This window comes from Carettochelys insculpta, chromosome 3 (assembly GCF_033958435.1).
Source record: "Carettochelys insculpta isolate YL-2023 chromosome 3, ASM3395843v1, whole genome shotgun sequence".
In the NCBI taxonomy this organism is placed as follows: domain Eukaryota; kingdom Metazoa; phylum Chordata; order Testudines; family Carettochelyidae; genus Carettochelys; species Carettochelys insculpta.
The window spans coordinates 140,652,235-140,796,413 of NC_134139.1; the positions used below are offsets into that span (position 1 = coordinate 140,652,235).

General features: G+C 46.3%; 2 protein-coding genes and 1 long non-coding RNA gene across 3 annotated transcripts; 1 reads left to right on the forward strand and 2 right to left on the reverse strand.

Annotated features, from left to right (window-relative positions):
• Nucleotides 1-2,190: 2,190 nt before the first annotated feature.
• LOC142010496 (uncharacterized) lies at nucleotides 2,191-44,876 on the reverse strand. The gene is made up of 3 exons (XR_012644814.1): nucleotides 44,840-44,876; nucleotides 27,648-27,818; nucleotides 2,191-2,303 (listed from the first exon to the last, which is right to left on the reverse strand). It is a non-coding gene; the product is annotated as an uncharacterized LOC142010496 (long non-coding RNA).
• Nucleotides 44,877-45,785: 909 nt separating this feature from the next.
• On the forward strand, nucleotides 45,786-72,405 carry LOC142010495 (gamma-aminobutyric acid receptor subunit rho-1). The gene is made up of 8 exons (XM_074988849.1): nucleotides 45,786-45,819; nucleotides 55,011-55,078; nucleotides 57,974-58,197; nucleotides 65,040-65,122; nucleotides 65,875-66,015; nucleotides 68,455-68,607; nucleotides 70,989-71,185; nucleotides 71,806-72,405. The coding sequence occupies exons 1-8, from the start codon at nucleotides 45,801-45,803 to the stop codon at nucleotides 72,091-72,093; spliced, it is 1,173 nt and encodes a 390-aa protein (XP_074844950.1). The 5' UTR covers nucleotides 45,786-45,800; the 3' UTR covers nucleotides 72,094-72,405.
• Nucleotides 72,406-98,784: 26,379 nt separating this feature from the next.
• Nucleotides 98,785-133,871, reverse strand: PM20D2 (peptidase M20 domain containing 2). The gene is made up of 7 exons (XM_074990893.1): nucleotides 133,181-133,871; nucleotides 132,305-132,453; nucleotides 123,126-123,268; nucleotides 120,698-120,852; nucleotides 111,080-111,215; nucleotides 107,923-108,030; nucleotides 98,785-102,093 (listed from the first exon to the last, which is right to left on the reverse strand). Exons 1-7 carry the CDS (start codon nucleotides 133,688-133,690, stop codon nucleotides 101,894-101,896), a joined length of 1,401 nt encoding a protein of 466 aa, XP_074846994.1. The 5' UTR covers nucleotides 133,691-133,871; the 3' UTR covers nucleotides 98,785-101,893.
• Nucleotides 133,872-144,179: the final 10,308 nt, after the last annotated feature.

The following is a 144,179-nucleotide window of genomic DNA, read 5'->3' on the forward strand; positions in this document are numbered from 1 at the left end:
AGTCAACCTAAGATGGGAGTGCAACTCCAGGTACAAGAACAACATTGTTGGAATCACTGAACCTGAGGTCGATTTTCTCTGCTGTCTTCACAATGGGAGATTGATGTGAAAAAACCCTTGCTCCATCAACTTCCCTTACTCATCATGACTATGAGGTTTACCAAGGTCGACGGGGAGACCTTACATGTGCAGTTGAGTGCACCCCCACCAGACATGCTAATTCAAACCCAAGAAGATTGACCTCCGGAGCATCAATCTCCCTGTAAGTATAAATGTGCTCTCAGTGGACATGGAGAGCAATTGATCACCCTCTGCATAACAGCTCTTAGCATATTGGCAGACTTATCATCAGGTCTCCCCCCTCAGCCTTCTTTTCTCAAGGCCAGACGTGCCCAGTTTTTTAACCTCTCTTCACACAAGTCAGGATTTTTATCATTTTTGGTTGGTTTCCTCTGGACTTTCCCCTCTTTTGCTATTTGCTAAAGTGTGGCACTCAGATCTGGACACAGTATTCCAGCAAAGGCCTTACCAAGGCCAAGTAGACTGGGACAGTTACCCCCCTTGTCTTACATAGGATACTCCTGTTAATGATTTTTGCAGTTGCACCATACTGTTGGCCTCATTCAATATATGATTCACTATAACGTCCAGATCTTTTTTCAGTAGTACCACCATATAGCCAGTTATTCCCCATTTTACAGTTGTGGATCTAACTTTTTCTTTCCTTTCCGTTTGCTATATTAATCACTTTCATCTGGTCACCTTTAACTCTTTGTAATGAAAGCTGAAGCAAAATAGGCATTAAACACTTTGGCCTTCTTTATGGCATCAGCCCTTGGCTCTCCTTCCCCGCCAAGTAGAGGTCCTACACTTTTGTTTGTTTTTCCTCTTAATATATTTAAAGAAACTTTTTAATGTCTTTATGTCCCTCACTTGGTATAATCCATTTTTGTGCCTTATGCTCTCTGATTTTGTCCTGCAGCAAAGCTCTAGACATACCCTAGGGGTCCTATGCAACTAGGTGGTCATTGTATGCCTCAGAGGCTCACTGAGGCTCTGCATTTTCTAGGGAGAAGTGATTGGGGGTGAATCACATCCATAATCCTGGCCTCCTTTTCCAAGAGCAGACTTTATGTGGTGTGGGAAGGTTTGGGGGGAAATCCAGATCCACCCACTCCTCTGGGGTTTTGGCCCAGGGTCACAAGGTAGCAATAACTGACAGGGTTCCCCCCCTGCATACAACAGCTTTTTCCCTCAGCCATGTCCCCAGACACTTCGCTAGTACCTGAGCAGATCTTCCCTCCTTCAGCACCAACCCACTTTCTTCAGCTTCCTAGGGATGCACTACTTCCTCCTCTTCTGTTCCCTCGAGGGGAAACTTTCTAATGTAGCCTGGAAGGCCTTAGTTGGGTGCAGATACCTGATTAGCCTGCTGCTTCCGGCTCACTGTTAATTAGCCTCAGATGCCTGCCTACTTCGGTCACCTGGTAGCAGTCTCTGGCATTTTATTCAGGAAGCAGGAAACCCATTCACCCAGCTCCAGGTATGACTGTCCTCCGCCACACTACTGTAGCTAGTTGCCGTGGGTCTGTCACTGTCCCCATATGCTCGTGCTGTTCCTTTGTGCTCAGCAGCAATTTGTCCACGTGTGCAATTTTTATTGGATTTTTTTTGCTACTTCCTGATGGCGTCATATTCACCTTTTCCTGTTCTTCCAGTCTTTCCTTGTCATTGGGACAGTTTGCTTTTATGCCTTTAATACAGTCTCCTTGAGAAACTGACCTCTCCTCAAAACTCCCTTCTCACTTCAATTTGTGCAGTAAACAATCCATTTAGGGATTTAGACTGGCTTAGAGGCATGTGTACTAATACTTTGTCTCTATTTTATTTTTATTCTTCAATAAGTAGGCCTGGATCATAAATGTTTTGGCACTTTTCTGCCCTCTGGTTTGGGGCTGCCATACTTTGTTAAGATCTTATTAGCTGTTATTAGTGAGTTCTTGAGTGCCCCAAAATGTCCTAGGCGCCCATAATACATGTAAAGACCCTACCTCTGCCTAGAAAAGCATGCGAGCCTGATCTGATACGACACGACAAGTGAGCAGCACAAAGAGATGAGAGAGAGGGAAGGATGCCAATAATAAATCTCACATGGTTACTTGAGGCCAGCTGGTGTGAATTGGCATAGCTCTAAAATTGATGTGGATATGTGCCAGCTCAGGCTTTTGTCCTTCGTATGTCAAAGTGAAGTCCTCCTGTTAGAGTGTTCTCATCTCTCCCCTTCTCTGTGCATCTGCCGATCCCTGCAAAACACGAAGAAAGCAGAACTAATCTCAAAATCTGCCACCAGGCTATGGGTGTTTCCCTCTTTGTACCTGCCAAAAATATTGTCTTCCTTCCCCTTCATCCTGCACTAAAAAAAAAAAAAAACAGTACAAACACGGCAGTTATATTTCCCCATCTGTCTTCCCCCTAATAATATCCATGGAAAGCTCTGTTTCAAACTGTACAAAGCACAAAGCTGTTGCTATCCAAAACAACAACTGTGGAGGCCCACAGTGGATTTCACTACACGCCATCTGTTCCAAAATATACTGTGATGTCTGAGCAAAATCCCTCACTGGGGAATGTTTTGTACCATCAACAACTATGTATTAGTCAAGATTCCTTTGTAGCTTAACGCCATTCCCTGCCCTCCCACAGAACACAGGGCAGAGAATGACATCACAAAGTGAATGTAGCCGAACAACTCCCCAAAGTTTACAAGTAGAGGGATCAAAGGGTGAGAGATGAACCATGATTCTAAATTGAGTCTAATTAAAAAAAAAGACAATATTTCATTCAAAGGATAGATCACATTATACAGGCATATGCATACCAGTCTGCAAGCCACTGTTGCTTCATAAAGAACTAGAACTAGAGTAAGCCAATATTATTTACAGAATTATTACAGAATTACAGAAAAGATTACTGAAATAGAGTAAGCCAAGTTTCCTGGCCGTATAATTTCAATTAGCCTATGTCTACATTACAGTGGTCCTTCACAGGAATTTCTTCCAGAAGAGATCTTCCGAAAAAACTTCTTTCGAAATAGCACATCCACGCACAAAAAAGCAGATTGAAAGATCGATCTGCTCTTTCAATAGAGAGCATCTACACAGCCCTTGCTCTTTCGAAAGAATGAGCCAGAGATCAAAAACTCCAGCACCATGAGGACTGCTCTTTTGGAAGAACAGCCTGCAGAGTGTCTACACAACTTTTTTTTCAAAAGTGTCTTTCTCAAGAAGGCCCTTCCTGAAACAGAGGGGAAGAGTGTTCTTGAAAGGAGTGCCACATTCTTTTGATTTACTTTGAAAAGGGCATTTTTTTGTGTGTAGATGCTCCATTGGATGTTTCAAAAAAGTTCCTTAAAAATATTTCAAAAGAAATTGTAGTGTATATGTGGCCTTAGGGCTGTTCCTCCAGTTATAGTAAATAGCTGTTCAATTTCATGTTGAATTCATTAAATTATTTTGGTTGGAAACCCAAAAATTGAAGAATAAATCTGCATTCTTAAAATGCTGAGATGAAATGTTTTAATGTTTCTATTTGAAATGACTTGTCCTGTCAAATTTTTGTTCGCATTTTGTTTAAGGATTTAACCTAAAATACCCGAAAACTGAGGTTAACTTTTTCTTCAGTTTTTCAGAGCTATCTGTAACCTGAAAGATCATCATGCTTCTGATAGTTCTAGTCAGAGTCAGATGCAGATGAAGTGATGTATCCATCAAGGTTTTCATAAAAGTCTCTAAAGTTCCAAGGGATGATACTCATTGGAAAATATCTGTATTAATGGCTGCTTTTAAGAGTGACTGCCACAAGCTGTAAATTGTGCCTCAGGTAACAGTACCAACTCTTCCATGGCCAGCAACTGAAATCTACTGTCTTTCACCTCACTACAGCCTGCTCTTCCATTGCCCGAATGTGATTTTTTGTTAATTTCTTCAATTGTGATAATCTTGTCAGATAAAATAGGAGGATAGGAATTGCCAGGCTGTCTCTGTGGAGGGTTCATTATTACAGTATAATCCAGTATAAAGAGAACTGGACTGAGACTCAGAAAACCTGGATTCTATTCTCTGTTGTTGATCTACTGTGTCACTTTGCTTCTCTGTGCCTCAGTTTCCCCTCCTGTCCTGACTTTTCAGGATAGTCTTTGGCTTTGTGTTTGTACAGCGCCTGTCATCCCTGATAACGATATTCCTATCTGTCACCATGGCCAGTACCACCTGCTGCTTATGAAAGTGCAAGCCACATAATAGACAGTTATGGAATAGAGTGTCCATAGGGGAGCCTGTTCCGCTAAGAGGTTTGCTTATGCTCTGGAGTGTGGAAATTTGTATCTCCTGTATTTCATCATCTTACTCAATGTAACTGAGGATGTTATTATAACAGGATGTGTTTACACTAGCAAGGGTCAGCCTCATTAAGTTTCTTCTGTATGTCAGTGATAAACAGCTCCATGTCTAGCTCCAGGGACCATGTGTGTTCCATGTCAGCTCTGGAACAATTTCTGAGACAGAGTGATACTATCGTCAGATACCTCATTCTGAGCCCTGCTAAACCGGACGTCTTAGATATACTCACTTTCCCTTCATGTATCAGGTTGATGTGATTCACTCAGGAAGAGTTAAGTCAGGTTAAGAATCTTGGCGTTACTTTCAACTGCTCACTTTCCAGGGAAAATCCTTTGTTGGGTGTGACACAATTTACATTTTCTACATCCTTATTTATTCAGTGGCAATGTTACAACAATTGCACATAACCTCACGATTACAGGACTCAGATATTATTATATTCCCTTTTGGTGTTGCTTCTCCATCACTTGCAGCTTCTTCGTAAGGTTCTAGAACATTTGCTCCCAGCACCTGCTGTCCACCACAGTAAAGCCACGATCACCCACTACCCACCTCAGACTTGATGATGGGGTATTAGAAAGTGTTTGACATATAAGCAGTGGCAATCAGTGACAGGGGCTCCGCGGAGAGGGGGAGACACTGGCCATGTGCCCCTCCTCAGACCCTCCCCCCCACAAGTGCTCCTCCCTTTCCCTGCACCTTCCTGCCCTGGCTTTGCCCGCTCCTCATCTCTGCTCTGCCTCCACCTCCAGCTGCCACTCCTGGTGAGTGCAGGACTGGTCCCACTCCTCAGAGTGGTGTAGTGGGACCCGGGAACAGCATGAGCTAGAGCAAGGCTCTAATCCGCCATTGTTCTCAGGTCACGCCACCCCACTCTGAGAGGGGAGCAGGACCAGGCCACTTTCCAGCCATACAACTCCAGGGGAGGTGCGGGACCACCCCTGCACTCAATGGAAGCACCGTGCCACTTCTGGTGAGTGCAGAAAGTGCATGTGACCCTGCTTGTACTCGCAAAAGTCACCCCGGCGTATGAGCACAGATTATTATCATGATGAGATATAAGGAGGAAACCTGTAAGGCAGCCACACCCTGCGCCATTAGGGGCTTTGAAAACTGCTAGGGCCCGCCCAACAATTTATGGGACGCCGAGGCAAAGCACACTGGATGGGTCAAACATGAGGTAAGTATTTCGGATCACGTTATGATGGATAAAGATAAATTAATCCATGGGCTGGCAACTGCTAGTTGCCTGGGAACCAGTGGTTACAAACTGGTTACAGTCAGCGTGGACAAAAACAGACCATTCCAGCCACTTACAGACATACTTGATGTGATATGATTTGTGAATGTTTACAGCTGCCGCTACAGTGCATATGGCTAAGAGACCAGGCATGTCAGGCAGCCTTGCATCCACCCCAGTCACAGTCTGCTGAGGCTCTAATCTCTCCACAGGGTTGCCAACCCTCCTGCTTGGGCAGGGAGTCTCCTGGAATAAGCATCAGTCTCCTGGTGACTACTGAAAGCAATCTGGGAGACTTTAATTGGCCGCTAAAAGTCCATTTGGTGGCTCAGTGGGGCTAAGGCAGCTTCCTACATGCCCGGGCTCCATATGACTCCCAGAAGTGGCCAGCACATCCAGTTCCTTGGGGCAGGAGTTGCCAGAGGGTCGCTGTGCACTGTCCCTGCCCCAGGTGCTGACCCCACGGCTTCCACCGGCCAACGCTCCCCACCAGTGGAAACTAGGGGGTGGTGCATGGAGACAGGGCAGATTGTCTGGCCACATGGCTGCACCTGAACCTGGGAGCTGGAGGGACATGCCAGGTGTTTCCAGGAGCTGTCCAAGTGCTGTCTGGCCAGAGGCTGTACCCCTCATCCCTTCCCACAGCCTTGAGCCTCATTCCACATGCTGTACCTCTTGGCCCCAGCCCTAAGGCCACTTCTGCAGCTCAAACACTCATCCCCAGACCCACCCCAGTGCCTGTGCCTCCAGCTGGAGGCCTCACTCTCCCACACCTCAACCTCCTGCCCCAGCCTGGAGCCTTCTCCCACACTCCAAACCTTCAGCCTCACCCCAGAGCTCATGCCCTCTTCCACAGACCAGTTCCCTGCTCTAGCCCAGTGCAAGTGAATGAGGACAGGGGAGAGCAAGCAATGGAAGGAGTGGGGATGGAGTGAGCAGGGGATGGGGTCTCAGAGAAGGGGCAGGGCGAGAGTGCTCAGTTTTGTACAATTAGAAAGGTGGCAAACCTGTACCTGCTGTCAGGATAGGATCAAATAGATATTCAATAGATCACAGAAGGTCCCTGCAAAGAGGGGAAAGGAAGACAGGCAAGCAAGGCATTTAGCTGAGCCCAAACAGCTGAAAAGCTGCACAAAACTAGCAGCAGAGCAAGCGGAGAAGAGGCCTGAATGTGCAGGGAAAATAGTTATGGGGAGTCCAGGCTTCAACAGGGGGTGAGAGCAGGAACGTAAGGGACACTGAGGTGAAGACCAGGCCCACTGCAGCATCAGTTTGTTTCCTTTAAAGGGTCACACCATCTTATTCAACACATGTCCAATCTTTTGGGTTTGGTGGAATTTTCATATTTGACTTCCTGTCTAGGAAGGAGCCCAAAGAAAAAGTGTTTGTGAGGGTGGAATATAATGTGTAGTAAGACAGCGTTGACTATGGCTGACCCAGCCTCTATCCAAATACCATCCTAGCAGAATCTGGCTTCCATCATTCACAGGGTAAGCAGATTCCAGAGGCTCTACCAAGCTTCCAGTGTAGATCAGCAATCAAAGTAGAAACACTCAATGGTACCTGCAGCAGAGGGTATTACACTTTCCAGAAGACTCACAACTGCTCAGATGAAACAGAGTGATACCGTGCAACAACTAGATACACATTTCATGCCATGCTACAATATGATTTCTTCAGCAGGCACAATTTCACTTATTAAAGCAAGAGAAGGATAAAGCAGCAAATACTTTCATAATAACCCTGTACAACCTAATCCAACATTGTGGCTACAGAGACATGAATGGAAAATTTAATCAGAGATGCAGCAGAGCAGAGGAACAGCCAGCTGTCAGAAAAGTTTCAGAATGACCCAAACCTCACACTAGAAGTAGCTAAGAACGTAGTCCTCCAGAACCAATGCATGAAGCAACAGACTCTTCTCAGGAATAACTAAGGAATGTTTCACTCCAAAAGCCAGAGATATAGGAAGGAAAATACCCCGGGATGCGGAAACAATACACACCACACTAGTTCAAATACAAAAGAAAACAGAGAAGGCTATAGTAATATAGAGAAAGAGCAAAGAAATACAAGAGCATGAAAGAAAGCCACCTAACAGCAAATGCTTTTTGTCCAGCAAAGATAAATCAGTCTGCGGACTGGAAACTAGTCATTGTCATGGGAACAGTGATCATGACCTAGTTTCATTCAATAGGGGCAAACAGAATGCTCCAACCAGTTACATACCTACTTGGTGTGGTATTAGTTGTCCATGTTTAAAGCTGCCACCAAGATGTACACATCCACATGCAGAAAAAGTCTAAAAAGATGGCATTATACACCAGTCTGCTGGTCTAAACGTACGGTAGCTATTGATTTTCAAGAAGAGGAGCCAAAAGGTACATATTGTACAACTCAGAGCAATAGATGACCAAAGAGAACCACCATGGATTACCATAATCTCCATAAGAAAATAGAGAATAGAGTTAAAGGTGGAGTCCATAGATTTCAAGGTCAGAAGGGACCATTGTGATAATCCAGTTGAACGTCCTCTATAACTCAGGTGATAGAACTTCCCCCAAATAATTCCTAGAGCAGACCTTTTAGAAAAAACACTCACTCTTGCGTGCGCATTGGATGAAGGCCCATCTGGGGAAGGCAGGCCCCAGCCCTGGCCCTTCTGCCCAAGACCCCACCCCTTCCATCACCCCATGCTCAGCAGAGCCAAGCCCAGCTCCCACCACAGGTTACTGCTCCTAGCCTCTGAGCCCTTAGTTCTCTGTGTAAGAGGGTAGCATGGTCCCACCCTTCCTGGCTGGCCACACTCCTGGTGGCTGGAGAGCCAGACAGCTCTGGCCCTCCCTGGGTGGCCAAACAGCTGAGACTCTGGCCCCCACCCCACCCCTTCCTGGACAGCCAGACAGCCCTAGTCCAGCTTCCCCTGGCCAGCTGGGGAGCTGGGCTGCTGCACCATGGCCCCAGCCTCCCCAAGCGGCTAGGAAGTATAGGTAATTCTGGGAAAGCAATGCCTTCCCTTGACTACATTGCCCACTGCCCATGCACTCTTGATGTATAAACAGTCTGTTATGGAAAACCCATGATACTTGGTAAATTGTTCCAGTGGCTAATTATTCTTACAGTTAAAAATTTCTCTCTTACGTCCTTCCTGAATTTGTCTAGCTTCAACTTCCACCTATTGGATTGTGTTATAACTTTGTTTGCTAGACTGAAGAGCTCACTGTCAAAGATATGTTCCCCATTTAAGTACTTATAGATTGTAATCAACCACCCTCTTAACCTTTGAATCTATCACTATAAGACACATTTTCTTACCCTTTAATCATTCTTGTGGCTGGGCTCTAATCCTCTCCAATTTATCAACATGTTTCTTGAATTGTGGGCACCACAACTGGACACAGTAGTCTAGCAGTAGTCACGCTAGTGCTGAATACTGAACTAAAATAACCTTTCTAGTCCTTCTAAAAATCCCCTGTGTGTGTACCCAGAATAGAATTAACCCTTTGGCCATAGTATCACACTGGGTGCTCATGTACAGTATATAGATACACCATATAGATCATAGACTTGAAGGCCAGAAGGACTATCATGATGACCTAATCTGACCTCCCACATGTCACAGAATCTCTTTCTCCCACTCGTGTTATAGACCCATAACCTCTGGCTGTGTTACTGAAGTCCTCAGTTCATGCTTTAAAGACCTCATGGTACTGAGAATACACAATTTACTCTAGTGCGAATCAGCAAATGACCACACCGCAGAGGAAGACAAAATCCCCCAGGATTTCTGTCAAACTGACTTGGTGGAGAATTCCTTCCCACGCCCAGCTTGACCCTGAGAAAGTGGGCAAGAGTCACCAGGCTGGCAGACACTAGGGAAAGAATTTGCTGTGGAAAGTTAGATCCATTCTCCTCTAGGTTCTTATCTCCAGCTGTTGGAAATATTTTCTTGTAGCAGTTGCAGATGGAACCTATGCTGCTGCAGACAATCTCTTCATACCATTCCTTCCATACATTTATCAGCCACAGTGCTAAAAACAGTTAGGTATTTTGCCTCCACTACTCCTTTTGAAAGGATGTTCTAGGACTTCACTCCTCTGATTGTCATGAACCTTCATCTAATTTCAAACACAAACTTATTGGTAGCTAATTTATATCCATTTGTTCTTCTGACAACATTTGTTCTTAACTCACATAACTCCTCTCACTCCTGGTTTTTCCCTCTGCTGTGTTTATGGAGAGCAATTACTTCTTCCCTTTATTTTGTTTGTCTAACTAAACCAAGCTCCTTAATTCTCCTCTTGTAAGGTAGATTCCCTATTCTGCTGATCATCCTAGTAGCTCTTCTATGCCACTGTTCCAGTTTGAATTCATGTTTGTTAGACGTGGGAGGACAGAATTGCACATAGTATTCCAGATGAGATCTCACCAGTGCTTTGTACAGTGGTACTTATATTTCCCTATCCCCTCTAGAAATACTTTTCCTGAGACATCCTATGATTGCATTAGCCTTTTCCCAGACATATCACTTTGACAACTCAGTCATCCTGTGATTTCTATCAATGAACAAGATTTTCTTCTCTTCCGTTACTTCCAATTGAGATTTCACCATCTTATAGCAAAAACTCTAGTTGTTAGTCCCTATGTGTATGACACTGCCCTATTAAATTTCATCCCATTTCTACTACTCTAGTTTTCAAGGATGTCGTGGTTTTGTATGATATTCTAGTCCTCTGCCATGATGGAAATACCTTCCAAATTTGGCTCATCTGCAAAATTTATTATCATGCTTCCAGTTTCTGTGCCAAGGTCATTAATAAAAATGTTAAATAAGATTGGTCCCAAGACTAATCATTGAGGAACTCCACTAGTGCATCCCTCCAGCCTGGTAGCTCATCTTTCATAATGACCCACTGTTGTCCCCTCTTTTAATCAATTCCTTATTCACCTTTCAGCTCATGTATTAGTCCTCATCTTCTCCAATTTAACTGATAATGTCCCATGTGGAACTGTATCAAGTGTTTTATTGAAATCCAGGTAGATTAAGTCCACTACATTTCTTTTGCCTAGAAAAATCAGTTATCTTGTCAAATAAATAGCATTGATCTGGTGTGATCGACCTTTGCTAAAACTATGTTGTATTTTATCCCAATTCCCATTTACCTCTGTTTCTTCATGTAGGGGACACCCAATGAAATTAATAGGCAGCAGGTTTAAAACCAACAAGAGGAAGCATTTCTTCACCCAATGCACAGTTAACCTATGAAACTCCCTGCCAAAGGATGTTGTGAAGTTCAGGACTCAACCAGGATTCAAAAAAGAGCTAGATAAATGCATGGAGGAAGACTCGTCAATGGTTCTTAGCTAAGATAGACAGGAATAGTATCCATAGTCTCTATTTGTCAGAAGCTGGGAAAGAGTTACGGGATGGATCACTTGGCAATTGCCTGTTCCATTCATTTCTTCTGGGTCGCCTGTCATTGGCCACTGTTGTGGGACAGGATCCTGGGCTAGATGGATCTTTGGTCTGACCCAGTATGGCTGTTCTTTTGTTCCTACTTCTTTAATTACGCTTTCAATTTTTTAAAAAAGATCTTGTATACAATGTAGGTGAAACTATCAGGTCTATCAGTTCCCAGATCACTTTTTGCTCCTGTCTTAAATATAGGTACTATATTTATAGTTCTCCGCTGACAGCATACATTGTGTCTGTTCTTGCTTGTGGCTGGTGACGCAGGTCTGGCTAGATGATCGAATGGCACCTTGTGACCATAAACTCTGTGTACAGACTGAGACGTTCAATAGAGCTAAGACAACATTAGCCAACATTAGCCAACTGTGATAATTTGTACTAAACGAGCATCAACTCCCAGTATTTTAAGAGGGATCTTCCTGAGGAGAAGCTGGTGATTAGCTGTCCAGGTATACAGTGGAAATTCTCTGTATAAGGTCCTTGTTAAAAAAAAGAAGTATTGGTAAGGGCTGTGGAAGAAATGGAGGACTAGGGCAAAGCTGACATCAGTGGCAGAATGCAAGGGATAGTAGCAATGTGATAAGAGATAAGGGGTAGATTAGCACAGAACTTCATAAGGCCATGAAGCCAGGAGGTTAAGCTTCAAGCAGTTGATAATGGGGAACCAATGGACTACTCCAAAGAGAAGGATAAGGTTGCTGGTTCAGCAAGTACAGAAATGCAGGCAACTGCTATTTCTAACTTTAATTAACACCAGTGACAATTTCATTACTTGCTAAAGACCAAGAACATTTTTTCCTCTAGTTCATGGAAATCCCCCTGTTGCTTTCTTCATCCTCCATCATTCTCAAGTCTTCTTTCCCAGGCAAGTGACAATCAATCACGATCTCTTATCAATCTCCAGCTGCAGACAGAATAAGTGACTCACCCTGTGGACATCTTTGTCTCTGTATTTGGATGTTTTCCTTAGATCCTACCTAGGTCCAAACAGCTTGGCTGTACAGTGTGCAGTGTGACACATGTTCTGTCAGCACTTCATCACCACACATTGCAAGCGCAAATCAAAATAATGAAATAAAAGATCAAGCACGTTTCTTTAAAGCTAGATGGAAATCATGATGATCAGCTGCTGGAAGCAAACAGAAATAGATGTTTAATAAAGACTACCAGATTGGGCATCACAGGTACACTTAAATCAACGGAGGAAGAACTCTTTGATCAGCTAGAATACCCTGGGTCACCAGAGATATATATGCCATTTCCCAAAATACTTGCAAGGTTTTGTTTTAAACCAGTTTACACAATAGCCTGTTTGAGCAAAAACACTTGTTCTGTATGAATACGTGAATTCTACACTGTTCCAAAATCCCTACCATCTGACGTAGAGGGATTTATAGGTTTAGTGGAAATTGCTTTCCCCACTGTCCAGATTAAATACTGTAGGATGATTTTTTTTGTATGAGTAAACATCCTTCCAAGAACGAGGAGACTGATAATGTCTTAAAAAGAGAAACAGACTCTATATTTTGGTTTTCTCCTGGTGTGGACTATTTCTGGATATAGAACATCAGAGTATCATATTGACTGTCCATAAAATGCAGTTTAGCATCTTTTTGCTGTTGTGGGGATGGGTTTTGGCTACCGACTGCAGAGCTCACCGGCAAGGAAAAGAAATACATGAGGTATATAAGAAGGGCAGGTGAGTGTCCTTGTAAATTCAGTTATATATAGTTTGGGCAAATGCAACGTTGCAGATAACTATATGATTCCTAATAGGGTCATCTGGAGTGTGTATATTCAGCATATTCAGGATTATCTGACCAACAAATAATGTACTCAGCTTTTTCTTTTTCCTCCAATGACTAGTAGTTTTACAATTTCTGCTTCCCAAAGTAGTAGTATCAACAACCTGGTTTAATGTGACATTTGCTTGTTCTTCATTACATCAGCTTTGAGGAAGGAAAGGAGAAGGAGCTGATTGTTTATTGCAATAAAATGCTCGGGTATTTGTAAGAGGGAATACAAAAGTTTTTAGTTCTAACATTTCTGGAGACTACAAGGATGTAATCATTTATTCCTGTGAACAAGATAGCAGGCTGAATAACTTGCAGATCTATTGCCCAGGTGCTTTTTGTCCCGTCCTGTCATATAGGGCCATTTAGGAGTTTGTGGTTAGAGAAAATTGTCCTGATATTAGAGTAGATTTGTACTGAATTTTGGAGTTCTCATATTCTATTTTGTAAAAAATGGTGAGGTCTAGTAAGAATAATTATATAACATCCCCTGTATATGAAAGTAGACAAGCACCAGGGGATACTGCTGGAGAAATACAATTCTCTGTGTTTGCTTAGCTGGTACGTTGGCTTATGTCTTCTAACCAGTCAGTGTTTACTGTTTAAAATTATGTCTACTGAAGCTATTCAACACAGATTACAGTGAAAGGAAACAATCTCAATCATTGTTTGATTTTGCTCATTAGCAGCTATGAATCGTCATCTGCGCTATCTTAATTAACATGAAAAAAGTAGTAATGAACTGTTAATAGAGATGCCATTGTGTCTGCAGAAAGAATTCAAGTCATCTCTGTAAACATCAGTATTAGGAAGAAATGATCAGAGAATAATATATGGCTCCTACGTGTCTTCATATAAGTGCCCTTTTCTGCTACCCTGTTGCAGAACAATTGCAGGATTAGGATCTGTGACTCAAAGCTCCATCTTGTAAAGTATGGAATGGGTGATGCCAGATAGGGGGAAATAAAACTGGGAAAATGGATGCAATGACCCTGTTCACTAATGGATCCAAATGGATACATTGCCAGGGATACCCAGACAGGGCCATCCTTTTTTGTTTTCATTTAAGGTCGTAAAAATGGCAGAGGTCATCTACCACACTGCCAAGTAAACTGGCAGCTTTAGCAGGCTGAACAAAAACACAGTGTACAAGATGTATAAACCTGCCCGTGCCCATAAATACAGTTATAATTAGCATCTTTATTAGAAAATTAGCACCGAGCACTTATTCAGGGAAATAATAAACTATAGTGAGGGGAGACAGTAAGAGGTTCATGCCAAAGGGAGAATGACACATTCAGGTAGCATCTGCAACTTAGCAGACAGTCCATTTGTGCCTTGGGTGGTTTCATTGCCCCTCCAGGAGCTCTGAAGAACTGAGAGTCCATCTGAGGTGGCACTGCTGCTGGCTGACATGGAGGGGAACACACCCTGGACCCAACCTCCATGCACAAATTGGGATGGTTACTTCTGCTATTGGCCAGGGCTGGCAGTAGACTCTCTGGTGCCCAGGGGAGAACGGAAGGCGTGCGCCCCCACCCGCTGCCCTGACCTGTTCACACCTTGGATTTCTGCAGTGTGTTGGGCCCATTGGGTGGGGCCCCATGCGTTGGTCCTGCTTGGTACCTTCTAACACCAGTCCTGCTGGGGCCAATAGCCTCAAGCAGGCCATGCAAATAGAGAAGTGCGAGGCCTGGAGCTGTGCCCAGTCTTTTCTTTGTGGTACAAAATGGAGGGGGAGGGGAAAGATGTCTGGCACCATTCTCTCCCATGCACTGTCTGCTCTGACCTAAGGAGTCCAAGACAGGAAGGAATAAGGAAATTGCTCTCTGTGGTTGCTGCTCTATGGGAAGCTTTCAAAGAGCACATACACAGAGCATTGATGTGGCCCATATACACCAATGTCCATCAATTTGTTATACAGAATCAGCTTCTGGGAGTGTAGCAGTTACACCAGCCTCTTGACGTTACACTAAAACACGTGCCAAAGAGGAAAAGTGATACAGGAGCCATCAGTAGATCATACACTGTGCCAGAACCAGCTCAGAGGGCTCCTTCAGAGGGGGAGAAATGCAGCCCAAACAGGCTGAAGAACATGCTGAATACGAGCAGGGCAATTACAAGCAGCTGGGAGGGAGCTAGCCCAGCTACACTGGGGCCAGCTGACTCCGCTACTGGCTTGATAAGAGGCCTTTAAAAACCCTCCACAGGTCGGGGGGAGGGGATGGTGGGGGCACTGGTGTGGGAAAGACAGATTTAGAGAGCTTAAACTGAGAGCAAGACAGACCAGCTTCATGTCAGGACAGCAGAGGAGGGAGCCTCTGGAGTGGTGGCTGGACTCCTTGCCCTGGGGACTTGTTGCAAGCCCCAGGGCTCTCTGCTTTTCCTAGAAGTTGCTTTAGGACTAGCCCTCAATTTTTCTGTTACCCCCAGTTCAAACAAGTCAGATTGGAAATTAGCTATTACCAATACATTCAATGGTGTTATGCTCATACAGAGGAGGCCACGTTAAATCACAGAACCAAGTGGGCACTCTGTGGTTATGTAAAATGCAAAACTCTCTGTAACGTTTCATTAAAAACACACACCAAACCTATGCTCTGCAGTGGTATGTCTCTTCAAGGAGATTGTATTGTAACTGGAGACTCTTAGCTCCCATCTTGTGTAGACTCATTCGGGGTGTGTGCGTGGCAGGCTTCTCCAGCCTTTGATAATAGAAGAGCATTCAACAGTACTGGTGGGTGTATCTGGATTTAGCTCAGGGGTTCTGAAACTTTTTTAGGGGACAGAAGAACACATCTTGATAGACAGTGTCTTATGAACCCATCACCTCTTTGGTGCTCTTCAACTAAATTACTAATTTCACTCCATAGGCAAGTTTAAAAATAAATGATTATTCTATCACCTTCACATTACACGCAAAAACCACCTTGCTCTTCCCTGTAGGAGACACACTCACCATCAGAGAAGCCCTGTCAAGGCTGGATGTGGCAGTGCAGGATCTCAGCTATCACCTTGTGTTGACATCTGCTCCAGTCCTGCAGCTGTAGGCTTCTCATGACTCAGCCATCCAGCCAGGCCACTTGAAAGTCTCACCCCTCAGAAGTAACCAAAAGTTCAACAAGCAACAGCTCCAACTCAACTGTCCTTCCTCCCATGGTTGCCAGCGTGTTTGTATCACTTTTCCCAGAGACTGATGGGAGGGTCTGGGTTTCCCTTCTCTGATCTCTGGCCCAGGGACACACTAACATTCCCTCTGTGGCCAAAAAAGGTAAGCAGCTTGCAGACTAAATGACCCATATTTAACCTTTTGAGACAAGTTAGAAAAGTATTGGAGTAGCCATGCTAGTCTGGTACAGCAAAAACAATGAGAAGTTCTGTGGCACCTCAAAGGCTAACACATTTATTTGGGCATTACCTTTCCTGGGCTGGAGCCAACTTCATCTGATGCATGAAGTGGAGACTTCAGTTTGTCGGGGATATATGAAGTTTCCACTTCATGCATCTGCCTAAGTGAGCTCCAAACCATAAAAGTTGCTGCTCAAATGAATTTGTTAGTCTCTAAGGTGCCACATGACTTCTTGTTGTTTTAGAAAAGTAAGTAAATGGTAATTAGGCTAGATCTTTGAAATATAAACCTGCCTTGCTAGAAAATTAGAAGTAATACTACTTGTATGTGTTTACTTTTATCTTGTTAGATGTGAGCCGTGTAAATAAGCTATTCCTGTCTATTGCTATAGCCATTGATTCAGAGATCAAAGGGCATATTAACATTTAGATGACTCTCGAGCGAGATAATACCATTGTGTATATGATCTCAGGACTGTAGTCACATCTGTATGTATGCTGATCTAGTTAATCAATACACTCTCTCTCTAAGTACATTTTAGTTTAGTTAATAGGAATTGACTGTAAGCATGTATTTGAGTAAGATCTGAAATAATTATTAACCTGAGAAGTGACATGTCCAATCCTTTGGAATTGATGGAATTTTCATATTTGATTTCCTGTCTAGGAGGGAGCCCAAAGGCTGAGTTGCTTTTAAGGGAATTGTGTCTTGGTTTGTGTGTACGCAGTAAGATATTGTAGAACCTGTTTGGTTGCTAGCTGGTTGGATCTCAGAATTGAAAATAAGCACCAGTTTTGGGGATTGTCTGCCCTAATTAAGCAATCTCAGTGTAATTTTCTCCCCCTCTCGGGGTCCCAGTTACATCTTCGGATTCCAAGGTCTTACAAGTCAAGTCCCCCATTCTTCAGGACCAACTCATACAATTTCTCCCTGGAGTTCTCCAAGGCAGACGTTCAAATGTAAATCATTTCTACCCTTCCTAGGGCTGCGATTTAGTCCTCCATAAGTCTCTGATATTCTGTTCCTCAGCTGAGCATCAAAATCCTAGTACTGCCTCCCTGGAGTCTTAACTTTGCGGTAGGTCTCAAAATGGGGGAAATTCCCTTCCTGTGCCTTTTCTAGTTCTCCTCACACTTACAGGCCCATTCTCAGAAAACAGAAACAAACTAACTCCCTTTTTTTAACCCTCTCTTCTTGCTTTAGGAATACCTCAATTGCTTTCCAGTAGACCTGCTAAATTGACCTATTGAACACCTTTCCAGGTACCCACAGGCATGGTAATTTAGTTCCCAAGCTTTCATTCACCCTCTCCGTATCACTGTGGGATGTAAATCCCATCACCTTCTCCTGTTTGTTTGGTTTTTTTCCTTATAATTTAGCATTGTTGCTTATGCAATTAATTCCTAACTACAAAAACAGAAAAAGTAGAGGAAAAATATGGGTCCACTAAGACATGTGCATATTATTATACCCAGCACACAAAGTTTACTAGCCTCTATTCTCGGACTATCCATGCACATGGGATCCACTGTCCTAAATGAATTTCTGTTTAGTTATTTCTTTTACCTCTGCAACTGCTCATTTTTTATCGCTAAGACTGAATGTTGTTGCTTCTAAGAAGCTGCCAGCCCTGGAGATCTCAGCAGTCAATTCACTAAACTGGTATCAGATGGGTAGCAACAGTACAAGCTTCTTAGCGCTGCCCTGTCAGCAGGTGTGTATGGAACCAGGTCAAGGGGTGAAAGGTTATATAAAGGGCTCCATCCACTGCTCGAGCTCCTCTCTGTAGCTAGGTCTGAGAATTAGCTTTTGCCCCACAGAGCAAGTGTCAATGGTTGTTCAACCTATGTTCCCTCTCTCCTCATGACCCAAAGTGCTTCCTTTGTGACTCACCCCTCCTATCAGGTCACTGCACATATCCAGGGTATCAAAGTCCACTGGACAAGCTAGCCATGTGCCAGCTCAGGCGGTCTTCCTTTCCACTTCTAAGTCAGGTATCATTTCCCAAGGGCTGGTAGGAAAACCCCAGCCCATTTTCCACTCGAGGTTCTATCCCAGCAGACTTATGACTAGAAACCCAGTTATACTCGGTCTCGGTTGCTCTTTTCACGGTCCTTGCTATCCTTCTTCACTAGTCTGGGTTTGCCACAAGAGCTTCTTCTATTCTTTGTGGCTACTTCTCCTCTCTCAGCCCCTTGGCAAACTCCATAACCCACAGCAGGATCCCAGGAATTTGCCACCCTTTCCCAGCGGCCTTCTTCTTAACTCAATTTGGCTATGTCTACACTAGAGCAATCTGCCAACAGATATTACTGTCAGAACATATTGTCCAATAAAACTTCTGTGAACAGATCACAGACATACATGAATGCATATCACTCAGTTCATCTGCTCTGTCAAGACAGTGGCCGGACTGCCCAGACGTGCTCTCAACAGAAAAGCCATCTGGAACCACAGCAGCCAGGGCTGCCCGGTGTCCTGTAATCCCTGTCTGTCACCAGAGGGGCCCTCCAGAACATCTTCATGTTTTTTTTGTTGACTGATTCTGTCCAGAAAGGTGTTCTGCCTCATGAGGGAGAGGCAGAAAGCTGGTGATAAAAGTGCTGAGTTCTGTCGACATACTGTTGACAGAAAGCATTTTTTAGTGTGAATACTCCATGAGTTTTGTTGGCAAAACTCTCTAGTGTAAAAGTTCCCTTTTTATCTAGGCAATTCTGACCAACCTCTTCAAGCCCTGTGTTTATACTTCTCCATTCAGATCTAGGACAGTGATCACCAGCTTGTACTATATTTCTTCTCTATTCCTCAAATTAAGGAGAGGCGACTGGAGCGTGCAACAGTCAGATAATCATTTTTGTATCCAACAGCATGGAACACAATGAAATGTTTTAATGCTAAATGATGTGAACGTTCAATTAAGTTTTGAATTTTTTTTTCAACTGGGAAATATAAAAAATACTGTACATTGTCTTCTTTTTAAAAAGGTGCAATATGTTATGAAGCTTATAGCTACCATACATGTTTAGCTTTGAAAATGAGAGTTTCTTCACAGTGTAATCAAGTACATAACAGTAAGCTACAGATAGGGGCAAAATGAATGGAAGAAGAGAATGCAACCATAACAGAAAGCAAAAACGCTATTCTATATTTATAACTATTCATCCTAAGGTGCATACACATCACTGAGACACATTTCATACTTCAAGCCGAGGACAGCTGAAGCAGAACAAGCATTTGAATCACCCTTGTGATAGTGCGGTAAGATCAGACAATGTTGCATTTTGACCTTGAGTTGAAATGTCATTTTACCTTTTGAATTGTATTACAATGCCATAACAAATAATTTTTATTAGTGGTTTTAGAAACATTTAAATAGCCCTCTTTACCTAAAGGAGTATGCAAGTTGAGGGGAATATATGGTGGCAGCACAGAAGATTGTATAATTCATCCACTGTGAATAAAAGCGGCATTTTATTATTAACGCTGTAAATGAATACTAAAATGTTGCAAACTGCTTGACTCTTGCTCCTCCTGTTATTGTCTAATCCAGGCACGTCCAACCCACGCCCTGCGGGCTGCATGCAGCCCTGGACAGCTAGTAATGCAGCCCCACAAAATCGTAAACTTTTAACATTATTATGTGATTTATATACATTAACTATATTATATATTTTATATGCGGTCCAAGACAATTCCTCTTCACTCAGTGCGGCCCAGGCAAGCCAAAAGGTTGGACACCCATGGTCTAATCCAAGCTTTTAAGCTATTGAGTGGTCTTGCTTTCACCTTACATTTTAAGCCTTTAATACAGCCATTAGCCTATCTATTGTACTATTCATTCAACCCCTTTCTTTTAACAGGACAGAATGAATCTCACTCTGCATGTAATTAGAGATGTATACCTCTCTGACTATTTTTGAAGCACCAAAATTAATTCCATCTCACAAATATCTTATTCATCATCAACAACCATGGGCTCCACACCTGTTGGCGTCCGAAGCCTCCCTCACTATTTCCTTCCACCTTCCTTCCTTCCATCTTCCCCGTCCAGTGCAGAGCGGCTTAGTTTCTGTAGACTAGCTCTGCACCAATCTCCTATATCATCTACCCATTCTCTGCAGGATCTGCCTCTCCTGTTCAAACTGTTCATTAATTCGAATACCAGGGTCTTGATTTTTCGTTCATCGTTCATTCTGCAGATATCCCCGAATAGCTGTAACTTCTGTTGTATAATCTTCTGCAGTAGGTTCTCTTTCGGCTGTATCTTCCTATATAATTTCTCACTGGTGACCTTCTGCATCCATCCTGTTCTCAGGATCTTTCTATAACAACTCCTCTCGAATGCCAATATTTTTCTCTTTGAATTTTTCGTTATCACCCATGTCTCACATTTATACAACATGCTGCTGAATACACACATTTTCAAGATGCTCAGCTTTGGTCCTAAGCTAATTGATTTGCTTTTCCAGATCTTATCCATTGACTTCAAACTCGCTCTTGCTTTTGCTATTCTAGTCACTATTTCCTTATTACAGTCTAGATCATACGTTATGTTGCTTCCCAGACATACGAGCTTCTCTATGTTCTCTAGCTTGATCCCGTCTCCACTGATCTTTCTTCCTATTTCCTTATCTCCAAATACCATTTTTGTTTTTGTTTTATCAATGTAATCAGTCCATACTGCTTCCCTTCCTCATTTAGCACCTGCACCATTCTCGCATCATCTTCTTCAGTGATAACTACATCATCCATGAACCTCAAGTTGTTGATTCTCATCCCATGCACAGATATCCTTTCTACCTCTTCCCTGATCTTGTCCACTACTCTCTCTAAGTGCGTGATGAAGATACTCAGTGATATCAGACACGGACAAAGAAAAGAAAGAGGTGAGAAACTACTAGAGTTTGCTGTGCAACATGAGATTCCAACAAAAGGACTGTAGGAAGTGGACATGGTGATTGAATGATGGGAAATCCAAAAGCGTGATAGATATGATCTTGATAAGAAGAAGATGGGTAACCTCAGTACAGCAGTGCTGAACTTTCGAAGGAGCAGATATAGACTAAATCTTTTATTACTGTAATTTAAATCCATGGCTTTTTTTCCCCCCAAGGATGATTCAATTTAAAAACAATCCTGTTCCTAAAACTATAGGAAAGCCTGTGCTTTGTTTAGGGGGAAAGAATACCCCAAAATTAAGTTGGTGCATGGATAGTGTGTATACATTGTTTTTGTTCTTTATAATATATCTCACTTTGTCTGCTTCTTTTCCCTACTTTCCTTGTATCTGTTTCTCTTTCTGATTTCTCGCTCAATTTTTCACCCTCTCAGATATTTGTTCCTGTCTGATTTTAGTCTGTCTTACAAGTGGTATGAGACCTCAGTGTTTGAGTTCTAGTTAAATTCCGCAAGCCATAATGGAATAATAATAGTGTTCCAAAGTGGGCAAAACAGGCTTACCAGCCTGTCTTTACTTACATTGTCACTTAGTGTCTTCTTAATGCTTTCTTTTCATGATTTTTAAGGGGAGATGGTCATCAACACAGTTAAAATTATATTTTCAGAAATGTTGAAATATAACATAGGGCCGGTGAATGAAATGTATGGGATCAGAACCACATTTACAAACCTCATCTCTTTGCCACCACCCCTATTTACTCTGATAATTTGCCCCAAAAAGGTATAAACACTGTGGCCACTTCTACATGAAGCTGTACTCCTGGCAGTGCCATGCTAAAGGGCAGTCGTGCAACTGCAAATGGCTGCTCATTATCATAATTGCACATTTAATTTGCATAGCTGTGCAAGATTTCACTCTTGGCAGAGGGGGTTGCCAGCGGTAAAGAACCTGTGTGGATATGCCTCTGCCAGCTAAATGCTCTTCTGTTGCCTGTTTCTTACCCCTGAAAAAATCACCACAGTCTTTGATTCTAATGTTTCAAGTCTTCTGCCTACTTCAAGACCCTTGAGGTATACCCTCAGTCTCATTCTCTCCACCCCTCTCTAGTGCCCTCCTCCTCCATTTTCTTAGTGTTGGCCTCTCCCAGTTCTCTGGCTGTTTTCCCTCCACTTTCAAGCACTCTTTTAACCTCTGTTCTGGACTAACCCACCCTTCAAGTTTACATCTCTCTCTGGTGGCTGCCTCACTTCCCATTTACTTCCAAGCTCCTTGAGCCTGATGTCACCTCATACTCTCTCGCCAGCTCCCTCCTTAATCTCCTGCAGTCTGACTTCTTCCCTCAGCCTGCCATTGATGTTATACCACCAAAATCATTCATTGATGGTGGGATAACCAGACCAAGGCAGATTAGACAGAGAACTAGGCCCATCAGCTTATCTTTAGACAGCTGTCTGCTTTCCAAGCAAATCAAATCATGAGGCACTTGAAGGAGCTCTCAAGTTTTCACCTGTCTAAATAAGAAGGCTCTTCTCAAAGAATTACACATATTTTAATGCCTGAAATATATGGACCACTCCCTGCTCAAAGCCCAAGCCTATGCTACACCAACAAATACTCTAGTGTAGATGCTGCTTTGCCATGAAAGAGTTATTTGTACAGTTTGTGTTGGTTTCCCAAAGGATGTACTGGCAAAAGCACTTTGTTGACGTAATGGTGCCTATCCTAGGGCTTAATGCTACACTTCTTTTATCTGCACTAATATATCGGCAAAGCCTCCCAAATGCATACGTGACCTCGGAGATTTGGCTGGAAAGTCTGTGGTACAGAGAACTGAAATTTTGTTGCCTAAATCTCCAGTAGGTTTGTCAACTTTCCGACCAAACAAAACTGAAAGCCCTTTCCCCAGTTGGCTCACTCCATCCCTCCCCTGCCCTTCCATCACATGCTGTCCCTCACCCTCACTCACGTGTTCGTTTTCACAGGCTGGGAAGGGTCCCTTTCTGACTGGGTGTTCACTTCTCGTCTAACACCCTGACTACTAGACCATTCTTCCAATTAGGAATCAATGTTTTGGCTTAGGTGCCCCATTGCTCACACCCAATAGCTAGAAACTAAGCTGCAAGTCTTCAAGCCTATGGCAGCACAAGTAGCTGGGGAGACTAGCAGGCATACCCTTGACATGACCTCTCCAGGAAGTGCATAGGCTGGGGTAAGAGCTTACAAACAACAGGATATGTTGCCCTTCCTCAACACTAGCATCTCAGTGCTGACACACATAGTGGCACGGATGAACTCAGCCCCACACTGCACAGGGGTGGTCACCCACTTCACAACACTCATTAATTTGGTCCCTTTGCACAAGGGTGCTGCTTCCCAGAGACCGTGCCTGCCCACAGAAATGTGGAACAAGGTTTGTCCCATAGAGAATGAGTGAAGATCCTTTCCCAGTCAAAAGCAGACAAAAAGTCAGAGTGGGCGTATGATGCGGGGTGCTGGGGGTACACTAGAGCGCTGAGGCATTGTGAGGGATAGCAGGGCTGTATGTCGCATATGCTGTTTAGTCTTTACTGAGGAATTCTGGACTAGGATTGTGGGATTCATTTATAGGCATGGAACTTTTATAATAAATGAACCCCACAGAATCATATAATATTAGAACTGGAAGGAACTTTGAGAGGTCATCAGTCCAGGCTTCTGCACTCATGGCAGGGCTAAGTACCATCTAGACCATCTTTGTCAAGAGATCTCTTAAATATCTCCAATGATGGAGATTCCCCACCCTCCTTAGACAACTTATTCCAGTGCTTACTCACCCTAAGAGTTAGGAAGTTTTTCTTAATGTCCAACCCAAATCTCCCTCGATGCAAGTGTAGTATTTAAGCACATTGGTTCTTGTCTTACCATCAGAGGTCAGGACAATATTTTTTTCTCCTTCCTCCTTGTAGCAACCTTTTAGGAAGCTGAAAGCTGTTATCATGTGCCCCTCTCAATCTTCTCTTTTCTAGACTAAACCAACCTAATTCTTTCAATCTTCCCTCAGTGGTCATGTTCTCTAGACTTTTAATATTTTTTGTTGCATTTCTCCAGACCTTCTTCATATTATCCATATCTTTCCTGAAATGTGCTGCTCAGAAGCAGACACAGTACTCCAGCTGAGGCCTAATCAGTGCAAAGTAGAGAAGGAGAATTACTTCTTGTGTCTTGCTTGTGGCATTCCGCTTAATGCATCCCAGAATCACATTTATTTTTTTTTGCAACTGTGTCACACTCTTGACTTCTATTTAGTTTGTGGTCCCCTATGATCCTCAAATTCCTTTCTTCAGTGCTCCTTCCTAGACAGTCATTGCCCATTTTGTTTGTGTGCTACTGAGTGTTCCTTCCTAAGTGGAGTACTTTGCATTTGTCCTTATTGAATTTCATCCTGTTTACCTCAGACCATTTCTCCAGTTTGTGTAGCTCATTCTGAATTATAAACCTATCTGCCAAAGCACTAGCAATCTGGTATCATCCACATAAGCATATTTTCTCTATCATTATCTAAATCGTGGATGGAGACATTGAATAGAGCTGGTCCCAAAACTGGTCCCTGCAGAATCCCACAGATTATATTCCTCCATCAGAACTGTGAACCACTGATAACAGCCCTTGGGAATGGTTTTCCAACGAGTTATGCACCCACGTTATAGTAGTCCCATCTAGGTTGTATCTCCCTAGTTTACTTATAAAAATGTCATGTGAGACCATATCAAATGTTTTTTTAAATCTAGGTATACCACACCTACCATTTTCTCCTTACCCACAAGGCTTGGTATCCTAGCAAAGAAAGCTATGAGGCTGGTTTGACATGATTTGTTCTTGACAAACCCTTGCTGACTGTTTATCACTTTATTATCTTCCAGATGTTTGCAAACGTAATCCTTAATTATTTGCTCCATTATCTTTCCTGGCACAGAAGTTAAGTAGACTGATTTGTAGTTTCCTTGGTTGACTTTATTTCTCTTTTTATAGTTGGAGTATATATTTGACCTTTTCTCTTCTGCAATCTCTCTTCCTCCTCCCCCACCTGCATCTTCCATGACTTTTCAAAGATGATAAATAATGACTCACATAACTCCTCCTCTCTGGCACACAGCTTAGCTTTACATTAACAAGTTCTTCACCACTGTGGCCTAGGCCTCACCCTAGGCCTGTGATACATGGGCTTATGTTTTCAGGCCCTCGTTTCCAAGGCAGAAAACAGGTATTTGTGTCAGAATGGCCTATGAAATTATCCAATCAGGAAACAGGAGAAGTCTCATGTGACATAACTGCCCAATTAAAAACAGCTCAGTGATCACTGATTGCCTGTACTTGTAGAGATCTCTCAGATCAGCCCAGAGTTTTAAAAAAAAAAGTCAAATTGTTTGTTGATTGTCTAATTCCACCTTTCAAAACTATCTTGTTTCAATCATCAGTGGGAGTTTGACTGAGGATAGGAATTATAATACTCTACTCCAATACATCAATCGTTTGGGATTTTGCACTTTCCACTACAGTACTTACCTTAGGCCAAATCCTGTAATACAAGTTACTGGACACTTAATCATCAATTAAAACAGTGGATATGCTGGGAGTTAGAACACCGGGGTCTTATGCAAGGCTGTGCCTCTGACTTTTTGCAGGATGCTTGGCAAATAATGTAATATCTCTGTAAGATGGAAGAAATTAGGACGGGCAACCTAGAGAACGTTTACCATTCAAAAGTACTTAGTGCCTTTCCTCCACGAAGCATGAAGTAGGACAATATTGTGACTGAGGTATTCATGGCCTACCAGTAAGGATCTTAGAAGCTAAGGTTCTCACTGACCACCTTTGAGTCAATAGGTGCTTTAAATGCTTAGCAGAAGTTGCAAAACCAGCTTCAAAAGAGAGGTCTGTGCCTCGCTCCTAGAGCCATGGAAAAAAAAACATGCAGCCGAGAAGAATTTGGAGCCAACAGAAGGTTTCACAAGTTTCAAGCTTAGGAGCTGAGGGAGGACAGCCATCAAAGATAGCCTGAATTTTGCTGTCATATGGGTCCCTGGAGAGAAACACTAGCAATGGAGCCATGATTTGGCATAGGGTAGGAAGTGCCTAGTCTAAGAATGTGGTATGGATTGTGTGGGAGCAGTTCTGACCCTACCGCTATTCAGGGAAACAAAATGTGTGTATGTTGTACATAAGTGCTGTACTAAGGCCATACCCTGATTTAGTGCTATCAATTTCTTGTCCAAGTGGAAATCCATTCTGTGAAGCTCTAATGTGGGCTACCACTTGTACAATACTATTATTACAATGAAAGTTTTGACAGTAATTCTCAAGGAATAAATGGAGGATTTGAATGTCTCTACTTAAAGAGTGCATTCAGTAGAAATACACTATAGTAGTTCTGGCTGAAGATTTTCCTTAAATACATTTTATTTCTTTAAAAAAACTTCAAAATTAAGATTTTTTGGGGGAATTGATTTTTTAAAAAATCCTTCTATTGTCAAGCTGTGGGGAAATGTCAACTCTTGACCATTCTCAACCACCCCCCTCCCCTGAGGGAAAAATAGTTACTCATTGTGTTGTTTCATTAGAGAGACTCTATCAGTTTAAGTCATGTGTGCATTTGCTGTGGTAATGCTTAGTTACGAAGCTGACTCAAAGAGTGAAAGATTCTGTCAGATTAACTTTTTCAGCATTTAACATTCAAATGTTCAGAGCCAATACCTCCTACTTTCAGAAAAATAGATACAAAATAAAACCGAGGGTATGTCTACACTTCCCGGGTTGAAAGGTCAATCTCCCAGAGTTTGATTTTGTGCATCTGATAAAGACATGTGAAATCAATCTCTCTGGGGTCTGCGGTTGACCACCTGTACTCCTGCTCTCGCAAGGAGTAAGGAAAGGTGATGGGAGAAATGCTCCTGTTGACCTCCCTCAGTGAGGACAGACCTTGCAGCAATTGTCATAGCTAGAATTGCATATCTGCAGTCAACTGCAGGGTCTAGTGTAGACAAAGTCAGATGTGTGCAGTTGGAAAAGTTTAAACAGTGAGGTGTGCTTGGTTGTTCTCCAGCTCGCAAAAGTTTGAAAACAGAGTGTGAGTGAGGTGAGGTGAAGTAGATATTTTCACACGTTTTTTAAACCTTCCTATGAGAACATATGAAGTTTTTCTCATGACAATTCTCACAGAAAAATTCTCATTTTCCACAATCCCTGCAGTACTGCCAAAATTTTAAATGCTAACTTGGATGTTCCCTCATGTCCCCTCTCAGTCACTCTTGGTGGCCCTCCCTGCTTCCCCTCTGCCCTCAGATACCAGTTGCCTATGTATAGTGCCATAAAAAATTCAAACCAGCCCAAATTTGCAGTTTGCTATAAATCAGTGATTCTTTTTAGATAGAATAGGTCACCTATAGTATTTAAACAAAATCTATCTTTGTTAGGGTATTACCTTGGTTAGCATGTTAGTACACTTATGAAAGACTGTACCTGCACTGGCAGAAACAAATGGAGGGCTTATGAAATGAAGCTGCCAAAGTGAAGCATCATTTTGTTGTTCATTAAGCTTGGATTTATGTGCTCAAAGGTCTGATTGCTTGCTTTGTCCCACCAAGCATGATAATTTAGAAGATTCTTATGCGGAGCATGGTACTGCATAACCTGCAAAGAAGAAAGAAATTATTAAATATCACATCAGAACTTCTCCATGTCAGGTTCACCAGAATGCACTGTGTATCGTTCACTACAGGGAATCACTGAAGTGCATAAAATCTGAGGAGGACAGCTGGCTCAGCAGAGACAACCTTATCTGCTAGGCTTGCACAGTGGGTTTGGTAGGATATTAACAAGGGTCAGAGAGCCTAGTCGAGTTAGAATAGATCTCTGCTGAGTTGGAGGGGATGACAAGTCTGTGTAGGACTGGCTTTGTAATTCTTATTCTGATCACTCTCCAAACAGACCCTTAAATCTAAGCTCTTGGCTGAAAGAATGATATTAAATGATGGGTCAAGTCTGCCTGGAAATAACACCTATCATGACAGCTTGGGGAGCTTGGTTCTAATATACTTCTCTTAACACTTTTTGAGGATTTAAAGGGACTTCGATGCAGTGAAGGCACTGTGAAGTTTCACACGCAAGCCGGCACTTAGAAGTTTCACACTTTGAAGTTGCCGCAGGGGAGATTCTGACTAGCGAAGAGCTGCATAGACACTGCAGCACTTCATTAGTGATCTCCCAACACCCTAATTACCGTGCCCCCTCTGAAGTGGGGGGCTAGTCTTGACACAGCCTATATGTCTTAAGTACAAGTGAGTTACGCAATATTTTCTGTCCATGTGGCGTTTAAGAAATACATGGGGGTCTTGGCAAATGGAGAGGAAGGGAACATTGTGTGACCAAACAGACCTCCAGACTTGCCAGCTGAGTCCACTCATGTTCAGAAGCTGTTAAGTAATAGGGGCTGGTGGAGAACTGCAGGATCCTGGAACTGGTCAGAGGGCCTAGAGGCTTTTAGGCACACAGGCTCAAATTCAGGAGTGAGTCTAAGGGAGCAATAGGCAAGTGAGTGAACCGCAGGGGAGGCCTGACTTCATTGCAGTGGGCCACAAGATTTGTCATAACCAAGACAGTCTCCTGGGCGAGGGTAGTCTTACTCACTGTGCTTGTGCAGCTAGACCTGGGGGGGTGTCCTGCGTGAACTGTGGCAGCACTTTGACTGGATGCAAAGGCAGCACATGGCTGTCACAGTCACTGTTGTGTGCAATCTGCACACACTTCACTTCACGTGCCCTTGCTCTACATGTGTGTCACTTTACCAATACCAGTAGGACCTAAACTCATAGACCAGTGGTGGGCAGCCTGTGGCCCAAGGTCTTGTCTACACACAAATTGCATCAGTTTCACTCAGGCCTGGACTACTCACAGAGCTCTACCTGTAAATTATAAGTTCAACAAACCCAGTATAAGACTGTTCACACAGAAACACTAAATAACTTTAACATCACCTCACTAGTTAAATCAGTGCAACTTCTAGGTTTAGTCCAAGCCCAAGTTACTGTACTTCATAATTACTCCAGCCTAGCAGTGTCCACTTACTGAGCAACCCTCTTGGCCAGGAGTCACGTCACAGGTACCCACAGTGTATTACTCCTCTCTTATTGGTGGTTGAAGCTCACAGCATCCCTTTCTGGGGCTGATTCAATGGCAAAGATCATACATACTTCAGTGTGCTTAATCACAAAGTGAGCCAAACAATCCAATGAGTCCCCCACATAAAGTCCAAAATCTTGTTCAAACTTAGCTCTGACTTTTCAGCCACACCCAGAGCTCTTTCTCTGTCTCTCTGCTTCTCACAAAGCTGCTAGTCCCCAGCCAGTCCTGGCTGGAGCTTCGCCCTTGAGCCAGGCTTTTGTACTCTTTCCCAGACTGACACAAGCCCAAACCTGCCAGCTTTCTTTAATTTTAAGAGGACCTGATTCTCCATAGCGGAGACTCCTCTCACACTCAAGGCTAGCTTAGCCCCAGGCTCACCAGCTCATGGGCTACCATCCTGTTACACAACTGCATCATTGTGTACTAAGTATGTGCAGCTGTAGACTCACAGCAGCCTAACAAGGTGTAACTTGCACCACTTTGCACATCAATTCTTGTTGGGCTCACTGACGTAATTAGCTAATTTTATGCCTGTGGCAAGAACATAAAATTGTGCCCCCTCATATTTATACATTTGTAGTAGTTATTTTGTAGAAACAGGGAAAGTAATAAATAAATAAATAATAAATGTAACAAAACACGTTTATTCGTTATCCTTATGAGGGCCTCACACCTTCCAAGGACCTGAAGACACCAGCTGTATAAAATTTGTCTGGAAATTAAAGAGTAGGTGCAAAACGTGCCAAGGCAGATGCAACTGAAGAGAACATCTTGCCTGCCAGGAGAGACGGGCAGGGCAGGAGGCACACTAAGGACCAAATTTGCTGGCTGGCATGGATAACAATTGCAGAGAAAATGCATTATCTGGATGGGGAGACAGCACACTGTACACAGTGCCTATCAGAATGACCCTGCCATGAGTAGTTATGGGACAGATAAGTTGTCTGAGGGATTCACACAAGGAAGAAATTGAGCTCTGTTCCCAGGTGGCCCCCTGGGGAGGAGTGTAAGAATGTTATCTGAGTGTAGGCTTGAGTGAGGGAGGCATGGCCTTCCCCAGAGCCTGGAGCAGGGTCTGCAACCAAAATAGTGAGAAGAGCCATTTTTTTCAAATTCAATTACAAAATCAATATATGAAGAGCCTCAATGCATGGGAATACGAGACAGTCCTTTGTAAATAACCTCAAACTGCACTTGTGTCAGTCTCTCCTTTCTTGAGGGAGGATGTGCTGGTAGCTCAGCCATCCAGGTGTTGCCTCATCCTCCCTCACTCCCAAAGAACACCCTATCAAGGAGATATACATCTCACAGAGTTGGAAGGGACCTTGAAAGGTCATCAGGTCCAGCCCCCTGCACTCCCAGCAGGGTCTATCACCATCCACAACACACTTTTTTTTTAATCTACCCTGTCCCAGAACCTTGAAAGGCCCCATCAAGGACTGAACTCACAACAAGGCCATTGTACTATCCTGTATGTGGCGTGAGGCAGAGAGCAGGTCTGACACCATAGGGCTTTCTCTCTTTGTAGCGCTTTACGAACCACTTGCAATATCCCAGGGACTTAGGCACTGGGGTGTAAAAATTGGGTGGTATCTTTGTCAAGAGTACATCAGCACATGAATGGTGCTCGGTGTGGTCTCTGTTTAACAGCCAGCCTGTGTATGTCACTAGGCCTTACAGATGCGACACAGTAAGTAAACAGTTATTTGAACCCCAATGTGCTGGTGCGGTTCCTTCACAGGCAGGAGTCCCAACTGGTCTGTCATACAGATAAGGATGTAGGCAGGGAGGTAAAGTGAGTCACAGGAGGAGGCGTCAGCCACACGCAGCAGGAGGCAGCTCAGGTGACACTGGTGCCTGCTTCCCCCTCATGCCTGCTGCACAGACTGGCACCGAGGCAGCGGGGAGGGCTGCCTGAGCAGGCTGCACCTCCAGGGATCAGGGCAGGGAGAAGTAGCCAGGGCAACAGGTAGCAGAGATAAAGAGGAGGAAGTGGCAGGGAGCAGACTGACCCTAGCCTGCTCCTCCACTCTACGTCCACCCCAGCCTTCCAAACCCAAATTCTCCCCAGAGCCCCACTCACCTGGCAGCCTCCGACACCCCTACAAACCCAGCTGGAGAGTTCCCAGGTGGGTGGGGAGGGCACCGTGAGCACCTGCAGAAGCTGCAGCTGGGGCTGGGTCACCTCAGGGAGTGGAGTTAGCTGGCTGGGTAGCTCTGTCAGAGCTGCATGTGGCTCTTTAAGAGCCATTTGCAGCTCGTTATGCTGCCAGCGGCTGCTGCAGGGACAAAGGCAGCTGCAGCTGGGGGGCCCTGACTCAAATTCCCCCCCAACCTCAGCTGGAGCCGCAGCTGCCTTTGTCCCCATAGCAACAAACCCATGAAGCATCCACATGCCCAAGGCATTCTGTTGACAGTAAATTGACAGAATGCAGCACTTTTGCGGACAGTGTTCTGCCACTTCCCTATGAGGCAGAATGCCTCTGTCGACAGATCTGTCAACAGAAAGCCGGTCTGGACGTTCTGGTAGGCCTTCTGTCAACAGACAGGGCTTGTGGGACACGGGGCAGCCCTGTCTGCTGTGCTTCCAGTTGGCCGGTTTGTTGACAGAGCAGCCGAGCAGTCCGGCCACTCTCTGTCAACAGAGCGGAGTGCTCTTTCGACCTGCTTTACAGTCTGGCTGCGATCGGTTGGCAGAAGTTGTGTTGGAAGATATCTTTCGACAGAAACTTCTGTCACCAGATCGTTCTAGTGTAGACATAGACAGGGAGACCAGAAAGATGGATGAAATATGCAGGTGGAAACACTTATGCACCTTGTAAAGGTGAGCAAAGCTAGGGCCCCGAAGTGCTACACTTCCCACCCACCCTCTGCTACAACCACCCCCAGTTCCACTTTTTGTCTCAGTATTATGTAAAGAACAAACCCATTGTAATTACACATTTACATCACTCTTAGGTATACCACAACCTTTGTGTAACATCCTTGAGAATCTGGTATTTTGGGGCTAAATGGCTAAGGCCTTTCTTTGCACCATCAAGTTCTATTCTTCTCTCTTGCCCCCTGGGGTGGAAATCTATTCTCTCTGGAAACAAAAAAGCAGTCAAGCAGCACCCCAAAGACCAATGAAACAATCCATCAGGTGAGCCCCTGTAGGAAAGCCCCACCCCCTCAGACCACAGCCACACCAGAACAGACTCAACACCTAAGGCACAGAGAACCGAAAACAGCAACCAAGGTTGACCCTGTATACCATCTCCAGCTCTCTGCACCCCAAACACCGAGTCTGCTCTGGCACGGCCACCGCCCAAAGAAGTGGATCTGCCCCATGAAAGCCCACCCAATAAATCACCTTATGCAAAGGTCAGATTTAAAACATGACAAACTTGCAATATTCTGAATGTTTAAATTCTTCATTGTCTCTGTCCTTTTCTTACAGTCAACCACAAAGACAGAGACGGGAAACACGTGGAGACACACATAAGCAAGGCAGGTATGCTACTAAAAACATAGCGTTCTGGTAGCCCTGAGAGCTTGCTGGCTCTTTGTATTATTGGCTGTCAGCAGCAAAACCACCGTGTCTTCTTCCCCATCTGACAGGGTCAGAATTAAAAAAAAACAACTCCCCATTAGCAAATGAACATAGGAACTCCAGTGGTGAGTCCTGGTTTGATGACAAGGGTGGTGAAATGTTAGTCTGTTCCTTCTGCTTCTAGGGCAGGTAACCCACTGGTCAGGTGTGCTGGTATCCTCCTTTGTGCCTAATCCACTGAAAAGGAGTCTATTGCAGCCAGTAACCGGGGAGCCTGGCTCTCTAGATTAAGTTGGACAGACCTCAGGAGGGTTCAATCCTGGCCATACAACTATTTATGTGTCACCTCAGCAAATGTGCTAGGGCTTGAACTAAGGACCTCCAGAGCCAAAGGTGTCAGTCTCTGCAATTAAAGACCCAGGATCTGTTATGGGTGCTGCTGTAAGGGGCTCACACTATCTGCAGCCCAGGTACAGAGAGACGCCTAACAAACACCATCAGTATGCGACAAACACAACTGCCTGTCTCTCTCCTAACTGAGAGGCTGGGGAATTCACACCTTCTATTCACCCTAGCAGTGAGAGGTCCCTCCCCATTACAGTAACAGGACAGTATCTACAGGTGGTACTTTCTGATGGTGGAGGGATCTTTAGTCCAGCAGTCAGAGACCCAGCAAGGTCCCTGTGGTGCGAAGCTGAAGCCAGACGAATTAAAATCTGCTTTGTATTTCCATTTTGAACAGGGAAGGTAGCAAGCCATTGGAACAATGTATCTCAGCCTGTAGTGGATTCTCCCCCACTGGAAATCTTTAAATCAATAATGATGTATTGCTGGAAGATGTGATTGAACTTGGGCATTTATTTTGGGGCTTTAGGCAGCAATTAGCTAGTAAAATCTAAGCTCCGCGTTATGCAGGAGACGAATGATCATAACAGTCATTTCTGGCCTTAAGACAGATAATATACAAGCTGTCTAACTGTGCCTCATGTCTATTTCCAGGATAGCTGGGGATCCCACCCCTCTCGCCCCAGGAGATTTCATAGCAGTCCAGTGCCAGCACACCCTTTGAGTCCTTCCTTGTGCTGACTTCTCTGCCATTTGTGGAAAGCTTCTGTCCTTGATCAATATGATTAAAAACACCTGACTGAGATCAGTGACATACACATTCATTAGGTTGTGTTGGCATTTTGTAATGGCTGCACTGGAGTCCTAGCTTCAGGGGTCAGCAACCCTGGCACAGGTGCTCAGTTCCAACCCTCCTCCCCCATGCAGCCAGGAGCTTGCTCAAAGCCCTGCTGCCTGTGGAGTAACAAAAGACCAGCTAATGCTACCAACCACCACCAGGGTAAAGCTCTGCATCTTAATGTATTTATGAATGAAGCTGTTGTCAGTAGGACTACTAGGCTGTGTCTACACGTGCCCCAAACTTCGAAATGGCCATGCAAATGGCCATTTCGAAGTTTACTAATGAAGCGCTGACATGCATATTCAGCGCTTCATTAGCATGCGGGCGGCAGCGGCGCTTCGAAATTGACGAGCCTTGCCGCCACGCGGCGCGGCCAGACGGGGCTCCTTTTCGAAAGGACGCCACCTTCTTCGAAGTCCCCTTATTCCCATGAGCTCACGGGAATAAGGGGACTTCGAAGTAGGTGGCGTGCTTTCGAAAAGGAGCCCCGTCTGGATGCGCCGCGCGGCGGCAAGGCTCGTCAATTTCGAAGCGCCGCTGCCGCCCGCATGCTAATGAAGCGCTGAATATGCATGTCAGCGCTTCATTAGTAAACTTCGAAATGGCCATTTGAATGGCCATTTCGAAGTTTGGGGCACGTGTAGACGTAGCCCTAGTGACTTAAAAAGCGTCACCAACACTTGGACCATACAGCGGGTCAAAACGTCAAATTTCGGCACTCTGCCTCGGAAAGGTTGCTGACTCCTGTCCTAGCTAGTCAAGGAAAGGGAGCGCCCTCAGAGAGCTAGAGAGAAGCTGCACCTTGAACAGAACCAAATGAATCCCAGAGGGAAGGCAGTCGGTTTGGGAAAACATTTGTCTTCCAAGGCATCTTTTAGGCATTCAGTGTCTCCCCTACTCCGACTAGCATTCTCCTCTGGGATCTACAGCAGCTCTCTCATGTGTTACACCGCCACACACAATGTAGGTGGCTGCCAGCTGGAAGATACAGTGTCCATACGTCAGTTAATATTCCACATCAGTGTAACTTATACAGGGACCACAGCAGCGATCTCTTTGTAAGTGAAGTACTGTGCAGTGTCAGCCCCAGTCACTAATGCAGCAGTTGGCATCCAGAAATGTCACCAGTTCACTCCCTTCAGTTCTGTCCTTCTGATTGTCCAGGCAATCTCCTTAACATGGGTATTAAGCAGAGCCAGATTTAGATATCCGCAAAACTCAGGCCAGTACGTCACAAAGCGAGGAGAGAAAAATGAACCTCAAAGATGTACTCTGAATCAGTTCATGGCAGCATAGATAGAGGAGGCTGGGTTCCTCCATCAAATCAGAATGTATGATTTCTAGCTTGCTTATCCCAAAGAGTGTCCGCTGGTGATTCTGGGGAGCATTTTCTTCTTCCAGTGCTCCAAATGGGGAAATAAAACAAAGCAGCAAGTCACATTGGATTGGTCAAATGTTTGTCAACATTTTATTACAGGGAAAGTCTGTCTGAATGAACCTTAATCATTCAGAAACTATTGCATTGTTTGATGGGTTGATATTTTGATGATAAAACTGAAAACATTCTGGTTTTGTTTTGATGTTTCATCTAGAAAAAGCTTTTGTTTCAAAAACAAAAACAAGAAAAGTCTGGGATTTGATTTTTGGGTGTTCTTTTTTTATCCTACATTCTCTCCCTGTTTTAATTCCCTCTTATCCCAAAGGTGACTATGTTTAAGAAGGGCAGAGGAACAAAGATTGACTCAACCTCTAGAATGTTTGCAGTTTTCAAAAACTGAAATGAAAATATTTGTTCATATTTTGAACAAAGCAACAAACTTTGTTTCACTTTTTTATTGGAAAAAATCCAAAAGAACTCAACTAAAATGTGAGATAAATAAAATAGTTTAATTTGAACATATTCATGGAAATAGATACAAAGAGGAAGCCGTGCTAGTCTATACACTATCAAAACAAAAAGCAGTCAAGTAGCACTTTAAAGACTAGCAAAATGGTTTATTAGGTGAGCTTTCGTGGGTCTGTCCCACGAAAGCTCACCTAATAAACCTTTTTGCTAGTCTTTAAAGTGCTACTTGACTGCTTTTTGTTTTGATGGAAATAGATATACAGGTGGAGCCTATAAGTGGTCATCCAGCTAACTAAAATCATCCCGGTTTACAGGGGGGTGGTTGTTGGACAAGAGAGTTCTGAAGTAGAGAGGTTCAACCTGTACATATTTTTGAGACGCTTCCACCCTTATTGGCCAAAATCTTCCAAAATGACCACTGATTTTGGGATGCTTCATTTTTGACTACCTTGTCAAACATTTTGCCCAGTTCTAGTCAGCAGCACGGCCAGGCAAGTCGAAACAGTCTGGTTTGGTTTTTCAAGTGCCAGATCCTCAACTACAAGCTGACAGAACTACCTTGGAGTTAGAGAGCTGTGCCAGTCGAACAGCTGACCTTCAAACTCTAAAAGGTTTTTGCCTCTAAATGAAATCGTACTTTTCACCTTTTCTGTGTCCAAAGAGCAGCTATAAACCTATATTCCTTATGGATTTGGCATTGGGCTTTAGCTCCCAAGCACTCCTACTCAGGCTACATCTACACTACATGATAAATTTGTTCTTATTAAAACTGATTTTGTAAAGCTGGGTTTTATAAATTCAAATCTGAGTATCCTAACCTCCCCACAAAGCCCCGACAAAGTTGAGTTAGTACAGATGCACTAAATCACCAAACATTGACTGTTGCAGCAGTGCCTTGTGAGAACCTATACCCCAGTTCCCGCAGCCCCGTGGCATCCTGGGTATTTTTGCTGGTGCAGTATGGGGAAAAAAATGCCCTGCAAGGGGTTGTGGGTATATGGTGTCATCTTCCCACATTGAATTGCCCTCGTTCTCCTCCTATGGAAAGCAAATAGTCATTTTTTTCAGAAGAAGACTTTCCCCTAGTTACAGCCAGACTCCAAAAATCTTTGCCGTCAGGGGAGGCCTCCCCCCAGTGACACCCAGCTCCCAAAATCTTAAATTTGCGGGCTTCCTGTTACCTTGCTTCCTGCACACCTGGAGGGCATTGGCCAGAATGGAGGCCCATAAAACGGGTTCAAATGGAAGCTGTTTCCACACTGCCATTTATCCGAACACTTACATTTGAACTTTCCATTAATCCCACTCGGGTTGCCAGAGTAAGAATATCAGCCGTAGTGCCCCTAAATTCAAAATAATGGTATTTGCTGTGTGAACAGTCACAATTTAAAATCGAGCTAAGCGCCTTAGATTCAAATTCTTTCTGTGGTGCAGACATAGCCTCAGCCTCAGATCTGACCTAGCCTTTCCCTCCCCTGGCAGACAGTGATGCTCTGTAAGAGCTGTGGCAGGGTTAGGAATGGATGTGAAGCCATGCTCTAGTTTTCATGTCTGCAGCCCTTGTTGGACATCTGGGCTAGATCATGTATGCAAATGAGCTTAGTGGCTTCCATTCAGCCACATCACTGTACCCATCAGGCCAATTACTGATCATAAGTCACTTTTTGCAACATCTTCTTTATCAAAAACACTGCAATAGCTTCAAAAGTTACATTCTACTGTAGAGTTGCCACAGGGCTGAACGTTTCTTGGATGTCTTTCATCCAAGCCCAGACCTACGCAGTCTGAGATTATTATGTAATGCCCTATGGATCGTGATCATGATTAGGAACCAGGGTCTTTCTGTGCTAAGAATGGTAAAGACAAAATAAATAGTCCCTGACCCCAAACGCTTACAAGCCATGCATAAAATGAGAGAACAGGTGTGTCAAACAAATATGTAGTAAGACCCATCAGAAGATGGGAGAATTGAAAGAACAAAGCACATCCATCATTAGCTTTCTCAAATAGTTGTAGATCCTGTGCGTGAAGACTTAGAAGTTGCCTAGATAAGTGGTTATAATTAATCACATTTATTATGTGCAATATAGTGCTGACAAGTAATATGTAAAGCCACTTGGCATTCTAAAAGGCACAATTGAAAACAATTATGAGAAAAATTGATTGAGATGAAACATTTCAACATAAGAGTGTGAGTGAAAATTGGGAGTTAAGAGAATTTCTCCAGATTCCCACAGCCTACAAGTCAATAATCCTAAAAGAAAGGTTATACAGTTAAGACATCTTGATTAAGCAGAAATGAAATAACATATATGCTAAATCAGCTTCAAATCGTTTAGGTTACGTCTACACTTGCATTCCTCTTTTATTTTTAGGAATAAGGGTTCTTTTAAAAATGGGATTTATTTCTGAAAGAGACACATCTACACTGCTTTTTTTTCTTTTGAAAGAATCTCTTTCAAAAAGAGATTATGCAAATGAAGCACAGTATATGTAAATTAGCACTTCATTTGCATTTCTGATTTTCTCCATTTGCATTCCTCTTTCAAAAAAGGAATGCAAGTGTAGACATAGCCTTATTGATGAAATTACAACTTCGGTTGACAGAGGTAACTATTAAAACAATATACTTTAATGAGGCATTTTTACTTACCTCCATGAGACATTCTGATTTTGAAAACAGCACACTTCAAGAATCAATGCAGTCCATACTAAATAGATTAAAAGCTGGTTAACTGATAGATCTCAAAAGGTAGCTGTAAAAGGGGAAATTTTATCTCATGCAAGTGTTCCCAGTACACTTCTGCTGGAATCTGTTCTCAACATAGTGATGCAAATTGGTGTAGAGGTAGATGAATAGAGCCTACTGACATTTCTGATGACCTTTTTTCAGGGAAAAATACAGACTTAGCAACACCAAACCATTTTGCAAAAAATCCTTCCATGAATAAGCAGAGGAATATTGAGTAGAAGTAAGGTGGTGATATTACAAATGTCTCTGTCATTAGACAGACCATTACTGAAATTTTATGTTCTATTGTGGTGTGAATAATTCAAAAACTGGAAAGGGCTCAGAAAAGAGCCAAAAAAACAATCTGAGGTCTGGAAAGCCTGCTTTACAGGGAGAGGCTACAGAAGCTCAATCTATTTAGCTTAACAAAGTCTGTTGAGCAGTAACTTCATCGTGGTCTATAGATAGCTACATGATTAAAGAGACCTTACCTAGTAGAAAAGTGTGTAACAAGGAGTTAAAGCTAGACAAATTCAGATTAGGAGTAAAGCACATATTTTTATTAATGAGGGAACCATTGTACCAACTCATCTAGGGATGTAATGGCTTCTCTACAGCCACGTCTACATGTGCCAGCTACTTCGAAGTAGCCGCGCCAACTTCTAAATAGCGCCCGCCGCGTCTACAGGTGGCGGGTGCTATTTCAAAGTTGAAATCGACGTAAGGCGGCGAGACGTCAAAGTTGGTATCCCCATCAGGGGATGGGAATAGCGCCCTACTTTGACACTGAACGTCGAAGTAGGGCATGTGTAGCCGATCCGTGTCCTGCAACATCGAAAGAGAGGGGTCCGCCTTGGCAGCCATCAGCTGAGGGGTTGAGAGACGCTCTCTCCAGCCCCTAAGCTCTATGGTCGCCGCGTGCAGCGGCCCCTTAAAGCTCCCTGCCCCCTGAGTTCCTGTGCAGGAAGCTGAGAGCGCGTGCAGGCAGCAGCACTGACACACAGCCAGCCTGCATGCATCTCTGCAACCCCAGGCCACCACCCCTGCAGTGATGGCTGCCCGCCAGCCCCCCAGGCGCCCCCAGGGCCCACCCCCTCAAGGGGAGCCAGGGCTTCCAGCCTGGCAGCCAGCCTGGGAAAAGGCAGCGGGGCCCCCCTGGATGGAGGCCAAGATGCGGGACCTGCTGGGGCTCTGGAGCAAGGAGGAGGTGCTCCAGGTAATGGGCAGCAAGAGGCGGAATGCGGATGCGTTCGCTCAGCTGGCCGAGGGCCTGGCTGCCCGGGGTCACCCTGCCCGCACTCCTGACCACGTCAGGAGTAAGGTGAAGGAGCTGCAGCAGGGTTACGCCCAGGCCCGGGATGCGGCCAGCTGATCTGGGGCCACCCCCGCCACTTGCCCCTTTTACAGGGAGCTCAGGTCCATCCTGGGCCCCCGGCACACCTCCTCCCTGCTGGCCACTCTTGACACCTCAGCCGACAAGCCCCAGCAGGCCCCGGAGGCGGAGTCCACCCCAGAGGCAAGCCCTGCACCCCAGGGTCCCCCCCAGGAGCCCACCCCTGGGATGCTGGAGGAGGAGGAGGAGGAATCCTCCTCCAGCGATGGGGGACTCCACATTGCACTGTCATCCCGGCACTCCAGCAGGGCGTCCGCCCAGAGGGTGTCCCCTGACCTTGGGAGCAGACCGTCAGGTATGTACCCCCCCCGGTGCACACCCACGGGGTTAAGGGGCGGGGACAACAGCCATGATCAGGGCCCTCCACATGCCCAGATGACTATGGCCCCAAGGACAGCAGTGCTATGTCCCTCAGAAGAGTGTATCAGCCCCTGCCCCCCAGCAGGACAGCGCCATGCCCCACCCCTGGGGATGGGGGGAGCGGAACCTAGGGTCCCCCGGGGCGGGGGTGGGACACCCATCAGCAGCAGCAGCATCTCCCGGGGACGGGGATGGGGAAGCAGCAGCAGAGGGGTGGGGGGACAAGGGCCACAGCTCGGACCCCATACTAATGGCTGTCTCCACTCTTCTCCCCCCTGTGTTCCTCAGCTGCACCATCGGAGGGCCCGGAGAGAGCCGGCGAGGTGTCAGTGGTCCCGGAGAGCCCACCGGGGCCATCCCAGCAGGCCAGCCCCTTGGTGAGCACCAACCAGCCCCAGGGCAGGGCCGCCAGAGGAGGAGCCACCACCAGAGGACGGCAATGGACCCCCAGCTGCTCGTGACCCTCCGGCGTCAGCTGGAGGTGTCGGAGTGGCGCTTGCGGGTGGAGGAGCAGTGGCTGGAGCTCCAGGAGTGTGCGCTGGCCTGGCGCCAGGAGGCATGGGGCGCCTTCATGTGCACCCTTGACTGCATAGCGGATTACCTGGCCCCCCCATGCTGTGCCGCCCGCCGCTCTACCTGCCCTGCCCGCTCCACCCGCCACTCCAACCGCTATCCCACCGCTGTCCGCCACCCTGGGGCCTCCCGCCAAGGGGGACCTGGGGCCTACTGACACCCACCAGCCATACCTGCCGGTTCGCCCGGCCCCCAGCCAGCCTCAGCCAGGACTGAGGCCGAGGCGAGGGTCGTGCCCGCCAACCCTGGGCGCCGGACAATAGAGGGGTATGGGGCCCAGGACATGGCCCCCTCTCCACTTTTGTACATATCCCCCATCATACCTATTTGTTGTATATAGTTTGTGTTACACCCCTGCTCTGTTTTATATGGTACCTGCCCCCCCATGTAAATAGTTCCCCCCTTTTGTTTTGCTCTCTCTCTCTCTCTCTATATATATATATTTATTTGTACTATTAATAATAAGAAAAATCACCGGTTTTGGTTTCAAAAACAACAGGTCTATTTTTATTTGCAAGAAAAGGGGGGTTGTGTGCTCTTGGGTGCTCTGTGGTGTGGGTGTGGGGGCAGGGAGTGTTGTGGAGGATGGGGGGGTACAGGTGGGGGCCTGCCAGTGTTCACCCCGCAGCCTGGTCGAAATGGGTCCGCAGGGCCTCCCGGACCTGGATCCCCTCGGGGTCCACCTAGTGACTGGGGGCAGCGGGTGGCTGCATATCAGCCCTGCCAGCCTCCACAGCCCAGCCCTGAAAGAATGCCTCCCCCTTGCTCTCAACCAGGTTGTGGAGTGTGCTTCATGCGCCCACAATCCGGGGGATGTTGGTGGGGCCTGCATCAAGGCGGGTGAGGAGACACCTCCAGAGCCCTTTGAGGTGGCCAAAAGTGCGCTCAACCACCTGGTGCGCATGGTTCAAGCGCGTGTTGAAGCGCTCCTGGCTGGCAGACAGGTGGACCATGTAAGCATGCATGAGCCAGGGCCGGAGGGGGTATGACGTGTCTGCGACGACGCAGAGGGGCATGGTGGGGTCCCCCACAGGGATCTCCCACTGGGGGATGTAGGTTCCTGCTTCCAGCTGGTGGCACAGGCCCGAATTCCTGAACACCTGGGCGTCGTGGGTGCTGCCAGGCCACCCAACATAAATATCCAGGAAGCAGCCCCAGCTGTCCACCAAGGCCTGGAGGACCACAGAATGGTAGCCCTTCCTGTTCAGGAAGCATCCTCCGCTCTGCTCTGGAGCACGGATGGGGATAAGGGTCCCATCCAGAGCCCCAAAGCAATTTGGGAAGCCCAGACTGGCAAACCCCATGATGGCAGCATCCGGGTCCCCAAGCCGCATGAGCCTGTGGAGGAGCAGGGCATTGATGGCGTGGACGACCTGCAGGGGAAGGACATGGGAGAGCACCAGTGAGGGGTGTGCAGGGTGTGTCTGGCCCTCCCCCTCCAGAGGTCTCTCCCCCCCAGGGCTCCCTCCCGCCCCCAGGGCTCCCTCCACCCCAGGGCTGCCCTCCCCCCAAGGGGTCGCCCCCCCGTGGGTCCTCTTACCTCCATGAGGACAGCCCCGACGGTGGCCTTGCCCACGCCAAACTGCTGGCCCACAGATCGGTAGCTGTCTGGAGTGGCCAGCTTCCAGACAGCGATGCCGATCCGTTTCTCGATGCTGAGGGCACCCCGCATGAAGGTGTCCTGGTGCCTCAGTGCCGGGGTGAGCCACTGACAGAGCTCCAGGAATGTCTGCCGGCTCATGCGAAAGTTCTGGAGCCAGCGGTCATTGTCCCACTCACGGAGCACCAGCCGCTCCCACCAGTTGGTGCTCATGAGGTAGCTCCACAGCCGGCAACGTGTGTGGCAGGCGGGGTCGGAGGGCAGCAAAGTCTGGGGCTGCTTCCTCCTCCCCTGGGGGCAGCTCCTCTTCTGTGAATAAAAGGTGGTCAGGTGCCTCCTGCATAGCATTGAGCAGGGCGAGCACTGCTCCTGCAGGGGCGGCTGCGTGGACCTCTGGCTGCTGCTGCTGCTGCTGGGGGTCCATACTGCTTCGACGAGGTGTGCGTGCCTATGGCTCTGCAGACCGCGTGCTGTGCAGGCTGAGTGCGTCTGGGAGGGGCCCTTTAAGGGAGTGGCTAGCTGTTGCCCCGGAAGTGCTAGTCCGCCCTGTGATCCCATCTGCAGCTGTTCCTGGCACCCTTATTTCGATGTGGGCCGCTTGGGCATGTAGACGCTCCCCTGCAGCGCCTACTTCGATGTAGTGCTGCCCAATGTCGACGTTGAACGTCGACGGCACCAGCCCTGGAGGACGTGTGGATGCTATTCATCGAAATAGCTTATTTTGATGTCGCTACATCGAAATAAGCTATTTCAATATAGCATACACGTGTAGACATAGCTTATCACAGGTACCTTTACATTATGACTGGTTATCTTTGTAGAAAGGTATGTTTTAGCTCAATTAGCAGTTACAAGCTTCATGAAGAAATCACTCATAAAATTCAGTGGCCTGTTGTTATGCAGGAGGGCAGAGTAGATTATATTAATGGTCCTGGGTTTCATCATGTTTATGGTCTACAAGAATGCAACATGATAAAGCAAGCCCTGCCCTGCCCCGCCATTCACTAGAAGTGTTCCTCTCAAAGATGTTCCTTTTATATTCAGAAGGCATGCCACACTCAAGGATTTTGGGGGTTTTGTTTTGGTTGGGCTCTTAGGGCATGTCTACACCTTACAGTTATTTCAGAATAGCTTATTCTGCACTTATTATTCTGAAATAAGCAATTTTGGAATAATGCGCCCATACCACAGGGAAGCCCTGGAATAAGCAAAACTTATTTGAAAATAGCACGTCCACGCAAAATAGAGCCTATTTCACATTACAGCCCCTGGAAGCACTCTGGGCTATGTCTACATAGCAGTGTTATTTCAGAATAAACTATTCCATTATTATTAGTATTATTTTGAAATAGCCCCTATTGCCTGTCTATACAGCCCATATTCCAAAATATTTAAATCAAATCAAATCGAAATCGAAATCATGGATGGCTTATTTTGAATTCTGTAAACCTCAGCCTAGGAGGAATAGCTCCTCTTCCAAAATATCTATTTTGGAAGAGGAGCTATTCCTCCTAGGCTGAGGTTTACAGAATTCAAAATAAGCCATCCATGATTTCGAAATTATTTCAGATAGAGGTTTTGCTGTGTGGATGCTCATAATGTTATTTCAGAATAGCAGTCATTATTCCAAAATAATTTTGCTGCGTAGACAGACCCTTGCTGACTTAGCTTTTTAACTGATTACAAAAAGTGGTGTCTCACTGTGAAATATTGGCATCCAGTATGTTTTTTTTTCATCAGAAACAGAAAAACTTCCTGAAACATTTTTGTCCTTGGGGCCTTCAAGCAGCCTCACTGTAAAAGACAGCACTTCTCAGTGATCACCCCTGCAGGATAGCTAGCTCTGCGTCTCACATAAGTACAGTGAGCCCTCGCTTTAATGGACTAATGGGGGGAAGAGGTGTCCATGAATGCCGCAGTCTGTCATATCCAAATGTCTATACTGTACGATGATGCACTGACCTTCCCAGCCCATCACTCACTCCTGTCCTCTGCCCCCACACCTCCATCTCCCTCTCCCAAGTACCTGGAGAGGAGCTGAGTGCTGGCTTGGCTCCTTCCACCTCCTGCAGTTCTCAGCGCTGCAGCTCCTCCAGCCCCATGCCCCGAGCTGCCCACACAAAGGTAGAGTGTGGCCGCCCCCAACCTGCCAGTGGGCAGCAGCCTCCGACACCACAGCTGCTGCTCAGCACCACTGCAGGGAGCGGCGGCCAGGTGCTGATATGACCCACCCACATGGGGATGCAGGAGGAGAGCTCCTGCACCCTGCCCCAGCTCTCCCACAGCTCCCCCAGCCCCATCAGCCTCACCTATTCCAACAGGTTGTCCAGCCTCAGTGGTGGCTCTGGTGAGTCTCTGGCATTTATTTGGGGGTGGGGAGGGGCAGAGGGGCTGGCAGACAGTGTCTGTTATTTCCAAAGTCCGTTATATCAGGGTCCGTTAAGTCGAGGGTTTAGTGTATTACTATGTCAGTGAAATAAAAAGGGATGCTGCCCCTGCAAGCAATCTTTAGACTGAAATATTTCACTCTATTTTCAGAGTTAAACTTGGCACCCCCCTACCCTAAGCATAGCATCCAGTACAAGATGTAGTGCAACTATGTATGCTTCTGGTATGACCTCATACATTCCTATCTCTAGGACTCCCTGTTGTTCTCTTTAGCAATCTGGAGCAGGAGGTAATCATTTTATTCCAAGCTGCAAGTCAGCGTGCCTCCTGGCTGGGTTCCCAGTTCATCTCCATTTTGTTCCCGGGCTGCAGCCAGCAGGCTTTTATTTGAGATATTGTTTTCCTAATTCCTATCCTCGTGTCCCATCAGAAAGGCTGCCCTCTTTCCCCCACCACACTTATTCTTTTATTCACTTCTAACGGTGTCGAGTGTAAACAAACATTAGAATTTTTGTGTCTAAAAGAGATTAGAAACACAGATAATCTGTATATTGAAATTAGAGTTTGAAATGAGTATTTTAGCATTCAGCTGATATTTGAATGTGAATCATTCAGACTAGAAATCCAAGAGTTCTTTTTAAATAACTTGATCAAACACCAGATATGACGTCACAGATTTAGCTTAATTGGTAGATGGATAAGGCTGCTCTCTGCTTTAAGGATGAGAGTGAAATAATTGCATGTCTCTTAAACGCGATTAATTCTGACAATAAATGTATATCTTTTCCACATAGCCCAATACTAAAACGAAGCCCTGACATCACCAAATCACCACTGACAAAGTCAGAACAACTTCTGAGAATAGATGACCATGATTTCAGCATGAGACCAGGTTTTGGAGGTATGAAAAACATAGATCTCATTCTTATTTTCCAGAGTATCTTTTCTGTAATATGGTACCAAACAGTGTCTGATTGGTGAATGGACTGACAAGATGAGAATAGGAAAGAGCTGTTAATTGGGAAAGGTCATTTTTGTTTCTCTTCTGAATTTACAGCATGGCACAGCACATTTTCATGATGGAGGAGGCTTGCAACAACATTGCCTTCCTCTGAGGACTACTAAATAATTCTCAGCAAAACCATAAGAACTCAAAGACATCATTTATGGATTTTAAATACCCCTCATACTGATTTGAACCTTTGACGGGTAAAAATATATATCCCAGGTTCAGTTAATATTTATAGATTACTGTGAAATCGTAAAGTTATATCTCACTGTGACAATGTACAATACGTGGTTTCTTATTATAAACTCTATTATTAACTTTTTGCTCATGTTTTGCTCAGAGTCCTGCAGTCCTGTGTGACAGCAGACCAAGCTTTTAGAGCTAAAGGATTAAGGAGAACATGCTTTCTTATGACCCACTGGATTAAAATATGTTGTAATTTATCTACCCTTCCTGGCTGACAGATGGTCATTCAAATCCAGGATACCATTATACATCATGATGGGGGAAGCTTTTATTACTAAATGCTTGATATACACAATACCAGTATTTCAGTTCATTTTAAAATGGCTTCAGTTTTAGGACAGTCCATGAATATTGTCATTGTTGATTATAATGAACATCTGGTATTGTTACTGATGAAGATATGGAGTGGCTGCTCAAAGTCTGGAGGAGCAGGAGGAGGAACTACAACAGTCGATCTATAGAAAAGCCAGTGTATGCATTAAATGCTGGACATCTAATAATGCTGTATGTCTAAGAGTCCTCACTAAATGCTGGCTGTCTAAAAACCAGAGGAGTTTGATACCAGCTGGCAGTTCTGTTAGCAGCCTGAGAGGAGACAGCGAGCACTGACCCACCGAAAAGTCCACTTCCTTGTAGAGGCAGCCCATGCTAAATTTGCTGTGACCCAGCCAACGCCTATTCTGTGTATTACCAGAATGTGCTCTAGGGCTAGCAGAGTGCTATCACATAGCAGAAAGGAATTTCATAAGATTGCATGCTTCAGAGTCAGTTTAAATGCCTATGGTTAGCACAACCCACTGGCTACTCTGAAATGAGCAGCAGGTCCAAAAGTGTATCAACATGACTGTCCTGTGACTCCTTTTCAATGTGTTACAGACTTTCCTTTCGCAATCCTGGGTTCTTTATCAGTTCATCTCTTCTGCTGTATTTGTATTGCACCACTGAATAGTGCCTGTACTCTGCTCCTCAAGGCTTTTGACGGTGGTGGTGATGCTAATCTCCTCCAGTTCAGGCTGTGAAAGTAACACACAAAAGGTTGTGCTGTTTTCTCAAAGCATAACCCACCCCCACCACACACACACACATGCCCCGGACAGCTCCTCTGGATTGGCTGCTTGGTCTCCCCTTCCTGATTCTTCAGTGAGTAGCAGACCCCTCATTCTTTCTTCTTGATTATTCAGAAAGGTTGCAGAGTGGGGGCAGCAGAGAAGCCCCAGTCCTTCCTGCCCCTCATTAATGGATGTTTTTTTTTTCTGGGCACCAGATATGGTACCCACAATGGGACTTAGGTGTTGCAATGCTGAGCACTCCATTACCTCCTTTTGCACCTAGGAAGTCACAGGCATGGCACTATGATTCCCAGAGAATGGCTAGAGTCAGACATTAAGCACATGATCCGAAAAAGCCAGCACACTGGCAGGGGAGCTAATTAAGCCAGCCAATGGAAGGTGCTGACAATAGAGTGGTGTGCTAAGCTCCCTCTTGCTCATGGCTTAATTCCAGGCTGCAGAGTGGCACCCCTAGCTCTGCTTAGTGACCCACAAACAGGAACCTGCAGCCTGGAGTCAGGTGCTTTAGGGGCTTCTTCAGGGGAAGAGTTAGACGCCAGCCTTGTCCCACATGCAATAGTCTGAAAATGAGGTAACCGCTGACCCACCTGATAACATACAAGTCAGTGGCTGGCGCACCACCTGGGATGTGGGAGATCAAGGTTCGGTCCCTCTTCCTCCACCAAAGAAGAAGGAAAAAATTTGGACGGGGTCTCCAACCTCATGGCAGAATGTGTCAACCACTGGACGCCCTCAGTCTCTCTGAAGTTGTTCTGGTGGATAAATAATGAGACTATAGCAGTAGAGACTGGAGGAACCCCCCCAGGTGTCCCACCTCCCACATGAATGCCCTAACCACTGGCCTCCAGAGTCATTCTCATGCAGTCTCTTTCTCTCATGCCAAATGATTATTTAAGTGTTTGTCTACAGTCATTGGGCTGAAGAGACAAGGTGTGTGGAAATGTCTCTGTAGTCCACTGTATAGGAAACCCCTCTGGAGGTGAGAGATGCCAGGTCCAGTCTTCTTGCTACAATGCGTACATTATCATAATACAAGGCCCTAAAAGGTGCCCTACTGGATTGGGTGCTGCATGCGATAAGTGTTCAGCTGCCTATCTTTATCTGACTCTTGACCCCCTCTGGGTTTAAGCAGAACATAGACCTCCAAGGCTGTGTCTACACGTGCCCCAAACTTCGAAATGGCCATGCAAATGGCCATTTCGAAGTTTACTAATGAAGCGCTGAAATGCATATTCAGCGCTTCATTAGCATGCGGGCGGCAGCGGCGCTTCGAAATTGACGCTCCTTGCCGCCGCGCGGCGCGTCCAGACGGGGCTCCTTTTCGAAAGGACGCCGCCTACTTCGAAGTCCCCTTATTCCCATGAGCTCATGGGAATAAGGGGACTTCGAAGTAGGCAGCATCCTTTCGAAAAGGAGCCCTGTCTGGACGCGCCGCGCGGCGGCAAGGAGCGTCAATTTCGAAGCGCGGCTGCCGCCCACATGCTAATGAAGCGCTGAATATGCATTTCAGCGCTTCATTAGTAAACTTCGAAATGGCCATTTGCATGGCCATTTCGAAGTTTGGGGCACGTGTAGACACAGCCCAAGTGCCCAGAGAGAGGCAGGAAGGTGCATCTCACAGGCTTAAACACAGGTACCTGTGAAATTTTCATTTAGAAAACTTAGGCGCCAAGTGAATTTGGATGCTTGCAGTGTTCAGCAGTTTTGTACATGTAATACGATCCCCAAAATGGGATTTACATGCATAAAACAGGAACTTGGGTTCCTAATTCTGTGTAATTCCAAACCCATAGACCTCTATGTTATCTGACTGAGCTGTGAAATCTTAGAGAGGTAGTTGTGTTAGTCTGTATCTTCACAAAACAAAAAAGTGGCCCTGTAGCACTTTAAAGACTAACAATATAATTTATTAGGGGTGCATATACACTAGGAACTAACTTCAAAGTTAACTTCGAAGTTAGGCACTACATCAAAGTAGCCAGCAGATGAGTCTACACACACATTTTCCCTTACTTTGAAGTTAACTTTGAAGTAGGGAGCCCAACTTTGAAGTCGTTATTCCATTCCCAGGATTGGAGTACTGCCCTACTTCAACGGTTAACTTCGAAGTAGGGTGGGTGTAGAAGCTCAGCTTCCAAGTTGCTTACTTTGAAGTTGTACTTTGAAGCAAGCAACTTCAAAGTTATTTTTGTAGTGTAGACACAGCCTAGGTGATAAGCTTTTGTGGGACAGTCCCAGTTGTTCGGATCTGGAAAATCCTGATAAATGACAAATGAGACAAACAGAATTCATCAGTTTATATTTCATTTTTTTATTTCTTTCTTTTAAATTCTTTTGATCTCAGTTATCATTTATCAAGATTTTCTAGATTTGAAAAGGTGGGTCTGTCCCACGAAAGCTCCCCACCTAATAAATTGTATTGTTAGTATTTAAAGTGCTACAGGATGCTCTTTTGTTCTGTGAGATCTTGGATTCTGAGTCATATAAAACTATTCCTTCTGCTTCTCTGACTCTTTAATAATGTCTTAACCACTAGTAAGAGTGAGTCATTTCACCTTCTCTGACATTTATATTTTAGGCACCCTAATTTTTCTTAGAATTTGTCTACATACATTTTTGCACCAGTTCAGCTACAGCAGTTTAGAAACTACTACAATTAAATCACAGCAGCCCCTTACTACTGACACAGTCATATGATTAGTAAGCTGTATATACTGGTGTAGTTTATTTAGGTAGATAAAACTAGGGAAAAAACTATACTGTTGTAAACCTCATTATACTGGTACGGTGCCTTTTTTTTTTCTTTTACAAAAAAAAAGGTGCCAGTACTCAGCTGTCTCCTTGCCCCCAACCCTCAACCAATCCCATGTCTGGGGCTGTTAAGATGCCCAATACTCAGTACTGGCAAGTACTGGTGGGGGAAAAAAACCCCACTGTACTGGTATAACTTCATCCACACTAGGAAGTTGAACAGTAACTAGGAAGTTGAATTATTTTAGCTGTGCGTTTTTGAACCAATACAGTTAAGTCAGATAAACAACTGTGTATGGACCAGCCCTTAGGTGCAAGTTTCAGTCACCTGGGCTGTGGCTACGTCACAGCATAACCTTGAAATAAGCTACACAATTTGTGCTGTGCACATTGCATAGCTTATTTTGCGTTGATTTTGGAATAGGCTATTTCGGCATGTGGTGCTGTCTAAACAGCATCACATGCCGAAATAAGGCAGCATTTCAAGGCATCCCTGTATTCCTCCTGCAAAGAGGAGTAGAGGGATACCGAAATAGTGTGCCTAGTATCTTGAAAACTGTTTTGAGACAATGGGTGGATTCCTTGGACACGGCAGCTAGTTGGGATACCACCATATCCCGAAATAGCCTCCGCCATGTAGACATAGCCCTAGAGAGTTCTAGCTAGAGCAGCATTTAATTGCCACATACATTTCCTCTGAAGACTTTAATACTATTCAGCTAAGTTTAGAATTTAAGTTCCACCCTTTCTCAAATTCCATGTGGGCAACTGCTGTGATTGTGTGCAGTGGTGTGCACTGTGCTTCCAGAGGCATTACAGTCAAGTGGTCTGATATTACGACTGTGGTGATCTAAACTAGCTATTGTCTATCAGACATTTTGTGTTGTCTTTTGTGTCTTAATGACATAGCACTGTCCCAGTTTTGCCACAGGGCAACTCTGTTGTCTAATGGGATAATGCTCCAGATACAGCTTTCGGCTGCTCTAAAACCCTTCAAAATAGCTGACAGAAATTGTCCCAAGAAAAGATTTTACTGGAGCCCCTTTGTCTTGTTCAGATCCTAGGACCCACACAGCTACAACATCACTGCAACCAAGTCTGGCAATGCAGTTTGTTTTGCACTGTTTGAAAGAAGAGGTTTTTCCTTTGCAGGTCAGGGACAAGTTTTAAAGGAATAACTAGTTTTTCTTTCACAGATTAGTCTAATTTATTTTCTAATTCATAATTCATACTGTATTAATTAAATTGTGGAACAGCATTATCACCAGCATCCTTCCATATTTACCACTGGATGAGATTATACATAATTTTCTGTCAGGTTCAGTTTGATTATTCAGCACAGACATAACAGACTGAGAAAGGTTCCAGGGCATTTGTGTGCGAAGTTACTAAAACATAATTCAATAACACCAGGACATTTAATTGTCTCATGATAAATTAACAGTAATTAAAGTGGAATGATTTTGTAAAAATCCTAGTGCTGCATTTTTTCATACACTGAGCAATGTAGCTGGGCAGAAATCGCTTTGTCAGAGTATACCTGGCTTTAGCAGTTGTAAAAGACCTGACTTGGGGTTCTTTATCTTCTATCTTGCAATGCATCAGCAATTAAAAGATGTTTGCAAAACTGAGGCATTTTGCTATTCAAAAGGGAATATACATTGCACACAGTTAACGTATCAAAGACTGCGTCTATACTATAGCTTTGTCAACAAAACTCATGGAGCGTCTACACACAAAAAGGGTTTCCTGACAGTTTTGCAGCAAAACCAGTGACATCCGCTGGCAGCTGTATGCTTCCTTATCACGAGGCATAACACCTGTAACGACGGGATGCTGCCAACCAAACATGAATGTAGATGATCTGGGACCTCCTCTGTGGACAGAGAGGTCCTCCATGGCACCGTACAGCTGGAGCCGGGAGGCGCTCTCTCCACCAGAAAAAAGGCTCTATGATCTTTGCCTATGGAGGCCCTTAAAGGCACAGGGAGCCCAGGAAGTCCATTCCAGGAAGCAGACAGCTTGGAAGCCAGCCAGGCTCCACACTGTCTGCAGATACACCCCAGTACCCACTCCCTGACCACAGAGCGATGGAACAAGTGGCCAGAGATAACCCCCTACAACTGGACCCTCCAGAAACCCCACCAAGAGGTTGCAGGACCCACCCCAGGGCATGAAAAAACAGGTGGCCTCCTGGTCTGGGGCAGAACTCAAACACTTGCTGGACATGTGGGGAGATGAGGCTGTCCTACTGGTCCCCTTGGCAAAGTGGTGCAAAGCACCAGGCTGTGCCCACCTCACCACCCTTCCCACACCATGGTGAAGCATACCCCGTGTTCCACCATGGCCCGCATATGGAGGCAGTACCCCTTCCTATTAACATACTGGGTCGCGCTGTGGTCCATGACATGGATCGGGATGTGTGTCCCATCGACTGTGCCAAAGCAGTTTGGGAAGCCCAGAGTAGTGAATTCAGCCATGGCTGCGTCCACATCCCCAAGCCAAACAACCCTCTGGAGCAGGATGTCACTGATGCCTTGAGAACCTGCACGAGGAAGAGACTAAACAGACATGAGGAACTGAGTGGGGAGGTGGCCAAGGGGTTCTGGAGCCCCCCCCCGACTCCCCTGCTGGCCTCTTTTTCCCCCCAGAGTTCTTCTGCCCCCTCAAGGCCGCACCCCACAGCAGCTATGTGGTAGGGTGGGATGACGTGTCCACCCAGGGACAGAGCTCCCCTCTTGGCCACCCACCCCCTTCTCCCACCAACCTCTAGGGGCCCCCCCGGTGACCCTCACCCCCACTCCCTCATGTGAGGCCTGCGAACTGAGGGTGCTTTACCTGGATGACCACAGCCCAGACAATGGACCTGCCCACCCCGAACTGATTTCTGACCCTGTGGTAACAGTCCGAGCTGGCAAGCTTCCAATAGGGCTGTGGCCACACTTTTTTCCACGGGGATGGTGAGCCGCTTGCATATGTCCTCCTGGCGTAGGGTGGGGGTGAGCCAGCTGTGGAGCTCGAGGAATGTGGCTTTCCTCATGAGAAAGCTCTGCACCCACTGCTGGTCATCCCATTCGCCCATGACAACTGGTCCCACCAGTCGGCACTGGTCGGGTAGCAGCGTACCTGCCCGATGCTCTGCGGCACAGGGGAACACCTCTAAGCTGTGTCTACACGTGCACGCTACTTCAAAGTAGCAGCACTAACTTCGAAATAGCGCCCATCGCGGCTACACGCGTCGGGCGCTATTTCGAAGTTAACTTCGACGTTAGGCGGCGAGATGTCGAAGTCACTAACCTCATGAGGGGATCGGAATAGCGCCCTACTTCGACGTTCAACGTTGAAGTAGGGACCGTGTAGACGATCCGCGTCCCGCAACGTCGAAATTGCCGGGTCCTCCATGGTGGCCATCAGCTGGGGGGTTGAGAGATGCTCTCTCTCCAGCCCCTGCGGGGCTCTATGGTCACCGTGGGCAGCAGCCCTTAGCCCAGGGCTTCTGGCTGCTGCTGTGGCAACTGGGGATCCATGCTGCAGGCACAGGGTCTGCAACCAGTTGTCGGCTCTGTGTATCTTGTGTTGTTTAGTGCAACTGTGTCTGGGAGGGGCCCTTTAAGGGAGCGGCTTGCTGTTGAGTCCGCCCTGTGACCCTGTCTGCAGCTGTGCCTGGCACCCTTATTTCGATGTGTGCTACTGTGGCGTGTAGACGTACCCTCGCAGCACCTATTTTGATGTGGTGCCGCGCAACGTCGAAGTTGAACATCGACATTGCCAGCCCTGGAGGACGTGTAGACGTTATTCATTGAAATAGACTATTTCAATGTTGGCTTCACGTGTAGACGTAGCCCTAATGTGCTGGGCTCAGGGCCCCCAGTGGCAGGGGGGCATGCAGGACGCCAGAAAAGGTAGGCTACTGCTGCTGCCAGGGTAAGCAGCAGCTGCTGCAGCTGCTCCAGAGTCCAGGGCATGTCCAGAGCCTGGCCCTGATCCATGCCTGGGTGCACAGCAAGGGGGACTGCCTCAGGCCACTTGCTCTTGTGGCTCCTGTCTGTGCTGTCCCTCGCGGGGCCTTGATGTCTCTGGCGTGCAGGGAGTGGCTGTTGGAGATGGGCCTTTAAGGGCACACCTGGCTGGAGCTCCCAGAGGGGCTTGCCAGTGATGCAACCCAATCTGCGGGCTTCCGGGTTCCCATCTGTCGACAGAGAGCCCTGGGCTGTTTGGACACGCTGTCAACAGAGCGGATCGTTGTTCTAAGCCGCTTGTGTGTGTAGGTGCAATCTGTTGACAGAAATGTTGTCGGGTCACCACTTCCGACAGACACTTCTGTTGACAGATTGCTGTAGTGTGTAGATGTAGCCAAAATGTTTATACTGAAACAGATGTGTTTCACAGGGGGTGGGGGAACTTCATAGGAATTACTGTATTTATCAGAACAAGGTTCCTTCTAATCCCATGTTCCAGTTCTGATAGTGCTCACTTTCAGACACCCATCCTGGACCATGATGGACTAGCAGATGTGTGTGCTTTTATAAAGGCTAATTAACTCGTTTCATTTTTCAGTGGCATTAGCATTCTCATGAATCTATTGAAAATCATTCCATGAGACTGAATTTTCTCCTGAGTAGTACGTAGCACGAACCTTACCAGGTGGTGTGTATTTTAGAATTATGTATGGTTGTGGTGTTTGTTTGTTTGTGTTGTTATATGGGCTGGTGGGGGATTGGGTTGTTGGTTGGGCTTTTTCTTGTAACCTATTTTAAAATAAATTGTTAAGTGCTCTGTTGTCATATAAAATATTAATGATTGTTTAAGGAGTTACTACTACAGAATAATCGGCAAGAGGACGATTCAGTAGTGGATCAGTCTGAACATTTTGGTATGGATTCCAGTCTTTTACAATCATGGTTTCTGTTCCAAACAGAACGGACATTTCCCTCTCTATCCTTTTCAGTGCATTTTAGCCTTGAGTTAATTTGTGGCAGCAACATACACATTTAAAAATTATTTTCTGTCTTGCAGGTCCTGCAATTCCTGTGGGAGTAGATGTACAAGTTGAGAGTCTGGATAGCATTTCCGAGGTGGATATGGTACGTGTCTCTCCAATGACTAATGTAAAAACTCAGCGGTTAGCACGTTGGCCTTGTAAACCCAGGGTTGTGAGGTCAATCTCTCAGGGGAGCCATTTAGGGGTCTGTGGCAAAGAAAAAAATCTGTCAGCGATGGTGATATAAATCCTTCCGCTAGTACAGGGGATTGGTCTTCACGACCTCTCAAGATCCTTTCCAGTTCTGAGATAGGCATAAATGATCTCAATCTACTCTGTTTCAGGACTGTAATGTCAGGAAGGACAGAAGAACGAATGCCAGCTAAGAATTGCTCTTTTCTGTAGAACATTGTGATGGTGTTTGGTGATTAGAAACTCTGCTAGCAAAAACCACAGGCATATCAGCTTTATAGCACAGCTGTTTATGAAGAGTAGCCCCATATCGAGACCTGAAATACCTGCAATTTCCATGTCACCAAATTAGGCAGATCATCCGTTGGGAAAGGGATTCTGAATACAAAGAAGAAACATCTTTTCTAGAATCTGCCTTCTGAAGAGGTGAAATTCACTTGGGGAACCCAGACCCCAACCCCCATTACCCTCCTCTATCAGCCTCTCTTCCTTACTGACTGCTTGGCTACACAGCAAAGCTATTTCAGAATTAATTTTGAAATAATTCTGCTGTGTAGACATGGTATTTCAGATTAGAGCCCCTGGAAGCAGTGTTCCAGGGACTCTAATCTGAAATAAATTCTCTTGCATGTAGACATTAAGTTTTGCTTATTCCAGAGCTTTCCTGTAGTGTAGATGCATTACTTTGGAATAGCTGATTTTGGAGTAATAACTCTGGAATAAGCTGTTCTGGAATAACCTTGCTGTGTAGACATACCCCTACCGACCCAGGTGCTGGCCTGCCATCTGATTTGGCCAAACTGGGAGCACTGATTCACACACAGGGATGCTGGACCTGCTCACACCTTTTACGGCCCTCTCCCAGCTCATTCTCCAGCACAGAACTGCTGGCTGCTGGCTGGTTGGCTGCATAAATGGCTATTACAGGAGCAGGAATGAAAGACAGGTGGTTTCCAGGAACCACCGGCTTCTTTTTTATCAGCCGCCAGAATTCATCTCCATGGAGAGATGACGGGAGGAAGGGTCTAGAGTCATGTAGCATTCGCCACCCCACTGCCTTCTCCATCCAACTGTGGATTGGTGTGTCCTACCCAGGGCCGTCCTTATGAATTCTAGAGCCCGATGCAGCCGGAGCTCCTGCACCCGCCATCCCCATTCGTGTGCATATGTGCGTGCGCACGTGTGTGTGTGTGTGTGTGTGTGTGTGTGTATGTACGCGTATGTGCTCAGGGCTATGGGGGCAGGAACAGAGCAACCGACGGGGGAACAGGAGGATGGGTGAGTGGTGTAGCCCGCCAGTGTTGTGGCTGGGGGATTTTGGTCCCTGGGACCAGGCGATAGGGTAGGAAGCTGGGGAATTTAGATGCCAAGGCCAACGGGTGGAGCAGGGAGCTGGGAGATTTGAGCTGCTGGGGCTGAAAGTAAGGGTGGGGCACCGCAGTAGTTGACTGCCAGGGCTGGGTTGTGGAGTGGGGGGAGTGCGAGAATTTGGGGGGCTGGGGCTGGGTGGGGGTTCAGCTGCTGGGGCCAGGCAGAGGAGGGGGGGAATTTGGGCCACTGGGGCCAGGAGGCGGAGTGGGGGATGAAAGGCCAGGGGACTGGGCCTGCTTGAGTGGGTCACACTAGGCATGCACCACATCAGGCACTACTTACTTGGGGCACAGTGGTGCCCCACTGATGGGGGAGGGACAAAGGGAGCAATTGCTCAGGGGCCCAGCTGTACGAAAGGGCCCAGGGCTCCTGGCTATTGCTGTTGCCAGAGCCCTGGGCCCTTTAAATGGCTGAAGTAGTGCCACACGGCATGCTCTGGACAGCACGGGGGGCTGCCGGGAGTGGGTCTGGTGAGGGCCAGGTGGTTCTGCGGGCTGCCTAGCCCCAGCTCCACCCCTTCCACCTGAGGCCTGGCCCCTTCTGGGCATGGAGCTGGGTACCCCCACACCTTGCTCAGAAGCCCAGCCAGGCTGTTGGCCCTCCTGTGTAAGAGGATGTATTTTAGAAATGGATTTTCCACTTGGAAGGTCTTTGATTTCTGAATGACATAAGATCTTTCGTGCTAATGAAAAATGAGCCAGAGTTTAACAAGTGCTGGAGGCTTAAGTGAGGCAGGATTCGGTGCTTAACTTGTAATTCGTAATGGAGAAAGGAATTCCTGAAAAGTCACATAGCTGCAGTACTGTGCCTAGTCCTGGCCCCTGATTTCTATAAGAGGTCAAGAAACCAAGGAGAGCAACAAAAATGATAGAAGATTCAGGACACCTGCCCTGTGGGGAAAGGGTAAAAAATTGGGCATGTTTAGTCAGGAGAAAAGAAGACTGAGGGAGAAACTGATAACACTCTTCAAACATGTTATGGACTGGAAATGAAGAAGAGGGTGGTCAACCGTTCTCCAGGAGTGCAGAGGGTAAGACAAGAAGCAATGGGCTTAATCTGCAGCATGAAGGATTTAGTTGGGATATTGAGAAAATTTTGTCTCTCTCTTAAGACAGGCAAGTACTGGAAGTACAAGCTACCAAGGAAGGTTGCAGATTCCCCACCGTTGCAGGCTTTTAAGAATAGGTTAGACAAAAAACTGTCAGAGATGGGCTAGGTATATGTGGTTCTGCATCAGTGGAGGGGCTGAATTAGATAATCCCTCGAGGCCCTTTCTCTGTTACTTTCCAGCCCTGAATTTCTATGATTCTATAATTATTCTGATTTAAATTAGTGTGGACATATTTGGATCCCGCTGATAATAAATGCAGTGAAATGTTCTTCTCAAAGATTACCTCATGATGTGAAACCTGTTCCTTTTGTTGGCTACTTTCAGGACTTCACCATGACCCTTTATCTGAGACACTACTGGAAAGATGAAAGACTGTCCTTCCCAAGCACCAACAACCAGAGCATGACGTTCGATGGCAGGCTAGTGAAAAAAATTTGGGTCCCCGACATGTTTTTTGTACATTCCAAGCGCTCCTTTATCCATGACACCACCACCGACAATGTCATGCTACGGGTCCAGCCAGATGGGAAGGTACTTTATAGCCTCAGGTAAAGTGGAATTCACATTTATTCAGGCCCACGTGTGGGAATTTCGGGGGTAGGGGTGCTTTTTAGGTAAATGTGGACCATCCCCCCCCCCGCAGCAGGTCCTAGCCTGCCCCCCAACCCTGTCCTCCAGCTAGCTTGGCCCTGCCCCTCTCCCCCAGCATCCTTGCTGCCAGAAGCCATGCTGGTGCACAATGGGACCCTGCTGCCCCTACCCACCCCCTCCTAACTGCCCTGCATGCCAGGGTCCTGGCTGCTATGCACCCAGGGCTCTCCTAGTTGCCCCCAGTCCCGCACATGAACCATGGCTCTCCCAGTGGGGCACAAGACGGTAGGAGCAATGTTCCTATGAAGATTTTCCATCCTTGGATGGGCTGAATTTTCATTTTGGGCTGGTCAAAATTTCTTATGTGCAACACCAATACCAAGGTAGTGCATGTATGTCCTCTACCAGTACTAACAAAAAAAACCTAGATAAAAATATATATTATTAAGAGTCCAGAGGTGTGGAAGAAAGTTTATTAAAATAAGGGATAATTAACAAGGAGCAATGCTTGTGATTAAAAACAAAAAAAAGCAGGCCATTAACCCTTTAAAGACTAACAAAATAATTTATTAAGTGATGAGCTTTCGTGGGACAGACCCACCTCTTCAGCCCACGTGGAAGTGGGTCTGTCCCACAAAAGCTCACCACCTAATCAATTATTTTGTTAGTCTTTAAAGTGCTACTGGACTGCTTTTTTGTATTAATAGAATATAGACTAACACGGCTATCTCTGTTACTATTCAACAATGCTTGTGATGTTTGTTTAATATGAAAGAAAAGGAAAGAAAATGAACACTACCCTCGAAGTACCCATATTAGCATCCTTCCTAACAACTGAAGCAAGTGAACACACCAAGATGTGTATTATCCACACACAGCTCAGCTTTAAGATGCTAAACAAATATGTGAGTCAACTAGAAACAGTCCAAAAAAGTTATGGGATGGAGAGTGGAAGGCTCAGGGTAGTGGCTGGGGAAGTGGGGGTACAGGATTCAGGTTTGGGGTACATGAGGTGCTCAGGGTATGGGACTGGCGTGTGTAGGGGTGCAGAAGTTAGGGCAGGGTGCTGGGGCTGTCAGGGGTTCAGGAGTAAGGGTTGAGGTGTGTGAGAGGCCCAGAACAAGGCATCAGGTTCATGAGGGGCACAGAGCAGGGCCTTGGGGGGTAAGGGAGCGTACAGAAAGCAGGATAGAGGGCTGGGATTTGGGGGGGGTAGGGTCCAGTGTGTGTGAGGAAAGGGGAATGGGCCACCCCTGGTTCGGCCTCCCCACCCCTCGCTAGGACTAAAGATCCTCCCCTCCCCACCCCCTACTCAGCCCGAACACACACCAACTTGGCCAGAACACCCCACCCCTCCTCTCTTCCCAACACCCAGCTGAACTTTGCCAGGAAGCCAGGGGAGGAGGCCACCACCACAGCCTCCCCTGCCCCACCCCACCGTTTGTTCTCCCCAGCCCCTGCTCGGCCTGAATTCCGCCCCCTCCAAGTGCCCATGCTTGGACCAAAGATGCCCTTCCCCCCTCAACGCCCATTCAGTTTGTATGCTCCCACCCTCACCTGAACACCCCACTCCCGGCCAGCGCTAGGCCCACCCTGCAGCTGCTGTTCTCGCTTCCCCCCCCAGCCAGCTGAACTCTGCAAGAGAACCAAGGGGCCTTGAGTGCTGAAGCCCTTTTTGATGCCAGGGTGGGGGCTTGTGCTGTCACACCCCTCACACGCCCCTCTGGCGTCCAGGCCTCTTATTAGTGAAATGAGACTGAAAGGGGTTGGGTCGATTCCTGTCATTTACTGATCCCCAGAGGAATCAGTCGGGGGCCGCACAAAAGTGAGAAGTGAAAAGAAGAAGCCAACAAAACCCAAAAACCTCACGGACAACATGGTCCCCGACTGAGAAGCAGAAAAAACACATTCCCCTCATTCTCTTCACACACCAGTGGCCCAAGGGGGGACCCAGGCTAATAGAGGTCGTGGGCCCCCCAGGCTCTGGGGTGGGGCAAAATGAGGGGTTCAGTGTGTGGGAGGGGGCTGCCAGGCAGCAGGCTTGGGGAGTGGGGTCTGGGCAGCGAGGAGGGTGCAGGAACAGGCTGGAGGTCTGGGGTCTGGGCAACGGGGGGGTCTCTTACCCGTGCCGTGCCCCAGGGGTGCATGTGGCTTCATGTCCCCTGCCGCTTGTGGGCACTGCTCTCCACTGCTCTTATTGGCTATGTTTCTAGCCAATCAGAGTGCCGGAGAAAAGCACTTCCCTCTGCTGCCACATCCCCAGACCACGGGAGTGGAACAGAAGCGCACAGAGCCTCTCCGTCCCCCACCAGGCGGAGCCTGTGGGCTGGAGCTGGCCCATGGCTTGCCTGACACTGGCCCGTGAGGCTTGGGGTTCCCCCTCCCACAACAGTGAAGGTGGGGCTGGAGTGCCACAGTGGGCTCCCCAGTGCTGGGGGAGAGTGGGCTGAGCCTTGGGGGTCAGATCCAGGCAAGCTAAGGGCTGCACCCAGCCCAGAGACCACAGGTTCCCCACCCCATTGTAAAGTTTGTTATAGAGTTCTGTGTGTGTGTGTACGTGCATACACGCACATCAATGGATAAACCACTGACCATCACAGAAAGCATTTCAAAATGCATCCAGTAGATGCTCATAAAGCAGCAAAGTGTATGGAAAGGCAGAGTGGTTCAGTAATGTAAATACAAGTCTGCAGGTCAGGATTTGAACCCTGTTCACCACCACTACTGCCACTGATAATTCAGCTTTAGGTACTTGTCATTTACTGACCTCCTGCAAACAGAGCACTGCCCCTACAGCCTGTCTCCTCTGTGCAGCGCAGCCTTGGAGAAATGCCTCTCTCTACAGCCCTTTCAGCAGCTGATCTCCCCTATTTCACTCAGTCTGACTGACAGGTCTGGAGGCACACTAGGGGGGGCACAGGCAGGTTTCAGAAGCTCCTCCAAGCAAGGCTGGCATTAGACTGTCTGGGGTTCAGTGTAGAAAGCCCACCACGGGGGGCTGAAGCCTAGAGCCCTGAGCCTCACCAACTGGATCTGAAGCCAAAGCCTGAGCAACATAGCTTGGTGGCACTCTGGAAAATTGCCTGCTTGCTACTCCCGAATGCTGGCCTTGGCTTTTAAATGCAGAAAACCAGTGGTTGTGACACAGGTGCTGTGGCATTCCTATAGCACTTTGCAGGGGGCAGGGCATGTCTCAGAAAGAAAAAGGTTTAGAACCCCAGCACTACTGTGCTATCACACGCACTCACATGCACCCTCCTGCAACATTACAAGTTCTGGGGCCTTTGGGACCTATGGAGGGTGAGGAGCAAGATTTGGCTCATAGAACTCTATATAGGCCCTTCCTCGGAACAGTTGATTGTATGTAGAGTGTGAATACAGGGGCACATTCAGTCACACCCTTATCCAGCTACTCTGACTATGGATCTTAAGCTAACAATGGAAATGCCAAAAGTCATTCTAGCAAAAGTCCTGAGAAATCCACATAGGCTAAAAATTACAATGCTTACATTGGCAGCTGTTGGTAAATCAATAACAACCCTCGGTAATGCAAGCTGTATTATGGTGAGAGCTAAAGTCTGACTGGGATTTTTCAGACATGTCAAAATGTACAAGATATATATGTAACTGATTATTAATATTTTTACAATAGATTTGACAGAAAACATAACTTGAAATGTGATGAAAATCTGAAAGCTCCCAGACTGTCAAAAATCCTTTTCCCACTTTCGAAAACAGACAAGAATTGGATGTAAAGAATATGTTGTGGTTCCGTATCACTCGATGCTGTAATACCTTAAACAGACACTTACGAAAAAGTCTTATGTCAGTGAAAGTTTTGGCTGCCTAAGAAGTAGAGGATCTGAGTCTGGGAATAGCTGAGGAACTCCAGTCCCACCACACACAGAAACTTGCATGATATATAAGGGTTAGTTATACCCCAGCCCCATGCACAAAAATAATTTTACACCTTTTAAATGGCAAGCTAAATAGCAAAATGTATTTTTTCCACAACACACTGAGCACTTTATAAATACTGAAGAAAGGAGATTAATGCAACTAAAATGAAAAGCACTTTAAACTATTTTGTTTAGAGATTAGTCTGAATTTATACAGCGTATCCCCGTTCAGGTTCTGAATTCTGTGGATCTGAATGTCTTAGCTCTAAATTCAGTCAAAACAGATCCATGCTCTCCTGAATGAGGTGATTTTAAATCTATATCTCAATTCAATCCAAACTTTCCCAGATTTCATTGTGGTTGGACTTGGTCCTTATGGGAGGTGACTGAGCAACCACATAGATAAAGTTGCATTGAGATTTGCACTTTGAGCTGGATTAGTAGAGGAGAAGGACAGGAGGTCTGAGCTGAGAAGATGGGGAAGGGAATTTATTTTTAAAGATGAACACAATAAACAACCTTGTCAGTGTTAAACTGACCACCTGATCCTATTGGTTGTATGATACCTTCACCAAATTTTGACTAAGAATCTTCACTCTTTGGGCCAGAACTGTGTCTTCATTTGTGTATGGAAAACACCTGTCACATCTTAGGTAGCACCACAAGCTAAACAAGAACTCTGAGCACACCACTTGCTTTCAAAGAGTAACGAAAAGTGAGTCTGTCCCACAAAAGCTCACTTAATAAATTATTTTCCTAGTCTTTAAAGTGCTACTTGACTGCTTTTTGTTTTGAAAGCACAAATGAGAGTGACATCACAGGGAATACCCATGTGAGAACAGCTAAATAACAAAAGCTCTTGCAAAAGCACAAGATGTTGGATCCTCAGTTATATAATTGTTGTCCTGCTTCAAACTTGTCAAGACGCATAGATTGTTCTCTCACTATAATCTGTAAAACCAGTCCCATTATTTTCCCACAGTCAGTGCTTATGTCACTTGGGTTTCTAATTACCTGATGCTTCTTGTGCAAAATCCACAAAACTAGCTTGTTAAGAAATAAAATGATTTGTTCTTAATGAGGCTAGAGCTTTAGTTTAATAGGTGGCACATTTCAATGTATCAGAGAGGTAGCCAAGTTAGTCTGTATCTTCAAAAACAGCAAGAAGTCCTGTGGCACCTTATAGACTAACACATATTTTGGAGGATAAGCTTTCGTGGGCAAAGACCGGCATCAACAGTCACGCATCTGACGAAGCGGGTCTTTGCCTATGAAAGCTTATGCTCCAAAATATCTATTAGTTTATAAGGTGCCACAGGGTTTCTTGTTACATTTCAGTATATTTTCTTTTGAAACAAAGTGATTAGGCCTATCCGATCACCTGTGCCCCCTAGTGGATGATATAAATGACAGCTTGCTGGGCTGTGATAACAAGGATACTGTTTCACAGAATACAGTACTGCTGCACTTTATCCATAACACTAGTGGTGTGACTACAGTCATGCAAGAGGTATAGGCCAGGGTTCGTGGGAATGCGACTCAACGAGCAGTGCTTCCAGGGAAGAGCAGGGGCAGCTGGGATGGAGGCATCCCTCCAGTAGGGGTGACCTTGGTGTGAGCAGCTGGTAAGGATATATGGAGAAGGCAGGATAAGATCACAGTGATGGGGAAGGAATGGGGGCAAGACACAAGACACAGCTCCGCTAGGACAGAATGCAAGGGAAAGCATCGACCATTTTGCATGGAGCAGGAAAGAGGGACAGCTGGGTTAACTAGATTGAAGCTGCAGGGAGGGGAGTTGGAACAGAACTGGGTGGAGCTGGGGATGTTTTCGTGCTGTTGAGGGTGGGGGAAGGGGTTGGAATGGACTTCAGGGCTGGGGGAATGAAGTGAGGGAGGTTGGAGAGTTGCTGAAGGAGACTGAGGAGGGGAGCTGGGGAAGGTTTGTGCGAGCCTGAAATGGGGTTGTGGGGTAGACCAGAATGGCAGGGGTAGATGGGGGCAGAAGGTGAGCTAAAAGGTCCTGAAGAGGGAGACTGGATTCAGGCTGGGGAAGTGAGGGCTGGACTGAGGGCTGAGTAAAGGAGAGGTGGGGAAGGGGGAACAGAACTGGAAGGGAGCAAAGGGTCTGGATGGGGCCACGAGGGTTTTTGTTCTGATAAAAAAGCTGTTACGAACTTGCAACCATAGACAAACCCTTTGGAGTTGTTTGAAGGACAAAATCTTACCAGAGACCTCCTGAGCTGGGGTGAATGCTGGTAAATGTGTTAGTGTGTGTGTAAGTCCTGGTATATGTTTCTACCTGTTTCCTCTGTAATACTTTCACCTTAAGAATAAAGATGTTTCGAAAGGGCAGCATGTGAACTTGTAATTGAGGGCAATTATGCTGTTTTTAGCCTGAGGAGGAAGCAAATCAGGTCTGCTTAGGCCATGCTGACTAGCTGGAGCATTCCCAGTATAGGAAGGGACCTGTTCAGCCTTGAAATATCCTGGTAAGAGGGTAGAGAGACATGGGTCTCCACACAAATACTGAGAAGCTGGAGCCTAGATTAAGTGTCCTGCTGGATTTTGACAGTGGGGGAGGGGGGAATATAAGCATGATTACCCTAACTGTTGACGCATAGGACTGACAATGAAAATCAATGGCCTGTTCTTTTCAACTGGAAAGCAGCTGGCAGGCTCTGAAAAGAGATACTTGCCATTTCAAGCAGGCAGATTTTGGACTATGGGCACTATTTACTCCCCTTTTAATTCAACCCCTGGTCATATGTGGGTTTATTTGAAAAAGTAGGGGCTACATTTTATTGGCTACAAAACTATCTTGCCATTTTATTTGTTTTACCTTTACTGTTTTTCAGTCTTGAAAGAGCACATTTTTTAAATGTACATGTTATTTCTAGGGTCACGGTAACGGCAATGTGCAACATGGATTTCAGTCGCTTCCCCCTGGACACCCAGACATGTTCATTGGAAATTGAAAGCTGTAAGTAAACACAGGATACATATGCAGGCCAAGATTTTCGACCATGGAGCCTAAAATTAGGCTGCTAAATCCATGTGAGGAAAGGCACCCAAGTAAATGGCCTGTTTTTCAGAAATGGAAGGCAACCTGCCACTCCACTCGAAGTCAACAAACTGAAAAGAACTGGGGAAAGTTTTTCGCTACCCTCTTTCGGTTACAATAATCTGGGATGTGGTTTGCCTCAAATAATCCCACAACACTGTACTACTCAACAAACAAATGAATGTACCTAACATACGTCACATATTTATCCAGCATATATACTAAAGATACATCCAAACTTAACCCCATGGAGCAACTTTTTCTAAATTTGACCTAACTTTGAATGTCTTGGCTCTCATATGTATAAATATTTGAACAACTATATCCATATTTTCCCCCTTACATTGTTAATAAGCACTTACAACCTTACTGCTGCTTTAACAGTTATGTTTGAATATGGGGTGGGGTTTTGTCTATCTGTCGGTCACCTGACAATACCTAACCCTGTATAAAACTCAAGACGAGACAACTGAATCTAATTGGAACGCAAGAAAAAGAGGTGATTATTATGCCCAACTGCAGCCACCCTAGATTTCTGTGGCTGCATTTACACTATGCCCTTAACTTGAAATAAGATGCCTTTGAAGACATATGGACACATTCTGAATTAGGAGACTTGCTACTATTTGGTATAATGACACTGCACCAAAGATTTACTCCTGCTCTCTTAGATGCCTACACTGAAGATGATCTAATGCTGTACTGGAAGAATGGAAATGACTCCCTAAAAACAGATGAGAGGATATCACTATCCCAGTTCCTTATACAGGAGTTTCATACCACCACAAAGCTTGCCTTCTATAGCAGTACGGGTAAGTGAATTTTGCTAAAGTTGTGAAATTATGATAGATTTTTCTGTCTCCTCTCCCCAGTAAGATGAGATAAACTCTACCTCTGCCAGAGAAAATAGACTGGCTTGCTCTGGGACCCATCAAAAAGTGACCACGAATTGGCCACAAAGAACTCACTAGCAGCTTGTTCAAGGCATTCCCTCTGTGAGGGCTGAAGCACCGACAAAGTTCATGCTGAATTGCAAATAATTACTTAATTATTTGTTCATCACTGTGTGGAGTAGACCTGGTCCATATTCCTACCACAATTCACCCCAGGAAAGGAAGCAGAAGAAGCGAGTTCTGCAGGCTCCCTAAAGAGGCTGCAGGGAAGAGCCAATCAAAGACCAGAAGGCTCTGTTTACCTTCACTGTTCATGGGATAGATCTGCTGAGGTGTGGTAGTCTTCAGTGTTTCTGGTGTGAGCTCTGGTGCCCCAGCCGTAGGGATTTGCACCATCAGACATGCTGGTCTCATCTGGCCTGGTTTTGGGCCTTACCTTTCCTCTTGCGGCAAAACCTTTTTATGAGGCCCACCTCTCCACAATAAAAGCAATTAAGCTTTGCCTGTCTCACCTAGTTCACCCCAGGGCAAACCCCTTCTTAAATGGCCATAGCCTCTCCACAGCTGGGCTTATGTTACTGAGCATGATGCAGCTGGCGCATCTCTGTAACCACACCTGTTATTTGGAGTGGGTCTCCTGCCATCAAGGTTGTGCTGCAAACTGAGTGTCCTGCTGTTTCTGCTAGTTCTCCAACAACTGCATCAGCAGGGCCTGGATCCACTGACCAATCACTTCTTCCATTGTAATACGCCTTGTTTTTAGGGTCTGGGGCCTACCCACCTAACGTGAACTTTGGCTAGCAGGTGCATGTGTGCCTGCACTCTCTCTCTAGCTGTACTGTCTGAGGTGATGCCTGCTGGCAGTTAACTTCTCTGGCAGGTTTCCAGTGATCCAGCTCTCTGGCCACGTCACACACAGTCCATGTGTGAAACAAACAGACCCCTTCAGGGATATGTGATTCAACAGGGCCTCCCTCAGGACAGCCTTTGTAGCCATATTCCTGGGCTCAAGCCACAGTCAGTCTAATAGGGCCGACTGCCACAGTATCCTCCACTGGTGCCAGCTGTCAGCCCTGCCCCTGAGCTTGATCCTCAAACAATCCAACAGAGTCTATCTCAGTATCTTGGTTATAGCCCCTCTTGGCCTAACCTTCAAATGGTCCCTCACCCCTTCTGGGCTCTCTCAAATTGCCCCTGCTCTCATGTGGAGTAGTGACCCCAGGGCTTCTTCCCGGGAGATTTTTCACGAGCCACTTCTCTAGTGACTGGTGGGAGAGACCCAGGCCTGACTACTGCTCCTGGTCCTGACCCAGGGACCCAAAATATAGCCATACTTGTTGCACCCCTTTACAATTACTGCATTTTCCTGGGACAGTTCCCTCCAGCCCCAGTACTTTTACCCTTGTCTCATTTTTCTTGAGTCCTTGCAACCAGCCAGGAGCACTTTCCTTGCTCCCTGATAACTGCCTGCAACTGCTGTGTCCATGCAATGCAATTCCTGCACCGAGCCAGGAGCAGCATTCTTGGAGCCTGGATCCAACCAGCACTGATCTGACCAGCCCTCCAGGTCCCAGAGCCAGCCAGAAGCACCCTCCTTGGTCTTCTGGTTCCTGCTAATAACTTAGTTGCTCTGTCCAACAGCTCCTTTCTATATGAGCCTGGTGATTTCTGATTGGCTGCTCCCTTCAGCCTCTCTAGGCAACCTTGAGGACTCACCTCTTCTGCTCCCTTTCTTGGGGCAAGGTGTGGTAGGATCACTGGACCTGGCACACCCTGTCACACTTCTCCTTTTGTGCAGTGCTGTGTAATGGTAAATTTGTGGAACTATGCAAATAATAATAGCTCCTGCTTGGAAAGAAGGTGCATTACAGCTGGACCTCATGGTAGTTGGGAATCTCCTTGACTAAAGCGTGGGAATATTTACAGGTGGAAACCTAACTGGCCATTTTAAATTTACACCCACATGGTGTAGTGTGGTGCATTTGTTAGAATTATATATAAAATGAGGGTCCTGATCCTATATTGCACCTCTGCATGGAACTTCCATTATTCCAGTCAGAACTGACTGCCAGGGGAGTTCTGTGAACACAGGACTTTCAAGACCAGGAATGATACTTGCTGTAAATCTCCAGACCTGTAAGGTGACAGGACTTCAAGGATATGGAAGCTTTGATTAAGATCCACTCTGCTCTTTAATGGAGATGAATCTGTAAAGGTTACTTCTAATATTTTTCTTATAAGAAAGCATAGCACTGTTCCACGGTACATGTTGAAAAGACTCAGGATGGCCAATGTTGTACTTCTGTATAGTTTTCCTTTGGTGCTAGTTACCCTTTTTTCCTTCTCTCTGTGGTATAGGATGGTACAATCGACTGTATATCAACTTCACTTTACGCCGCCACATCTTCTTCTTCTTGTTGCAAACCTATTTCCCTGCCACTTTGATGGTCATGCTGTCCTGGGTGTCCTTCTGGATTGATCGCAGAGCTGTACCTGCCAGGGTCCCTTTAGGTAAAAAGAATCTTGTAATCAGTACACCTGAGTGACCGTGCACTAGGAAAGAGTACAAGGACAGTCTCATCAGTATTTACACACATCTGATGATGTATTTCATAGCACGCTTTTCAGTCTCTGAATTCATCTACTGTTCTTGTTCACCTTTAGACATGTGGGCTAAGGTAGGCTGACCCCATTTATCCCTTTTTTTATGACTCTAACAGCATTTTAACTGTATTACGCAGTATCACAAATAACAGATGCACACCAAACACAAAGTGGAAAACAACATTGATTTTCACTTTCTCTTACTATATACTAATAATACATAACAAGTACAGCACATTTTCCATCCATAGGTATCAAAACACTTTACAAATTCTAGTGGAAAAACAGATGAAAACCAGCATCAGCAACTCGCTGGTCAATCTTACGATGTTTTTTTTCACCATGAAATTAACTATACTGTTGGAACTCAAATATGAGGTGATACATTTAAAGAAGTCTATGGGATTTAGCTCTCAGTTCTGCAATGAGCTACATGCAGCCAGACCCCTAGTCTTATTGTAAGACTGGAATCTTAGACACTTCCTTCTTATAAAACTGATGTTTTAAAACCCTTACCCTTAATTAATCATTCTTAACATTTCTCACAGACTTTGAGTCCAATCCCACACCCATTAATTTCAGCTTGAACCAGGATCGGATATGAGGACTTACTTATTGCAAATGAACCTGCTTCGTGGAGAGACTGTGTATAGATATAGGACAGATATGAATGAGACATATATATTCACGGTTTTTTTACAAAATGGTTGACATTTATACCATGGCAGTGATATCAGAGGCTTAGAAACCTAGGTCAGAGTTACAACCATAGAGAATAAAAAAGTGCTTGAGCAGGATTTTTTCATTTTTCAGTCACTTTTTTGACATTGTTTGTGGCTACACTACAAAAATAACTTTGAAGTTGCATACTTCAAAGTACAACTTCAAAGCTGAGCATATACACACACCTTACTTTGAAGTTTAACTTTGAGATAGGGCACTACTCCATTCGCGGGAGTGGAGTAAGGACTTGAAAGTTGGGCTCCCTGTTTCAAAATTAACCTCGAAATAAGGGAAAAATATCTTTAGACTCTCTGCTGGCTACTTCAAAGTAGTGCCTAACTTCGAAGTTGACTTTGAAGTTAGTTCCTAGTGTAGACACACCCATTATGTATTTAGACCTACTAGTAGCCTGCATGTGAAGGAGGTAGGTAGGATTATCCCCATTTACAAATTGGAAAAGATAGTAGCGGGCACCCTAATTACAGCCAGACTGCCTTGCACATGGAGTAGTGGAAGAGATGAGGATTAGTACACTCTTGGTGTGTGGAGTAGTACTTTCATCTGTGAGACATGCAGCTTCAGTCAGTGGGACTTCTCATAGAATAATGTACTACTCAACTTGAATATGGATATCAACTGCTTAAACCTTGACCTTTCTGCCTCCAAGGAAGATCACCTCTGGCACATTCTTGGGGAATTGTTGAGCTGGGTACTGTGGCTTTTCGGCTTCTGCTGCACATTCTTCAGGGCTTTAATTTGCTCTGGACACTGAGGTACTTTTGGGTAGATCCCTTCTTCTGCTATCTATCTTTTTTTTGGAGATACCATCACAGCACTGTAGATTTTGGGTTGTACTCCCAAAAGAGTGGCTTTTGCTCTCCTGACAGCGGATATCTAACCAAAGCCTGATGTCCATTTTGGTCAACTGGCGTTGTGGCGAGAATATTTTCTTCTAGTCACCAGCTCTTCCATTCACATTGTAAAAACACAATAGAAATGTTAGAGGTATAGCAAACCATGTGCAATATGAGGTTAAAATGGACACCAGTGTCTATGACCTGGTATGTGACCTCCAGTACAAAAGCAGAGAGTGAGCAGTTGGCACGAAAACACAGGCTGGGGGAATTGTGGAAAGGCACTGGAAAATTAGCAGTGCCTGAGTTGCTTAACCTGCATCCACACTTGAGAGCGCTTGTGTTAGAAACTTGAGTGGTGATAGCGGGCAAGCATTGGCCTGTACTCCTTGCCAGGCTAGTAACCTTTGGTGTAAAGCACCCTCACCTCAACCGTGAGGTTTTTGTGTGAATGGAGGTTCAGATTGGGAACAATCTTAGAGTAAGAACAAAAAGTTAACTTTGTACTGAAAATGAGCCTTTAGTATGAAAACCGGGTTAGAAAAGAGGGATTTCTGGATCCCATTAACCCACATCTAAAATTTAAAAAAAAAAAAAGTTATTTTAAGGATATATTAGAACTTCAGGAATAGAGCCTCATGTTTGCTGTAAAGAACACAGTTTGAATTGTCTTACCTGTTTGTATCTGAATGGATGATGGTGTGTTCCCAGGAATAACTACGGTACTGACCATGTCAACAATCATCACTGGTGTAAACGCCTCCATGCCTCGTGTTTCATACATCAAAGCTGTGGACATTTACCTCTGGGTCAGTTTTGTGTTCGTCTTTCTCTCAGTCTTGGAATATGCAGCAGTGAACTACCTGACCACAGTGCAAGAGCGGAAAGAGAGGAAATTACGAGACAAAGTAAGTTTTCTATGTCCAGTGCCATTCTATATAATTGAAATAGGCATTTGAAGGGCTGACCATGCCTTGAAAGTCTTCACTCACAGTATGAAAAACCTAACCATCTGTGGAAGAATAGACCATGTGCCGAAAGTATCAGTGCAGTATTCCCCATTAGAGACTTTAAGGGTTAGCTAATGTCATCTGGAAACCTATTGCACTGAAGTTTCTTCAGCCTGTAAAGTCAACTGGACAAAACCCCTATTCATATTGTAAGTACGACTTTATGCTATCTTGTCTTTTAAATTCTCTCTCTTTGGAGTTAAGACGCTAACTTGTAAATAGTACCAGATAGAAATAGTATTGTGAATGGAGTGGATAATGAGGAAGATTCAAACACATCTATGCACAGATTAAATATTTACAATGTGCCATTGAAAACAGGCATCCTCTCATGAATATTTGGAATTGTAAAGATGTGGAGCTTCCTACCTTTCTCCAGAAACAGCCTAGACTAGTGCTGCTGCTTTTTCCATTGGGATTTGCCTTCCTCTGCCTGTAAGGAGAGGAGGAGCGCCAGGGCCAGATAGGTGTTTGGCGCTGTCTCATATAATATGTCTCATACTCAACCTTATTCACAGCTTCCTTGTACTTGCGGACTACCTCAGCCCCGGCCTATGATGCTGGATGGCAGCTACAGTGATGGGGATGTGAATGAGCTGGGGCACTACATGTCTGAGAATGGAGATAAACAAGACAGAATGATGGTGCAGCTGACGCTTGGTTCCGAACGAAGTTCAAGCAGGAGGAAAAGCCAGAGATACGTCAGCATGCGTATTGACACCCATGCCATTGACAAGTATTCCAGAATAATATTCCCGGGCTCATACATTTTATTTAATTTGATATACTGGTCCATTTTTTCATAAATAGCTGTTATTTCTCTAGTCAGTTTCCACGTCACACTGTATTACTGTTTAAAATTAAAATCTATCATGCTAACAAACAGAAAATGAAGGCACTGGTTAATGCAATTTGACTGATCAGAATTTTGATACTTTGATTATATAAAATCCATCTGTTGTAAAATATTTCTAGCCACACTTCAGCTCTGAACTAAAAAACTAGGATCCATTGTGTACGTTTTTGTACTAATTTTAAGCTATACTATGTTCCTTCTTGTGCCTCACAGGCCACTCTACTTTATTTTAATAGATGGCAAGAATGATCATCAACTGCTCATCTAGGTTATGTCTCTCATTTTATGCCTCAGAAACCTTTCCTAGCCTAACACCCCAATCCCAAAAATACTTAAGCATGTGCATAAGTTTCCTGACTTAATCCATTCCATTGAGTTCTGTGTCAATATACATATGAGGAAGGTGACTTGTTTTCAGGAGAAGACCTAAGTAGGTATTACAAGCACTGGGAAGTTTATTGATGCATAAAGCTCTCCTCCCGTGGTTAATGCATGCTTTCGTTACCACTGTGTTGGCGTAACTGAAATAGCCAAATACCAATGGCTTCCCCTCTTGTTTGTTCCTAAAAGGAAAGGCTTTCAGGCAGCTTTGAATTAGCCAGTTGTAAGTACAGCAAACAGCATATCTGTGCTAAGCATTTCACCTAGGCTTGCTGACCACGGCAAGGGGGAAATTGCCTCTGGGTCCAGCAATCGTAGAGGCTCCTGGCCACCACATTGGTGCTGGAGCACCGGGTGACTCGCTCCAGGACCCCACGCTGCATGTTCTGGGAAGCTCTGATGGATGATCCTCTTCTTCCACCCAAGGCCATGCACATTCCAGGAGCGCCGAGTTTCCCCCCACTCCCCATACATGCATTGCCCAGGGCCCAGCAATCCTGTCTATGCCCCCAAATTCACCCAAATCTTCCTGTATTTGAAATGAGCTTATTTTTCAACATGAATAAAATACTTTTAAAAAACAGAGCAGGAGGCTTTCAGAGGACGTGGGTAGACGTACAGTGCAATAAGAGACCCTGGGCATGGCTGCTTCTGGCCTGGGTCAGCTGACTGAGGCGCACAGTGCTCAGGCTGTGGAGCTATGAAACTAATGTAGACTTTCAGGCTTGAACTGGAGTCTGGTCTTTAAGACCCCTTGGTGGAAGGACCTGAGAGCCTGGGACTCCTGCCAGAGCTCCGATGGCTATGCTGCAATTTTATAATCCTGCAGCCCAAGCCAAAGTCAGCTGACCCAGGGACTCGGTGCCACAGGCTTTTGCTCACAGTGCAGACATACCCTGAGAGTTTTGCCATTGAATTTACTCAGGGGAACAAGTCCTTCCGCCTATCAGAGAAAAATTATAACAAACCATCCTTTTCCAAGGAAACAGACCTGCAAAGAGAATAATAGTAAGTTTCGTTCTGAGATTCTCATGGCAATAGCCTGCCATAGGTGGTAAGCAGCACATATTTTATGCCTGGGCTGAACTCATGATGGAAGCTGAAGGTGCTCATCACCTCACACAAGAGGACTGGAGAAGCTCTCAACAAGAGGGATGGAGGGCAGTCAGCACCCAGTTAGATTAGCCCCTCCTTTAGATAAGTATGGTGTTTCCATGACAGAACACATCACGCCAAAGCAACTCCATTTCCATCTTTTACAAGGTTACTTGCCTAATCGATTGGGGGATGTAATATATCCACTTTTGACGTAGTCCTGCATGATAGGCTCATAACAAGCAAAGGATACAGGTGAAACTATTATGAGATGGGTGCAGAGCTGGTTGAAAGACCGTACCCAAGAGTAGTTATCAATGTTCATTGTTAAACTGGGAGGACATACCTAATGGAGTCCCTGAAGGGGGTCTGTCCTAGATGTGGTACGATTCAGCACATATATTAATTACATCGCCAATGAAATAGACACCAAGTTGGGAGGGGGTGCAGTAGTTTGAACAACAGAACTGGAATTCAAAACAGACCTTGGAGAATTGATCTAGAAAGGAAAAGATAAATAAAATAAAGGCAAGTGAACAATATTACACTTAGGAAAGAAAAATATTTCAAACACAAAATGGGGAAAGGCTGGCTAGCCAATAGCGCTGTTGAAAAAGGATCTGGGATTTACAATGAATCACTAAGGCTACATCCAGACAGCAGCCTGAACTTGAAATAAGCCAGGCAAGTGTTGATATGCAGTAAGCTACACCTTGCATAGCTTATTCTGAGTGTAGTTTGAAATAGGCTATTTTGTGGCATCCCTTACTCCTGCAACAAGGAGTACAGGGATGTTGAACTAGCGTACCCACTATTTCAAAAACTGTTTCAAAATGACAGGTGCATGTCAAAGACACAGAGTAGCTATTTCAGGATACCTCCCTCTGCCACGTGAACATAACCTAACTGAATATAAGCCAACAATGTGATCTAGTTGCCAAAAAAGTGTACATGAAACATGAGAGTTAACAGTCCATTCTACTTGGCACTGCTCAGGCTGCAGCTGTAGTTTTCAGTTTAGTTCTGGGAGCCACACTTTACAAAAGATGTAGCCAAACTGGGGAGAGTCCCGAGGAGAGCAACCAAAAGGAGAAAAGGTTTAGACACGCTGATGTGTGAGGAAATGTTAATAAACCTGCACATATTTACTCTTGCGACAAAAGGAGCGATGAGGGAATTTACAACAGTCTGAAAAGGGTTTGGTGATCAACTGCTCTCTGTGGCTACTGAAAATAGCACAAGAAGTGATGAGTTTAATCTGAAGCAAGGAGATTTAAATGAGAGATTATGGGAAATTTTCTAACTATAAAGATAATTAAGTACTGGAACCAGCTTCCAAGGAGATAGAGGAGTCACTGTTGCTTGGTGCGTCTAATAACAAGTTGCAAAATATCTGTCAGGAATAATCTAGAGATAGTTGTTCCTGCCTGGGGCATTGAGCTGGGAGGGGCAGAAAATGGGGGCAGGCAACCTGGATAAGATGGCCTCTCAATGGCCCTTTTAGACTATGTTTGTGTGAATCTATGACCAGCATGTTCAGAAAAAGGAAAATCTGTTAAATAGCTTAGGTTAAATAATAATAGTTAGATACCAACACTTTTTTTTCCTTCCCCCATGCAAACCTATGACCCTTACAAAACTTCTAACTCAAGGTTTCTTATGGTTAATTGCTTATATGTTATCTTTAAGAGTGTAGGTAGATAAGCAAATATGGGCAGATAAGACATGAAACATAAAACACCCACGATTATAAAAGAAAAGTTCTGTGTGCACACACAGGAAAAATGTTGTTTCATATACTGTAGTCCCATGTGTTTTTTGCACTTGTAGCTACTATCAGGGTAATATTGTAGCTGTGCTCTTGCTGTAAGACCAATTGACCTTTCCCTCAATGCAATCTGATTGGGCCTGCTTGGGTTTGACCTTCTATGCACTATATTACTTATATACATAGGAAATGTTTGAACAATGTTGCTACATGTTTATTTTTATATGTAAATTACAAAACTATTTTTAAAATGTTCAGTTTCCTGAAACAGCTAAAATTATTAATTGAAAAAGGGTAAATGGAGCACTGCATTGGCGAATGGAGCCACAGCATCCAAGTGTACAGAAAAAGAAATTGTATAATGTTAAAAATCACTTTGATACACATCTGCTATGGTGGGCATGATTTTTGTTTAAATGCCACATCACAATGTAACGTACGTACATACACTACCTTGATATCTTATTAACTCTTAAGAGCTTTCGCAGATAATAAAGAAATTGCAGTCTTACATGGGCACAATTTGAACAAAGAGAAAAATAATATTTTCAAGAGAGCAATTGAGAAACTAAGGACCAGAGTAGCTCCCCAAGGTTACCATAGATATGGTACTTGGACCTTCAGGTTTACTTAGAACAACTTTTGCCATGATTACAATTTTTATCTTTCGGTTGACATTTTGTAAGCAAGATTGCAGAACCTTACACTACAGAGTCTAATTGTAGCTATGCTCATTCGTTAAACACACAACCTATAACTGGTTTGCTTGTTGACTTTTTACTTAGATATTTTAATGGCTCACCAAACAGTAATATAAAAATCCTTTGACATCTTACCACATAGTAATGAGGAAGGAAGGGGGGCTTTCAACCATACAAATGAGTTAGGTGCCCAATTCCCACTGATTTTCATGGGTCACCAAACTGCCTTTTGCTCTTTTGAAACTCTCTCCCCCCCATGATGGAACTTTCCAAGTAAATGGTCCAAATCCCAAATCTGCATTTACATTGCTGTGTTATTTATTTGGTTATATTTTCAGCTCTAGTGCCTTTTTGGTTTATACTGTATATAAACACATTTCTTCTATGAAAACAGGGTATGTTATATAAAGCCAGTGCTTGATTTTAAGGCTCATAATCATAAAGGAAAAAAAAATGTTGCTTATTGTTTTTTCAACTTTCCAATGTGCATTTCTGCATAAGATTGTTCATTTTCATAATGTCTAATAGTTGTTAGTTTTTTAATTTATTTCTAGGAAAACTCAAACTCATAATAAAACTTTTCATATGTACAACATTGTGTGTTTTCTCCCCAAAATTCTAAGTCTGTATCTCCATGATTTTGTAAATACACATAATATCTTCTTAGATGAGGATCTAATCCTGCCAGTGCTGAGTGTCCTTAACTCCTTTAGACAGTAGTGACTTGAAAGGCCTTCAGACTTCAGAGCCAGAGCTACAGGTAGAAGCCAAGACTAAAATTATAAGTGAGAGGATGGATTAAGCTTCTATCCTACATTATCAAGGTGTCTGTGATTGGGCATCTGCCCACACTGGCAGGGAAAGGATTAATCGAGCCCTAGGGAAGCTTCATCAGAAGCAACGGACTAAAGAGTGGCTGTGACAAGCAGCCAAGCAGGGCCAAGCAGGCTCATATGAAAAGAGCTGCAGTGCAGAGCAGGGTCAGTCACTCCCTGGAGCTCAAGGAGGGAGGACTGGCTGCCTTGCAGGTAGAGGGAAGTTAGCAACATAGACAGAACACTGATGGGCAGGAATAGGAGAGAGAGCTCCTGCTTAGATGCTAGTTCTGTCATGCCGAGGCCCTGAGCTGAGAGCAAAGCAAGTGCTGGTGCCACTGGGGAAGTGCCCAGATCGTAGACTGCAGTCACGACTGGTGAAGTGGTTGAAGCATGCTTAAACCGTGGCATCCTCAGGAGTTGCCGATACAGTGAGCAAAGCTGCCCCTCTACCTACCCCCGGCTGCGTCTACGCTACCAACTGCTTTCGAAAGGACTTTTGAAAGAAGCGCATCTTTCAAAAGATGCCACAGAGCATCTACACATGAAAAGCCTTTGAAAATCGCTCTGCCATTCCCGTTTCAGGAACAGCGCCTTCTTTAGAAAGAAAGCGTGTGCTGACGCTCTGCGGGCAGCTCTTTCAGAAGAGTGGTCCTCCGTGGTACCGGCCAGCAGGCGTGTGGAGATGCCTCTGCCAGCACAAGCGGGAGCTCTGTGGTTGGCATGTCCAACCATGTTCAAAGATGCAGGGACCCAGAAACCCCATGGCAGGAAGCTGAGGGGTGTGCTGGCTGCAGGATCCCCATGAGCCTCCAGCAGCATGCTCGCCCAGCAACGCTAAAGCCCGGCAAGGCACTCCACCAGCCTCATGGCCAAAACCCAGGACCCACATGCCTCCCCACCAGCCTCCCACTGATCCACTAGAGGGATTCCAGGAGGTCAGCCAGGGATCAAAGAAGAGGGCCCCCCTTCCTGGAGTAAGGTGGAGATAAAAGTCCTTCTGAGACTGGGGGAGGATGAGGAGATACTCCTTCACACCACCGGCTGGTGCTGGGATGCCACAGCATTTGTTTGGTTGTCAACAGGACTGCCCACCCGGGGCCACTCCACACCCTCACATTGCTGACTGAGCCGGTCTCATCCAAGATAAAGGAGCTGTGGCAGGCATAAAACTGGGCCCAGGACACAGCCAGACACTCAGGGGCAGTGCCCACTTGTTGCTTCCACTACAAAGAACTAGAGCAGCTGCTGGGGCCAAAGGACATGGTGACGCCAGAGAGCATCCTTGATACAGTGGCACCCATGGTGGAGCCCCAGCTAGTGCCCAATGTCCAGCCAGGCGCCTTGGCTGGGACCTGGGACCAGGAGCTGAAGACTTTGTCAGATGATTTGTCATCCCTGGTCATAGCTGAGGCATCTGGCTCCTCGAGCCAGGTCCCCTCCACCCAGGCCACCCCCAAAGTCCTCAAGGGACCCTTAAATAGGTAACCAGTGAGCTGGACATTCCAGGCTGGGGCCGGGGTGCCTGCCCCAGCACAGCCAGCATCAGCTGGCCACATGGCCACCAGCCCCATCCTGACACTTCCTGGCCAGCCACATCCCCCTAGCCATGGAGCAGGCCAACATGGCACTCAGCACCTGCTCCCATGGCCAGCACCATAACCCACAAGCCCAGGGAAGAGTGGGGGGTAGGAAATGGGGTGCATCCAGTGCATGCCCCACCCATGTGGGGATTACTGGGTTCCTGGGATTCCCTAGGGCCCCTGGATGATTGGATGGGGGAGATGGCCATGGGGGATCACTGCCCCTGGGGCTGGGTCATGGGACTGGTGGGTTGCCCCTCTCTCCCCTTCTGTCTCCACAGCTCCACCACCCGAGGGCTGGGTGAGCCCCAGCCAAGACCAGGGAGACCCCCCCCATGCGCCAAGGGGGCTGGGACTCCCCCACCCCTGCTGCCCAGGTGGGCCCATGCCTAGAGGTTGTGCTGCTGCAGCTACTCAGACCGTGGCCATCCAGGAGCAGACTGCCATGCTCTGGCAGTGGCTGGAGGAGGCAGACATGGGGTGGCAGTGGGAGACCTGGGGCAAGGTCACCGTGGCCCTCCAGGGCCTTGGCCAGGCCATCTCCAAGTGGCTGCCCCTGCCAGCTGCTGCCACCCCGCGCCCACAACCCCTCCCAATGCTTCCCCACAGCACCTCTGCCACCCCCCGCCATTGCTGCCCTGATTCCACCCAACCTCACCCTGGCTGCCCTGCTGGAATTGGCCCAGCTGCTCGTGACCAGGGCAGGGCACACCAGGCCAGCTCCCTCTGCCCCCACTGCCCCACTAGGCACATAAGGAGGCACTCAAAGTACCCACTCAAGTGGCTGAAGGCCCACTCCACCATGCTCCAGCCCCAGTTCAGGTGCTCCTTAAAATGCTCCTGGGTGGGGTCATTTTGTCCCATATAGGGCTGCATGAGCCACAGGTGCAGTAGGTAGGTAGGGTCAGCTATGATACAGGGGGGAATGGTGGTATCCCTGACCAGGAGCTCCCAGAGGGGATGTAAGTCCCCTCCTCCATCCTGCAGCCAAGCCAGGAGTTCTGCAAAACCCTGTGCACTGTGGGCTTGCCCAGATCACCCTACACAAACCTCAATGAACCACCCCTTGGCACTCCACAAGGGCCTGGGGCACCATGGAGTGGTACCCCTTTCTACTAATGTAGGGCCCCGTACTGTGCTCTGGGGCCCAGATGGGGATATGGGTCACATCCAGGGCCCCAAAGCAGCTGGGGAAGCCCAGGTCTGTGAATCCCACAATGATGGCATTGAGGTCTCCAAATTGGACGACCTTTTGCAGGAGGATGGCATTGATCACACAGACAATCCGCATGGGATGGAAGGCGTGCACACTTGGGAGTCTCACTACATCTGGGTTGATATGAACTGGCAGGGTGTGTAGGAGACGCTTTGACCGACACTTGATCACTCATAATTGTGTGCTTGTCAACCTCTCTGGATTAACATCACTGGAGACTGTGAAGGCCTCATCCTAGCTACATATTTAATAAAAATCTCTAACACTACAGCAGCACACAGTCAATGCCACAAACTGTTATTTTTCAGCAACACGGCCACTGCCACTGCTACAGCTACTGCATGCTAGATTATTGTTCAGGGAAAGCAGCAAGACACGAGTTACTACAGGCAGCCCCAGTTGCAAAACCTGGTGAAATAACTGGAAGCCAGAATGATGACGTTGACACCTTATTTGTTTTCTCCATCAAGAAAAAATCCACCCTGTAAGAACCCACGTGATTGTGTATCTAGCTCTGGTTCTGCAGTATGGTGCATGCCTGAGAGTGATGGCTAAATCTGCAGAGCTGAAGAAATCTTGGCTCAGCCTGAGGAACAAGTAGACTTCTTATCTCATGGCAGCATTGAGTATGCAGGGAGGAGTGAAGATAAAGCAAGGGTAGAACACAGACAGTGGATCTGCTTATGGGATCTGCCACTTATCAGAATTAGCCCTCCTGCTAGGCCACACTCTCAGGACGCCATCATCCAGTATAGCCCGTGAAACTCACACATGGAACCTGCAAGGAAAACACAAAAGAGGAAGACCTCAGACAATAGGGAGAAGATATACTGAGACAGAAGGACAACAACTGGGGTACTCCTGGGGTCAGCTAGAAGTTTTGTCCTGAGACAAAGGAGACTTGTATATGACCTATATGGTCCACTCACAGTACGAGGGCTTAAGTCAAGTATGTCAACCAATTGAAAACATAAAAGCAATTAATGCATTGCATTTCCAGTCGAAGTAGGTTGGTAGATAGACTTTATGATTGGAAGGGACCATCAAGATCATCTAGACCAGGGTTTCCCAACCTTTGGGTCGGGACCCAAACATGGGTTGTGATTACATTTCAAAAGGGTTGCGGCTGGGCTGGGTGGCTCCACAGGTGGCTCTTAAGAAGCCATTCACACTCCTGAAGTGGTTCTGAACTTCTTAATTGGATTAACAGCTGTCAGGCAGTTAAGCCAATCAATTACACTGAGAACTGTTTTAGCTGCAGGGCAGAGAATTGCATATCTGAGTAGCAGCACCCAGCTCAGGTAAAGTGGGGCCCTGGGTCTGAGGTTGGGAGGGAGGGCAGAGCTGATCAGCTCCCTGGCTTCCAGCCTCTGCAGGAGGTGGGGTCCCCCCAGCCTCCAGAAGGGTTCCCATGGCTGGCACTGCTGGTGGGGCTTTGCCCCAGCTGGCTTCCAGCTGCAGGGGTTGGGCGTCCCCACCCCCCCAAGCCCCAGCCAGCTTCCAGCTGTGGGGATGGGGGTTTCCCCTTGTACCAGCTGGGGTTCCCATGGCTGATGCTGCCAGCTGGGGCGCGGGGGTCCCTGTGCCTCCCCTCGTCCCCTTCAGCCCCTGAGTGACTCCTAGCCCTGAGTGACTCCCCTAGCCCTGATTGTGGGGTTTAAGCCGGGGGGAGAAGTTTGGGGATGAGTGGCTTTCCACTCTGATTAACCATAGTAAATGTAGTGTTATTTTATTAATATATTTCCTCTTTTCTATAAAATAACTATTATGATTATATAAACATGAGAGGGCACAATTTTATATTCTTGCCTTAGGTGCAAAATTAGCTACTTATGACTTTTCCTCTCTCTCTTTCCCACCCCATTGCTGAATTGCCTTGGGTCACGAAGTCTTCCTGAATTGTCACAATGGGTCCCCATCTGGAAAAGGTTGGGAACCACTGATCTAGACTGACTTCCTGCATGTTGCAGGCCACAGAACCTTTCAATTTCCAAGCAGCAGTAAGTACAGAGTTAAGAGACTTAACTAAACGAAGGTTTCATATTAACCAAATAATTGGTAACTAGAAATAGGGTCTCTGGACTGGAGCCTGCATTCATAGCCAGGCCTGGGTTTCCCTACCAACCCCTGGGAAAATGTCACAGCACAGGGGATCAGAAAACTGCCTAAGACTGTGTGTCCAATGGAACTTTGTTACTCTGGAAGGAGCAAACATAGTGACGTGGCTAGAGGGACAAGTTGCAAAGACCACCAGCCTCTCCCCAGCATTGCTCATGCATCTGTTTAGACATCTTGACTGATCTGCAACTGTTCCACCATGCACTAATCCCAGGCATCACACACAGCTATTTATATTTCTAATATTGACTCCCTCGGTACTGTTAACGGTTGCTTCATGATAAGGACCCCCTGGTCTAGAGTGATATCTTCAGTGTGAGAGGTCTCTGAGGACCATGAGCTGCTTACACCAAAGGCACACATATGCCATCTGCACACAAGGCAGGGGCTTGTTCTTGCTGCATTCACTCCCACTTTGTTGCTGGACTTCTGCCTGTCTTGTTTTTACGTTTGCAAGCTTTTGTTTGTCCTTCATTTTGTAGTTGTACAGGTGGGGATTAATTAGCCTAGGTTTAAAGCATTTTTGTTAGGCGTATCTGGTTCTCATGTTCCCTCTCTAAATGCCCATGCAAAAAAAATCCCATTACCTGCTCTTGTTTACTCCCTAGCTGCTTTGGTTGCTTAGGAGCTGGCTTTTTTAAACCCTGAGCTAGTCTTGCTCCCCTGTTAAAGCACCTCAAAGGGATTAGGGAATAATAGATGACAGACTAGTGCGTCAGGAGGTTAGCTTTGCCTAGCAGGCCACTAGGCTCAGGACGCAGCCCTCAAAACAGGCCACACTATAAACTTCAGTCAAGCAGGCACTGACTAGCAATCAGTCACACAGCAAATAAGTCACCCCAGAGCTAAGCTGTGCTGCCATGAAGCCTCACAGCTCTCAGGGAATCCAGACCTGGTTGACCTGCTGTGGCCAGGAGAGAGGCACCCCCACTTGCCCCAGCCTACCCCCACTCCTGACCCGCCACGGCCCATGGAGAGGAACCCCTCCCCTGGTTCCTGCTAGCCCTGCATAAGGTTGGAAGCTATGCGTTCACTGACAACATCTTAATCTGTGCCTTGTTCAGAGAACCTCATGCCCTCTCACTTGCAACCTTCTGGAAGGAATTTGTGCCTGCCATTTGTTCAACATCAAAACGCTCTACATCAGGGGTTCCCAACCTTTTCACTAATACAGCACACGCCAATGAGCCTAACAATTCCACAGCACGCCCACTTTTTTCAGCTGAATTGATTGCTCATAAGCGTCATATTTACTGTGGTTACAGTCTTACTAGAGAGGTTTGCAACACAGTCTATCTCAGCGGTCACTCGATAACGAGTAGGACATCTTCAGGTCACCCTCCTATTTGTGAGTCTGTTGATGGCTGATCAGCCCCGTTCTGGAGCTGCAGATCTTAGCACAGAAGGGACAGGCGTTAGTAGCTGTTGGAGGGGTGCAGGGCAGGTTTTGATGCTCTTTTCTTCTTTCCATCTCCTCGTCTGCGCTGTTGTGGGACCTCTCAAATTCTGTCACCCCCTTCTGGATTACTGTTCTCTACTGGGGAAGGTCTTGGGCAAGGTTCTCCCAAGTGTTGACACCGATGCTGCACTTTTTCACGTGTGCCTTCAGCATGTCCTTATATCGCTTCCGCTGGCCCCCAACGCTCCTCTGTCCCTCCTCCAACTCAGAAAACAGAATCTGTTTTGAGAGACGCTGGGTCAGACATCCAAACCATGTGACCAGTCTGTCATGATCATGAAGGTTAGCCAGCAGCCTGGGAGTAAAAGGGTTAACCTCCTTAGCCAGGTGGGTTTGGCCTATAGCAATGTAGGTAAGAATTGAATTTTGGCTCCTCCCTCTTCTGTTCTCTGTCTTTTTGTTTCTTCTTTCCAGCCATGAGGGAGAGAGACACAGAATATCTCCCTCTGAGAACAGCCTCTCCAATCTTCTGTAAGTAGGGTTAAGTTTAGATAGATCCGTTAGGCTTTGTTATTTTATGGTTTGGGAAGTGGGATCTGATGTCTGTGTACTTTTTAGAAATGTTCTTTTACTCTCCTTATAACTAAGTTCTAGGCCCATGGTGGAGACTCCCCATGTGTTTTACTTTGTGACTCTTCCATCTAGTCATGAGGCTTGCAACACAAAATTAAAACCTAACCTTCCGTCTGCCCGTCCCTGAGGCAACACAAAAACAAAAGAACAAAAACAAAGGGAAAAAAAAGAAGAGGAAAAAAAATTGCAAAGCTTGCAGCACAAAAGAAAAACCTGTGTCCTTTTAAAAATCTTGGGTTCTCAACACCACTGCCACCATGTCATGGCTGGAAAGAAGAAGACGAAAAAGAGACAGAGAACAGAAGAGGGAGGAGCCAAAATTCAATTCTTACATACATTCCTATAGGCCAACCCTACCTGGCTAAGGAGGTTAACCCTTTTACTCCCAGGCTGCTGGCTAACCCTCATGATCATGACACAGTCCAACAAAGTTGTTGAATGACAAGTCTTCAATGCTGGTTATGTTTGACTCTTCCAGCATGCTAGTGTTCGTGTGTCTATCCTCCCAAGAAATATTTAGGATTCTCCTGAGGCAGCCTTGATGATATTGTTCAAGTGCCTTCAAATGACGCTTGTATGTTGCCAGGTTTCACATGCACATAGTAGTGTTGGAACAATCACTGCATTGTATACAAGGAGCTTTGTCTTGGGATAGATGTCCCGGTTCTCAAAACCCTTTGTCTCAGGTGGGCAAAAGCAGAGCACGCATGGCTCAAATGATGCTGGATTTCCGCATGAATGTTGACTTTAGCAGAAAGGTGACTTAGAAGACATGGGAAGTGCTCCACCTTTTCCAGCAGTTCTCCACTGACTTCAATAGAAGGTTCATGGGATTGTCCTGTCAATGAAGGTTGGTGGAGCACCTTGGACTTTTTGATCTTCAGTGTGAGTCTGATATTCTTGTATGCTACAACGAAGGCACTTATGATGGCCTGGAGAGCTGTGGGAGAAAGAGAAACAGCCATATTGTCATCCGTATGCTGCAGCTCCATGTTTGAAGTTGTGGTGGTCTTGCTTTTAGCCTTCCACCTCCTAAGACTGAAAAGCTTCCCATTCATTCTATAGACAATCTTTATACCATCTGGAAGCTTGCCTTCAGTGAAGTGAAGGGTCATGGTGATGAAGATGCAGAACAGTGATGGGACAATGACGCAGCCTTGTTTGACTCCCATTTTGACCTCAAAGGGGTCTCTTTGGGATCCATTGTTGCGCAATACTGTGGCAGTCATGTTGTCATGAAGCTGCCTTAAAGTGCATGCAACAAGCTAAACAAGGATCTAATGCATTAATGTTTCAAATCCACCACAGAATACACTGTCTTAGACAGTGAGCACACACACATTTTTCAAAATCTGATCAATGCCACGCTAGGGATATTGAGTAAACAAGTAACCACTGACAGCAGGCTCCCCTCCTTGCCAGCCCTCTGGACCAGGATGCAGCATTTAAACTGTGTCCCATCTTCAGCAGGCTCCCTTCCTCTTGCCACAGCAGGGAGCAGAGCAGGCTCTGCTTGTTTGGGCTGGGCAGCAGCATTTCAGCTGCCTCCCAGCATGAACGAGATCCTGAGGTGACATCAGTTTCGCCCAGTGGTGGCTCTGCAAAGAACCACAGTGAAGGGAAAATGATGAAATTTCATGGACAGTTCTCAAGGCACACAGGTTGAAAACCACTGCCCTGAAGAGACCTGCTCCTCCCAGACTTCAGTATAGTCCTGGTTTCAGTCAGATCTCTAATAGTGCCGCAAGGAATTGAAACAAGCTCATGCTGTGTTGCATGCATTGTTGCCTGGAAGGTTCTGGCCATAGCTAATTATCTCCATCAGCTAGAATTGCTGGGGCCATGCTCTAGTATCATCCTCTTTGCCAAGATTTCACAAAACCGGTCTCCAGACGTTCCTTGTGAAGCCCTGGGACACTGCCACCACGGGGCATAAAGCAAAATTGCACTGCACTACCACACCATGTCTGAAAGGGTGGAGAAGGGGCGGGGTCCCCTAAGCTCTTGCCCCTGCAGTCCTGGTGCGCAGTCCGCCCACAAAGGGACTCATCCACAAAGGAGCCCCCCTACAAGGGGGCCTGTATAGGGCAACCAAAAGTGCTAGGGATGGCCCTGGTCTTTGGAACAGCTTCAACAGAAGAAACTGAAAAAGCCCACCATCCAAGTATCCCATGGCTCCATGGTTCGAGAAATATGTTGAGGGGTGGGAGAATGGAAAAAGTTGAGCTATCTGCAGGGCAGGCAGCTATGCGTCATCGAAGCATGATGACCTGAAAGATGGCCTAGGAGGCCAGAGACAATCCATAGGCCAACCACTGGTTTTATCTGGTTCCTATCGGCAGATAAAATAGAACTCTAGTTCTGAGAAATGAGAGATCGCCATGAAAACCTGTATTTCACAAGGTGGCACAAAGTATCGTGAAACATTAAAATAAATGGGGTTTGTCCTTTTCTCTGCAGAGCAGACAGAATTGTTATGGAATGAAGGTGTACATCAGTTACCTTCCAAAACCAAGTTAGCAAATGCACAGGAGCACCCAGCCAGTCACATAGTTCAACAGACACGACCAGGGAGTAGAACAACAGCACAAGCCTATTTTAAGTAATGTTTATCTGACACCTTTGTTCTGTATTCTGAGTAACTAAACCAAAACTAACAGGAAATGCTCAATCCACCTTAGCCATTAAACACCAAAGTTTATTTTTACTTAAGCAATATTTAACATATACTAAATACACCACACACCAGTAAAAGCTTATTGCAAAGAGAAAAACAATAAAGTGATAGCAGAACAGCAATGGTTTACCAGGAAACACAAGAGCCTACTTGATATACAGTAATCTTTGATGAAAGGATACTATCCCCTTATCACAAGCTGAACTACCGGTTTCGTAAAATACAAGCTTCTCTTTTCTTCAAAAAAACAGCTTTATGAATTTCGGTGTTTCATAGCCTACTTTGTCATTTAGGCACATCTTTTGCTCAAGTTCAAGCTTCCATATTGATCAGACATGCCAACGTATAAATTCATCATGAGAGTTTTATAAGGGTCCTACAACCTTAAAAATAAATATGCTGCAAGTAGATGTCACATTTATTCAACCTTGAGTAAATAATCACGGTCAGTTCCTAATGTATACTGAATAATTGATACAATTGAATATTCATGCTGATTATACGCCAATATTTTTCAAAACAGAAGGTACTCTGAATAAAGTATAACCAGAGAACTGGGGGAAAGAGGAAGCAATTATAGCAATCCAAAGCTAGAAAGAGCCATCAGGAGGGGTTTTCAAAAATGATTCAGGAGCTTTGGTAATTGAAAGACAATTGGATTTATGATCCCAGGTCATTTAGGCCCAAGATCCACAATGGGACTCAGGTACTGTGACTCTGCACATTGCAGTGCCTCACTTAGACTTGCCTAGAAAAAAAAAGTCACAGGAACAACACTGCAATCCACAAAGCCTGAGTTAGATGCTAAAGCTTCTAGTCAATGAATAGGAAGAGGTGTTTTAGAATGTGACCCACAAAAGTTGACAGGTTAGGAGAGGAATCACTTTTGCTAGTCAATGGTCAGAATCCTCTCCTGCACCCAAACCCCTACAGATCTGGATCATTGCCCCCATGCACCCCAAAAAGGGAAATAAGATATGTGTAGGAAAGTAGTCTGAGGAAGGGAAAGGAGAAATATTCCTTACCCATACCACTTCTAAAGGAAATGCCAGGAGAAGGGAAGGGAAAGACAAGATACTGCACTGGAGTCAAAGACACAAAGTCACATCATCACATCTTAAAATGGCTTTGTAATATTTACAATATTATATTAATTGAACATTATCATCAAGGGCTGATGCTATATCACAATGCAAAATGTCAGAAAACATCAAAAAACGGTTCTGGAATGTTGAGGCTCAGACTTAAAGCTTTCACAATAACTTCTGCAGATGGTTTATGTTTTTAAAAGTGTTATTGCTACATCATTGTATTAGCACATTGACAGGATAAAATATGTTAAAATTTGTAACACGGCCTGCAGTGAGAAACTGCTAAGCTGGAATTCATATGCAAATTTGACACTGTGAACCAAGGATTAAACAGACATGTTACAATGGGTAATTTCCCATTCAGGTTTTCCCACCTTCTCATCTCTGTTGGAGATGAGCCACATTCACTCTGTTTCTGTTAGCACTGATATCACATCCCCATCTCTGTATCCCTGTTTTATTTCTTTTTTCAGCATCTGAGGACATGAGATGTATCACACAAAAGTTTATGCCCTAACACCCTAATAAATTTGTTAAAGTGCCAATGAACTCCTTGTTTTTCTTTACTCACTTTACTCGCATCACTCATGATTTTTAAAGACCTCCTTCATATCCCCTCTTTCTCTCGTCTTTCCTAAGCTGAAAAGTCCCATGCATGATGAATAGTAACAGAGCCATAGCTGTGTTAGTCTCTATCCTAACAAAACAAAAAGCAGTCATGTAGCACTTAAACAAAATAATTTAAGCTCATCACCTAATAAATTATTTAGTTAGTCTTTAAAGTGCTACTTGACTGATTTTTTATTTTGAAGAGTCAGCCTTTTAACCTCTCCTCATATGACAGCCGTTCCAAACCCCTGATCATTTTGTTGTCCTTTTCTGAACTTCTTCCAATGCCAAGGTTTATCTTATTTTATTTTTTTAACATGTGGACTCCACTTCTGCATTCAGTATTCAAAATGTGGGCATACAGTAGACCCCCAACTTATGCGGAGGCTGTGTTCCTGCACAACCCACCTAAGTCAAATTTTGCGTTACTCAGTGGAACCAGGAAACTGATCAGCACAGCAGTGCAGGACAATTTCCTGTCTCCTGTGAGCTATGTGGAGCTGGAAGCCAAGCTTCAGCTCCCTGCCACTCACAAGAGACAGGAAATTGATGAGCTCTGCTGCCCTGGTCAGTTTCCCCTCTCCTGTGAGCAGTGGGGAGCTGAAGCCTGGCTCTCAGTTCCCTGTAGCTCACAGGAGACAGGAAACTGACCAGTGTTGCTACCCTGTTCAGTTTCCCCTCTCCTGTGACTGGAGGGGAGCTGGAGCCTGGCTCCCAGCTACTTGCAGCTCACAGGAGACAGGACACTGATCAGCGCTGCTGTGCTGGTCAGTTTCTCAGCTCCTGTCAGTGGCTGCAGCCAAGAGTCAGGCCAGCACCCCTGACAGGAGGGGGAAAACTGACCAGCACAGCAGCAGTGGGCAGTTTCCCTGCTCCTGTGAGTGGTCAGGAGCTGGCATGTGGCTCCTGTCTGCCCACCACTCACAGGAGTTGGGAAACTAACCAGCGCTACTGCAGTGGTCAGTTTTCCAGATCCCTGAGTGGCAGGCAGCTGGGAGCCAGCTCCTCGCCACTCAGAGTTGCATTAACGTGAGATTCGCGCAACATGGATATATACAGAGGCAATGAAATATTCTGTCTTATTCTCTGTTTCTTAATGGTTCCTAACATTGTTTGCGTTTGGGGCTGCTGCTGCACTTTGAGTGGATGTTTTCAGAGAACTATCCACAATGACTCCAAGGTCTCTCTCTTGAGTGGTAACAGCAAATTTAGTCCCTATCATTTTATACTCATAGTTGGGATTGTTTTGTGATATGCCTTACTTTCTATTTAACAGCTTTAGAATTCATCTGTCATTTTGTTGCCCAGTCCACTAGCTTGGAGAGATCATTTTGAAGCTCTTCACAGGTGCTTTGGACTTAACTACCTTGAAGAGTTTAGTCTCATTTGCAAAATTTTGCCACCTCACTGTTTATCCCATCTCCAGATCAGTTATATGTTGATTAGGATTGGTCTCAGTGTGGACCCCTGTGAAACACCACCATTTACTTTCCTCCCTTCTGAAAACCTACCATTTACTCCTACCCTTGGTTTTCTATCTTACAGCCAAGTATCAGAGAGGCAGCCATGTCAGTCTGTATCTTTGAGAACAACAAGAAGTCCTGTGGCACCTTACAGACTAACAGATATTTTGGAGCATGAGCTTTCGTGGGCAAAGACCCACTTCATCAGATGCATGAGTCGGGTGGGGGTGGTGGTTCAGAGGGGTATTTCAAGAGTGGGGTCCCAGTAAAAGGGAGGGCCAGAGCTGACAAGGTCTATTCAGTCAGGATAGAAATGGCCCATTATCAGTAGTATAGATCAAGAGAGGAGAAAAAAAAAATCAGCTCAGCCACGGGGGATGTGGCCCGTTGTCAGATTCTAATGTGGAGGTGTGAACTTATCTTATAGCCAGTTATCAGTCCATGAAAAAGGGAAAGTCCTTTTCGCATGACAGGTTATTTTGCTTAAGAGCCTTTGTTGAGGGAACTTGTCAAAAGGATTTTGGAAATCTAAGTAAATTATATCCGTGGTGAATAGCCAGAGAGGTAGCTGTATTTTCGTCACAAAGCAAAAAAGCAGTCAGGTAGCACTTTAAAGGCTAACAAAATAATTTATTAGGTGAGCTTTCATGGGGCAGACCCAATTCTTCCAGCCCACAAAAGCTCATCGCCTAATAACTAATCTTGTTAATCTTTAAAGTGCTACATGACTGGTCTTTGGTTTTGTATATCCACTGGATCTTCCTTGTCTATTTGCTCACAGACCCTCTCAAAGAATTCCAATAGATTAGCATGACATGATTTCCCTTTATAAAAACCATGTTAGCTTTTCCCCAACAGAATATGTTTGTCTGTGTTTCTGACAATTCTGTTCTTTATTATAGTTTCAAGGAATTTACCTGGTACTGAAGTTAGACTTACAGGTCTATAATTGCCAGGATGACCTCTAGAGCACTTTTTGAAAATTGGCATCACATTAGCTACCTTGCAATGATGTGGAACAGAAGAGGTGCATCTACACTAGAACTCGATGTCAAAGTAGCAAGCCCAGCTTCGAAATAGCACGCGCAGCATCTACACGCCACATGCTACTTTGAGGTTGAAATCAAAGTTAGACAGTGAGACGTTGAAATCGCTATTCCTATCAGAAGATGGGAATAGCACCCTATATCAACATCTAACATTGAAGTAGAACGCGTGTAGATGTTCTGCTTACCACTACTCCGAAATAGCGGGGTCCACCATGGCGGCAATTAGCTGTTAGGCAGAGATGTGCTGTCCAGCCCCTGCGGGGCTCTATGATCTTTGCACCCAGCAGGTCTTAAAGTTGCACGGACCTGGAAACCCTGTAGCAGAAAGCTGAGACCGTGCAGGCAGCAGCCATGCCATGATGTGCCCCTGCACAGCTCAGAGGGAGACCATGGCAGCAAGCCAGCCCCCTGAGCGCCCCCAGGTCTCCCCCCGCAAGGCCATCCCAGGGCTCCCAGGCCTTCAGCCAGTGAGGCAGGAAGCGGGGCCCCTCCTGGACTGACTCCGAACTCTGTGACCTGCTGGGGCTCTGGGGTGAGGAGGAGGTGCTGCATGTGATAGGGAGCAAGCAGCAGAATGCAGAGGCATTCGCTCAGCTGGCTGAGGGCCTGACGCCCGGGGTCACCCTGCCTGCACTCCTGACCATGTGAAGAATAAAGTCAAGGAGTTGCAGCAGTCTGAGGCTGCCCCCGCTGCTTGCCCCTATTACTGGGAGCTCAGGGCCACCCTGGACACCTCCTCCCCACCAGCCATTCTTGACACCACGGCCGAGCAGCCCCAGCAAGCCTTGGAGCTGGAGTCAGGTCCGGAGGCCAGCCCTGCATCCCCAGGACCAGAGATGGGACCATCTACCCTGGCCACAGAGTGGTCCAGTGAGGAGAGGGAGCTGGTGCTGGTCATCACCTCCCGCAGCTCCAGATGGGCATCTGCGTGATGGGGCTCCTCTGACCGTGGCAGTGGACTGTCAGGTACGTACCCCACAGGTCACACACCCCCCAGGGCATGGGGTGGGGGCACCACATGTGACTGGGGGCTTCCCCACATCCCCAGAAGACCCCAGCCTGCCAGGGCCTGGGCAGACCATGGCCCAGGGACAGTGCCGCAGCCACCAGTACCCGTCATCACCTTCACCCACGGACAGTGCCGTGCCCTGCCCTCAGTGGGAGGTGAGAGTGTGTGGACCACTGGAAGTGGCCACCCACAGGGCCACTGCATGCACCAATGAGGGGACAGGGGAGGGGGACCAGGTGCCCATGGGGGGATAGAGGGTAGGCCACGGGGCAGGGCTCGGTACTCATGGCCTCCCTCCCCTCCTGTTTCCACAGCCACACTGTTCTGGCCTCCAGAGCCCAGCCCTGCATGAAGGCCTCCCCCTTGCTTTCCACCAGGTTGTGGAGCATGCAGCAGGCACCCAAACCAGGGGGATGTTTGAGAGGCCCACACCCAGGCGGGCCAGGAGGCGGTGCCACCGGTCCTTCAGGTACCCGAAGGCCCGCTCCACCACTTGGCGATCGTGTTTCAGTCGGGTGTTGTAGAGCTCCTGGCTGGCATTAGGTGGCCTGTGTAGGGGCGCATAAGGCAGCGCTGGAGGGGGTAGGCCACATCCGTCATGAGGCAGAGGGGTACGGTGATGTCTCTGGGGGATGTAGGTCCCCACCTCCAGCTGACGGCAGAGACCCAAATTGCGGAACACACAAGCGTCATGGGTACAGCTGGGCCAGCCCACATGTGTCCTGGAAGTGGCCATGGCTGTCCATCGTGGCCTGCAGGACCACAGAGTGATAGCCCTTCCTGGTGATATAGTGCCCACCACTGTGGTCTGGGGCATGGATGGGGATATGAGTCCCATTGAGGGCCCCAAAGAAGTTAGGGAATCCCATGGAAGTGAATCCCACAACGGCCACGTCCAGGTCCCTGACTCGAATGACCCTCTGCAGCAACAGGGCATTGAGCACATGCACCACCTACGGGGAGGGGACATGGGTGCCCTCCCCCCAACCTGCCCCCCCTCCCCAGGAACCCACTGGGGTCCTCCTTGCCAGACCCCCCTCCCCAGGACCCCCCTTCCTCACCCCCTCTCCCCCCAGGAGGTGTAGGCCAGGCCTCCTTACCTCCATCACAACAGCCCTGACTGTGGCCCTGCCAATGCCAAACTGATGGCCCATGGAGCGGTAGCTGTCTGGAGTGGCCAGCTTCCAGGCACCTATTGCAACCCTCTTCTCGATGGTAAGAGAGCACCACACTTGTGAGCCACTGGCAGAGCTCCAGGAAGGTCTGCCAGTGCATGCGGAAGTTCTGCAGCCATTGGTTGTCGTCCCACTCCCCCATGACCAGCTGCTCCCACCACTTGGTGCTGGAGGGGTAGCTCCAGAGCTGGCAGGGCACCTGGCAGGAGGGGAGAAGGAGGGCCCGATGATCCGGAGCGTCCCTTTGTGCCCCTGGGGAGGGCTCCCATTCCAGGAGCTGCTGGGCAGCCACCCGTGCAGCGTCTAGCAGGGAGCCTGCCCCGCGGGAGGCAGCTTGGAGGGCTTCCAGCTGCTCTTGGACATCCATGTCTGTGGGCTCCAGGTCTGTGAGGCTTGTGTCACCAACGCAGGGCTTGTGCAGTGCAGACGGGGTGTGTCTGGGCGGGGACCTTTAAGGGAGCAGCTTACTGTTACCCCGGAAGGGCTAGTCCGCCTGTGACCCCGTCTGTAGGCTTTCTTGGCCCCTTATTTCGAAGGGGGTGCTTGTGTGCGTGGATGTTCTGCTTTTCCTTCCGGGGTGGCCCTTTTTAACGGTCCCTGTCACTATGTTGACGTTGAACATAGACGGCACCAGCCCCGGAGGATGTGTGGACGATACGCCTCGAAGTAGCCTATTTCGATGTCGTTACTTTGAAATAGCTTCCTTCGACATAGCGTCCTAGTGTAGACATAGCCAAGATGTTTCTCTATAATTGTTTAACATGATTAATAATTTGATTGATCATTTAATTTTTAATCATGATTTTTAAATTGCTTGGCAATCCTAGTATGCACAGATTAATAATCAGGCCTATGCCTACCTTGCTGTGCAATCCGTTATTTCAAAAATGGGTTTATTGTTGCTGCACGAACTAAATAGGAAATAAACTTAGTCTATGTGCACAAAGTGCTGAAAATTGGTTCCTTACGTATCATACCAAATTAGAAAAACATCAGGTCAAGTTACATGTTCAAGTAGCATTGACTCTGCAGAATGAAAAAAAGGCTTAAACTTGCAAATGTTTGCGGCGGGGTGCCAGTGTTTCTGTGACTGTGCTGTTGGTTTTTCCTCTGAGACTACTGTTAGCCTCTTTGTCAATGGTTTCTACCCTGAAAAGGTGGGAAAAGAAAAGGTGGGAAAAGCGGGAGTCACCTGACCCTAATGCTAAGCAATAGGAGGGCTTATAAGGGGCATTCACGTGGCCTTGTGGGCGCTCTGTGTGCTGTGGCTCAGCAGTGCTGGAGCAGCAGCTCAAATGTAACCCATTCAGCCAGCTGGACCAGGCTGTTGGCTTGATAGGCAGTCAGAAGCAGGGGCCTTGTTGTTGACCTCCCATTAGGTGCGTCTACACGAGAGCACAACTTTGAAATAGCACGCATTGTATCTACACACGCCACGCGCTGCTTTGAAGTTGAAATTGACATTAGACACGGAGACGTTGAAACCGCTATTCCAATGAGAAGATGGGGATAGCGCCCTACTTGGATGTCTAACGTCGAAATAGGATGTGTGTAAATGATCCGTGTCCCACTACTTCGAAATAGCAGAGTCTGCCATGGCGGCAATCAGCTAGGACACAGAGACGTGCTGTCCAGGCCCGGTGCGGCTCTATGGTCTCTGCATGCAGCGCCTTTTAAAGCTCCATGGACCTGGAAACCCTGCAGCAGGAAGCTGAGACCAGGAAGGAAGCAGCTGCAACATGCAGTGCCCCTGCACAGCCCAGAGAGAGTCCAGGCAGAGCTGTGCTGGAGATGGCAGCCAGCTAGCCACCTGAGCGCCCTGAGGGCTCTCCCCGCCAGCAGGGGGCAGGAAGCAGGGCTCCTCCTGGTCTGAGGCTGAGTTCTGCGACGTACTGGGGCTCTGGGGCGAGGAGGAGGTGCTCTGTGTAATGGGCTGTCCGAGGGACTGACTGCCCGGGGTCACCCTGCCCACGTTCCTGACCACGTCAGGAGTAAGGTGAAGGAGCTGCAGCAGGGTTATGCCTGGGCTCGGGACTCGGCCAGTCAGTCGGGGGCCGTCCCTGCTGCTTGCCCCTATTACTGGGAGTTTAGGGCCATCCTGGGCCCCCAGGACACCTCCTACCCCCAGCCGTCCTTAACACTGCAGCCAAGGAGCCTCAGCAGGTCGCAGAGCTGGAGCTGGGACCAGAGGCCAGCCCCACACCACCAGGGCTACAGCTGGAGCCAGTCCCTGAGGCAGACTGGTCGAGTGAGGAGGGGAAGGTGGTACAGGACCTCCCCTCCTGCAACTCCAGCTGGGCATCTGCCTGATGGGCTTCCCCCACCCCCTTGGCACACCCCCCTAGGGCATGCGGCAGGGGCACCATACATGACCAGGGGCTCCCCACAGACCCTGGCTCACCAGGGCCCTGGCAGCCTACAGCCCCCAGGATTGGCAGCACGGCTGCCAGTGCCCATCAGCACACGCTTCTGCAGACAGCGCCACACCCTGCCCCCCAGGAGAAGGGGTGTGGGGGTGGACCACACAAAGGGGCTCCCCACAGGGCCACTGGACACATGGATTGGGGGGGTCAAGGGACAGGGACCCGGCACCCATGTGGGGGAAGACGGGGCACAGGCCACAGGGCAGGGCGCAGTACTCAGCCTTCCTCTCTCTTCCCATTTCTGCAGCCGCACCATCCAAGGCCCGGGACTGTCTCTCACCATTGGTGGTCCCAAACAGCCCCCCCAGGCTGATGGACCACACCTGCCTGGGGGCACCATCAGTGCTGGGATGGGCCTGACCTTGCTGGAGCCAGGGATGAACGGGCGTGGACCCCCATGTAGCTGCCACCCTGCCATACCAGGTGGAAATCACAGAGCAGTGGCTGCACTTCAAGGAGCAGGAGGCCGCCTGAGGCTGGGAGGCCAGGGGGCCTTAATGGCCACCTTCAACAATATTGCCACCTCCTACCTGGAGCTAGTGGCCCGGCTGCCACCACCCACCACATGCCCCTGCTGCCTCCCCTGCCACCTGGGGCCCTCCATCAAAATATCGCTGCAGGGACTCCCAGACCTGGACCCCTTCGTGGTGGGCCTGGTGGCTAAGGGCGGCGGCTTGCTGGGAGGTAGCCTGTGCCACCCTTGGCCACCCACCCCTGCATGAGTGTGCAGCCGGTGCCCACAAGATGGGGTACATTGGGAAGGTCAACGTCCAGGTGGGCCAGGAGACATCGCCACTGGCCCTTGAGACGCCCAAAGGTCTGCTCAACCACTTGCCAGGTGTGGTTCAGCTGGGTGTTGAATTGCTCCTGGCTGGCGGTGAGGTGGCCTGTGTAGGGGTGCATGAGCCACGGCTAGAGCGGGTATGCCACATCTGCCACCAGTCAGAGGGGCATGGTGGTGTCCCGCAGTGGGATCTCCTTCTAGGGGATGTAGGTCCCTGCCTCCAGCCGGCAGCACAGGGCTGAGTTCTGGAACATGGTGCAGCTGGGCCAGCCCACACAGACATCCTGGAACCGGCCCCAGCTGTCAACCATGGCCTCCAGGACCACCAGGTAGTAGCCATTCCTGTTTATAAATCATCTACCACTGTGCTCTGGAGCATGGATAGGGATGTGGCTCCTGTTGAGAGCCCCGAAACACTCTGGGAACCCCATTGCGGCAAAGCCTGTGACAGCCACATCCAGACCCCTGATGTGGATGACCCTCTGGAGCAGCAGGGCATTGAGCGCACGGACCACCTGGAGGGAGGGGACATATTTGGGTGTGCAGAATGTGCCTGGCCTCCCTCCCCGGCCTCTCCATTGGGTGTATGCCTGGGCCTTCTTACCTCCATGATGACGGCCCCCAACTGTGGCCTTGCCCACACCAAATTGGTGCCCCACGGAGCAGTAGCTGTCCGGAGTGGCAGCTTCCAGACAGCTATCGCAACCCTCTTCTCCATGGGGAGGGCGTGCTGCATGCGGGTGCCTCAGAGTGGGGGTTCAGCTGCTGGCAGAGCTCCAGGAATGTCTGCTGGCACATCCTGAAATTCCGGAGCCACATGGCATCATCCCACTCCCCCGTGACTAGGTCTCCCATCACTCAGAGCTGGTGAGGTGGCTCCAGAGCCAGCAGAGCACCTGATAAGGGGGCAGGGGGACAGGAGGGCCTGATGGTCCGGGGCATCCCCTTCTGCCCATGGGGAGGGCTACCCTGCCAGGAGCTGCTGAGCAACCACCCATGCAGTGCTTAGCAAGGCGCCTGCTTGATGGGTGACAGCCTGCAGGACATCAAGCTGCTGCTGCTGCTCTGGGTCCATGGATGTGGGCACTGTCAGCAGGGCTTGGGGCAGCTCCACGGGCAGGCTGCGTGTGTCTGGGAAGGGCCCTTTAAAGGGGCAGCTTGCTGTTGCCCCCGTTGCGCTTCTGCGCCCTGCGACCCCCTCCACAGGCTTTTGTAGCCCCTTATTTTGAAAGGGGCCCCTTGTGTGTGTAGATGCTCTCGTTTGCCGTCCTTTTTATCCCGTCCCCCCAGCAGGAGACAAGCAGCAAGGAAGAGAGATTTGTTTCAAGGTCTCTGCACACATGCAGGGAACCATACAGGGTAACTGTAGGGTGCGAGAAGACATTGTAACAGTCGAGAGTGCAGTCCAACCCCTCTGTGAACCCTCAGGAGAATCTAAACAGACCAGTCTGTGCAAGGTGAAAAGCTGCAAAATAACTGCCATGGGAACTGCTGCAGAACAAGCTGCGCTTGCCAAGATTTCAAGGCTACGCTGGCAGTAGGCCACAAGAGATAGTGATAAGAAATGCATAGGCAATTTTAGGCAATCTTATGTTAATCAGTTCAGCTTTATCAGCTGGTGTTAGGGGGCCTGTTACAGAGCCTCTCCCCGAGGGAAGCTCTGGCGCGTTGGGTCTTCCCCCACTGGTGACTGCGGCGTCTCCGGGGCTCCCGTCACGGGTGTCACGCGCTTTCAATAAACCAAATATAGCACTCGCCTTCTGGGTGCAGCCTCGTCTCTGGGGAATCCGAGCCTGGTTGGCTACAGTAACTCATCTTGAGGGGACCAGAAACATGAAGCTGGATATGGTAAACAGCTGACATTCCCAGTGGCCCTCCCAATCTCCCTTTGCCTCCCTCCCCTGCTCCAATTTCATCAGAAGTCTCTATTACAGGAATAGTTTTGCGTTGACATTTTCAATCTGAGAAAGGGTTCGGAAGGGAAAATACTATAAATCCTTCTTTTAACCTTTGGTCTTGCCAATTGATCAAATCTGCTGTCAGGGCACTTTAAACAATATTGATGCAGGAGAGTTGTTTCAATTCTATCCAATAAGAAAACCTCTACTGAGAAAAATCTCACCTGAGGGCATTTTAATAACTAAATGGAAAAACAGCATTGTCATCTCTCACAGCTGGAGACCATACACACATTCGTGGTTAGCTGCTAGCTGGGTTCTCTTGGTCAGAGCAGATATTTTGAGATGAGAGTTTGTACAACCTCAACTGACACATTGGTGCTAAGAGTGCATTGAAAAACTTCAGGGAAACATATTTATGTTCCTATCCAAAAACTTATAGAACTTTGGATATAGGCAAGCTCTTAAAAGGAGACTGTTCATTCAACATGTAGACAAAATAATCCAAGGACAAATACTGCTAGATAAAAGGATCCATTGATGACAGCTTGAAATGTCCAGATAAATATGGAGATACAACAGTATTTTTTGTAAACCTCTGAAGAAACAAAGGCCTGCTATTTTACAGCATTGGGTAAAATGTAACTTCTGGAAGATCCAAGGAAAAAAGAATGCATGTGATCTATAATTCAGAACTGAAAATATTAGACTGAAGTCTTACATTATGTGTAAGATCAAGTACAGGTAAGGAAGTTGCTCGAGGAACAAAAAAATGGTAGAAGTAAACTTTAAACAAGATGATTATGAAAATTTTTATTTGTCACAATTTGCAATTTCCTTTGCTAGGACTTATAATTTAAAACCAATTGGAATATCAACACTATAATCAACACTTAACATGCAGCATTTTGAATACAAAAGTTGTGTTTTAAATTTGTATAACGTCTTTCTGGAAGTCTTGAACAGACAATACACAGTTCTGTAAATTACTAGAGAAACTAAGTACATGGAGAACAAGTATAGTTGTATATAATTTACTTCATTATCCATCAACATTAGGGGAAAAAAAAATCTAAGTCAGGCATGTATCTGGAAAAAACACTAATTTTGTTTTAATTACATTCTATTGATCACAGCTGTTCTCTTTTCTTGGTTATTTTAAATGTTGAATTCAAGTCTTTCAATTACATGATTTGGAACTTGAGAGGAATGAGAGCTAGGGAGACTGGTTCCTTGAGACAAAGCCCCAGGGCCAAGACATATTATATTTACGTGGATTTGATGAGGTCTCTGGTTTTGGATTAAAAACAGCTTTAATCAATTTAAGCAAAATCTTGCCTACACTTTTTTGGTTTAGCTTAATCAGCTTCTTAATCTTAAATTAAGCCACAATATAAATGAATGTCTATGAAGCTTTTTGTACTTGTTTAACTGAATTAACTTTAAACAAAATTCACACCTTTAAATAGGTACAGCTTTCTCCTGCAGATGAGTCCTAAGTTGAACTTCAATCAGCAAGCCCTTGTTTTTGGAAGTAAAGTTCCAATTAAGTTCCATAGGAGATGCAAAGAACTCAGCACCACTGGAAAATAAGGCTACCAAATTAGGCACCTATATAAGTATTTAGAACTTTGATTACAGGCATCCTATTTGGCTAAAATATACAGATTTATCCTCCCTGGTAGGTTACTTTCCGTACTTTACCTAGAAAATATACAGCATGCACAGATTTCAACAAATCATAGAAGAGTAGGACTGGAAGGGACCTCGAGAGGCCATCGAGTCCAGCCCCCTGCCCTCATGGCAGGACCAAGCACTTTCTAGACCATCCCTGAAAGCCATCTATCTAACCTCTTCTTAAATATCTCCAGTGATGGAGATTCTGCCACCTCCCTTGGCAATTCGTTCCAGTGTTTGATCACCCTGACAGTTAGGAACTTTTTCCTAATGTCCAACCTGAACCTCCCCTGCTGCAATTTCAGTCCATTGCCTCTTGTTCTATCCTCAGAGGCAAGGAGAACAAGTTCCCTCCCTCTGCCTTATGACACCCTTTTAGATACCTGAAAACTGCTATCATGTCTCCCCTCAGCCTTCTCTTTTCTAAACTAAACAAGCCCAATTCTTTCAGCCTTTCTTCATAGGTCATGTTCTCTAGACCTTTGATCATTCTCGTTGCTCTCCTCTGGACCCTCTCCAATTTCTCCACATCCTTCCTGAACTGCAGTGCCCAGAACTGGACGCAATAGTCCAGCTGAGGCCTAACCAGCGCAGAGTAAAGCAGAAGAATGACTTCTTGTGTCTTGTTCACAACACACCTATTAATGCATCCTAGAATCACGTTTGCCTTTTTCGCAACAGCATCACACTATTGACTCATATTTAGCTTGTGGTCCACTATAACCCCTAGATCCCTTTCTGCTGTACTCATTCCTAGGCAGTCCTTTCCCATTGTGTGTGTGACACTGATTGTTCCTTCCTAAGTGGAGCACTTTGCATTTGTCCTTATTAAACTTCATCCTGTTTACCTCAGCCCATTTCTCCAGTTTATCCAGATCCTTTTGAATTATGACCCTATCCTCCAAAGAAGTTGCAACCTCTCCCAGCTTGGTATCATCTGCAAACATAATAAGTGTACTTTCTATGTCAATATCTAAATCGTTAATGAAGATATTGAACAGAACCGGTCCTAAAACAGACCCCTGCGGAACCCCACTAGTTATACTTTGCCAGCAGGACTGAAAACCACTAATAACTACTCTTTGGGTACGGTTATCCAGCCAGTTGTTCACCCACCTTATAGTAGCCCCATCTAAGTTGTATTTGCATACTTTATTGATAAGTATATTATATTAGACCGTGTCAAATGCTTTACTGAAGTCTAGGTATACCACATCCACCGCTTCTCCCTTATCCACAAGACTTGTTATTCTATCAAAGAAAGCTATCAGATTGGTCTGACATGATCTGTTATTAACAAAACTGTGCTGGCTGTTCCCTATCACCTTACCACCTTCCAATTGCTTGCAGATGATTTCTTTAATGACCTGCTCCATTATCTTTCCTGGCACAGAAGTTAAGCTGACTGGCCTGTAGTTTCCCGGGTTATTCTTGTTCCCCTTTTTATAAATGGGTACTATATTTGCCCTTTTCCAGTCTTCTGGAATCTCTCCCGTCTCCCACGATTTTCCAAAAATGATTGCTAAAGGCTCAGATACCTCTTCTATCAGCTCCTTGAGGATTCTAGGATGCATTTCATCAGGCCCTGGTGATTTGCAGACATCTAATTTCTCTAAGTAAATTTTAATTTGTTCTATTCTTATTTCAACTTCTAAACCTACCCCTTTTTCACTAGCATTATCTATGTCAGGCATTCCTTCAGATTTCTCAGTGAAGACAGAAACAAAAGAAATCATTAAACATCTCTGCCATTTCCAATGGCTCCTCCAGTCCTTCCCCACAAAAGTTTAGCATGACAGGTTGATATAGTTAGGGCATTTTTAACAGGTGAATGTTTCTATATGATTCTACCATCTTATCCCCATAGCTGGATGGTGTAGATGTACACAATTACTGATATTACTGTGCAAATACATTCAATCAATCATCTGTCACTGTGGATCAACACTCAAATAGATTCAAAAAGCACATATCATTTTATAGTATGCAAAGTTACAGCTGCATAAAGTTATTTGCCAAAGGAAAGAAATTTTGGAAAGTAATGAGGCCATTTGGCATCCCCATACCCCTTAAGAAAAAAAAAAAGCCTGCAAACTTCCTCTAGCTGGAACACAGATTTCTTATCCATTAGAGCTCAAGGAGAACATTTACTTCATTAAACAGAGGAATTTAGGCATTAGCTTTATTTAACATGCTGCACGTGCTGCCTCTTTGCCAGATTCTTTGCCTTGTTCTGTTACATTTAAGCGGCCTTCCTCTTTTAGCTTCACTTGTCTGAAGTCTTCTCGCACTTTTCCCAACAGGTCCGGCTTGAAGATAACATCTAGTGCAGTCATTGCCAAAGCTTTTGCTGCACGTAGAGTGTAGAATTGTGCTTCTTGAGACCCTGTGGTAGGATCAAAAACACCACTTCAGATTAAAAACCTAGCTATGAAAAAAAATCTGTGTAACAGCAAGATAGTCTAATAATGCAATATTATTGGGAAATAAAACAACTTTTTAAGAAGTCAAAGTCCCAGTGAAATCTAATCACAGTAAAACCAGTATTACTTGTTTTTACAGAAAGTGCTACTTGTAGAAAAGTCCAAATGTAAAATGCCTGAAAATGAACAGAGGAATCCAGCCTATTTCCTGATGATACATAAGCCTGTTTTTATTTAAAACAAAACAAAACAAAACAAAAACTGTGGCAGGAGATTAGGAAGACTGGGCAGGAGAGGGTTTATGATAAGCTCCACAATAAAGCAGAGTGCAAATAGTTCTAAAAATACATGCCCAAATATTTCACTAAACAATTTAAAGCTGCCCGGTAGTACCTACCACACTTCTAGAATGTGAGAGGACTGACTTCAAACCTTAAAAACCAAACACACACGTATGGTAATCACCACTGCTGAAACCCAGCCTTAATGCTCACGTCCTCATGTGACCTCCCAATACACGCATGCATGTTCTCTCCCCCCGCCCCGCCCACTTTTAGATGCCATAGAATGGTGCAGAACCAGAACACATGACTACTACAGGTTATTTTGGTAAGGCAAAATCACTTTTTGCTTGGGTGAGTCAAATATTACACCTTCACACTTACTCCAAAAACACCTGATACACTGCCTACGCTGCCTGATACATTGCCTTCACTAAGCACAGGAATCACATATGCTAGACCACTGGCTTTGTCACGGGCATTATCAAGATCAGTCATGGCTATTGGCACAGCCTAGAGAACTCCGCATCAAAAGGAGGGACAGTTGATCCCTCTAGGTGCACACACTCAAATATCACAGCCATCCTGCTCCAGCTAATCCCTCCACTGTTCAGTACAGCAACATCTAACAGTAGACACCAGAATATGCTCCATCCCCACATTCACAGCCCTGCACATCCACCCACACACACCACCAGCTCCACTCTTCTCTCTGCCGCTTCACTATTACAACAAACTTGAAGACAACATGCTGGAATGCATACAAATAAATGATGCAATTTAAATCTTGATTCCGCCTAAGTTTTTTTGGCATTTTATTGCCCATCTTGGCCAGTGTCACTTGCAGCAGCGGTAGAGGGGCTGTGGAAAAGCCCTTGGCTTATAAAATTGCTTGCAGGGATTCCTCAACCAAGCCCAAAGAACTGAGGGCTAAGCTGGGTGTGTTTATTTTTTAAAAGTCTAAAGACTTTTTTTTTTAAAGTCACTGAAGAGACTGTGCTGTTTCTGAACATTCATGGGGAACCCCCTAAGGCAAAGCCATGAGAACCACTGCAGTAATATTGCAGTCACCACAGTGTTGGTGTGCATCAGCTGCATCCACTGCGAAACGCAGTGTTTCAGACACAGCTCTCCCTGCCCAAAAGAGCAGGGGAAATCTAGCCCTATCCTGGAGAATTTCTTCTTTCAAACCTAGTAACTGAATAATCCACACATCCCTACTTCACTGATTAGGCCTGGTACTTAGAAATTCTGAAAAGGAGGATGTCAAGATCTTAACCTTTTAATATTGCTTCTCGTCACTGGGAGGGAGGAGAGAAAAGAGGAGGGAACTAACAATGGGGTAAGTGTCTCTTCCAGTGAGGAAGATGTTACTCTTGGGGGGGTACCACACAACAGATCTAATTCACACTCTTCCTCTGCCAACTATCCTGGGAAGCTGGCAACTGTCATCTAAAAAGGAAAGGGATGGTGTGACTCTCTAGGTCCTGGTCTACACTAGCGGGGTTATTTGAAATAATCCCATTTAATTTCCTGTGCCTCCATCTTTGCCAAGCGTTTGTATTTTGGTGGATTACTGTTGGTAATTTACAGTTAATACTAACTGATGAAAACCAATGTTTCACTCACTCACACACACACCTTAGCTGTTACTTGTATTTGAGCACATTAGCCTCAAAACAACTGCAAGGCTATTTCTAGCAAACTAAGTTTTCAACCTCCATCCTATAATGTAACATTGTCTGCTTATTTGCTTATAAAGGCAACATTTTATAGGACAAAATATCATGGGATGCCATTCTTCAAAACCGACATGCACACTTTACAGGTAAAACCCCATTCACTAAAGTACTTGTCCTGAAGTGGCAGATGATACTCTATACAAGTACTTCCCAACTTACAAACATTCACGCACACACAAAGCCCACATTAGGTGAGCAGGCAGAAGGAGCAGGAAACAGCTAACAGCAGAAGCATGGGCCAGAAGTCTGAAACACTGCAGCAGCCAGCTGCACAGCCAGGGGCTGGAGAGAAGTGGCCTTTTCCCCTTCAAAGCATCCTTTTCTCAAAGGCCCCGGCTGCACGGCCATGCATTGCTCTTCTAGAGCCTTCCAAACCACACTCCTCCTGCTTGCTGCCTCCTGGTAAGCTGGGGCTGGATTCAGCCTGCAGGTGGGAGGGGTAACCAGGAGACTGTGGCTGGCCCTGTAAGTATATTAATTCCTCGCGATGCCAGCCCAGCTGGTTCCCAACTTTCTGCTCATAAGTGAAACTCGTAAGAGGGACACTAAATTCCCATTAAAATACATGTAAAAGTCTCTGATTGGTTCCAAGTGCTCCTGATTCAACAAAGGAGTGGCAGCAGGTGGTGCTGTTTTTGAAAGATAAATTAACTTTGGGTTGGGGAGGGTTGGAAAGGGTTAAAGGCTGGGGGCAGTTTGGGACCATGAGCAGGAGGGAGGGTTAAAACCTGATGGCGTGTTGGGTCCATGGGGAGGGCTAGGGGGCAGTTAAGGCTGTGGTGGGTTAGGTCCATGGGGCAGGGGAAGGGTTCAGGCTACTGCAGGTTGGGTCCGTAGGGTGGGTTAAGGCCATGGCAGGTCGGTTCTGTGAGGATGGCGGGGGTTCAGGACGCAGCAGGCTGGGGCTGTGGGTCAGGCAGGGGGCGAGGGGGTTAAGGCTACAGCAGGTTGGGTCTGCAGGGCTAGCGGGTGTTAAGGTTGCAGTGGGTTGGGGCTATGGAGCTGGTGGTGGGGGGTTCAAGCTGTGGTGGGTTGGGTCTGTGGGGCTGGCGGGGCCAGGCTGCTGTGGGTTGGGTCTAAGGCTTGTACTAGCAGGGCGAGTTCACTCATCTAGTGAACACAGGTAGGCATGTGTGTCCCTCATTTTAGCGAGTACTTGTAAGTAAAGTACTTGTTTAATGAGGGATGAGTGTACAAGTGTTACTCTGTTGCTTGCTTGCTGCCTTCCCGGGGAAATCAATGTAAATTCCCTCCATCTGTGAACCAAAAAGCCAACCCTACCCTTGGCTAACAAGCAGACTAGTAGTGGTAGTGATACACCTGTACCAAGGAAAAGGAAAGCCATAAATTTTTAAATGAAATTTGATATAATGAAGTATTCAGAGCAAGCAAAAACACCATTACAAATATGACTGTGGAACAACTTAAACCAAGCACATACCAAAGAAAGCCAGAAGTTTAGATTCACCCATGCATTTACACCCATGCACTCAACCACACCACCAGAAAGTGGCACCACTTCACGTGGAGAAATTGTTGATTTTGTGGTTAGAAGACCAATACCAATAAAGTACCTGTGTCAGCCTTATGGTGATTCAAGAGAATGCTCTGAGTCTTTATGAAGACTTGAAGAAGGTAGGTGAAAGTGCTAGTTATGAAGAACCATTTGTGGCAAGTCATGGGTGGTTTAACAGGTTTAAAGCTAGGACAAACTTACATAATGTTTATCAGAGAGGTAGCTGTGTTAGTCTATCTTCAAAAACAACAAGAAGTCCTGTGGCACCTTATAGACTAACCGATATTTTGGAGCATAAGCTTTCAGATTCATTTGACAAAACGGGCCTTTGCCCACGAAAGCTTATGCTCCAAAATATCAATTAGTCTATAGGGTGCCACAGGACTTCTTGTTATTTTTACTTAACACTAAGGTGAATGGGGAAAAGTGCCAGGTGCTGCTGAAAAAGCAGCCACTGCTTTTCTTGAGACATTTGCTCCCATAATTAAGAGGAGAAATTTCAAGTGTTTAATGAGACTGGGCTGTTCTGGAAAAAGATGCCTGACAGAATCTTGCTGCACCTGATCTGTGTTCCTAAGAAGACAAAACAAGAACTAACTTTAAAGCTGCAAGAGACTGCTTAGCTTTTGCTTGGAAGGAATTTTGCTGGGGATTTTAAGTTAAGCCACTCCTGTTTTACCATGGAGAATCCTAGCGCATGTACGCAATATAACAAGCTTCTGCTTGTCACGGGGAAGTCTAATCACAAGGATTGCCAAAAGTTGCCTAATTTTTTAACACAGTTTTTTTTCATTATTTCATGCCTGATATTCAGCTGTATTGTGCCAAAAAGGATATTCCCATCAAAATTTTTTTCCTGTAAGGAGGCTATGCACTAGGACACACAGTTTCCCTCGATGATTTTCATCATGACATCAAAGTGGTGTTCAGGGATGCCGAGTGAGGGGGGGGACTAACCACATGACCTCTCCCTGCCTGTTCTCCCTCCTCGCACTGACCTCACCCACTGCGGTGCACAGGGACAGCACCAGTAGCAAGGATCTAGCCTCCTTACATGCACTGCCAGGAGATGTGGAGCAATGCAGACAGTGAGCACAGGGACAGTGTGTGACCCTGCCCCCCCAGCCCCTCCAAGGAACACACTGGGAGAGCAGAGTGAGCTGGGACTGCAACATTCTGCTTCCTCACTGCTGCCAGTGGGCAGGGGGGGGGTACTCCTGCTGTTGGTGCCAGGCCCTCCTTTGCTCCCTCTAGTCCTCCCAGACACCCAGGGATTCTGGCCTTGCTGGCTGAGCCCTGGCCTTTCCCTCCAGGGAGTTTTGGGACATATGCCCCTAATGACTCACCCCAGTTGCATTTTTGCCTCCTAATACAACCTCCTTGTTTCAGCCAGTGGACCAAGGAGTTATAATGTAATTTAAGGCTTACTATGTCCATAGCCTTAATTGCCTAGGCAAAGGACCTACAGAAGTGAAGACATTTTAGTCCACAAAGACTTCTGAAGGGGTTACAACATTTATGCTGCAGTAAAGAATATACTGGGGAGTGCTGGCATGAAATCATGCAGACCAACGTGAATGGAGTTTGGGAAAAACTTTGCCCTCAGATGATGATTTTAAGGGGTTTGAGAAGACTCTGTAGAATATCACAGAAAATACTGAGATGGATAATCTAGAGGAGGAGTTGTTGGATTCACAAGGAGAAGATTTTCTAATAGCAGCCTCATGTAACTGGAGGCATGAAAGGTTGCAGAAGTGTTGGCGGAGACTCTCCCACCCAAAAGATTCACAACTGAAAAAGTGCTAGAGGCCTTTAGGAAGACTGAGGGGCCAAGGCATTATTTGAGGAGCAAGACCCCAACTCTTCAAGATGTGTGTCAGTGCCCCAAAGGAACTAGCGCCATCAACCTCCTCTAGCCAACCCTTTCTTCAAGCATAAGCATTCCAATTCAAACCCTATTTTTTTCTGTTTTGTTTAATTACTAGTATAGCAACAGTAGTGTTCTCTTCTACTATTTTTCACTGAAGATGTACAGTATTTCAGCTGCATTGTGTGATAAGTCAGCTTCTTGTGGCTAGCCTGGGAACCTAGACACCATTTACAACGTAAATTGGTTGTTTGCAACTTGGAATGCAATTTTCACATAGAAACAAACTTCTGGAATACAACTCATTTATAAGTTGGGGACTTTCTACATTAAAAGATTCAAAGAACACCTACAATTGTAGTCCTGTTCGTTGCAAAAGTTCTTACCTGCAGCTGCAGTGTACAGCTCAGTATGGTTCAATGCATCTGAGCCAATGTAAAAATAGGGATGAATACCAGGAACCACAAACGTAACATTGCCAAAATCAGTGGAGCCTAGGAAGAGACAAAGAAGTGTTACAACGTACAACTTTTCAGACAAAGAAAAAAAATCTGGGATATGCACCTGAATGGCAGTTGGACAGTACAATATGCTTGCCTAAAAAGTCTTATCTGGTCATACTACTAACAAAAAGAGTCAATACCTATTTGACTTTGCACTTTTGTTCAACAGCAGCCTACATGGAACAAGTTCACATAAATATAGTCTCCCTAAAACACAGATCAGTAAGTGCAGAAATAGGAGTTCCTCCTGACGATTAGTAGCAGGAAATACAGGAGTCTTCAATAACCACTGCACCCAATCGGACACTTGTGGAGAAAGCCAAGGTAGTTTTCTAGAAGGCTCAAAACTCAGCAGCACCAGGTTGCTGCCACCCCTCAAGTATGAATATGCCAAAGCAACCTTCTTGAAGAACTTGATCCTACAGTAACGAGCAATTTCTTTGGGGTGGTTTCTATATATTCTCTTTCATGGGAGTCTAAGCAAACTGTACCACTCAAAATAGGGCCAAATTCTACAGAAACAAAAAAACGCAGACAAGCCCATGGAAAGTAAGGTAATTCCTAGATGCCAAATCAAGAGATTAATGTTTTGTGAAAATACCATATCGCAGTTGTGTACATTTTTACAACTGGAATATTAGAGGCATGTCATCTGTGACGTTTCACCCAGACAAAGGATTTCTAACACGCAGATGTAAGCATAGTATTTCAATATGTACCATGAACCTCTTAAATACCGAATGGAAATGCAGTTTCCTTCTTAATGACCATTCAAGAGTTACTTTCCTCCTTGCTGAATGACATGTCCTATCTTTATACGGAGATTAGTTTTCACACTGGTGAGAGCACTGTTTTGGGAAGAACTTAGAAAAAGGAATTCCTGTTAGTTTGGGAGAAGAGTGAGCAGTGAGTTCTGTCACTGGAACCAGAAAATTCGTCTTGAAGTACAGATTAAATAAAGGATCTCAGACTTAAAAAATGCCTCCATCACACATGGAGAGATCCTAGGCAAGACCAGGTCTGACTAGAATGAAAGCATTAACAACTCCTTTAGTCAACCCACCACTAAAGATTAAAAAGAGTGGGCAATATTTTTCCACAAGAGGGCCACTTGAATTTTTGAAAATCATCCTGGGCTGGCTTCAGGGCCCTGGAAAGGGTGGGGCTGGGGCATAAAAAGTGAGCGTGAGGGAGATTGTGTGTGAGAAACAGACTGTGCGTGAGACATAGTAACTCCATGAGAGTATGTGACACTATGTGCACTGGCTGCTGCTGAATAAGTCTGAGATGCCACATGCTGTCTCTAAGACAGGGAAAGCTGTCCTGCTCTGTCGTTTCCACCCCTCTCCCACTCTGCAGAGATGGGTATAAGCGGGAGGAAGGGACAGCACTTGAGCATGCACTCACACATGCTGGCTGCTGGAGAAATCTTAGAAACAGCACACTGCCTCTTAAGACAGGCACTCATCAGTCACTCACCATCCATACTTCAGAAAGGAGTGGCTCTGCTTTGTTTGTCCGCTCTCCCTGACCCCTGCTCTGAAGAGACGGGGGGCAGGGGAATAGCCTGACTTCAGTACTCCCCTAAATGGGCAGAAGTCTGTGTTGAAGTGGATACTGAAACACTGAGCATATAAATGGAAGCCTGATTATCATTTATCTCACAAACATTAATGGAGGAGAGAAATCCAAAAAGATTAAGAAGTTTCATTAGGTAGTCCTAGCTGTTAACAGTGACATTTTCAAAAGCTTCTTGGCTCCCTCACAACCTGCCCCATGCTGGGTCTACATGGCACAGCTTTCCTGGCAGACCTATGCTAATGAGCAGTCTCAGAATTGCAAATGACTGCTCATTAGCATGGTCCCACGGCTCATTAGCATAGCCATGCGAGAGCTCTGTCTCGGCAGAGGAGGGTGCCAGCAGTAAAGAGGCCGTGTGGACATGCCCCTGCCAGCAAAAAGCCCCTCTGAAGCCAGAACCTCATACCTGAAATTTTTCTCTGACAAGACTGAGCTCTTGCGTGGCTATGCTAATGAGCCCGGGGACCATGCTAATGAGCGGCCATTTCCAATTTCAAGGCTGCTCATTAGCATGGATCTTCTGGGAAAGCCACGCCATGTAGACCCAGCCCCAGTGTCTTATGTGGAAGCTCTGATTCATTCTGATCAGTCAAATTATGTTATCTCAAGTGCTGGGGCTTGTACACACACAAATCTGTTAATTTTGAAGGATTTTTTTTTTCTGTTTTTTTAAATGGAGTTCCTGTAGGGAATCTACAGGAAGGAGAGCCAGGTCACAGAACTGAGAGTCAAAGCCACATCAGGTTCACACCTAGGAGTCTCACTTTCACTTGAGGCTAGTTTTGTGCCAGATAAAACAGTACTGGAGTGTGTAACCTTAGGGATTGGAGTAATTATTAAAAATTCTTAATCGCCTAGGCCAACATGAGCAACCAGATTAGCACATTTGTTCGTGGCCTTCCTCCTGCACAATCATTGCAGAAACTACTGAGCACTCTCCCTTCTCTGTCAAACTGTGAGACCAGATATCCTAAAAAGCCACTTACCTTAAAAGAACAGACCTTACAAATACGACAGAAACCCTCAATACACAAAATGTAAGCCAGGTCACAGGGAAACTTGACTTACAAGTTTCCACAGGCCAATTCTTAAGTTAGAGCTCCTGGGTTTCTCCCATTTCCCACCATGGCAATGAAAGAGCAACACAACAGTTGTAAGAACTCAACACTCAGACCAAAGGCCAGGAGAACGCAGTAAAACATATCCAATACCATTAGTGCTGGATGGGACAATTAATAAAACCGAAAGTATGGGTTAATGTTGTCTTTTTGAAGAGCTGATTTATTCATTTACTTTCTTTACTGATCAAAGTCATCACCACTTAAATTTCTCTCCCCCCTGCATTTGGAATAGGGGCAGTTAATAAGAGTTCTGACGTTTTAAGTCCATTAATAATCACAGCAACTGTTAAGAGATCCAACCTCAAAAATGAGCTAAAACCCAAGAGTTCCAGGGTTACCTGATGAAGCATTCAAAACAGAGTCATCAGTACAGAATTCCATTCCAAGCTCTTTTCCATTCTCTCTATAAGAATTCTGCAAGCTCTTGTTCTGAAGCACATTGTAGTAGTCATGCCTTCCACCTGTGATTTCCACCTCACCAAGAAAAGAGAACAGTTATATTTTGATACCAATACAAGGCTACATTTAACCTAAAGTCAGGCTTTTAAACAAATCAATGCTTCATTTACATTTTATATCAAATGGATATTGAGAGCTAAGTTAAGAGTGTAATTTTCTTTTCAGAAGGAGTGAGCGTTTAAATGGTCAACGTTTAGTCAGCTAGTGCTGCCCTTGGACCAATAATGAAGTTGGAGGAGTTCGGATAGTTTCATACTAGGAAATCAAGTCCAAGAAGCATCAATCCTGCTGGAAAGCATCTTTTGAAAAAACAAATTAGCCAGGCCTGAGCTTCACTAGAATAGCCTCCAAGATCACAAACCATACCGGTTATTTTTGAAATTGCTTTTTCCTGAGCACCCAGCTTGGTGAGCACACCAGGCAGCTCTCCCTTGTTGCACACAATCCACCACGTTGTCTCCATGCACTAGATGTGTTCCTGTCTGAAACTGGCAAGAGATACTAGATCTCCTGAGCTTTTTGGGGACAGGGAGGAAAGAGGAGGTAAGACTTGGCACACACAGCTACAAACCAGATGCACAAAAGGTAAACACCTGAGCCATCTCTTCTTAGGGGATGCCAGCAAATGTGTACAATAGGTATTGGCAACAGGAAGCAAAGTAACTGCACCAGGAAAACCAAGGAATCAGCAAGGACCATTCGTCTGGTGTTGAACAACAGACCTGGTCGTTTTACATGAAGCTGTGTACCATATTTGAGAGACCCCACAAGCACTCTGTAGACCACTGTGAATGCCTTGGAGAAGATCAAGACAGTCATCTGACAAGCACAGATGAGCCTGATGAAGGGGAAGAGACCTGGGATAAATATGAGGATGCTTTTTCCCTTGCATTTACAGATGGCACCCACCCCAACCCAAACTTAAGATACAAGTATTAACTTTTCATTGTTACAAGAAGAGAGACAGAAATACAAACAGAGTTACAGCTGGGACTTTTCATTTTGCTGTATGTTGAGGCACCATGCAGAGCAGTTTGATTAGTACATAAGGACTGTCTCTTGCTTTCTCCTGAGATATCCAGATGGAACTTTCAGACTCCACAATCCTCTCCCAAAGATTCTAGGAATGGTAGCTTTATTACGTTCCTGAAGAACACTTTCCCATGCCATTCCACAATGAGTCTGGCTGCAACCATTGCAGCAAGCTGGTTAGTGGCACATAGGTCCTGAGGCTTCCTGGGCACCAGCAGCAGCTGTATTGTGTGTCTTTGCTACATTAAGGACTGAGTCATCAACTAAAACCACCACTGCCTGTGGATATATTCAGCACCATTGCTCTCTACTCACATCCAGGAAATACTGACTGAAATGTTATTGTTCCTGAGGAATACTTCTCTCCTCCCAGCAGGCTATACTCATCATAGCTAGAATTGAGGAATGGTGTGCCAAAAGGTAAAATATTAGTAAGCATGTTTTATTAAAAGTTTTTAATGCAGAAAAAGAAGTTTTGAAATTTCTTCTCTTATCTGTTCTAAGGGTATAGCCAATGAAACATCTGTTTTTATCAGCAGCTGCTGTGGCACTGAAATATGCCTTCCCACACCTGCAAGACATCCAATTCTGATGGAGAAAGGAGGATATGTTCAGCAGCAGAATACAAACAAAGACCCTGGAGGGGCAACATGGCTGATGGCAGACAGAAGGAAAGAGTTGTAGCCAGACAGAACCCCCCACCTTTTGCTCTACTCCATCTTGCCTTCCCTAGGTGCTTCAGAGCACAAAAGGGTTAAAAGGAACAGCCCAACCCTGGAATGCCTGAGAGCGCAGATGTGCTTATCTTGGCCACGGTCTTTGATGCTCCGGAGCAAAGCTAAGAACAATGGGCTAATTAACAGCCAGGCCTTGGACTGCCCTTGGCTAATTACCACCGGTTGATTCGCCTGCATGCTTGGTTCCAGACAGAGGAAAATCTCCGGCCCATTAAGAAACAAATGCCCTCAATTGTCTACCTCGCAGGTGTGAACTAAGCCCTTGAACTCCCTGTGAGAACCAGCATCAGACAGTTTAATTCAATTGGCACTTTTAAAAACATGGAAAAAGCGTACGTGACCCAATGGGTATAAAAAATGGGTCCGGCAGACTCCCTATTTGAGCTCCAATCATCTTTCCTGCCAGACAGGAGGGTGTGGTCTCCCGAGGTCCCCGGGTACGCCTGACTCCTTGAGAAAAAGGGAAAAGGACTTCTTCCCAAGGGATTGAGAGAAACTGGCCATGCCACGTTGGTAACGCAGGGGTGAGAATAAGACCTGCTAGGTATTTTACTTTTCTTTTTTGTTCTGCACACATTTAACAAGTATAGATCTACGAATTAGAGTGTATGCTAGCTATTTGTAATCAAAGTATAAACCTTGGAACAATTGTAACCACAAGAGCTTAACTCGCTAGGTAAACAAATACAGCAATGTTGTAACCACAAGAGCTTAACTCATTAGTTAAATAAACAAAGTAATTGATTTAAGTGGTAACCTGACTCCTTCTGTTACTGTGTAAGCCCAACACAAACAAAGAACCCAGCTGCTTTCAGCTGCTCTAAGCCTGGTCACCAGTGGGGCTCTGCCCTAGCAGTTTAAATCTCATATTGATACAAGGGCATAAGTGGCATCTCACCTGACCATCGGCTAACAAGAGTGGACAGAAAAAAGGCTCAGAACAAAGACAGGGAAACTGACCAAGACATAATGGATCTTTTTAGGCAGTAAACCCAGTTGCTACAGACTCTGACTGGTCCTTTGCGGTCCTTGGAGAACTCTATGGTAACAGGTCCCTAAATCCTTCCGCTTTTCACAGGGTGCCACAGGCTGCAGCGTTACTCCTCGCACTGCATGCTGGGGGACAGGAAGGAAAACCATCACTTCACATGCCCAACTGCAGTTCTCACAAGTCAGCATATATGTAGCCCCAATATGCAGCACTGAAGAAACACAGTTACTCACCACTGTAACTGTTCTTTGAGATATGTTGCTCATATCTATTCAAATTGGGGTGTATGCACACCACAGGCATAACTGATGGAAAAGGTCTACCTTATCTGCTACCTATCAGGTTGGCTGGAGAACCCCCAACGGTGGCACTGGTGCCAAGCCCCATATATGACCCTGCAGACCCAACCACCCCCTCAGTTCCTTCTTGCCAGCTATTCTGGCTGGCAGGGCAGAGGGGGAGTGTTGAATAGATATGAGCAAGAACAAACAACCGTGAGTAAGTATTTCTTCTTGGAGTGCTCGCTCATATCTATTCAAGTTAGGCGATTTATAAGCCAAAAGTCACATGAGAAGGAGTCAGTCAAAGCGTGGTTGATTCAAATGAAAGCAACTCCAAGGCTGTGTCCCATCTAGACTGCTGCACAATAGCTTAGTGTGATGTAAAACTAAGTACAGAGGACTACATCACAGCCAGACAGATTTCCCGGAGAGGCACATGAGACAGGAAGGCAGTTGAATCAGCCTGAGCTGACGTAGAGTGAGCCGTAACAGGTGGCAAGGTAATCTTAGCAAGGTTATAGCAGGTTCATACACAGACTATAATCCAAGAAGAGATGCACTGTGATGAGACTGGAAGCCCCTCCACAAGACCAGCAATAGCTACAGAGAGCTGCGAGGTCTTGCAAAAGGGCTTGGTCTGTTTGATACAGAAGGCAGGCACCCAACATTGCCAGACTGCAACTGCTGTTCCCATGGGGAACTTCCGAGGTTTGGGCTAGCAAACAGATAGGCAAAAATGTCCCACCTAATCAAAAGATGGAGACCACTTTCAGGAGGCAAGCCAGCTGAGGACACAGCTGGACCTTGCCTTTGTGGAACACTGTGTACTGGGGTTCCAACATGAGGAGCTGGAGCTCAGACATCCTTCTGGCAGAAGAGACAGCCACCAGGAAGGCCACTTTCCAGGAGAGGTAAAGGAGGGAGCATGTGGCCAAAGGTTTGAAGGTGTGTGTGTGTGGGGCAGGGCATGTGCGCCCAGCACACCAGGTGTAGGTCGCAGGTCAGAACCAGGTGACAAAGGTCCTTGCCCTTGAGAAAGTGCCCAGCCACAGGGTGTGTGCCCTCCCACACACAGAAGGCTGAGGTGGCCACCAGGTGGACCTTTGGAGAAGAAGCGAGGCCTTGCTGCTTCAGGGAAACAAGACAGTCCAGCACCTGCGGGACAGAGGTAGACACGGATATGAGTTTGTGTTGACTACACCAGGAGGAGAAGCTTGTCTATTTAGCCAAGTACAAGAATCACACAGACCACCTGCAGCTGCTGAGGAGGACCTGCAACGCTTGCTTTGAGCACGCCTATTTGTCTGGGTTTAACCATGAAGCCGCCATGCCATGGAGGTGAAGGTCCAGGTAGCGGAGGTGACTGTGATCCAGTGTGTTGTGATCAGGAAGCAGGAGAAGCCAGATGGGCAGAAGGAGCAAGAGGGGATGCCAGTGTTGACAAGCCCAAGCCAGAGCTATCAGGATAACGTCCACCCACTACCTGTGAGCCTTGAGGAGCATCTTGTGCATGAGGGGGAGGAGGCATAGGGCAGCCCTGAGTTCCACAGTATCAGGAACATGGGATCAACGAGGACTTTGCTGGACTGAGCAAGAGTCCCAGTTTGTCCAGAGTTTCTCTGATGAAAGCAATTTGGGCTTCTACCTGGCAGAACGAACGGCCCTGCAGGAGACAATCTTCTCGGTACATGTAGACCTGAACATGGTTGCAGTGCAGGAAAGCCACCAACATTCTCCATGCATCTGGTGAACACTCTGGGGGCTGTGGAGCGACCAAAAGGGAAGGGCCATAAACTAAAGGTGCTGGTAGCCCACAGTAAGATGTAGGTAGCCTCAATAGGAAGGCCGGATCATGATAAGGAAATATTCATCCTTTAAATTTAGAACGGTGCACCAGTCTGCCAGATCCAGGGAAGGAATAATGGTGCCTAAGGAGACCATATGGCACTTGCAGGAAACCATAAGCTTTCTGCGTTTTCTGACACCCAGGATAGGCCGCAGGGACGCCCTTTGGGGCAAGGAAATAACAGGAAAAGACGCTTCAAGCCCTTGCACTGAGGAGGAACCTCTTCCACAGCCCCCCAGGGCCGGAGTGATTGTACCTCCTGGAGGAGGATCTACTTTTGAGAAGAGTCGTGGGGGTGGGGAGTGGGGGGGAAGAGAAGAGAAGCCCAGAAGGAAGAGGAAAACAAACATAAAGGGATGGCACAGCCTGATGCGACCATCCTGAGGACCCATCAAGCCTGACATAATGCTGGAAGGAATGGGCAGAACCTGCTGAGGAACAAGAGGGAAGGATCTGGCAAGTACTTGTACTCCAATCTTGAGCATCCCATTGAAGTGAGAGCTTAGCCACAGAGGGCTTAGACTGGCTCTGGTTGGCCACAGATTGTGGCCAGGAGGGCTTACGGTGAGAATACCAGGGCTTATGGCAGTAGAAGTCCAAGTGCCCATGAGGTTGGAAAGGCCTTACTTGGGGCGGTGACTTAAACAGCTTTTGCTGCCTTGGCATATACATGCCCCAGGACTTCATGATATTTCTGGAGTCCTTGAGGCTATGTAGGTGGGAGCTGGTCTGTACCGCAAATAGCCCCGCTCTGTCAAAAGGGAGGTCTTGGATAGTTTGTTGGCCCTCAGGCAGGAGACCAGCTGGTGTAACCAGGCCACTCGACACATGGCAACACCTGAGGCAATTGCTCAGGATGCTGCATCTCCTGAGTCCAGAGAAACCTGAAGAGGGGTAGAGGACACTATTTTATCTTCCTGCAGGATGGTACAAAACTTCTCCTCTAAGGTCTCAGGCTGTGAGTCAAATTTAAGGAAAAAGAGGCCCAGGAGTCATAGTTATAATAGTTCAGTATAACCAGCTGGTTAGCCACTCTGAGCAACAGGCCCCCTGAGGAGTATATCTTTCTCCCAAAACAGGTCCAGGTGGTTAGTGTCTTTGGATTTTGGGGCTGGAGCTTATTAACAATGACACTCCTTTTCATTAATGTGTCTCCCACCAAGGAACACACAGGAGAATGTGTGTATAAACCCTTTCACCAGCACAGAAGAAAAAAACTATCCTAAAAGAAACAAGCATAAATCTTTCTACTGTTCCGCAAGGATGACTGGGGAAGGAGATAAGAAAGGAATAATTGCTAAGATAGCAAATTAATTGGAGGAGTGTCTGAAGAGCAATATGAATTTGAACGTACTTTCAGACTACCTGACCATCCCAGGGCACACCAGAATGAGATGTCTTGCCTTGTCTAGCCTACTTGTAAATATGTTGTTGTTCATAAACATATGATCAAGCAGTCCTGTAGCACCTTAAAGACTAACAAATTTACTAGATCATGAGCTTTCATGGGTGAAACCCACTTCATCAGATGATTGAAGTAGGCAGTAATCCAGGATTTATATAGCAAGGAGGGAGGGTTGCAAAGCTACAGACTGACATGGCTACCCCCTTGAGATTGTATGCTTATAACTACTTTGTTACTGTCCTGGGGTATAGGGACTGCTTATTTTTCAGCTGTTGCACTTTTAAAGCATTTACATAAATACGATTTGGCCTTTGGATTTCATAAATGAATTATGATTACATATCTGGTGGTTTCAGACGTTAAAAGAAGTTTAAAATAGTCTCCAATTCCAAATCCCCACCCTCCACTATTGATTTTCCACTAACCAGTAGTAATCTAGCATAGCAAATTCCACAGTGCTACTGCCACTTGCTTCTCCATTGTCAATGCACATATCATTCTGGTATGTCTGCAAGGGAGAGGAGTTAAGTCAAATGCCAAGGTGGACACAAGAACAAAGGGATATAAAAAGGCAAACAAGTTCAGGCTTGAAGTGAGACACATTTCTAACCATCAGAGGAGTCAGCTTCTCAAACAGCTTTTAAAGGGAAAAAAGAGGCAGGCAAAAAACTGTCTTCCAGATTGAGTTTAGTAAGTTTATGGAGGAGATGGTATGATGAGACTGCCTACAATGAATGTATCTAGCCCGTAAACATCTTTGATAGCTAGTGATGGGACATTAGATAGAATTTGCCTTAGCAACTCAAAGCCCTCCCTGTCTTATATGTTTGGCAGGCAGGATATGCCTACATCGGCATCAGCAACCTTTCTGAGGCAGGGTACCAAAATTTGACCTTTTGACCTCTATGAACACTCCAAGTGCAGTTGATACTTTCTGAAGTCACTAATACTCCTATTGACAACAGCTTCATTGAGAAATTAATATGCAGAGCTTTACCATTTCAGTCTTTAAATCTCAGTCTGGGTTTTTTAACTATATCTAAAAATGTCCAGGATTTTAACACAAGTTGAACTTCTCTTATCCTTTGGTCTAGCGACATCCATAGTCCAGAGCGCCATGCATGTTGCTGCTGCAGCAGGGAGCCCCAGCCACAGAGGTTGCTGGGGGCAGGCAGCCACTGCCAGACAGCCCCTGGCAAGGAGTCGCTGTGGTGAGCTGCATGTATGGGGTGGGGAGAGGCAGGGCTTATTTTGCTCACGTACCACGAGTGGCATGCGTGCTCAGGGTTTCCAACCCATAGTTTATACCCTGAGCACTTTACTCCGAGATTCTCAACCAGGGTACGAGTACCTCGGGAGTACGTTGAGGTCTTCTTGAAAGTACTCCATCCATTGACATCAGCTTGTGGGGAGAGGGGACAGAGGTTCAGAAACATGTTATTGTGGAAGCAGGGGGCACAGGGGCCATAGGTCATATGACAGCTGGGCGGGGGGGGACTCACACATGCAAGTCTCAGTATTGAGTGGAAAGTAAAGCAACTGCCTGGGACCACAAGACATTAAGGGCCCTGCAAAACTAAGTTACATGCTTCAGTCCTGGGCAGGAGGGATCACTTAAAACAAGACTCAAAGGAAAAAAACAGATTTCAGTAAAATACTTAAGCCCAAGTATAATACAGTAGAAAAATGTTAGTTACAAGCACCAGAGTTGCAAACTAAGGCTGTGTCTACATGGGCACAAATCTTCAAACTAGCCATATTTCGAAGATTACTAACGAGGCGCTGCATATTCAATTCAGCGCCTCATTAGCATTAGGACGCTTCCGGCCGCAGTGCTTTCGAAAGCACACGGCTTGGCGCAGCTACACGGAGGCCCTTTTCGAAAGGATCCCACACCTTTCAAAATCCCCTTATCCCACTCACTGATCGGAATAAGAGGATTTCGAAAGGTGCGGGTCCTTTCAAAAAGGACCCCCCATGTAGCTGTGCCAAGCCGTGCGCTTTCGAAAACGGCACTTTTGAAGCGCCGTGGCCGAAAGCGTCCTAATGCTAATGAGGTGCTGAATATTCAATTCAGCACCTCATTAGTAATCTTCGAAATATGGCTATTTCGAAGATTTGTGCCCATTTAGACACAGCCTAATTGGTCAAACATATACCTCATTTGGAGCTGAAGGTATGCAATCACTCAACAGCATGGGAAAAATATTAAAAAGCAAATACAGTACAGTAGTGTTAAATATAAATTAAACAGGTACGTTTAAAAAGATTTGACAAGATAAACCAACTTTCTGTGCTTGTTTCTTTTAATTTAAAAGAAACATTTTACTTCTGCATAAAGTTTAAAAGTTTTATTAAGTCAATGTAACTTTGAACAAAATGTTACGGTTCTTTCAGTTACAAAAAATTCCATTCCTGAGCCAGAAACACAACTTTGGTCAAAAGTTTAGAATGAGGCTGTACCGATTCACCTTCATTACAAATGGACCTTATGAAAAGTCTTCTATCTGCAACATAGGCCACTAGGGAAAGCAATTTTCACTAGAAGGCAAAAAGAACCCTGATGACTCATGAACTTTAACTTGGTTCTCCAACTCACTCCCCATGTATGGGAGCTACAAATTATTCCCTTTATAAAACAGTTTTGCGAACAGATTAACATATTTGTTTCAAAAGAATATGGCCGACGGCCACCACCTACACCTTACCTACAGTCTCAGAAGTTGAGATAAATTGCAAGATGATCCTTGACCAAGACCAGTGTGCAGTTGTACAGCTGCTCAAGAGAAATCCAGATGCTGCCCAGCTGAGTAGCACTGCTCAGTTGTGTGTTTCTACTGCTGATGCACATTTGCACATGCCTTGATGCAAATAAAAAAAAATGTATTCCCCACAAGGGTGCAAAAAATCCATTCAGGGTTCGGAAAGATTAGAGGGAACACTGCCCGAGACTGATTTTAAAAAAAGTTTCAGCAAACATAATACTGGGGAAAACTTTTGTTGAAAAAAAAAATTAATTTAGAATTATGGCAACGAAATGTTTCTCCTCAACAACAAAGTCTCTATCAGCATGTAGTATAATAGCAGACTAGGACTTCTAGAACTAAATTTAAAATTGCCTTTAAAAGGTAAGCAGCATATAAATCACAGAGACTCTGGCTCCTAGTTTGGCCTAACTTTGAAAGGATAAAAATACAATTCTTACTTTGCATTCTGTGGCCACAGCTGCAGCTCTGAAGCAATTTTCAGCTTTCTCTTTCAGAATGCTGAGGTCCTTCAGTGTAGGGGCACGCAAGTAAAACAATAGCTCACTGTAAGAAGGGATGATATTTGGTTTCACACCACCATTTTTTATTACACCTATGAAAGAAGAGCCCAGTTTTTGAGTATTGCACAAGTTCAATATTATGTACTTTACCTTATGAAGCTCCTTATTTGTAGGGGAAAACAAAACAAAAGCATTAGAGATCATGTATCACTTGAGCACTAAGTATGAGAATAAGCCATTGTTTTTCTATTTAGACCTAATTCCTTCTCCTTGCAAATCAGCTCAACAGAAAAAAATGTGAACAAGGCAGGTGAGGTAAAATAATTTTATTGGACCAACTTCTGAGGAGTTAAGAGAAAGAGAAGCTTTCACCACATATCACATGTATAGATTTCTTAGGTTTGTACCACTGCATCCTTTTGGACACAACTCAGGTTATTTATCTTGAGTTCACACTAAGAAAGCTGGGACAATAAGAGAAATTAGATGAATGGATATGTAAAACTCCACAGATCCATGTAAGCAGTTTAAATATAGCCAAGCAATTCTCCAGAGTTTAAAGTTACACAAGCAGAGTACATCTTGATTTTCCATATTCCTCAGTTACAGCCTTACTGGTAGCATTAAATTTATCTTTTTAAAAATAGCATCTTTACCTATGTTACAAACACTTGCTTGGAATCAAAAACTGAAGGGAATTTTGAAAGTTTACTTTATGCTGTATGTTCCTATTTTGCTTTGCTAGTTTGGACAGAGAAGAAGAGATCAACTGGCTTCTGGTCAACTTCAAGTTCTCCTGTTCTAGCATACTGCCATTAAGTTTGAATTTCATTGCAAAGTAACTGGCATTTGCTGTAGCAAAGGAGAAAGTTAGTTTGCTAGTGTCCTTATTGATTCTTGTCATTCTTTGGAAACAATTTCCACTGATCTTAAATTGTGTGAATCTCATTTTCTTACGAATCCTAATTTTGGAGCCAAAACCATGTTCCTTCAAACCATGTTCCTTCAAACAAGCGGATGCTAGCTCCAGAATTAAGTTATTTCTTCTTACGAATTCTACACACTTTAACCAGCAAGACATTCAATATTTTCTCTCCACAATAGTTAGCTATCTTTTGGTATTATAACTTTAATGGGAAGAGAGCTGTTGCTAGCAATCCCATATTTGCCAATTATAGTTGGCATGAGTTAAGGCTCCAACCGAAGGAAAGGAATTATCTTATTGATAATTGATAACTTGAAACTCAAGAATTGGGCAAAATACTGTGAGCACTATGAACTGCTTATAGTCATGGTAAGTCTATCAAGAGACAAATGTGGAACAAGATCCTGTAGTCTCAATGCACAACAACCTTTACTCAAAATGTCAAAGTCCTAAAAAGAAATAAACCTATACAGTCCTGAAAGATATGGCAATCACATGCTACTTAACAGTAGTAGAGGAGAACACTGCATGAAGGCAGAGGCTTTGAATGAATGGACAGATGCCAGCAAAGGTACTTCGGACAAACGAGGAATAAAATGTATATGCTATAATATGTAGTTTGCCAAAGAACGTTTAAGGAGAAAATTGTTTAAAGATGTGCTTTAACAGGTTAACAAGCCTGGAAAGAGCTTAAGAGAGAACACTGATATTCTTAGTACTTCTGACAAGCCAGCCTGGATTGTTGGCCTTGGACCTCCCGTTTCCCTAAAAAAGGGGGTGGGGAACTTCTGAAGTATTGCTAAATGAAGGTCTCAAGAAGTACTTTAGTTTCCATGAAGCAGTGATCCAAATATATATTTCAATATTAGAAGACCACTTAGGACACTCATTTTACAAGCTCATTTTCCTTGGAAAGTTACAGCTGCTGCCTCAGCTCAGGGTCAAGATGCCCAAATCATTGTCAAGGTGTCTATTGTTGCCTTTGTTAAATCTTGTTCGAGCTGGTAATCTTTCCCAAAAAGTTATTTCCAATTTGCAAAGCAGTTTTATGGCTATAGTTATAACAATACAGGATCTTTATAACTTGACAAAGAACAAAGGCACTAATGGTGAAGTACTATAGTCAGTTTATATAAATACTAAAATCTGCATTATGTGTCATTTGTGTAAATGGGGGAAGAATACTTATGACTTTTGGCAATATTGCCTTTCAACTGATCTGCACTCAACAGTTCATACTAAACATTGATGGTACTAGTCACATTCCTTTAGAAAGGTATTTAGATAAATGTAATTATTTTAAATTACTTTTCCAGTTCAAAGTAACAATGCAATATTTAGCAGGTTTTTTTTCTGTTTTGTTTTGCTTTTTTTCAGCCTGTAGGCAAAACAGCCAGAAGTCTTACTTGGTGGACACAAGATTGAATTAAGCTTTCTCACCATGAACTCTCCAGGTTGGTTTCATTTGCTGTCTTAAAACTGACACATTGTTGTATGCAAGAACAGCAGCGTCTAATGCATTTATTCCTTCCCAAGGATAAGCAGCAGCATGAGAAGCTTTTCCATAGTATTTCACAGTCACACTAGGAAATAAAAGTCATAATTTGTTTTCTGTCCACTAAAAAAAAAACACCACACATTTGGGTTTACCCAATAATGATTAATTTTTCTACTAATGTTTTTGAAGCATAAGATTAAGCCATGATTTACCAGGAACTAAATTGATGGGAATCTAAACCCAATAAAGCATAATCTTGAAAGCAGTTTAGAAGTTAGGTCAGTCCTTTGCCTCCCCAGACTCTAACACTATCAAGTTGAAAACGATATACAATGCACTATATGCATTGTAGTATGAAAAAAAATTTGCAGTAAAAATAGCAAAACGCTGACACATATATTGCCATCCACTTCTTGCCAGAAAGAGTCCTACTACACACCTAACCATTTAGCAGAAGCCACCGTATGAGCTACAATAAAGACTCTGTCACCTCCTTAGAAATTGGCAACATTTCCAGGGCATCAGTAAGATGAGATGCAGAAGAAAATAGATTTGAAGCAGGATGAAACTATATGAAAAATCTTTAAAGGAAAGTCAGGTTGTGATTCTTCTTCTCCTCTCTATATAAGATTTATAAGACTATGCAGATAGAGAAGAGGGTAGATGTTGGAAAGTCAGATAAGTAGATATTTTCTGCATACTGTTAAACAGGATTAACAGGGTTACACTGTAACACAGTACCTTTAATTTAGCTAGCATGGGTTAAAAATAGCAGGGAAGCCCTTGCAGATGCTGCATCACTACTATATCTTGCCATGCTAGGTAGATTAAGGGTAGCACAGGTATGCCTACTTGAGCTGCAGTCACACCAATTGAAGTGTAGAGACAGCCAAAGAGGTTAAGGTGCTGGTCACCAACACAGACCATTAGATGTACTGTACAAATACCATAATTTATTTTGAATTCCATTACTGAAAATACCAGCTCTGTACCTTTAAGTTCTTGCCTACCAGTGGCAACATTTTTCCTTAGTTTTCAACAGCAAGAATCGATCATGATTTGAAAATAAACTTCTTACAACTATTTAAGCCTTAATCTAAATGCATTCCAAGATTTAAAAAACCACCACCTTTGTAAATTAAAGAAACATATTTAGACGTACAGAGGTAAGGATGAAGATAAAGATAATACTTGTCCATGGGATAAAACTGTTAACCAATGTGAAAGGGAAAGAGATGGCTATCATTCAAGTCTTGACATCTAAAGCATCTTAAGTTTGGAGAAGATACAGGTTAAACCTCTCTCTCTCACGGAGCACTCTCAAAACCTGACTGGTGCTGTATGAAAGAATTTGCCAAACTACAGGAGTTCAGTACTGTCTAGCAGCATTATCAACAGTACCTCTGCTTACTCTTAGACGTTTAGGGGTAAATTAGAGCTAAATAACAGTACAGAACACTGATAGCCACTGGTGGCCATAAACAAACTTTATGGGACCACAGGAAACTTGGCCACATCTACAAGTGAACATCTGGCTAAATAAAAGCATACTGGACTACACTTGTTGCTAGATGAGAGTTTTAACCTGTACTGCTTCCAGATAAAACACTGAACAAATGCAACATTAAACATGTGTATCAGATGGTTTTTGTAATTTGCATCCCATGAACAGGTATGGCAGCATGATACTTGCTAATACCTGTTTTTATTTGTGTGTGCTTCCTACAGTTTAATTATCTCCACTTAAGAGGTTTATTACACAACAGGAGTTCGCTGTTTAATGACACTCGTCTATTGGTGGCACATAATATGATCTTTTACGTGCTACCTGTGGAGTATGGGCTAAAGTATACACAGAGTTGAATGAAACAACTGACACCTTAAAGACTGACAAATTTATTAAGGCATAAGCTTTAATGGGCTGCAGCTCACTTTGTCAGATGCATGAAGAAGCAGCTTCAGAATGTCTTCACTAAGAGAAAGATCGAAGCTGCCACAGGTGACCTTCTGGAATTTAACACACTTGGTAGGGACATACTACTTTGAAAATCACCTGGCGCCCCCATCGGTGCCAGTACTCCTGCTGCTTGCAAGGAGTAAGGGAAGTCAATGGTAGGATGCACTCCCATCAACCTCCTGCAGTGGAAAAGGAATGGAAGTGAAGTTCCAATTATGGTATGCCAACTCCAGCTATGTTATTCATATAGCTGGAGTTGCATATTTTAATTCAACCTTTCACTTTTGCCTAGGCCTGGCTGCAGTTTGGCAGGGATTATCATAACAGGCCGCCTGCTGTCATGGAGTCTTCTGCAAATTTTCATGAGCCAGCTTTGGAGAGAGTCTAAGGGTATTTTGTAGGTTGGTTACAAGATCCAAAATGCTAGTCCTTGGAGGAGGAGTAGCCCTCCCATTGCTGCCTTACCAGTTGCAAAGGGCCCTTAACTCACGTCCATACACAAGTTTGAATGGTGAGAATCCCAGACTGGGATGTGGGAACTCATCTGTAGGCAAACAGTAGCTGTTGAAACGCCAAGTTCTAATCATTGGAGTGTTCAGTCACAAATTTATGTATCACGGGCCCTAAAGTTCCATTAAATCTTTCCACCAGGCCATTTGTTTTATGGTGCTAGGGAGTGGTAACTAGGTGTTTCACCTCATGAGTTTCCCACAGATGTTTCATAGCTTCGGCTAGGAAGATAATCCCAGAATCCGTGAGGATCTCTGAGAACCAACCTACCCTGACAAAAATATCAGTTAGTGCCTGGCACACATTCTTGACTGTAATCCTCCCTAAAGTGACTGCTTCAGGTCATTGGGGGGCAAAAATCCACAAGAGTCAGCATGAACTGCTTCCCTTTTGAGGTCTTTTTAGGGAAAGGACTCATAATATCCACAGCTACATGCTGAAATGGCACCTCTATGAGGGAGAGCGGCTGGAGAGGTGTTAAAACCAGCTCTTAGGGCTTCCCCACCTGCTGGCACACCTCACAAGACCAGATATAGGTAGACACATCCTTGCCCGTCTCCTCCCAGTGGAATGACCTTCCCAATTGGTCCTTGGTTCTGGTCACCCCAGAATGACGACTAGGGTGATTGTAGGCTAAGCTTAAGCGCTTTTCCCTGTACTTAGTTGGAACTACTGTCTCTGAGGATGCCAATCCTCCTTGTGCCCACCAGAAGAAGGGCTTCTATGCAAGGAGACTTTTTATCACAAACCTAGACCTGTTCGAAGAGTTGAGTAATGGTGGATTGCTCCAGGACACCACCCAGACTCCCCTGAGGCTCTCATCAGCCTCCTGTTCTGCCTGGAACTGCTCTCTCATTGCTAGGGATGTCAGCCCCCTACTGCATTGTGGGCTTGAGGTTGGCCCCTCTGGAAGCAATGAAAGTGAGATGGGGACCTCGGCTGGTTGGGAACCGCTTTCCACTGGTGTGCTGTAGTGTCTTGTAGGTTCCAGTGGGGCCTCCTTCGCAGTTCAGTCACTGTTGTAGGCTCCCTGGCACCCTCTGCTGCTGATTCTGATGCTGGCACTGGCTCATGCACCGACTCTGCATCTGGGCTTGCTTCCTTCTGGATTTTGGGAACTGGACTGACGGTTGTAGTTGGAGGTTCTGCTCTGGCTCTGTCACTCTGGGAGGGTCTCTGATCCCGGGGTGTCGGGGCACACAGACTAGTCCCTAGTGGGAGGCTCAGAAACTGGGTAAAGTGTGGAGGCCTGCTTAGCCCTGCTACAGGTGATCACTCCCACCCTCTGGGCTTGTTCCACATGATTCGCTAGGTCTTCCACCAGCAACACAGGAATTGGATAGTCACCATAGACTGCAAAATCCAAGTTCCTGATCAGCCCTTGTATTTAACTGGCAACTTGGCTGTAGGTAGGTCAAAAGAGTTTGCCCTGAAGGGTCAAAGAGTTACTTGAGCCTGGGGGTTAATAAATTCGGGGTCCACTAAGGACTGGTGGATCACAGACACCTGTGCTCCAGTGTCATTCCACGCCATAACCTTCTTCCTGCCCACATTCAGTTTCCCTTCACTCTGGAGGTATCTGTGAGGCATCTGGGCCCAAGGACTCAAGGTGTGATCCCGATGCAACGAACTGCACTCTGTTGGTGTTCTTGGGACAGGTGGCCTTCATGTGCCCTGGCTTATTGCATTTAAAACACCCAACTGGCAGATCACTGGAGCAAGTGGGGGTTTGAGAGAATGCAGGATGGGATGAGAGAGTGGCTCTGGCCTCCCATGGGGTAGATACGGTTCGTCTTTTTGAAGTAGGTTCCTGAATTGCCCTCCCAAACACCTAGGAGCTTTGTTTTGATGGTGTATTTCCACCTAGTTGGCTCCAGTCTTCCCCACTTCATCTATGGATTTAGGATCTTTGTCTAGGATGCACATTTTTATCTCAGGAGGAACACCATCTAAGAATGTTCCATTTTCATCAGGAAACATAGCTCTTACCAAGTATTAGCCTTTGCTCCTTTTACCCAGGCCACTGCGGTTGTGCTGATATTGTCAGCATGTTGGGCAAAGGACAGGTGTGGTCTCCACTTTAGGGCTCCTAACTGGCAACGAGCCTCACCGGGATTGAGCCCCACTCAACTTTTAGCCTCCTATTTAAAGAGGTTATGATCATTCATGCTTTCTATAGCATTTTAGCAGCTACTCCCAAATCACTGGGCTCTTAAAGGGTTCTTGTCTTGAACACGTACTGGTCGGGGGCAATTCTGTATCCTTGACAGCTCTCTCTCGCTCAAAAAATCTATGAAGAGTTCATCTGTAGATCTCTCACCTGGTATGTGGGGAGTTTGCTAGGGTGCTTCAAGTCCAATCATGGTTTAGCAAGTGATGTACCTGGAGCATTCTGTACCTTAAGTTTTTCTAGTTCAGTTTCTGCTTGCTTCACTTCAAGTTCCACTTCCATTCACTTTACCTCCGCCTCTGCGCATTTCATCGCTGCTTGTGCTTGCCTCCTCTCTAGGAAGAGCTCCCTCTCCTCCTTAGTGAGCTGAGAGCCTCACTGCAAGACAGTTTCCCATCCTGAGGCCCCTTATGTGGCAGGGGTAGGGTAGTTCACCCTGTTCTCTGGCTCCACTGGGCTACTTCCCACTGCCCCCTCAGAGCCAAGGCCCAGTCCATCTTCCCCGAAATGGGACATCTGGCTCCTGTCTGAGGTTGTCCTTGCCTTTGGGAAGATCAGTTGCTCTAGGGCTATTTTGCCCCAATACGTGCACTGGGCCACTTCCTGACCTATTCTACCCTAGCTACCTAGGTGCCCAGAAAACTTGAAAAAAAAAAAAAAAAAAAAAGCCAGAACAACTGTTTGGTATGGATTCTCTGGCTTGCAGCTGAAACCACTCTGTCCACCTGTTCCCCTTCAGGCAGCACAGAACGAAAATGGAGGTGGGGAGAGAATCAAACCTCCCAAAAAGCAAAACAAAGAAGAAGAAAAAAGTCCTTTTAAACTCCTGAGGTCAGTGTTCCTGGTTCAAAATGATCCCACCGCTCTGATATCATGTCAGGGATCCTTCCCCACCACACACTCAAAGTGCAGAAAGTGGGGTCCTGCAAAATCCTTTAAAAATACCTTGCCTGTAAATAGGATTTACTTTGCATCTGACAAAGCAGGTCTTTGCCCATGAACGCTTATGCTTCAAAATACCTGTTAGTCTCTAAGGTGCCAAAGGACTTCTTGTAGGATTTACTTTAAAACTTCCCAAGGACACAGATCCCTCAGACTCTGAAGATAGCTGCTATCACCCAAGTGGGAAAAGACCCCAAAACCAGGAAGATACACTTGGGATAGCTTCCTGTGGGTACCCCAAACTCTTAATCCTCCAATCCTCCTTCAGAGGAGTGCTTAACAACAATAAAAATGTAATTCAATAGCTGACCATTTTGGTCTAATGGACAGACTTTTCAGGACACAGGATCAGATCAGTTGCTTAAAAAAAAGATTTATTCACAAAACAAGAGAAAAGTAAATCATGGGTTGCACACAGAGAAAGATATTTCTCTGGGATTTAGCTTAAAAGTTACATGAGAAAAACATCAAGTCCAACAACCACACAAAAGCAAATTCAGAGCAACCAGTCCAATCAAATTTAAAATATCCATAACCCGAATGCATCTAACTATACATTTTCCTTGTACTTACATCTCTATGCCCAATTTTTCAATGATCAAGATATTTCTGATTTGTCATTCCAATTGCCTAGGAGACACTTCCCTCTTGGTCTTTCTCTCTGCCATCCGCAAAGACCAAAAACCCCGAAAGCTGTAACTGTTCTTTGTTAAACAAATCTACTTCGCTCCCATTGGCTCACCTGGGATTCAGGTTACCTTAGGAAGATTAACCCCTTCCCTGCACTAATTTGGGATGCACTATATTGAAATCATAGGGTGCCCCCATCAGTGCCAGTACTCCTGCTCCTTGCAAGGAGTAAGGGAAGTCGATGGGAGCATATGCAATTCGTAATTCACACAGCTGGAGTTGCATATCTTAATTCAACCTTCCCCTTTTGCCTAGGCCTGGCTAGAGTTTGTCAGGGGTTAATACAAACATACAGAGATGAGAGTGTTACATCAGTGCTAATGAGCATAATTTAACTGGGGCAAACGTAGCCCACTTCCAGCAGTTAATAGGGAAGTGAGAATACCTAAAGGGGAAAAGTTAGTTTTTGTAATGTGATAACCATTCCATATGCAGACCCCTGGGGACAGTGTCAAGTTTGCACGTGAATTCGAGCTCAGCAGTTCCACTCTAATCTGTTTTGAAGGGTTTTTTTTTCCCACCCACTACCTCAAGTAAGGCAACTTTCAAGATTGATACTGTGTATCCAGGGAGATTAAAGGGCTCGCCTACCAGTAACTAAATTCATTACACTCATCCCTCCTTAAAGAGTACTTTACTTATGATACTCACTGAAACGATGGACACATATACCTACCTTTGTTTACTAGATGAGTGAACTCCCCCAGCTAATATGAGCCTTCCCCCATTCTCTGCATACGCAACCTCACCACAGCATGACCCCCCTGCTGGCCCCCCAGACCCAACCCTGCCTCAGCCTCACGCCGCCCCCAGCTCCGCAGACCCAACCCCTCTGCAGCCTGATTGAGACTCCCCGCTCCCCCCAAGACCAAACCCTGCCACAGCCTGACACCCACCCGCCACTCCGGTAGACCCAACCCCTCTGCATCCTGACCGACAAACAAAAACTAACCTCCTTGAGGGTATTCTTTCTTCCTCCACACTCCAGAAGGCCATAGGTGACAGGCCTGTTCTCTTCTACAGGCAACCTCCCAACCTTATGAGGATTCTCACCAACAGCCACAGTCTATGCCGCAGGAACACCAGTCATAGGACTTTTCATTTGAACAAAGCCCGCTGCCAGCTTTGTTCACATATCTTTTCTGGAGATACCATCACTGGACCTAACCAGGCTATTCACAGAATCATGGGCACAGTCTCATATTCCTCAACTAACATCGTATATGCCATCATGTGCCAACAACGCCCAGATGCTTTGTATATTGGACAGACTTCAAACTCTCTTAGACAAAGAGTTAACGGGCACAAAACAGACATAAAAACACTCCTGATCCACAAACCTGTTAGCTGGCATTTTAATGGAGTGAGCCATTCTTTTAATGACTTAAGAGTTTGCGTGTTACTAAAGAGAATTTTCTCAACACTCTTCAAAGGGAGGTCACGGAACTCTCTTTTATATTCAAATTCAACACATTAACACGTGGTTTGAACTGAGATTGGAACTTGCTGGGTCACTATAGGGGCTCGTTTGCATACTTGGCTTAATCTGATTCTTGGCCCTCCTCCTTCTGCTTCTCTACCCTCTGATTTTCTCACCTTGATAATTTTTTTCTGATTTGTCCACTTGATTACTGTTTTTGTTTCTCTGTGCCTTAAATATTGACTCTGTTCTGGTATGGCTATGGTCTCAAGAAGTGGGTCTGTCCCACGAAAGCTCACGTAATAAATTATTTTGTTAGTCTTTAAAGTGCTACTTGACAGCTTTTCTGTTTTGCCAAGTTAAAATGTGAAATCACACATTTTCATTACTTTGTTATGAAACCTGTGTGTCAAAGTAAAGTTCTTGTCACAAACAGACATTATTGTCTCATGAATGACATAACTGCTGTAACTTCTGAACGTTTATTTAAGCAAACCTTCAAGATTAATTTGAAGCAGCAGTGGGACACACTGGTTAGCCTCCAACAAGGTAAAGAAAGAACAAGGTTTTACAGTTCGCTCTTGAATCCCTGGATATTATCTCTATATAAGCCAGGACACATGGGTTCTTTAAAATAAAAAAGCATCTAATGCTCTTGCAACCAATGACAAGGCTGTTTTACACCAACTAGCTTTCATTCTGTTTCAGACTAGAGTACAGTCATCTTCAAATCAAGAGTTTGAAGATTTCTTTCCTTCCAATTAAGGCTGTTAGTGATTTAATTTGAACACTACTACATATATCATTATGGATAGAAATAATCATGTTTAAATAAATATTTTCAATTAACTTCAAAAGGGTTTAAAATGTGTGCAAATGTTTTGAGATAACAGAATCAATCAAAAGGAGGACAGAATTCAAAGAACTGAAAAATAAATACACCTTGCATAAAAGACTACTTCTTTGAGCAATAAAAATACAGTACATGTTTGAGAAATACAACTCAATAATAGAATTTTTTGGCCCCAAGACAGACATATTTTCTTCAGGCAGCATAACATGCTATATGACAATGCATTTTTTCTAACTAGCTCAAATGCAGAAGGGCAGAATTTGTGTTGGCTTTTGGAATATTACCATGGCACAAGTATCTGAGCTTTATCAATGAAATATCACTTTCTGTACTGACTAGATACTAAAATTCTTGCAACAAAATATGTAGGCATCAATATTACATTTTAGGAGAATCTAAGAACTGGGTTTCAGTGCTCCAAACCAAGTACTTCAACTTGGTCATGATCGCCCCAAGCTATTTATGAGCGATACAAGAGATTACCAGACTCCAAACTGAGCCACTTAAAAGTAAGTTTTCCTTCAGAGTAAACACTGATATACTGAAAGCCGAAACAACTCTTCCAAACACCTTACTTACTCATGCTCAGCCACATCAGGCAAATAAGCTGCATTCTCTTGTGATGGATGAGCCATAAAAACAACATCCAGATCATTAAAAGCACCAGCTTCTATGAGATCTATCTTGCCTCCTCCTTCTTCTTCTGCAGGAGTCCCCAGCACTACAATCTAGAAGAAGTTATAAGGGTCAGGGACACTGCCAAAAACCTGACTTTGCTGTAGACCAGTTCTTCTTAAAGTACAGCAAAAAGCTTTATTATCTGGCATCCCTGGGGAACAATCTGTCCCCAGCTCTATGGGGTCCCATAGATATGTTGGTCCCAAGATAGTACAGACAAGGGAATATCTTTTATCACACCAACTTTCATTGGTGAGACAATTCCAGACTTGGAGCAGCGGACAGGAAGGGGGCCTGTAGCACCCCTAGCCACTCTCTGGAGGACTTGGAAATGCCCTGCTCCTGTAGTCTCTAACCTCCACCGCTCATGAAGAGACACATCTTGCAATGTAACAAAGGCTGGTGAGAACCAGGGCGTGACTGGGAAGCTGCAGTTACGCACAGATTTTAAGAGCTGGCTGGCCCCCCTTCCCCACAACAGCCGGGCCAGTAAAAGGCATTCATTACCTCCTCCACCTGGTCTCGCTAAAGACATGACCAGCGGGGGGCAGAACCCCCACAGGGGAGGGCCACGGAAAGTGCTCAGCTGCAGCGCTGAGCAGACGCCGGAGACCAAAGCCTCTCGGTGCCTTTAGCCTGCGGGCTGGGAGGGGAGCCTGGGAGAGGAGAGGATACACTGGCCAGGAACGAGATGGGGAACTCAGACCGGGGCCAGCTCCCACCATCCCCGTGGACAGCACCAGAGCGGCGGCCACCCACTTTCCCGCCGGCTCTCACCTTCACGGCGGGGGCCGGCCGGGCCAGGCTCTCCAGGGCGCCCTTCACGCCCAGGGCGGCGGCCGCCCCAACCTCGGCGATGAGGTTGTGGCCGCAGGCGTGTCCTATGCCGGGCAGCGCATCGTACTCGCACAGGAAGCCCAAGCGCAGCGGCCGGGCATCTGGGGTAGGGGCTGGGGCTGGGGCAGGGGCAGGGGCAGGGGCAGGGGCGGGGGAGCCCCACTCGGCCCGGAAGGCGGTGTCCAGCTTGTAGTGCGGCTGCACGGCCCAGGCGGCCCCCGGCAGCTCGGCGGAGGAGAAGAAGCGGGTCATGGCGCCGTGCGCCTGATGCTCCGCGTAAGCCAGCTCGGGACGGCTCCAGATCTCCCGGCTCAGGACGCCCAGCCGCCCGCCGCTCTGCTCAATGCACTCAGCCGCCCGCTGCTTCAGCGCCTGCAGCCCTGCCGGGGACAGGGCGCCCGGCCTGCCCTGCGCCGCCGCCGCCGCAGCCGCCTCCTCCTGCAGCCCCATCAAGCCGCCGCCAAGGATGCACAGCTCGGGAGCTGTCGCTGCCAGCGCGGCGCCTGCTCCACACACCCTTGCGCGAGGCGAGTCGCAGCGGCCAAAGAAATGCTCGTCCGCAGAGCTTGCTGGGAAATGGCCCTTTCTCCCCCCAACCGCGCTGGGAGGGCGCGGCCTGGCACTTCGCGGCAGCATTTCAAAGGTGCCTGAGGTAGGGGTCTGCAGCGACCGGAGAGCCTGAGTGACAGGCGTAAGAACCAATCACATGGGAAAGAACGGCAGAGAGCAGGGCTCCCACACAGCTTGTGCTCCATCTCCCTGGCTGTGTCTACACGTGCCCCAAACTTCGAAATGGCCATGCAAATGGTCATTTCGAAGTTTACTAATGAAGCGCTGAAATGCATATTCAGCGCTTCATTAGCATGCGGGCTGCAGCGGCGCTTCGAAATTGACGAGCCTTGCAGCCGCGCGGCGCGTCCAGACGGGGCTCCTTTTCGAAAGGGCCCCGCCTACTTCGAAGTCCCCTTGAGCCTTAATAACCCTCCCAACTTTTCTAACCGCATCCCAACAATAACCGAAGCCCATGAGCTCATGGGAATAAGGGGACGTCGAAGTAGGCGGGGCCCTTTCGAAAAGGAGCCCAGTCTGGACGCGCCGCGCGGCGGCAAGGCTCGTCAATTTCGAAGCGCCGCTGCAACCCGCATGCTAATGAAGCGCTGAATATGCATTTCAGCGCTTCATTAGTAAACTTCGAAATGGCCATTTCGAAGTTTGGGGCACGTGTAGACATAGCCCTTCTCGCCACCTAACGCTCTGGGGATAGGCAGTTGGGGTGGAAGTTCTGGCACCTAAGGGTGCCGGATTTCCATGCAATAGCCTCAGCTGCCTGGCCTGGTCAGTGGGAATTACTCTGGGGAGATTCTGTGGCCTGGGCTCCAGGAGGTGGGGCCCAGTGCTTCAGACTGGCTATTGGTCTGGTGTGAAACGCCTCCGGTGGTCTAGTCCAACCATTGTCCTTTGGCCAGGCCAGAGGTGAAACTGGACATTGCTTTTGTTGCCTCCTTCTTAAAGTGGCACAGTGGCAGTTTGTGCCCGGTGTGCAACGCTGGCCCCATAACACACCAAGACTGGAAGAAGAATCTTTATTTGGCATGCCAAGTAAGGTGCAGGGGGATCTCCCCTCAAAGCCTGCACACCTTACAACAAGAAGTGAGCAGTACTTATACCTCTCTCCTCCTTTGTTCATCCCCCTCCCAACACACCAGGGGAGAGTTTCTCATAATTCCCTTATCCACTTCTCCAGCTCAAACTGAATTCCTACTGCTCATATGACATTCCGCTCTGGTAATTCCCTATTGAACAGAACATAAAGTACCAATAGATTGTTAACAGAATGTAAGTTACAGGGAAGTAGAGGTATTCAGTCGTATAGAACATGAACAGGATTTCAGTAATAAAACAATGCTGAATTTCAGGAGAAAATTAAGGAGGATTCACTAACAATGCTAAATACAATAGTGAACTTCATGGGAACATCAGTAAGCATTCATTTACAAAACAATGTTTCTATGAGAACAGAATATAACAACATTCCCCCTGCCAACACTTGTTGGGTCTGATCATAATGCAGGAGCACTCCTCCACCCTGCCAGCGTGACTTTGCATACACCCTGTGTATAAGACTTATCCACCTCTCACGGTGCATCTACACTAGCCGGCTACTTTGAAGTAGCCAGCACAACGTCGAAATAGCACCCATCGCGTCTACACGCGCCATGTGCTATTTCGACGTAGAAATTGACGTTAGGCAGTGAGATGTTGAAGTCGCTATTCCCATCCAAAGATGGGAATAGTGCCCTACTTCAACGTTGAATGTTGAAGTAGGGTGTGTGTAGACGATCCATGTCCCACTACTTAGAAATAGCAGGGTCCTCCATGGTGGCCATCAGCTGAGGGGTTGAGATGCTCTGTCCAGCCCCTGCGGGGCTCTATGGTCCCCGTGCGCAGCAGCCTTTAAAGCACCACGGACCCAGATTTCCTGTGGCAGGAAGCTGAGAGTGTACAGGCAGCAGCACACACACGTGCTAGCCCTGCACACTCTCTCCGGACCCCGACCCGAGCACCCAGCACCATGGCATCGAACCAGCCCCCTGAGCACCCCCAGGGCTCCCCTCCTGAGGGGACCCAGGCCCCCCAGCAGCCAAGCGGGGGGCCAAAAAGAGGCGGGGCCCCTCCTGGTCAGAGGCCAAGCTCCGAGACCTGCTGGGGCTCTGGGGCGAGGAGGAGGTGCTCCATGTGATGGGGAGCAAGCGGCAGAACACAGAAGTGTTCGCCCTCCTGGCCAAGGGCCTGGCCGCCCGGGGTCACCCTGCCCGCAATCCGGATCACATCCGGAGTAAGGTGAAGGAGTTGCGGCAGGGATACGCCCAGGCCGGGACTTGGCCAGCTGGTCTGGGGCTCCCCCTGCCACTTGCCCCTATTACAGGGAGCTCAGGGCCATCCTGGGCCCCCAGGACACCTCCTCCCCACCCCCGGCCACCCTTGACACCACGGCCGACGAGCCCCAGCAGGCCTCGGAGCCGGAGTCTGGCCCGGAGGCCAGCCCCACACCCCGGGGCCCACCCGAGGAGGCCCCCCTTGGGACAGCGGAGGAGGGGTCCAGCAGCGAGGAGGGAGGGCTCCTCATTGACCTCCCCTCCCAGAGCACCAGCTGGGCGTCTGCCCACTGGGCTTCCCTCGACCGTGGCACTGGATGCTCAGGTATGTACCCCACAGAGCACACACCCATGGGCCACAGGGTGGGGGCACCAGACATGACCTGGAGCCTCACACACCCCCAGCAGACCCCAACCTGCAAACGCCCTGCCACTGTATGGTCCCAGGACGGCGGCACAGCCATCAGCACCCATCAGCACCCACACCCATGGACAGCACTCAGCCTTAACCCCGGGGGCAGGGGGACAATGCCATGGCGACAGCCAACAGGGACATCAAACCCACCAATGGGCATGGAGACCCAGCACCCAAGGGGGGCGGGGGGAACGGGCCATGGGCCAGGGCACTGTACTAACAGCCTTTCCCTTCCTCTCTCCCTCTCTCCAGCTGCAGCATCCGACACCCCAGGCAGCCAGGCACCGTCTGTCGTCCCCGACAGCCTGCTGGAGGTTAGCCACCAACAGCGGCCGGAGACACCCCCAAGGGCAGCGGGACAGTCCTGCCACCGCTGGACTCTGGGGATGGCCCCTGTGGACCCACAGCTCCTGGCAGCTCTCCGGTGGCAGACGGAGGTGGCAGAGGAGAGACTCCGGTTTGACCGGGAGGAGTCCACCTGGCGGTGGGTGGCATGGGAGGACTTTATGGGGGTCTTTCAGGACATAGCCGGGTTGATCTGGGAGGCCGTCGCCCGGCTGCCGCCCCCCGCTGCCCCCTGGGCCACCCTCCTCGCTGCTCTACCCGAGGCCCGCCCCCACCGCACCACCTGCTGCCCCACCTGCCGCCCCACCCACCTCACCGCCTGCTGCCCCACCCGCCTCACCACCTGCCAACTCCACAGAGCCCACTGGGGCTGAAGACTGGCCAGTGGGGGCATCCCGGCCGTACTTGCTGGTCCTCCCAGCCTGCAGCCGGCCACGCCAGGGACCGCGGACATTGGGGTGGGGGGGTTTGCGAGCCGTACCCGCCGGGGGTCACACCCCTCTACGCCCACCCCGGACTGGTGGGCCAACGGCGGAGCCATCTGCTGGGCCCCCATGTATATATTTGTCCCCCATGTATATAGTTGTCCCCCTTTTTGTATATTCGTTGCAGTTTCTGTTTTGAACAAAACAAGTTTTCAGGTTTCAGAAAAAAAAGGTTTTATTTTCCAAAAAGCCAGAGGCGTGTGCTTGTCGCGGGGGTGGCATGCAGGTGTTGGGGGTGGTGTGTGGGCATTGCGGGCTGTGTGTGGCAGGGTCTTCTAGGGAAAGCCAGGGAGGTGCTCAGGGGTCTCCCTGATTGAAGTGGGCCCACAGGGCCTCATAGACCCGTACCCCCTCATGGTGGGCCTGGCGGCTGGGTGCGGCAGCCGGCTGGGGGCAGCCCATGCTGGTGTCGACCGCCCACCCCTGGACAAAAGCCTCCCCCTTGCTCTCAACGATGTTGTGGAGCGTGCAGCACGTGCCCACAACCTGGGGGATGTTTTGGAGGCTGACGTCCAGTCGGGCATGGAGGCACCGCCAGTGGCCCTTCAGACGGCCAAATGTCCTCTCCATCACCTGGTGGGCATGGTTCAGGCGGGCGTTGAACTGCTCCTGGCTGGCATTGAGGTGGCCAGTGTACGGGTGCATGAGCCAGGGCTGGAGGGGGTAGGCTGCGTCCACCACGAGGCAGAGGGACACGGTGGTGTCCCCCAGAGGGATCCCCCTCTTGGGGATGTAGGTCCCCGCCTCCAGCTGGTAGCACAGGCCCGAGTTCCTAAAAACACGGACATCATGTGTGCAGCCAGGCCAGCCCACGTACACATCCTGGAAGCGGCCCCGACTGTCCACCATGGCCTGCAGGACCACGGAGTGGTAGCCCCTGCGGTTTATGTATCTTCCTCCGCTGTGGTCCGGGGCGCGGATGGGGATGTGGGTCCCATCTAGGGCCCCGAAGCCATTCAGGAACCCCATGGAGGTGAATCCGGCAACAGCTGCGTCTAGGTCCCCGAGTCAGATGACCCTCTGGAGCAACATGGCATTAAGCACATGGACCACCTGTGGGGAAGGAACACAGGCGCCCATGAGGCTGTGCAGGGTGCCCCAGGGCCCTTCCCCCAGGACCCCCTCCCGGGTATCTCCCCGGGTTCCCCACCCGCCCAGCCCCTCCCTCCCCAGTGCCCCTCCATCCCCAGCCCATACCCGGTCCCTCTCTCCCTCCCTCCCAACCCCACACCCAGCCCCCTGGTCCCCAGTGGGTGCGTGCCCAGGCCTCCTTACCTCCATGACAACGGCCCCGACTGTGGCCTTTCCCACTCCAAACTGGTGTCCCATGGAGCGATAGCTATCTGGAGTGCCAGCTTCTAGACGGCTATTGCGACCCTCCTCTCAACGGGGAGGGCGCGCCGCATCCAGGTGTCGTGGTGCCTCAGTGCCGGGGTGAGCCACTGACAGAGCTCGAGAAAGGTCTGCTGGCGCATGCGGAAGTTCCAGAGCCACATATCGTCGTCCCACTCCCACATGATGAGCTGCTCCCACCACTCGGAGCTGTTGGAATGGACATGAACAACACATCTAGAAAAACAAGAGAGGTAAATAACCGATGTTCGGCTTCACCTGATTGTTCATGTGCATTCTAAGTTAGGTGAATTCCAAGATGATGTTAGGAAGTGGGTCAGAGTTCTGAACTGATTGGAGCACTGCCCTACCAAAGGCAGCAGCAACCCTTGCCTGATGAGAGATTGCACGCTAACAGAGGGAGCCGTGCTAGTCTCTATACTATCAAAACAAAAAAGCAGCCCAGTAGCACTAACATAAAGACTAACAAAATAATTTATAAGGTGAGCTTTCATGGGACAGACCCGCTTCTTCAGACCATAGCCATACCAGAACAGACTCAATATTTAAAGCACAGAGAACCAAAAACAGTAATCAAGGTGGACAAAGCAGAAAAAAATGATCAAGGTGAGCAAATCAGAGAGTAGAGGGGTGCGGGGGGGAGTCAAGAATTAGATTAAGCCAAGTATGTGAACGAGCCCCTATAGTGACTCAAAAAATTCCCATCCTGGTTCAAACCATGTGTTAATGTGTTGAATTTGAATATAAAAGAGAGTTCCGCAGTCTCTCTTTCAAGAGTGTTGTGAAAACTCTTCTTCAGTAACACGCAGACTCTTAAGTCATTAACAGAATGGCCTTATTCACTCAGACACACCATCTGAGCCCCAGCCTGGATTATTCTATTTACTTCCCAAAATCCACAAACCTGGAAACCCCGGATGCCCTATCATTTAGGGTATTGGCACCGTTACCACCAGACTATCCAGTTACATGGACTCCCTCCTCAAATCCTATGCCACTAACACTCCCAGCTATGTCCGAGATACCATCGACTTCCTGAGGAAATTACAAAACATCGGAAAAGTTCCTGAAATGCCATCCTTGCCACAATGGATGTAGAGGCTCTGTACACTAATATTCCACACAAAGACAGATTACAAGAAATCAGGAATACCATCTCTGATGTCACCACAGCCAATCTAGTGTCTGACCTCTGTAACTTTGTTCTCACCCACAATTATTTCCGATCTGGGGACAATTTATACCTTCAGATAAGTGGAACTGCTATGGGCACCCGCATAGCCCCACAATACGCTAATATATTTATGGCTGACCTGGAATGATTCCTCAGTTCTCATTCTCTATTACGCCTCCTCTACTTAAGATACATTGATGACATCTATGATTTGGACCCATGGTATTGTAGCCAGACAGAACCCCCATTTTGCTCTACTTCCCTTGGTGCTTCAGAGCACGAAAGGGTTAAAAGGAACAGCCCAACCCTGGAATGCCTGAGAGCGCAGATGTGCTTATCTTGGCCACGGTCTTTGATGCTCCGGAGCAAAGCTGATAAGAGCAATGGGCTAATTAACAGCTGGGCCTGGGACTGCCCTTTGCTAATTACCATCAGTTGATTTGCCTGCATGCTTGGTCCCAGACGGAGGGAAATCTCCAGCCCATTAAGAAACAAATGCCCTCAATTGTCTCTACCTCGCAGGTGTGGACTAAGCCCTTGAACTCCCTGTAAGAACCAGCATCAGACAGTTTAATTAAATTGGCACTTTTTAAAACAAGGAAGAAGCATACGTGACCCAATGGGTATAAAAGAGGGGTCCGGCTGACCCCCTATTTGAGCTCCAGTTATCTTTCCTGCCAGACAGGAGGGGTGTGGTCTCCTGAGGTCTCAGGAGATGCCCATTTCCTTGGGAAAAAAAGGGAAAAATAGACTTCTTCCCAAGGGATTGAGAGAAGACTGGCCAAGCCACGTTGGTAACGCAGGGGTGAGACTAAGATCTGCCACGTATTTAACCTTTTGCTTTTGCATGCATTTAACAACTATAGATCTATGAATTAAAGTGCATGCTAGCTATCTGTAATCAAAGTATAAACCTTGTAACTTTGTAGCCACAAGAGTTTAACTCGTTAGTTAAACAAACAAAGTAAAATTGTAACCACAAGAGCTTAACTGTTAATCGATTACTTTGTTTATTTAACTAAGTGGTAACCTGACTCTTCCTGTTACTGTGCAAACAGAACACAAAACAAAGAACCCAGCTGCTTTTCAGCTGCTTTAAGCCTGGTCACTGGTGGGGCTCTGCCCTAGCAGTTGAAATCTTGGATGAAAACAAGGGCATAGTTGCTATCTCACCTGACCATCGGCTAACAGGTATACAGACTCCAGAAGAATTCCACAGAGACTTTAACAATCTGCATCCCACCATCAACTTATGCCTCGATTACTCCACATGAGAGACACATTTCCTGGACACTACAGTACAAATGAACGATGGCCTGATCGGTACTGCCCTGTACCGGAAACCCACTGATCGCTATACTTACCTACACGCTTCTAGCTTCCATCCTGCACACATAACTAGATCCATTGTTTACAGTCAAGCCCTTAGGTACAATCGCATTTGCACTGATCCTACTGACAGAGACCAAAAACTACAAGATCTTTACCAAATATTCATAAACCTGAACTACCCACCAGGAGAAATAAAAAAACAAATCAACAGGGCCAGACGAATACCCAGAGACCAGCTACTCCTAGATAGGCCCAAAAAAGCCAAGAACAGAACACCACTGGTCATCACCTACAGCCCTCAACTCAAACCACTGCAACGAATTATTAAAGACCTACAACCTATTCTTAATCAGGGTGCCACACTCCAGAAAGCCCTAGGTGACAGGCCTTTTCTCTCCTACAACCAACCTCCCAACCTTAGGAGGATTCTCACCAGCAACCACAGTCTATACTGCAGGAACACCAGTCCTGGAACTTTTCCTTGCAACAAAGCCTGCTGCCAGCTTTGTCCACGTATCTTTTCTGGAGATACCATCACTGGACCTAACCAGGTTATTCACAGAATCACGGGCACATTCTCATGTTCCTCAACTAACATCATATATGCCATCGTGTGCCAACAATGCCCAGATGCTTTGTATATTGGACAGACTTCAAACTCTTAGACAGAGTTAATGGGCACAAAACAGACATAAAAAACACTCCTGATCCACAAACCTGTTAATTGGCATTTTAATGGAGTGGGCCATTCTGTTAATGAGTTAAGAGTTTGCGTGTTACTGTAGAAGGATTTTCACAACACTCTTGAAAGAGAGACTGTGGAACTCTCTTTTATATTAAAATTCGATACATTAACGTGGTTTGAACCCGGATTGGAATTTTCTGAGTCACTGTAGGGGCTTGTTTGCATACTTGGTTTAATCTAATTCTTGACTTCTCCCGCCCGCTTCTGCCCCTCTACTCTCTGATTTGCTCACCTTGATCTTTTTTTTTCTGATTTGTCCACCTTGACTACTGGTTTTGGTTCTCTGTTCCTTAAATATTGAGTGTGTTCTGGTATGGCTATGGTCTGAAGAAGTGGGTCTGTCCCATGAAAGCTCACCTAATAAATTATTTTATTAGTCTTTAAAGTGCTACTTGAGTGCTTGTTTATTATGCTGCAAAAGTACGGATAGATGACCAAGACACAGACCTACATATATCATGTATGGGGACTTCAGCCAGAAAAGCTGTAGATGATGCTTGGCCCCTAGTGGATTGAGCTATCATAGGCAGTGAATAGACCCCTGCCAGCTTATAGCATTCTTTAATGCAGTTTTTCTCAAAACTATGTTCTGTGGAACACTGGTATTTGGTAAACAACTCATAGGTATACCACAGCAGCATAGCAACTAGCAATGAGGTGTATATATTTTCTGCTATTAAAACCAGATACAGGTTGAACCTCTCTCGTTCAGCACCCTGTTATCTAGCAGGACTACCAACACTTCCACTGCTGAGTGGACTCTTAAAAGAGGTAAATTAGAGCTAACTAACATCACAGAACACTGAGAGCCAGGACTGGTGACCGTAAACAAACTTTATGGGACGACAAGAAAGTTGGCCACACACACAAGTGGCTGTCTGGCTAATTAAAATTATGCCTGATTCAGACAGTTGCTGGACAACTTTTTTTTGGAGAAAATTTTCATAGGTGTTCCGTGTTAAAAATACTAGGTGTTCTGTGGTCTCGAAAAGTTTAAGAAACACTGCCCTAGAAAACAGAAGCCAGGAAAAGATGTGCTCCATTTACAAGGATTTTGAGAATATTGAAAAATTTTTGTCAACTTTTGAATGCTTGTGCAATGTGCACCGAATCCGAGATGACCAGCAAACGCCCATCCTGCTGACCAGGCTGACTGGAAACCTAAGAAGTATTTAATGAATTAGGGGAACAGGAAGCTATATATTATGTGATGTTTAAAGATGCTGTACTGAGGTAATTCAACATCTCTCCAGAATCTTACAGGGTTAAATTTAGAAAGGCTAGTTCAGTATCATGTGATTCTCTCCCCAACTGGCGCAAAAGGGTTCAGAGAACGGTTTGTAACATTGATAAAAACTGAAGTTTACTGTACTTCAAGTCAGAACAATGAGCTAGATATGCAAGAGTACTAGTATAAAAGTATCAGAGAGGTAGCTGAGTTAGTCTGTATCTTCAAAAAGAACAAGAAATCCTGAGACACCTTATAAACTAACAGGTATTTGGGAGCATAAGCTTTTGTGGGCAAAGACCCGCTTCGTCAGATGCATGAATGGGGGGGTTTCAGAAAAGGATTTAAACAGGGAGCATCAGTAAAGGGGAGGGTCACAGCTGACAAGGTCTATTCAATCAGTGGGGATCAGCAGTTAATGTGGAGTTGTGAACACCCAGAGGAGAAATCAAGGCACTTCAGTCAGGGGGGATGTGGTCCATTGTCAGTTGCTAATGTGCAGGTGTGAACATCAGGAGCTGAGAAACTGCTTTTCTGATGGGCCAACCCCTCCCAGTCTCCCTTAAATTCTTGGTTGGTGGAGTGAAATTTGCAAATGAATTGCAGCTCTGAAATTTCTCTATTTTATTTTTGAATTTTTTTTTATTGTTGGACTGCTACTTTTAAATCTGTTACTGAGCGTCCAGGGAGACTGAAGTGTTGTCCTACAGGTTTTTGTATGTTAACACTCCTGATGTCTGATTTATGTCCATTTATTCTTTTATGTAGAGGCGGTCTTGTTTGCCCAATGTAAATTGCAGTGGGGCATTGCTGGCACATGATGGCATGTACTACATTAAATGTGCAGGTGAAAACGCCCCGATGATGTGGTTGATGTTACGTCCTGTGATGATATCGCTAATGTAGATATGTAAGCAGACTTTGTACTGAGGTTTGTTGCAGGGATTGGTTCCAGGTTTAGAGTTACTGTGTTGTGGTTCATAGTT

Coding starts and splice junctions, on each gene's coding strand:
- LOC142010495 (XM_074988849.1), top strand. Junction 58,198..65,039: donor AAGGTACTTTATAGCCTCAG/GTAAAGTGGAAT, acceptor TGTTATTTCTAG/GGTCACGGTAACGGCAATGT. Junction 66,016..68,454: donor TGCCTTCTATAGCAGTACGG/GTAAGTGAATTT, acceptor TCTGTGGTATAG/GATGGTACAATCGACTGTAT.
- PM20D2 (XM_074990893.1), bottom strand. CDS start 133,690: ATGGGGCTGCAGGAGGAGGCGGCTGCGGCGGCGGCGGCGCAGGGCAGG. Junction 120,853..123,125: donor ACCAACCTGGAGAGTTCATG/GTGAGAAAGCTT, acceptor CTTCTTTCATAG/GTGTAATAAAAAATGGTGGT. Junction 108,031..111,079: donor TGTTTTGAATGCTTCATCAG/GTAACCCTGGAA, acceptor GTCTCTTCCTAG/GCTCCACTGATTTTGGCAAT.